A 144179-nucleotide genomic window follows, 5' to 3' on the forward strand; every position below is an offset into this window, starting at 1 on the left:
CGAGTGTCTACGCGCATTGTCTCTCTCTGCCGGAAATTCCGGAAATCCTATTCTCGCTTTCGTAGCCATAGCCACCCTTTTACGTCAACCTGTCCGCTTAGCACCTATGATCGACGTGCAAACTCCACGCCCGTGACGCGAGATCTTCATGTGATTAATTAAAAACGATGCGCACTCACACGGATATGCGGTAATTTCAATGAAATTGAGATTTGCGGTGATGGAAAATCTCGACGCGCAATAATAGAACGGATCAAGATATATATATATATATCCAGAAGCTTCGAATATAGATTTCAGATACATTTAATCAAAGTTGCGAGTGGATCCAAGAGCTTTTCAGTGTATTGAAGTCAACGAGAAATCTTGCCGAGGAATTAGCGCGTACGCCGAATTAATCGCGACATCACATCACTTATTTTCCAAAGGAAATTTTCCATCACTTTCGCCGATATATTTCTTAGGACGACGGCTTTTCGGATGCCGTAACTGAACATTGATTAGAGGAAACTTTATTCGAAGAGCATTCCGAGCGCGTCAGCTGATTGCGTTTAACTTGAACCGCACGTCTGACCAAACGACGTGATACAATCTCGATCATCTTGGATGGAATGTAATTAATTTGAGATATAATATTGATATATGTGTGTATATTATATTATATATATACACACAGATGAGATAAATGACCTATATAAATAGGAAAGAAATATATATATATATATATATATATATATATAATAAATGAAAGGTGTGTAAGAATAAAATCAAAAGGATGAAAATTGAGCAGTTTTGATTCAATTACGAGAGAAAATAATGACGCGTGAAACTAATATCTATAATTAAACGCGCGGGCTCGGAAACGTGCTGTCTTAGCATAATCGAGACCGCAGCTATATATCAGCGCGCCCTGTATCGACCAGACCGATATTTCCCTCTCGCGAACGACGGTATGTCGAGAGCTTAGTTATATAACTTATCGGGTCTATCATAACGCGCACACGGATACGTGCGGACGGTCCCGTGGCCGCAGCCGTGGATCGACGACCCCCGGGCTCGTAAATTCCGCGTTCTGAGATGCAAATGGAACGCCGGGCGAAACTGCAGGCGTTCGCCCTTGCCAAGCTACGAATTTCGCGCGGTCCGGACCGCATAATTCAGAGATACTTCAGTGGCTTTTTTCGTTTCGCGCGAAGGACGAAAACCGATTATTGTCGTAGTAGCCGATTCCGCTCGCTAGTCCGTAATAAACCGCGGAAACGATTTGAGGGTAATATTTATTCGATAAAACTCGAACATTGCGAGATCAACTGAAAAAGTGCTAAATCTGAGAAAAACGTTGCAAGAGTGATAAGTTTATATTTATCGCTCGATAGATTTATAATATGTATTTTTTATTCTGCGTAATTTATTTTTTTTCCTAAATAATAATAGACCAACAATCAACTGTAAAAGTATAAAACGATTTAACAATTTATCAAAATTAAAATACAGATGAAGCGTTTTAATGTTCCAACAACAAAAAAAAAAAAAATAGTTTGTCTATATTTTGATAGAGATTGTAACATACACAAAAGATGATCCGTAAACGATTGCGAAGAAATTGCATCCGAGACCCGTCGACGCAAAGTTTCAGCATGTCAGAGTGCGCATCCGGCGTTTTACGAGACATTCGTATGACGGAGCGTGTATATATGTACATCCCCGGAAGTTTTCGCGAGCACGGACAAGTCCGACGAACCTCAAAATATTTGTTCTCCTCGTGGAAGAAGCGATACCGCATCCGGCAACCAGAAATTGAGTGGAATTCCCCGCGGTGGTTTTGCCGAGCGCGTATCTGGGTCGGTCCGACCGGGCGGACGAAAACACGTTGACTCTTACTACTGCGAATCCTGCGACAGTAGTCAGCTGTTCGCCGATGGATCCTCATATATATAATGTAACGCGCAGGTGGGAAAGAAATGCTAATCTCGTCGTCGTCTTCGCGCGAGTGTCGACGTGAGTGAAATCATTTCGTCCTCGTCGAAACGCATCATTCGGTTCGTTGGTCCTTCGAACACTCGCTATACTACTCTACGAGTTCGATCGTTCGCATCTTCACGAATTCGCCTTCGTCGTCGAGTTTACACGAGCTGTCGTTTCCGATAATCTCCGCGGAATCGCGATAGAAAGTTCGACGAGTACGATCGAGTTGCAGAGCGTAGGTATATAAGTATGTATATATACTTAAAGTCCCGCGATTGCACGGGAACACGAAGATTGCTTTAAGGAAACACCGCGGACAGGACCGGCTGGACTCCGTGCACTTCGGAAGCGAGAGTAAAGTTGACGAAACTATTCACGCACGGTCAGTTTTTACCGTCGTCATCGTCTTCTCTCTCGCGTTCGCCACCCTTCGCGCACTTTACTATCCCGGGGAAGGCGATCGCAATATACGGAAAGAAGATCGAGCTGATTTATATAGAGTCCAGCAGGTGGTGCGTCCCTCTCTTTCTCTTCTGGTCTCACCAACCTCTCGCACCCCATCCTCGTTCCCTCAATCTCGCCTGGGTGAAACTATCGGCCCGTACTCTCTTTACTGCAGCGCCTCGTGATCGACCAGTCACCTCGCGAAGGAGCCGGCGTGCAGGAGCAACAGGAGTAACGCGAGCGTCCTCGTGGCCGCGCCGCTGTTGCTGGAGTTGCCGTGCTGCATGGCCGCCGGATGCTCCCCTGAAACCCAAGAAAGCCACATGCACATAAATTATTTTGCAGACTAGGCGGAGACGGTAGGGGGATGCGGCGAATGGAAAATTTACATCGCGAGCGAGCGAGCGAGCTTCTCGAGAAACTTGGATGTGTGTGCATGAGAAGAATGTACACAGCGTGATCCAAGAGACCTCCGACCTCTTCATTTTAATCACGGATTCTTTCGCGAATTAGAAATTTTGTCGTTCAATATTTTTGACGATTAAAATGGCGAATAAAGAAAAAAGACGAAAATAACATAGCAATTTAAATTTACTAATAGATTGATTTAACCGTATTTTGTATGGTTGCGTAGTATATTCATATATCATTATCGAGAATATTATTGTATATTAGAATAAATTTCCGTTTGCATATAATAATCAAAGCCGTATACTAACGTTTATTAGAATAATCATGAATAATTAACTGCAATTGTACGAAATTAACAGTACATTAGCTTGTATACATTAATTATTTTCTATTACAAATGCGTAAATATTTGAGAATATCACAATGATAGAAACATATATGCATGAAATTTTGTGTATCTGTATATTTGTTTTACAAATTGTGTTACAATTATAATAAACGAAAGGATATACACATGTAGTTAATTGTTGATCAACCTAAACATGTACATCAATGTCTCGAATTATTATATCAATCTCAAAGTAAATTCATCGTTCGTGAAATAGGTCAGCAGACGAAATTATATTTTAAGCATACAACGTAAAATATAAGTAATAATAATACATAGAAAAAATAGCTATCATATAGCTAAACTTTATTTCTTTATTATGCCCGAAATTTAATTATCGTGCCCTAATTTTAGCTGTGGTAATTAATATTTTTAATTATAGTTTAACGGAGAAACTCTTCATTCAGCTAAAATTTAGACATGTAACAAAATTTCAGACGTAATACGGAGACACCTAAAATTTAGCAAATTCGTAGCTCAAAAAATTCTACCTAATAAGAATCAAAATATCCGTTTCTCAGACTTCGAAGGACCAAATCGCCCGGGGCAAAGTCGAAATCTTCGTCCCGCCGCGTATCGATTTCGGATAAATCAAATATTCAAGCGGACATTTACGTTAGATATTGCAATAGCGTTGCTGTTTGTCCCCCGGATGGTTTCGCAAGAAACAGCGAGATTCCTGAGAAACTGCGATTCAGTCTAAATGTTGACGCCAGCGGCGCTTCCGTGTCGCGTCTCGCAAGAGTTTGCAGTAACCAAGTTGCATTGATACGAGCGCATTCGGCGTAACGATGCAAGGCGCAAGCGTGAGTCGCGCGTATATCCGACGCGTTAGAACTAACTTCCGTGAACTGAACTCGCCGAGACGAGAAGGAGAGGGAGAAGCAATAACAGCGGATCCTTGGAGAACCTTATGCGAGAACCCTCAGGTGCTGTACCGGTAATCACTTACTGGTGGCTCCAAGTTCCCGTCGAACTACGAGAGTTCTTCGAGAGAGAAAGAACGTAACGTAAATGTCATATTCGGGCACAATGTTCAAGTAATTATTAATGCAACGGATGTCATTATTAATTTGCGCAAGCAGGCTATCATGAAAATTCATTATCGTAACGTACGTTTAGAAGCGTGAGATACTTAGGAAACATTAAATTTAAGTACTTAATAATATTAGTTGCGATCGCGCAGTGTTTTTCTTCTCACTGCAGGGACAATTAGTTATACCACGATGAGTTTTTTTCATTAAGCTTAAGTTTAATAAAATAAAAGATAATTTTAGCGGAAATTGCTATTAATCGAGCTAAATGATATTTTAAGAATTAATACTTTATCAAAATTTTATTTTTTGTACTCGACTGATTCGTTGTAAAAAAATGTAACATTAAACACTCAATCTAAGAATAACTTAGCTAATGATAAATTTATCTCTTTTCATTTATGTAATTCACGTAACGTATAAATATGATATACATTTGAAAAAACTGAATGTTTTAAATCTATTATTTTTCAAGCCAATTTAAAGCACAATCTATATTATAAAAATACCGTCATATCACTGATAAATCTTCAGACCTTAGTTAATAATACATTTCTTTTCATTTATTTAATTCACGTAACGTATAAATATGATATATATTTAAAAAAATTGAATGTTTTAAATTTTCTATTATTTTTCAATTTAAAGCATAATCCATATTATAAAAATAGTGTCGTATCACTGATAAATCTTCAGATCTTAGTTAATAATACTTTTCTTTTCATTTATTTAATTCACGTAACGTATAAATATGATATATATTTAAAAAAATTGAATGTTTTAAATTTTCTATTATTTTTCAATTTAAAGCATAATCCATATTATAAAAATAGTGTCGTATAACTGATAAATCTTCAGACCTTAGTTAAAGCATACTTTTCTTTGAAAAAAAATCTTTCCTGAAGATTTTACTTATTGTAGTCATCTATGCAACCGCTTGTCGTACGCAGATCGAGAGGACATAGTAAAACCTGACCGGAGATTGATGCAAGATATCGCGCCAGGAGATCAACGAAAAAGGATCGAGCGGCTCACTTGAGCGAAAAGGTCGAATTTCTTTCGATTTCTGCAGCGCACCTCTAGCTAGCACACAGTTTCTTCCTACCCCTCTTCGACGCGTATCCATCCAACGGGATGGATTTCTGTGCTGGAACGTATTTTTTTCCTCTCTCGTCCGTCTGGAGCGCAAGCTAATTTACGACTCGCAATTCGACGAACGACTGCGCGGCCGCAAAAAGCGCTCATTTTTCAGCGAAAACGAGCATCAGCGTCTCGGGGAAAAAGGAAAGTAAGAGAGAGAGAGAGAAAGGCGATGGAAAAGGGGAAAAAGGAACGAGCGAGCGACTCGCGAAGCGGCGACCCGCGGAAGTAAATCGACAGCAGGAGGGATAAAACTGCTCGGGGCTTTTCGATGGAAAGCGGCATCGGCGATACTACCCTTACAAGACGCTGATGTAACGCAGCGCCGGCGCTGAGTGCTTACATAAGTTCAAACACAAAATGCACGGCGCGCGTTGCGGTGGAGTTGTATTTAGGATTTTAATTTATTATGCAAGAGGGTGTATATATAAGTATATATATATAGAGTCACACCGTCCATTTATCTTCCTCTTACTACTCTACAAATAAATGATCTCTTTTCTCGCTTTTCCAGGTTTTCCTTTAAAAGCATCACGATAAACATCATTAAGTGTAACGAAAATTTAATTTCGTGCGATAACTCGGCATTAATGGAAAACTATAACTGTATGAAAATTATTATGTGTTACTTTTCGGAGTAATTATTTGCACAGTAATTTTCTTCCCAAAATTTTATCATTACTGATTACAATGGAAATAAGAGATCAAATAAATGCAAAGAATAAATAAACACGTGATGATAAACAGTAGTTTAATGTGATTAATTTTTTTAATAAAGTATAAAGTAGTGTTGGAATAGAAAATTTATTTTTCAAATTGGATATCGTTGAAATTGAGAAATAATGATTGCTAATATCTTCCATTAAATAATATCATTATAATATATATTTACCATTCAACACGCGATTACTTGACTGTGTCCAATTATTTCTAAAGAGAGCCAACAGACCGTCTTGTATAAGAGACTAAAAGAGTCAAGCAAAAGACTTTATATATATATATTTTAAAAACACTTTAATTATATTAAAAAGAATCCAGCGAAACGAGAGCACTCTTTAGAGTGCAAGGATAAGGTGACCTATTACCTTTATTCACAAGACATACTGTGTCACGGAGTATCGTTTAGCGATTCATTTATTTTCTGATGTTTAATGTTTGCATTTTCGGAAGAATTAAACTGAAAGGTAAATTATTAATTCGAGTGCATTGGGTATATTTTTTTTGCAATCCGTACACCGCAATTTTGCAACGCGGGTATGCTAATAGCGCGTTTTAATATTAACAAACGTAATCGTCGCCACACGTATTCACGGACGCGAGATGGATAAACAAATAAACCACGGCGGAAATCGACAGAGATAAATACGTTTTAAAATTGCACGAAACTCGAATGAGACATCATATATACGCGGAATGGCAATATGACGAATTTCCAACAGTCCAGAGTCCAGAGTGTCGATAATGTTTTCTGATCGTCTCGATGAATAACGAGAGCTGAAACATCGAAAGAAAGCACTGTTAAGATTACCGCAAGCTACTGGGTTCCCCAAATATTCCGAGAAAGTCGACCGAAATTATATTTATTTAAAATTCTCTCATTATTCATACGCGTTAATTCCAGCACTTTTACGTATGCCATCGCGCCTAGTTACGTTACATTACTCTACGTAATATTGGCCGAGCTCTTAAATCAGCGTTAGTAACAACGGATAACGCGGTTGACGTTGATAGATTAGCCCGCGGTTGACGGTAATCGCATCGATGAGGAGAGAAAACCTAATCTCGATATCAATGACGACGTGATCTGCATGTTTGCATCGAATTCTCGACTCGCGAAATGACATCGAGAGTTCTCCCTGTCTCTCTCATGCGCGAGATCGATGTGAGATCCGCGTAATTACGCGTATAATTATGCGCGCGTCATAAATCTGATTTCTTCGGATCTCTCGCAACTTTGGATTTTAACAACATTCGCGTGCAATCGGGTTTGTTAGACCGTAAATCAAACGTGTATAATGGAAATATCGTGTTTTTCGGTCACTTGCGCGCCATTTGCTTTCGGTCCTTTTCGAGCAAATGCGTTATATGCAAATAATATAATAAACGTTGTACAGAATCGTCGGGAATTCTATTACTTTCGTTATGAAATAGGGTGTACCTTGGCACCGCAACAGATGCAATGATTGTTCGACAATAGCGAGAAATGTTAGCTCGAATATCTGGCGTGTAATACTACAAATAGTTAAACGCAGGGTTAAACTTTAACCCTTTCATTATAAAGACCACTGTTTATAAATTAGAATGGATTATCAGATTAAACATCCATAATCTACAGAGTAATTTCTAAGATTTATACAGACATTCAAGAGTATCTTAGATCTTTGCAAAATCATATAAAAATCTCGTACGAAGTAAATCTTATATGAATCGATATCAGACGCTATCGCAATCGATTATACGGCCATAACGATCGATGGAAAAAATAATCTTCGAAATCTGAAATAATTGACTTTCGTGGAAAGATCGGATTCGATTGGATTCGATTAATCGTGAGATTGGCAATTTACCGGCGCTATTTGCGGCCGTATTAGCGGCTCTATGTGTGCCCGGATATTCAAAGGCTAGGCTCAGAGATGTATGGTACCAATTAGCAAATCAGCTGTCGTCGATGTTTACTCGTGACTGATGAAGGCGGCGATATCTCGGCCGACGATAGCGCACATGTGAATCTGACATAGGTATAATGGCGAAATCAAGCAACCGAAAATTTTCGGCGAAATCGCGCACAATCAGCGAAATTCTACATTTTAAGTTTCAGCCATTTTAGCCGTTTTCGCGCAAGCGAAATGGCGTGATTTCATTACACGACACTTGCATTGTCCCTCATATGTGAAATATGTAACCATCGGTTAAATGGATTCGCTTATACGAGGACAGGCTAAACGACATTTACTGAAAATTGTGCGCTATAGTTACCGTAAAATCCGATAAAATTTCGATTAAGAGACATAATACGCCTACATTCTAACCGCAGAATGATGTTTTATGCATTTTTAAATAACGTTAATTATGCTTTTTGAAATTACCTTGGCACGGTCAAGCTTTATATTCGCTATCGTAAACATAATTAGCGCGTAAAAATTTCACGTCAATGTGCAATTTACATTGCACATTCCATATTAAATTTTTTTTACATTAATGAAAATTGTTTACGCCGCACACAAATGCGTGAATTAATTTCCCGAAAATTATTATTCAGTATATATTTTCGTATAATAATAAAAAAAAGTATAATCAAAGCTCGGTGTTATTACAGGATCCGAAATATATCGTCGGTCGAGGGTGAATGCATACATCGATCGTCCTGCTAGCGTAACACACGCTGAGAGTTTCTCTTAATCGCAGCACGCCGCTTAATAAACCGCGAGTTATTCTTGGTTACCTCTCGGTTTGCTTTTTATAATGTCTCCGCAAGTTTCAAAGTGCGGTCGCTTAAATCACGGTTGAATTTCCGGTCGTGCGCCTCGGGGAGGCACGTTCTCTTTTCGTCCTTGAAAGTAAAATATACCTACCTACCTGCCCGCGCGAGCCACCCTTATGAAAATAATCTCGATCATAAAACTCGTCGAAGTAGTTTCCTCGCTACATCGCGAGTGCGGGTTGCGCCGCGGTAATCCCATTAAGCGGGCTTGATTTGCAGCTGCGCGAGTTTCCCCGGGTTCGAGAAAAGGACAACGAGGAGAAGAAGGAGAGGCACGCTCTTATATAGCCCCGGCCACCGTTAGAGAGGGTTGCGGCAGCTGCCGAGAATTATTGCCCGTTTTTTGCGCGACATTAGTGGGCGAGCATCCGGCCCGACGAATAGGCGCGTTAATACAATGTAGTAACCACCAGGAGGGCACACTACGTCACGAACGTCCGCGGTGACCTTTCCCGGGCTATTCATCTCTCGAAAGGGGCGAGGAAGGAGAGAAATCCGACCGTCCTGTTAACTTCAATTTCGAAATGCGCACGAGAACGCGAATCTGACTCTGAGCTACTTGAGAATTCCTCTTGATTTCAATCATCGAATTAAAATATCGAAATAGACTGAAAAATTAAATAGAATATGAGCGTAAAGAGAGATATAAAATTTAAATATTATAATATTAAAATATACATGATTGAAATAAGATGTATAATATAGCTTTTGCTCAACTGGAAATCTTGCGATTCTTGCTCATGATATTTTCACGTAGTTGATCGCGAGAAGGTAAAAATTTACATCTAACTGTCATGATAACGAAACATTTCTGCCTGAATAAGAAAAACTCAATTAGAAAACCGTCATAAAAGACATGACGTTTCCGTTGATTGTAAAAACCGATATCCTTCGCATCTGAATACGTTGGGAAAAATCATCAAGACTCGTTAGTTACGTCGGAAAAAAATGTAGGTTACGGATCAGTGATTCCTTCTCAGAGAAAATGATTACTTCGCGCGGTGCAATTTGTTTAGACGAGGCAATAAAGCTCGTGTGTACGTGTACGTAAACGCAAAATCCGACGTTTTCTCCTGCCAGTAAAGCGCTTAGGAATGGGGAAAGAGACTGTTCAGATTCCAGGATTACGACCGTATGGCGCCGTAAACGCGCTGGAAGTTGCTTGTTGCAGTTAACGCAAAGAATTCTCGGAACTGCGCGTGCAATTAGTTTCCGTCCGCGAATCGATCGCTGCACGTAAAATACCGTGTTCCCTACCCGGCCAATTCACCAGAGAGCTCACGCGTTGCAGGTCGAAATGCAAGAAACGCATACGTAATTTTGGCTTAGCGAATATAACGTGTATCATACATCTGGATTAATCCTTGAAGGGTCGCATGGGGTATAAACTACACTCCAGAGTATTCTCCTCATAAACGTTAATAAGGACGAAATTTAATTTGACTTTATGAACAATTTTAATATATATCATTTTGGAAGAATACAAACATTTCAATTTCAATAAAAAATTACAGATTTTTTTCCAACAATGGTCCAAAAATCTTGTAATAAATTAACTAGCTTACATCTCACGCGACTTTCTGAGAATTGAACACAGAAAAAAAGGAATCTTTGATTCAAGTATATTTGTATTTTTGAACGCTATTTAATTGATTTAAGCATAAAATGCTCTTTGTAATCACCAATTTTCATTTGCCTTAATAATAAATAAGTTTGTGTGAAATATATTTTATCCTTAAGATATATTCTTGTTTTAAAAATCATTATATAGTAAAAACAAACTTAATCACACATTTGAATTAAGAATTATATATTTGTAAGTATCGCTTATATCCGATGCTCACTTATCCTTGCAATACTTATAAGTAAATTTCAGCTTCAACCAAGAATATTTTGCACTTTGTTTTAAGGATAAATTATCCTTTATCCAAAATTATTTATATTTGACGCTATTATAAGGATAAAATATACTTGAATCAAAGCATATTTGCATTCTTTCAAGGATACTGCTTTTTCTGTGAAGGTATCAATGTTCCATTCACTAGACTTTAAGCATGTTTTACAAAATATACGTAAAATACTTCATTACGTTCATACGCGATAATCGAAATGAAAAGTGTTCAATATCGCACGTATTATAACATTGTATAGAATGCACATTACATGCACAGAATAATTGTGTCACGTTCTTCAAACCACAGAGACCATCGGAAATGGTGCCCGAGCGACGTTAAAAGCACGATATTAAAAATATAACAATAGTTATTATTGAAATGCGTAATATTTAAATATTGAAATTGGAAAAAGGATTTTGATAAATTATCCTTGATAAAGTATACGAATAGAAGGATTTAATGTTATTGAATAATAAAATGTTGCTTCTCCATCTATCCTCATTTTCGCTGTTATTTTATCCTGAAATGTGCCGATGACATCGTAGAGAAAGATTTTGAAAGAGAATTCGTGCAAATCGTGACAAATGTGGCTGCATCTGGCGGAATTCTTTTTATTCGCTGCGATGTAATGGAACAAATATCTAATTTCGCGCATTGCGCCACGAGTGGACATAGATAGATCCGATTGGGCGACTTAGTGCAAGCCACAAATGGTCGGAGCGATCAATCTCCATCGAACCTATTTCGACCATTCGTCGTGTATTTCGCGGCGGTATTAAAGTCTGATTATTCACCTATGAATTGTGAAAAATGACATGTGAATACCAGAGATGCATATCGGAAAGGATACTGGAGAGAAGCGCACTCTTCATCGATAAAAATCCTTGCGCGTTAATCTTTTGTGCTCTTTTCTTCTTTTTTTCCATCTGCATATTTGTACATTTTTTTTGTTGATCTTCCGCTCTCCACTTCTCGATATTGCGTTATGCACAAAAGCGAGCCGTCTGTAGCTCAAGTTCCGGTATAGATTTCGGAACATCTGTCGACGTATCGTATTCATAGTTATCGAATGACACAATGCACATACGCGTAATTTGAGCTATTGCGGTATGGCCAAAACAGCAAACGTGTTTCATTGCGGCATCGCTGGTTGCCGACCGGTTTGCTTGATTGACGAACAGTCAAATGTCTCGTTATGTTAACAAATCGAATAACGCACAGTGATCATGTACACTTATGCCACGTCTATCCTTTGTCCTGAGCTCTTATTAATATAAATATCAATTTATCGTTCGAGGGTCGTTCTTTTTTTCTTTTGTCAAAAGAAGAATTTTGGTTTTCAATTCTATTAAGATTTGACAATCAATGATCATGTACACTTATGCCGCGTCTATCCTTTGTCCTGATAAATATCAATTTATCGTTCGAGGGTCGTTCTTTTTTTCTTTTGTCAAAAGAAGAATTTTGGTTTTCAATTCTATTAAGATTTGACAAATTACAAACTAATACATTATGCCAAATTCGTACAAAAGTAAGTGAAACGTATATTGTCGTTTGCATATTCTGACGCGCTTCATATTCTGATCTCATTCAATATTAGTGCACTCTCCTCATAGTTGCTCCTCGCGCCAAGTGTATCGAATAACCATTTGAATTACAACGATACAAGAGAAGCTTGAAGCGCAGCTCGGTCGAGCATAACGATTCAACGATCATAGACTCGGATCGTTTGTGAACAAAGGGAAAGAGTGGACGGAGAAAGAGGAAAGAAAGTTATGTCGACGGAAAGGCTCTCTCGCGGAGGGATGGTCTGAAGAAAAAGGTCTCCGCGCCGGAAAATTCACGGTGGTGGCACAATGGCGGGCGAACGGATTAAAACTTCCTCATCGGCATCGCGGGATAATTGGTTTAGTTATCGGAACCCCTTCTACCTCTTCCCACCCCCATCTCACGAAACTGTATCGCGAACTCGCCAACCTGGGTACCTCGTCTGGATATCGACGTCGCTTTCCACGCTTCCGCGCACTTTCCGCTTTGCGCGTTCCTCCTCTATCTGTTCCTTTAATCTCGCGTATTCGCTTCGCTCCGCTCTGTTCCGCTTCGCGTGGCTCGCAGCTCGAAATCATCCGTCCAATCTTTCTTTGCGGACGCGATGTTTTCCATTGGCCTGCTAGCGATTCGCGCCGATGACAGGTGTATTTTATACAACGGGAAACCCTTATTCGCGAAACTCGCGAGCGGAAAACTACAGGACGTGCAACATTTTGATTAACGAAAGCACGTTCTCTATATACCTGGAGAGATGTCTAGAGATATATGAAATATAACAATGTCATTGAATATATATATATATATACGACAAATATAAATTTGCATATAAATCAAACTTTCCAGCCATCATTGATAATAAATTATTACTTAAAAGTTTTTAAATAAAAGTACATTATAGTAAAAATATTTGATTCAAACTTTTGGACTAAAAGTTTTCTAAAAATAAATTTGAGATTAATATGAGATGGCAAAATTAAAGATTTTTAACTAATTTTAATCATATAGAAATAATATAGATATGGCTTTAAAAAGAGAACTTATTTCGAGATTGATTCTATTAAATCGCGAGAACGGATCGATAACAATCAAGAAATAAGTACAGTTCGTTAAAGCGATGCAATTTTCTCCGGATGGAAATGAATCGGGAGCTGGTAACACAGCATCATATGGAAAGGGAACTGCCTCCTCCCTATCACTGCTCTAACTGACAAAGTATCGACGTACTCGAAACATTTATTGGTAGCGACTGTTAAGTTGCTGTTCCATAATTTCGGCAGGCGGTTATCGGCCATCGCTTTCCGTCCGTCCGTTGCGCGCGCAATGGCCCGTTTTCATTTGCCTCCAACCTTTTTAATATCGCCGCTTCCACGTCCAACAGCTGGCGTTAAGCAGATCAGCGTTGATATCGCGGGGGTTAATGGCGAAATGCAATGGCCGCGACGAGATAACTGTTTGTTTCGACACTCATCATCGCGCATTTCCCCTTTAATTTGATGCCATCAATAAATTAAAGTTCATTACACTTTATTAGATCACTATTTTATCGAACGCATATCCAATTAGTATTAATAAACCGTTTTAATATATATTGCATATATATTAATTTAGTATATATATTTTCCGATATATATATAAATTGATATAAATAAATCACTATGGATTTATCAATTTTTTTCCGTATTGTAGTTAAACGAGCTTCGAAAACTAGTTTACACGAGTAATTCCGATGGAAAAATGTGCGCGAGCGTATCTCTTCGCGGAATATGAAATATAACGTGTTATGTAATAATGTATTACGTAATCAATATTGTGCAGAAGACAGCGCTCTCGAATCGGATAGAAACAGACGGCGAAAGGGTGGACGAGATGGAAGGAGAAGATGAAACTAGGGTACCTCTCTCTCTCTCTCTTTCGTGTCATGATCGGCACCGACAAGGTCCATTTCTCGACGACAAAATATGGTAGTCGATTTCGTATTATCGCGTCGTGTCACGGCTTTAATTATGCCAGCGCCGTATCTATACTAGGGTTCGTGCATGGTCATTTATTGCTTTCAACGCGTCGTAAGCATTCCTTCAGGTGCACCAGAAACATGTTCTTGATAAGCCGAACCACGGTTTACCTTCGTCTCGACATAAGGTAAATGTAAGGTAAATATCCAATATATCTCTCGGACAATATACTCGACTCTCTCGTATTCAATTTATTCTCATATATATCTCTCCTTCCGCGAAATATCTAAATATATTTCGAAAGAGGTCTCTCTACTCTATTCTTGAAGAAATTACTTTTCTCACGAGGACTTTTTAAATTAATTGTATAAACATTTGTCGTATTTTCTAGCGGTCGCGGGATGGGACTGGAACATCCTGCAATTTGTACTTTCGTCTTAAGCTGTAATCCTCTAAATTGACGACTCGAACTTTTAAGGGATATTCAAAGCCGCTCGTTACGTCTTCTATTTCCTCGTTTTCCGTGCGAGGAACGACCTCAAGGCTGTGCCAAGGGATAGAATTTTATCCTTTTCTAAGCATTATCGAAACGGACGGCGCTATCGAAACGAAGAGAACATCGTCGTAAGTGTTATCGACAAACGCTTTCCCCGCTTTTTCTGAGTTCCGCGAGCGCGTCTACGGGCAAAATTGCGGCTGCATAAATTTAAATCACCGATGCCGTGTCTCGAGATCATTTGATAAAGAACAGACCGGCTAATTCTCCCTCGTGCTATATAACGGGATGGCCTTTGGTACCGAGACGTCGAGGACTAACCGAAGAGGCAAGTTAAAATAGTAAAAGTTTCTTAACTACGTCTGCAATCGTTACGGCGACGAGATGAAGCAACTTTAATTGGGGCATGTAAATATACTCTTGGCACCTCCCTTACCGTAAGCTTTAATACTCATCTAGCTAATTGGTATTTATTTATATCGCGACTTTCGCAAACGACTCAAAATTCGCGATTCTATAATTCTTCTTTCGTCGTCGATATCCAGGATTATTCGCGAACACGAGCAAAATTATCTATCTAAATGATTCCAGCAATGATCAAAAGATCGGGATATTCGTCCAATATAGAAAATATCAAGGTCTATACGCTGATAAATGTTATCCTCGACAAGGTCTCGATTTGTTGATTCCGATCAGAAAGCCTTCATCCATCACTTAACTTATTTCAGTAACGACTATCTCGCACGCAAATCGAACATAGACTCGCCCTGCCTTTAATTTTTCGTGTCCCCACATTGGCCTCTGCTTAAAATAGACGGTAGAGTAATGAGGGGAGATTAATAAAAAGAAGCGTATCGAGAAAAGCTAGATGATCGTCGTGATTATCATGAAAAGTACGTCGCATCGAAGCGAGATTTCGGATGGGAAAACAAATTGTTTTCCCATAACATCAGCCGTAAACCGCGCTCGCTCTCATAAGACCAAAATCATGGCAGTGGTCCAGGGTGCTAATGAAAAAAGCGTGTTTCCAACAGTGCTCGAGCTGTCGCGGAACCGTCGTGTTCCGCGCTGCCACTCGAAACAAAGTGCGGCAGAAATCGATACCCGGCGTAAAAAAGTATGGGCCAACAAGTTCAGGAACCATTACCCATTTTCCATCTACGGTGCGCTGTTAAATTTAGCATAACGAGAAAAGCGGAAGCACAATAAGATTTGAATAATGAATAAATGGCAACAAATATAGAGAAAAAAAGATAAAAAAATAATCAATATATATATATCTAGATGCAAATTGTATAACAAAATCTAAAGTGGAACGTCGCTTCCAAATGTCTTTCTAACCGAGCAAAGTAAATCTTGAAAAGGTCTCTAGACGTTGCGGATTGTTAACTACGAATGGCGAAACTACTTTGCTTTTTTTGTCACGAATAAAAGAAGAAACGGAAGAGGCACATTAAAAAGTTTAAAAGGGGATTACGCTAATGGGCAACCCGTATTGTAACGTAAAGTACGCGGCAACACTCGGAGATTAACTCTATCATCCCTCGACGAGTATTTTGCACTCTCCGCGTCAAATCGCGATCGGAGATTACAAAATGTTCGGCTCGAATAAACCGTTTTCCTATAATCCCCTCGATAAGCTCCGTTATAATTCAATGATGCTTGTGTATTTTGTAACAGTTTGCATATTTTCCCAGAAGTTATTATATTTCCTGCGTGTAAATACATACCTACGTAATATATGTATTTCGCGCGAATTCTTGTAACCTCTGTTAATTAAAACTTAGTTTAACCCATCGTTTGTTCATTATATATATATAATTCTTTCGAGTACTTGATTATTATCTCGTTTACTCGACCATAGGAAATATTATTAAACGATAAAAAGAATGTATGAAAAATTACATGTCACAGCGTTATTTTAGCGTTTTTTCACATCACGATCAAACATATGCCTTCGTACACAAACATATACGTAATAAAGTGGTGGGAATGAAAGGCTAATGTCTACAAAAACTTTGAACATCCTAGAAATAACAGAAAACAGCCGCCCGAAATCATCTTATTATTGCGTCGCGAGTGTCGCCTGTCGATCAAGTTCACGACAGAATGAGGGATTACGAGTGGCAGAATGCGCTGAGCAAATCCCTACTCTGCAAACTGCCAATAACTCGTTGTCAGTCGCAGCACGTACCGTGTCTCAAAACGAGGCGACCGTATTTACGACGCGATTTCATGACGTAATAAAAAAAGGGTCAGGAGAAGGTAAATCGAGAAGTCTATAATTCGTCTTCGTAAACTTACCGTAATTCAACACTGGGCAAATCGCTCCTCGACCTTGCTTACGACCTCTCAAATTGATGACGAGATCGTAAGCTTACGCGAAAATTTCCAATTGGTCTTTCGAAAAACTCAATAAATATTTTAGGGCGGAGTGAGCATTTTTCTATTTTAATACATGAATTATTTTGCTTGCGACATTAACTGACATTAATTTGTGGAAATCATTCTATGTGAATATATGGTTAATTTTCTAATTGTAATGTTAAAGACATTCTGTTATTCCATTATTATTGCGTAGAACGTCAAAGTACGAAAATATTCTTTTTCTAGTGCGATAAATTCGATCGTTCTTGATGTTCACATTCCTGCCTAAAGCAAATATTGACATCCATTAATGTCAAATAAAAAAATAAACGATAGAAACTCTTGATTATTACTCGAAAAAATGATATAAAACAAAGTTCGATGACAGTTATGCAAAACTAGTTAAAGATAAAAATAAAATATGTAAAAATGTGACGAATAAAATTTTAATCCCTCAAGCTCTCAAGCCTAAACATGACATATTGTCCGTTCTTACAATTCAAAGACGCTGACACGTAAGGAGCGGAGTGACAAGTAATAAAACGGCGTATAAAGGAAGGTAAGACGAAGCACCCTCGCGGAAAGTTTGTCTTCGAGGAAGATAAATAGAAGCGAAGTAGGACATGAACCTCTTTGAACCTCGTTGTCCATCTAACGAATCTAACGTAGTGAAGAATTTCCAACCTTTCCCCTTTCTCTCCCTCTCTCATCTCTCTCTTTCTCTCTCTTTTTGTTCGCGAATCGTAGACGGAAGACAATAAATCCTGGTACGCAGTTACGACACGGAACGCCGTTAACTCCCGATAATGGTTCTGTATTAGTTTCGTCTCGTTTAATCGCGAAACTTTTCTTATTCTTGCGCTGTCGGGAGGGAGTCACGTCCGACCATAGCCCGACAAACTCCACTTCGTCGTCCGTACTTCGCGGGCTAAAAATCCAACGATCGGCTTCGAGGGCGCATCATACGCACGATTGAGCACACGCGATCGTGTGCATAAGGACCTTCTACGTGTGCGTCGGTCCTGTCACCCCGATTGCTCGTCGGGGCAAATTGAGGATTTGTTTGCGTTGGCAATCGTGTCGGTTGTCTTGATAAATCCTTAAGCTGTCATGCGGAAATATCGTTCCGCGTAGTACCAAGTGTTTGCAGATATCTACATACCCTTAGCGCTTTAGAATAATTTCTGATACGTGGATTAAACGGCATCCTGATAAAAGGCCGCAAACACCGCCTTCTGTAGAAATAACATACCTATATATTATTTCGTTGGACGTGAATTTCATTTTAAAATAGCGACACAAATACCTCTACTCTTTCGGAAAAATCCTGTTACAATTGTTACATCGCGACAGTTTATATTCGGATATTCTGATTGAAAATTTGTTTCGGAAATAAACTTAATAAAGTTTTTAAAATAAATCATTGTTGGAAAAAAGTTTGCAAAATAGAATAAAAGCGGCGATTTAAATATTTAAATTAAAATGTTATACACAACGCGCGTTATGATTTTGTTAAATACTTTATCAAGTAAATGTTTCCATTAGATTTTATAAAACTTGCATGACGCGAACATGTTGAATGTTTTTTCCGGAAAAAATGGCAGCGAATAATTTATTTTCTATAAACAATATATAAAATTCAAAATTAATTGTGCTTAATAAAAACATTGTTTTATTAAACAACATTTTTGTTTTCTAAAAAAAAGTTTGTATTATATGAACATTTGGTGGAAAATAAAAAAATAACAATTTTTATATGATATCATATTTAAATCGGTAAATATACTTATAAAATTTATAATATATCTTGCATTTCTAATCAAATTTACACTTTCTTTAAAAAAAAAATTTTTTTTATCAAGCGATAGTTTGTATTTCAAATGATCTATAGATCCATATTTTGTAAAAGATGTCTTGATTATTATTAATTATTAATCAAGTAATAGTCATCAAACGAGAGTTAAGAGTTATGATTCGTGTCGCATGTATTTATGTAAAAAGAGAAATCGTTTTATAGCATCCTGTCTCATAATTGATAACTGTGTTCTATGAGATATGGGGAGCATATATAATTTATCGTTCTACGCCTTGTCGGAGAACTTGGCAGCGTTTCAGGTTACTGGAAAGTTAACCGAAGCCGCGCAGATGTATCGACATCTACTGTCCCGGTTGCAATCCCGCTGATAAATTGCACGTTATTATTTTCGCGCGAGCTGCACGTGTTCGTCGATCCAATGACGAACGTTCATATAAATATTAATAGCTCTGTTTACTAAGAGTCACGAACGCGCGTCATTGTCGAGACAGAATAGACAGATTAAATAGACTCACGTCATTCTTTATAGATTAGCTTGTAAAAAAGTTATTATATCGCATTCTTTTTATTCTTTATTATTTTTTCCGTTGTGTCAATATACCATTTATTCAACTTTGCTAAAAAAATAATTCAATTTTATTTCCTTCGTTCTGTCTATACCCTTATGATCATAATTATGCTCGATCGAAGGGGCAAAATGCGAAAACGCGTCACGTGTCAAAATTCGAATTCATAGAAGCAATATTGTTCGACGGCGGGGCAATCGCAAAATTATTCGTGGCGCGTATTAGACCACGTGTGCAATGATAAGCAAGGCAGAAATAATTCCATCAAAATTGCGCGAGAGCATCATGGCGTATCGGCGCGAAATCCTGACCGCGCATCGGCGGATGTTTCGACGGCTCAATTATATGTTCAAGCACTTTCGGAATTCGAACGGGAGCACTCTTAAAGACGCGCTTATTCCCCGCGTGGAATTACATACACTTCCCTCGTGGCTAATTACGCATAATACGCCCGCGGGTAGCTTGCTTTGTTATTATTATACACGCTGCGAAATTGTTATACGAAATTTCACGGGCCTCGCGCGCACACGAGTTATTACGAGATCGCGCAAGTTAAACGTGCTACCTCGCACTTTAATCTCCGCGCCGACATTATCCTTCTCGGCATTGTTCCGATCGGAAGTCTTCCTGGAGGGAAGTTGAAGTCGAAATGCAAAGATTGAGAGAGAGAGAGAGAGAGAGAGAGAGAAAATATTACTCGCGTTTTGCTCGAACGTGCGGCATCATTATATGGTAAATGCGTACACACGCATATAGCGCATGTGATCGGTGGCTTTCCCAAGTAACTTCAACAATTTAACTCGCGGATATTGCGGTACATCACGCACTAACGAAGTCCTTTGACAAGTTCCACGGAGATTACAAGAACTTGCCTTTCCGCGCTGCGTCGCGCCGGACGTTTTCAGGACAATCCTTTCGCGCCGTGTAAAATTTTTAGCACGCGAAAAATAAAGAAATCGTAAAGAGAAAGAATCACGACGGCGGAAAATCGTTCCTCTTTACAAGTCGGTCTAAACTAATTACGACTTCAGAGTTCAGATCGCCGGTTTTCTAAAAAGTTTTTCCATTTATGCGTCGCGTCCGCGATTAACATTGCAATTTATATTCAAGAAATACACACAGAACAATGGTAATATCAAGAGTCGAACGAAACCCTGCGAAAGGGTTAACCGAAGCCTGCGAAAGCCGGGGCCGCAAACGTTTGCCTCCATAAAATCCGCTGTGTACGTCCGCTACGATTTACTTCCGATGACTGCGGTGGTACTTCCGATAACTGCGGTATTACTTCCGATAAGTTCGGCATTATCCTGCACGGGGAATCGAAGTAATGGAGAGAGGAAACGAGAAAACGAAGGAGAGCGAGCGAGAGAGAACGTAGAAAGATATTACCTAACATATAACATTTCGTGCGATCTCACACCGCCACTTGACGTGCATATCTCAAGAGTGCTCGCGTGCCACGATGAGACGTGCGGACGTGAGGAACGTACATATATGATGAAGGGAGAAAGAGAGAGAGAGAGAGAGAGCACCTTGGAAAGCGAGTAACCCGGCAGGGATTTGCATGGGACAATATCTCGACTGATTTATCCCCCAGAGCCCGAAGAGGTGGAAGAGAGCAGACGTGTCCGAAGGATTTATTTCTACGGCGATGCGGCCGAAAAATAAAGAGGAGCCGACTTTTTCCCTTTTTCCCCTCCTCTCCATTTCCTTCTCGACAAGAATATCCGGTTTATTGCCGCTGGTACACGCGGAAGGACACGCGATCCCCAAAGTGTTGCGCTAAACGGAGCGTATCAACGGAACGCAACGCTTATACACAAAGACGTGCGTTTACAGCCCTCAGTGTTTAGTTTATCGGTAGTACAATCCTCTCCCCGAGCCCTCCTTGAAGCCCTTGGTGGGATTTACGGCCCGGTCCGTAAAGTCAGATTACACTTACCTCGCGTCTCATGCCCCCGTGGAAAAGTCCTGGAGCGCAATCGAGATGTCCGACTGCTGCGGACTCGGACTCTCGACAAACGGTTCAATGTTGTCAACGTGCGCGCTCGTTTCGCGGCTATCTCGGCGAAACGTCGTAAAAGAATAAAAACTCAACTCCGTCACGCGCTCGCAGTTGCTACTTCCTTCTAAAAATGTATTTCTGTTCGTTACGACAATTTAAATGACGTTACCCGGAAAGCCATTTTGACGCAATAAAACGAGACTATTGTTGTTGGCTTCTGTAAAGGTTCCTTCCTCTTCTCGATCTCTCTTCGCGTATTCTCTCAATGGACAATAAAACCGCCGACAAAAGATCCGTGTCAGAGAGATGAGAAAATTCTGACCGCTATTTTCTAAACTAAACGTATATACGTTCGCAGGTTATATTCTCAATTTTGCGACCCGAGCTCGATGCGATAGCTATTTGGACGAGGGCGATAGTGGATGAATCAGCCGAATTTTTGGCGTTAGGCTTTCAGGACTCTGTAATTTTCGATCCTTTTGCTCGATTACGTCGGATCCCAAGGAAACTATAGCGATGATGAGTTTGACAATTTAGGGAAGAGCAACGCAGCAATAGAGAGACGCAGCGGGAACGTTGACAAATACTACACCGTCACAGAGATGTTCGATAATAGAGACTCGTATTAATAATTCGTCTGCCGAATACCTATCCTGATCTAATCCACTTGCTCCTCGACGAGGAAAATTCGAAGATATATTACATCTCGTATTTCCGACGAAATGATTTACTCAATTGCGCGATTTAATCAAAGTTATGATCATCCCCTGATGTTTTTCGACCATCGCGACCATCGTACCTATTAATTCTCAAATGAAGCCGCGAACCTAATTTCGATGACTCCGCGCACACAAACTTGAGAGGGCATGAGGGAACGGTAGAGTTAGTTAGACACTTCATAGTTTGTCGTTAGATGCGAGTACATATATAGTTTCCTTGACGAGAGTTTCATTCCGGCAAGTTCTCGCGTGGCTTTCCCCGCAGTAATTACTTGTAAATCTCTTACGAATAACGGCAAACGCGAGATTAATTTCGTCTACGAGGATGCGTAATAATTGGTGTTCTTACTTACTACTAGTATAGAAAGTTAAATTGTTAAAATTGTTCAACCTGTATAATGAATTTTAATTGTTATTGAACTGTTTTCAAGATAAATTAAAATTTTTGTTCTTCCGAGATTCTTGTATGATTCGCATTCTGTAATTTACAAATACATGTTTCGCTCAAAGGAATATTCAAGATTCGCGTAAAATAAACCAGAAATAAATCAGATTGCGCTCGCTGCAATGATTTTTAATTGTTATTGAACTGTTTTCAAGATAAATTAAAATTTTTGTTTTTCCGAGATTCTTGTATGATTCGCATTCTGTAATTTACAAATACGTGTTTCGCTCAAAGGAATATTCAAGATTCGCGTAAAATAAATCAGAAATAAATCAGATTGCGCTCGCTGCAATGAATTTTAATTGTTATTGAACTGTTTTCAAGATAAATAACAATTTTTGTTCTTCCGAGATTCTTGTATGATTCGCATTCTGTAATTTACAAATACATGTTTCGCTCAAAGAAATATTCAAGATTCGCGTAAAATAAACCAGAAATAAATCAGATTGCGCTCGCTGCAATCGAGCGAGTTAAGAGAAAATCAATGACGCGCAGTCGAGCGATTTAATTTCGCTTCTTGTGATTCTGCTGCCGCTTGCTTCTGCTGCAGAAAATTTCAATTTATTTTACCGATCCCGCGCCGAGATCGAATGGTACGTTTAAACTTTCTCACCATGCATGCATACGTATAGATACATACGTATAGATACATTTTATGTTGATGTATTATTTATTCAGACGCGCGATAGAAATTGTTTCTCTTTAGCGTCCCTTCAAGCAGTCCACAACTTCCTTGAGTAATATTGAAAACGTTTCGCCGGAAACTTGATTAAAACGGGCACAAAGTTGTCGGAATTAATTAATTGACTTTATACTTCCGCGTTTCTGGCGAAGCTTACGAGAACCTTCGTTAAATTTAACGGCAAATATCGCAATTGATTATAAGCTACTTTCTCATATCTCGATGTAGTCGATATAAATTATAAGTAATTATCAAATTATATCGATAGCTGTAAGACAACTGCTGTCTATGAGTATATGATCCCTATATTTATATTTTTAAATCAGTAAGAATTTGAGAATTTTCCGAAAATCTTGTGCGCGGTGACCGAATGGTATTATATATGTAATATATGAAATCTTTTTGTGGAGCGACACTCATGTTGACACTCATAAATATTGCTCTGTATTTAAATATAGTTCTCTCGCAATTATAATACTTACGTGCTTTACCCCAGCTGACACTTATATTTACATGACTAATTACAGTTGTATTTAAAATGTCAGCACCGAGAAAATATCCAAAAGGATTCTTTCATAAAAGACTTACGATCGCGACGATCGATATTATTGCGAGAAAAATATACGGAGAATATATAACCGCGACATTTCGGCGAATAAAATGATTCGGCAAATATTTCGATTCACGACTCACCCACCATTGAGCACGTGGACGAGGACGCTGGCTGACTCGGCTGTGGATGGCGCACAGGTGTAATTGCCGGAATCGGCTGGCAGTGCTTTGCTGATCAGAAGACGTGACGTTCGCGTTTGCTTCTCCGTCACGACACTAATGCCCCCGCGTTGACTGTAGTTTATCACATTGTCGCCCTTGTACCTATGAAAATTATCGAGAAATATTCAAACTATTAGTATAGAGAAATATCAAATAAAATCAGTCTTAAAACAGCTGTTATTAAACACGTTTATGTCTACTGTCTACTGAAGTTGTTAAATCAAGTATGTACAAATAAGTTGAACGGATATTACGATGTAAGAATTTATGTGCGAATATAAAAAGACACGAGAGAATTTATGCGTTTATTACGAGCGCACTTGCGAGGGATCCGTGAAATCTCTAAAAAACTATAACTTCAAGGTGCATAATTCCGTCCGGAGATTCACTTTATCGGAGATCAGCTTTACCGGGCATCCGCTGTTGAAATTTTTTATTAAAGCAAATTCTGTCGAATGGAGGTCACTGTAGATTTGGATTTTGCAAAACTCGGTCGTGTCGAGATATACGTAGAACAAATTCAATCGCGCTATCGTCAAGGGAGAACGCTCGAACTCACCAATAGATGAAGGATGGTGGTTCCGGCGTTTGCAGCACGATGCAGGTCAGATTGATGTCGCTCCCGCTTTTGATGTAGAGCTCTGAATTGCCGTTGATCTTTGCCTTCGAGACTGCACACGGGAATAGAACAAAGTTAAAGTGGTTTTTGGCCGGAGTACGTTCGGTCGAATCGACGTGAGTAAAGCCCGAACCAAAAAGTATGATCACAAATTTTCCTTAAACTATCGCAAAGCTGCAATTAACTCGCGCCGAAAGCCGGCCGCTTAAAAATTCACTTAAGAAACAAATTACTTTGGAAACTGATATTGAACCACACAGTATGAAAGTTGTATAACTGCTTTAAGAGCACAACTCTCTTTTATCAACGAAAATGACATATTAATATATTTTTAAATCATTTATATGCATAAAAATATGTGATCTCCATTGTATATCGTTAATAATTAATTTTATAATACGCACCTACTACGCTCAAGTTAAAAGCTTGACTAATCTTAGGTTCCGTCGAGACTTGACACTCGTAGATCCCGCTGTCTCGCACTTGCGGCGAACTGATCTTCAGGGTCCACTCGTCGCTGCCAGTCGCTGTGCAACGATTGAAAACGTTGATCGTTTGTGTACGTTAGGATGCCAACAGTGAGGATATGTAAATCCCGCTGCCTGATCCATGAGACCTACGCAATCAAGAAACACCTGCTGTTGTCGCAAGATACACCAAACTAGACATGGAGTCGGGAAGTTCGATGAGTTGCTTTCGTGCAACTTTCTCAGGGCGCATTTCTAACGTGCGTTTCGTAAACTTGGGACAAATAAATCAAAGTAAACGAGATCTCTCTCGCGTTTAAAAATCATTTTAAATTCTTAATCGCACTTTTCGATCGTCCAAATGATGTCGCGCACGCGTAAACGCGATCAAACTACATTTATAGAGAGGAAAGCTTTTGAGTGATACCGACTGTTATGCACGATAATCCATAATTTGCGCGTGAAGTTCACCTCAGGTTAGGAGACGGTGCAATCTGCGTCGATCACGTTGATTTTACAATCGCAGATGTAAACGTTCAGACGCATGTACATACATACATATATAGATGCGCGGGTTATTGAGGACCGGCTGTGAATGGCGAACGGAATGGACGCGGGGGAGTTAAAAGGGGCGCCGCCGGGAAGGGGTGGGGAGAGGAGAGGGGAGGAGGATAGGCCGGGAGAGAAATTTGATTTATCGGCGATTACGATCGGTGATTGGACTCTGACTGGTTCCTGTGCGTCATGCGGTGATGCATGAGCAGCGGCCGATAACGCGTAATGTCACCATTCGCCCGGGTGACCTATGCGCCTACCCGCGAAATTACTTTGCATTAGGACCACGAGTGATGAATACCGGGTTAAACAGTGGCCCGAATCGCCCGCTGATCCACCAAACTGCCCGAAAAATAGATATCGCGACACTATACATTTTGTACATACAACGCTCCACCTCTTTTATAACATTCGCGTGTACCACATTGTTGTCAATGATGTACGAACAATAGTCGGAAATTAACAAAACACGAACAGTGGCGCGTACTTTATTAAAAAAAAAAAAAAAAGAAAAAATCTGGACGCGTTAAAAATTGAAAAGAAAAAAATTACATTTTCGCCAAAAAATTGGATTTTTTGTTCTTATAGCAATGTAATATTAAAAGCATCGTAAAAGAAGGTAATTTTCTACGGTACAATTTAATTGTACTCATATAATGCTTAAATAATATCATATACAAACTTTCTTACTTCATTTTCTTCTCGGATAGGATTTTGTTAAAACTGACATTCTACGACGGCCATAGCCAGAGGTATCTCGACGTTAACGAGATCATATGTTAATGTCTCCCCCGTAACTTTCTAAATATGTGCAAGAAAGTGTATGCGCGTTGGACTGTGAAAAGTTATACTCACCCTGAAAGTTTGCGCGCAAACGGGAAGGAGAGAGAACCCGGGGTTGTAAGAAAAAAGATTGCGAAAAAGAATTACAAAGGCCTCGGCGTACAAAGATGTGAACTAGGTTACTATAAAAGCGCGAGAGACGACATCGCGTCACGCGGATAAATGAAGAATGAACTGCAAACTGCAAGTCGCTCGAGTGCATTAGCAAAGAGAACAGCCAAGTTTGTCGCGTAACGATCACGAATTAATGCTTCGTCGACGCAGCTCATGTAACGGCAAATTTATTTTACTACGGAACGTCGAGTACGAAAATTTATCAATGTTAACAAAGGTCAATTGCGGTGAAATCTGAAAAAAATATCCTTTGCGCAATATATGGAAAGGTAATTGGGGATTTCGGCGATAATCGGACGAGCGGATCGATTTAATTTCGATGACAAATTTGTTTGTCGCTGCTTCTGCCTCATCGGAGTCCCCTCACAACGGCAAAATTTAATCGCGAAAACCTGTTGACGTATACTCGAGCGTTAAAGCGTTCACCGAGCTTTGCATAATTTACCTAATAAGAGGATTAGTCGGTTAATTGATTTTTTTTTCTAAAAACGCTGGCGGCATTGGCCAGACCATTTTTGTCCGTCAAAATAATTTTACAGCATTTTCTCTGTATTCTCAATTTAAATGTTTTTAATTTTCTCATATAAGTAAACACATCTGTTATAAAACGGTTAAATTGTGCATAATTAAATTAATGAAGAAATGAATAATAACATTACTATCATAGTATAATATTATTATATACTATACAACGTAAATCGGCTGTAAAAAACAAATGTTCATTTAGAAATGAAAAATAACAAAAATAATTCTCGCACTTTTGCGAGATAAATACAAAGCACCGAAAAATACAAACGCGAAAAATATGTGCAAAGTATAAGAAAAATATCATGTTGAAAAAAATAAATAAAAAACAAGTATTTTCGAATAATGTCGCAATGTATAATAAATAAACGACCTAGCACAAGGTGAGAATAATCTTTGGAATCGAAATCGTAAAACGTTTGCGATGTTTAAGAGACTCGCGATCACAACATATAGCGAGATGCTAAGTTTCCGAACTCAGGCACTATTATTACAACGACGAGCTCTTGATAAGGAAACTTGGGACTTACCGCACGATCGCCAAGATTGCGCACCCTACAGTGCAAGTAAGCGGATTGCCCGACGGTAGTTGTGGTCTCCCTCTTTGTCGTGTTGTCGAAGTAAGGCTGACTAAAGGGTTGCTCCCAGTAAGAGGACGGATGATGCTCCACCACCGCTCTCCCGCTCTTGGCCGCGCATTCTGCTAAAAACAATAAGGCTGGTTAATAAGATTTATTTATCGTCCCCATTAATGCAATCTTGTTGCGCAACATTGGTGTTGCAACGAGGAAAATTTAAAAGCCTTAAATAATCCAAACTTGAACTTATTATAGATTGTCGTTTGCTCTAAATATAAATGATGAAGCTTTTTCAAAGTTTGAAGATTGCGAATTTCATAATAGCTAATTAATCGATATTCGATATCAAGTTAAAAAAAGAACTCACATTACATATTTACTCGCAAAAATAGGGAATCATTAAATTGTGTCTATAAATAATTGTGAAATAGCTTAATGGCCTATCGATATCTATATTGAAAACTCACGAAAAAAATCTAATTTTAATGCAAATTATGGATAAACCGATAAAAAATGGAATATAATATAAAAAAAAATGAGAATTTTATCGAAAACTGACCGCGTTATTAGCTCTACTCGATATATGTAGATATCTCGCTCGTGCTGTGCTTTCGTTAGGAAATCGATTCTTCTCGCTCGACGAAACGTCGCGGGTCCCCATTACTGGGATAAGTTCGAGTTTATCTGGCTGAGTTTAAAGCTCGGAACCTGAACTGAGCCGGTACGAATACAGAAATTCAGATCCAGGACGCTGTTTGAGATGTCGATTGCCGCGAACGGACGAACGAACTCTAATAGAACACCCTTCGGGAATTCTACTTCGTTCCTGGTATATTACACGGAGGCACATCCTTGCGATGAGATTTCTGTCGGAACTAGAAATATATCCGATCGATGCCTGGGAATTGCATGATTTACAAGCAGACTGATCGCAGTTCGTTCGTTACGGAAGTTATGCAAATACGTAAAAAAGGACATTCGTTCCTAATATCTTCCGACACGATTTTTATCCTTATGCAATTTTACATTACTCCTTACGTCGCGTGCGAATATAGTTTCAACAGCTAATCTTTGCCTCTCCGTATTTTCTACGTTTATTATACAATTTCTCGAATGTCGCGAATTTGAAATCGGCGGGAATAAAATAAAAATGCGAAGAAATAAACGATAAAAATAAGATATAAAGAAAAACGCGAAGAGATAATAATGAAATAAAATAAAAATTATTTGGTATACTATACAATATCGTCATCTCATTAAAGATATTTAATAGACGTTGAGACGCGTTTTACAGCATCCTTCCAAGTGCGGCTGTTTTTCAAAGTAACGATCTGCCGGTGTGGCGTAAAATTCTCTGCAACAGTCCCTCATCAATTTTTTCAGCCCATCCTCATCTCTCTCCAACCGCTCGTCTCACTGATTACTTTATTCCGAGAAAACGATACTCTTGGTAACCGGCGACGTAAAAAACCCTTCCGAGAAACCTTTTATGTACGTTATACGAGGTCTTAGCAAAGTGAGAAAATTTACGAAGGGATGCTACCGAAGATTCTGTATTCTCATGTTGATACTTTATAAACACGATATCTTGTGGCTACGTAATAATGGCAGCGTCAATTATAAATCTAATATTCTTGTGTTTAGGTATACTTAAATTGCTTAATGTAATTAATATTTAGATGAAACGAAAATTAATTGTACGTGTCCGAAATTAATTGCGATATCCTATTTCAAAGCTTTCAAAAATTTTCCGTTTTCGCGACAGAAATTTTTATTTATTCTTTTCCAACACAATAATCCCGCTTGTATCGATATATGTTTAAAATCAAATAATCTTTTAATACCTAATAACATTATATACAAATTAACAATCGTAAATTTCTCTGTTTCAAAGCAAATTCTCTCGGAAATTCCCGAATGTAGAATCGAATCGTCGATATTCTCCGCGCTCGAAATACCACGGAAAGTTACACAATGCAAGGCAAAAAGCAGCCGATTCCAATCGCAGGCTGTTAATCGGGTTTTTCGTCGGATTGCAGCCGGCACGACGAACGCGGGTGCCGGCAAAAAAACGTTTAAAAACTACAGGACGGCTCGGAGCGAGTTCGGGAAAGAATGAGTTTGTTAACCCCGAGTGTGCTCTTCTTTCTCTGCAAGTTCGGGGCAAAGGAACTCGAGCGGGATGAGAAGCTTCAGGTGTTTGCTAATGGCCCGCGGCGCCGAAACCAATCATTCGTTCATGACTGTCCCTTTCCACTTTCCGTTTGTTCAGCCATATTGTATTTTTTTTTTATCATTCTCGTCAACGCTCGACTTTTGTCTCCATGTTCACGTAAAATTCGAAAGAAATCCTAACGACGTATATCACTGATCCAGATACTGTCATGTTCATTCTAACGCGCAAGCGCGGAGTTGACCTATTTTGATTAACATAGTGCTGTGCTACTGTTTAAAAGAAGTCACAGGCACACCATAAAGAAATTTAATTTAAAATTTCACGTGAAATTTTACAATCTTGGTTTACGTCCAACAAGCTAAAGAAATTATTATTCGTTAAATAATGATTGACAATGGATATCGCTCTAAGTTAATCGCCGCATGGAAACATAAGAAAGAGTGTTTCAATATAATGTAAAGTAAATTAAAAATTTAGATAAACAATTTCCACTTTTCGCTTTGTAAAATACACTCCATCTACAGTATAATTAAATTGTAGAAATGGAATTTCTTCTCTCTCTCTCGGACGTTTCTCTTTGATTTTCGCCAGAGACGTAACTCCGCGCCAAGTCACGGCAGCCACGTCTCGTGCAACACGACTAAAATGCAAAAACTTGGGGTCTCCCAAAGTCACATTTCAACTATTTTCTTGTTATTCCATTTCCAACAAAACTGACGAAGTGAGTGTCCACTGAAGAAAGAAATCTACGAAACGCACGACTAAAGCGCGAAATATGTACAAAGAACTTTTTGATCTCGATCTGTTTCGTTGAAAGAATTTTGCAGTCGCTTTTGAAAAATCCTCAAGTTGCAGTACAACGATATCGCGAAGATAAAGATAAAGTTTTCTAAAAATCGGCGGGCGTTATATAATATTTACAAAGATACGCAACGCAGAGACAAAGAATGAGAATCGGAGAAAAGCGTTTATCGCGAAGTAGATGCGTTTGTTCAGTCCCTCAAGACAAACGCTACGACGTTCACTCGAATGTGTTTGTTAGCTACGAACGGAAGCAATCCGTTCGAAGAGATTACGAGACGAGAAATGCGGAGAATGTCGTCGAGGCGTCCGCTTTTCGCGAAAGTAACGCAACACTCCTCGTTGAAATCCAAGTAGCTTATGTTCCCGGCCTCTCAGCTTGTTCAGTCGCGTGGAGAACTCGAACGAAGCGATGTGTCTTCGGATTCAGGATGTGTCTCCTCGAGAGACACGCACGAAATTTTCCCCACGAAATCCAGAAAAAGTCGAGAGAAAAGTTTCTATTTAAGAATGTGGAGAGGATTCGCCTCTGCTCACGCTCACTCGTGTTTTTTTGGCCGGAACAAGATTCGTCGCCCGTCTTTCAGTTCTATTGAGTCATCTTTCGACCAAAAACAACCCCAAGGGAATGTGCAATCGAATATAAATAATAACGAGAATAATAAAACTCGAAAATAAAACCATGAAATATTTATTTCACCTTATAAAAGGTATTCTTTCGGAATAATAATCTATTCGATGTATATTAAATTCATCATTCGTGTTGCAAGTTCATAAAACTCGCTTCATTCCATGATATTAATCCGGACGAGTTATTTAATAACATCGTGGTTGCGGAAAACCATTATGCTTTCGAAGACATCGATTAACTTTACCAATATAATACCATATAATAGCATATCTATCGGATAAATGGAATACCAATTGTCATCGTTAACGGGAAAATTGAGAGTGTATAAATTTGAACTTTACACAATATATAAAAATAAAATTTTTGTGCAGAGGCAAAAATATAGAATTTCAAACTATTAAGAGTTAAAGTGGATTAATAATAAATTTCCAAATATATATTACTTTTAATATTATTATTAAATAATAATCATTGTATAAAAATTTTAAAGTGCACGTGTGTGCAAGAAAAAGATTGTCATGTATAAAAATTCAGAAAATTAGTTTTCATTGTCGAAAAATCCGTCTTATTTGAAGGCTAATAATATTACAAAATGTGACATAAACACATACATTTCAGTTTATAGGATTGGAAAATATATCGATAAAGTTTCGCAGACGCATCTCGCGGTAACACGGTAAAAATGTCGCTAAAATGTTCGTCGCAAGTATTGCACGTATCGCAAAACCTCTCACTAAAATCTAAGTGGCTTATGTTCTGCCACGCATGTCGTCCCGTTCCTTTTCTAACGCTACTTTCATATGTGTAAAAGCAAAGCTTTTCTTCGATCCACCGGGAGGCGCAAGCATGTCCTTTTCTTCCCGTTTTTCTCCTTTTTTTATTACATTGAGTTGCAGTATCGGAAAATTACATCGAGACTACTACTTCTCTCGAACGAAGGGTATTAAATATTGCGTCACACAATTGCTTTTGCGAGCGTTGCGTGCAATCGACATTAGCGGGAGACAGCTTGTAATTAATGAATACACACTGTTTTTGTTCCCTTTATATATTTAAGTTTTTATTTCTTCAAACATAAGTAAAACTCTGTAATAAAAGGATTAATATTTTGAAAGAAATATATATATATATATATTTCTATCTCTCTTTTTCTATTGATTCTTCTTTCGTTTCAATTCAAAGTTTTCTTTATTGCAAGAAACTTGGAATTTTCTATCAATAAAGTTTTATAAATAAATAATTATATATAAACAATTTCTTGAAAACTTTCATTAATACAATTTAAATTATTTCTCTTTTAAATTATTAATATATATGTATAAACTAGAAAGCGGATCTACCAAGTAGCTTAAAAAAAAAATACAACTCTAATAAAAAAGTACATTCATAATTGCGAGAGTTATGAGCGAAGGGGTTAAAGGTAAAATTACAGAGCGACATTTTTAAGCAGTGAAATCCACGAAGAAATGAAAGTAATTAAAAACGTCGACGCAAAATGGCATAATCACGCGAAGGAGGGCAGTTTTAAGCGCTTCATTAGCAAGAGGATGGATAAGGAAAACGAGAAATATCTCGGCGAAACCGGCGAAACAAAGCACGAGGCCTTTACTTACTATTTTGTAAACTCGCGAACGTTGCGGTAGGACGAGTTTCGCGGGAATTTCACGGTTCGACGAGTTGAGAAGCAACAACGGCCGTTTTAAAAGGAGAGTAACAGCGTAAAGTGGAACGGCGGAGAGGTAGATTAATTCTTTCGTTCAAGCAACGCCCGCAAATGCTTGTGGTTTCTTGAACTCGGATAATGCTTTTCAAAGCGATTGTCGATATGCGCGAATATCTAGAACCAAATTATACGTAACAGGAGAAGTAGGACGATATTCACTAATAATGGTATATTATTGCAAGATACAGCTAATTTCACGTTTTTATTTTTTAATCATCGTTGACTTAGCTAAATATGTGGAACAGTAAAAATATATATATAATTTGTAATATAAAGCAATTTGCATTATTAAAACAAAGAAAGTAAATTTAGAAAGCAAACTAGAGAAATATTAATTTCAGTCTCGAATTTGCAATATGCAAATAAAATATAAATTAATATAATTTGTAACAGCTCTTTAAAAATTAATATACATATAAAAGGCAATAAGAGCTAATTAAGTTCTTTCATTAATATTTATTTGTGGAAAAAGATTTATAACATAAAATATTAGATATATAATAAAAAATATAAATAAAATATTAGTAATATATAATATGTTTCCTATATTTTTCTCGCCTATTTTCTCCATATGTAAGTTCGAGATTAATTTATAAATGGAACTTAGTAATCTCAAACCAAGAGATACAGTTCCGAAGAATTAATTTTTCGCGCTTGGGCTCTATTGGCCGATTTAAAATATCATATTCTTAAGATTGAGAGCCGATAAAAATATTTCTCATTTGATATAAAATATTAGACAGAAATAAATTCGAACGTTAAAATATAAATTGTCATGACGTATAAACAAATCGTCTTTATTCGCGACAAAAATATTCTATCTTCCATCTATAATATCTCCTTCGGACGAGCTATTTATACAAAGAAACTCGTCGATTTGTCTCGACTATATCGGCGACATTCTAAAAGATCAACGTAATATACACGGACGAATATCGCGCGGGGATGCGCAACCGCGATCGACGTCGTCCGTAAATTTTGCGGGTAGTTGGACCATCGACCCCCACGCGTTCGTCCTCTCTACGCTCCAATTCCCATATCCGTCGCGTGTCCGCGCATTTATCAGCGATTTAAGGGTCGTTTCTGGCGGACCTATTACGATGCAGATTCGGGCCGGCGGTGGCTAAAATAGCTCGTCTGTCGGATCTCCGCTTCGGAAGGAGAACCTTGTGGGGGCACGCGACGGCAATTTTAAACGCGCGAACGCGCCATTAGAGGCACGTGCCAGTCATCGCTCCGCAAGTTACATTTGCATTAAATTCGAATGAGCCGCTTAATCGGCCGACGATATCGCGTGAGATTCTTCAATGGACCGATAACTGTGCGAAGAAGGGAGAGTTCGAAGCACCGTTTGTTGAATGAAGCGAGATGTTTGACCTTCCATTTAACGCGTCTTAACTCACTATAACGTCAAACAGTCGACGTCGAGGGAGAGAATATTCCGAGCAAGATGGTATGCGGTTGAATTTATTCAACGAGTATTAACTTGACTATCACGGAACAAGAACCGCCAATGTCATCGACTCCTACCAACGATAGGCGAAGGGAGAATATTGGGAGAGTAAGGTGTTCTGCTGCATCCATTTATCGAGTATTAACTCAATGTGCCGTAACTTCGCGGTAGCAAGGAACGAAAGTGTTAGGAGCAAGATGTCTCGCCTCCATTCATGGATTATTAGCTTCGCGTCTTGGTATGTCATTCAAAACATAAATGTCATTCCGTAACTTGCTGAGAGAGAGAGAGAAATGCTGCATACAGAATACAATATAAGTATATTGAATATGGAAACGCATAAATAATGCCAAAAATTTGGTAAGCGGTTTCTCTTTTATTTCTACACATATATATATTCGCATAAAACAAATGAAAACATATAAATTGAACGATTTACTAAACCGCATGCAAATATATTTCTATCTGTCATAGTGGGACATTTCGCGCGATCAACTTCAAGCGCTTACGTCGACGTCCTCGCTACGAACTCGGGGATAAAGTAGACCAAAGAGAAGTTAAGCTCCTTATCGCGCGGACCAGAAACGTTGGTCGCGACCGGACCGGCCTCCCGGGCCAGCGAATCCGGGATTCTTTTTCAGGACGATTCCAGGCGAATGGATTCGTCGGCCGAATTCATCTTCTATTGCAACGGGGCGCTCTCTTCGGAATATCCTCAATGAGTGCCGTCGTTCGCAAACAGAGTCGTCGGAGGCGACGGTGATGGGTCGCTTTTAAGTAAGTGGAGTGGCCGCGGATACGCAAACTTTCGGGCGCTTGTCGAATGGAAACGTCCGCCGAAACTTTTCCAATTTCTTGTGTCAAAGGGAATATCCGATAAACACGGCCGCGCCGTCGTAATTAAAAGTACGCAAAGCCGCGGATTCGCGCGTACTTTTCGAGGCGAGCGTGCGAAACCACGATTCACTTAATCCCGCGCTCGGATCAGACGGAGACGCGAGAATCCGCAACGCGGTTTCCTCGAGTTTGACCGACGAAATGATCTCTCTTCGTCGCTTTGTGGCGAGACAATTTTCGCGCAAATATACTCCATGTATCGATCCAACTATATATATATATATATATATATATATATATATATATATATATATATATATAGTTGGATCGATATATATATGTATATAATCGAAAAGCAATGACAAATTTTCTTTCCTAACAGACACTTAAATCGAGTTTGCAGCTCGGTTAAATACTCAATCGTGCGACTCGAAATATATCGAGTGCATCATATCGCGCCATCGCGTTGAAATGCAACAAGTAATTTATGAAATTATCATCATGCGCGATCTATGTAAAAACGACAGTAATTAGATTTGCCAATCCAAGTATTAGTTAGCGGTTATTGGTGATTTCGCGTTATCGGAACGCGATGTCAAAGTCAATCCTCGGCGAATTAGCGCGTCACGATAACGAAGGCGTGCAATAAATCCGCATTCATATCTGTGTAAAGCGTTACATAGAACAAACGCGGACAATCGGATGAAGATAGTAAATGATGCACGGGACGAATATTGTTTACGAATTTAATGGTGAGTTTTATAGTTTGATCGATGCGCGGATTAAACCGAATATCCGGATTTGATCTAAAGTGCGATCTGATACATATCGATGGCGAGAGCGCGACCAAAGTGCTATTCATTATTTCCGAGACATATGTATTCATTTGATGTCAGTTAGAACGATCATTACATTTGCTGCAAATATTTATTAACTTGTAAATCTATATTTTATTTTATTACATGTATGTTTATGAATTTGAAGACAAAAAATGCACAGTCAAATTTAAATCTATATTTTTCCAAATTTTCTCAGAATTTTATTTTTTTTAATTTCAGGCATTAAAAAAAATATACAATAAAATCAGCTCTAATTTTTTAATTTCAAAATTCTACCAACGGAATGCGATAATATTATCGAGATAAATTTGAGATCAATTCGTTCATAATAGGTTCGATCGATTGAGAATAACGATTCTCTCAAGCTTTCATCAGAGCGCGACAGCGATGAGAATGCAATTTCAACGTATATACGCAATCAGAATAATGGTGCAAGATTTATTGCATTTTTCGGTTGTATAACAATGCCGAGGACAGAAGGGGAAGCGAACCCGGGCAGACAGATATAATAGCCTCCATCCATATTGACGCGCACGTGTACATACACTCGGGCTTATGCAGAACGTTCATGTTCGCGGTAACACACTTCCAGTTTGGATCTTCGACAATGGCTAACGTCAAAAATATTGCTTTCAATAACGCGAGAGAGGATGGAGGACACTGTCCGATCGGTCTCCTCCGATCGAAAGGAATTTTAATAAACGAGATTTCGCGTACGTGAGAACCGCAATACTATTCTCCTGAGCGTAAGTAAATGTATGTATGTATGTATGTATGCATGTGTGCGGGTTGCGTATGTATGTATGTGTGCGTGCTCCTTTGCCTTGCAAATTTCGTGAATACGGCCGCGTCCTCGTTACGCGAATCGTACGTCACGAGTTCACATCAGAGTTGAAAACGATATTGCCGAGCTTAGAGTTATGTGTATATTATTGCGCGAACAAGTTTATTTTATTTTTTTTTTTTTTTCGAGTGAAATCCTATCTAGACAATTAAAATAAATCTAAAGTCACGTGTATATACACGTGCGTGATAGATGTTTTTGATAAATCAACAATTTAAAGATGTATCATCCAGACAACAAATTTATTACAGAAGAAGATAATTTTTTAATATTAAATCGTACCTCATATAAAAGATACAAAATAATATTTAAAAGCATTCAATTGCGGAGAATTGTTTATCATAAAAAGTTTTCTTCCTCCAAGAAAAGGGAGAGTAATTATCTTTTGGAAATTATTTCTCTTCATTCCGCAGAAATCAGTGCGCGAATTGCAGCGCTCGATAGTTGTCGATGGAATTTTTGTCGGTCGAACAATGCAAATCCCAAAGTATCAAATCCCGCAAAGCACGTTGCGTGTCACGTGTCATTAGTCGCGCCAAACACGAGAGTTTCTCGTTACCGAATCAGCGGCCTCTAATCTTTGCGATGCGAAAAAAAAGCGTGTCTTTCATGATCGTACATCGGATGGCGCGTTGTCACTGTATGGCGTACGGGGTTTTTTACACGAACGATCGTACAAGCACTTATCGATCCGTGAAACTCGTCGTATTCGCCTCGATTGCGATCAAACTAACAGAGCGCTTTTATCGAAAACCTGAAAACCTTCATTAATTCTCGAGTACGTCTTTTTTTTTATTTCAAGCCTGAAACTTGATCGCTGCGGCGATCGCGAAGCAACAATATAAATGGTATTCTCTCAATGTAATTATATTTGCAATAATTATCTGAATATACGTTATTGCGAAAATATATACCGAATCGATATTATTTATCGAAGCAACAATATAAATGTTGTTTTCTCAACGTAATTATATTTGCGATAATCATCTATACGTTAGTACAAAATTATAGTTGATCTAAAATCGAGTTGATATTGCTTGTCGAAAGATTATCATATTATATAGAGTAAAAAAAGATAATGCAATTTCTTCTTGTAATTATATAACTTTGTAACTTTCTGTATAACCATTTATTGTGTGTGTGTATATATATATATATTCGATAAAAAATTGAAAAGTATTGGCATCTCTGGGTCAACATGAAATGAGAAATGCCACATTTAGCGTTGCAGTAGAGCATGCAGCAAGATTACGAGCCATTGTGCCGCATTGTAGCAGATGTCAAATTAAAGTGCTGCGATAACGTAAAATTTCCCGTAAAATTGCCATAGCTGCGAGCTAACCTCGTCATTTCGATTTTACGATTGCAAAGCTTTCGCATCGAAAGATATAAGTTTACGCGTCACTTTAGTATGACTTTCGATGTCCGCTGAATTTCACTTGAATAAATTTCGCGAAAAATCTCCATATTTTTTCATCAATCAAATTCGATAAACGACGCAGAGGGGTAGAAAATACAGACAAGACAGTATATATATACGTGCGATATCTCAAATATAAGACGATATTTCAAATATATAAGTCAACTACGGTCAATGATTAGTCCTTATATATAAAACGGCTTTTTTTTTAACGGATCGTAAGGCGTGGCCGGGAATTGCCGTGGCAAAGTGCCCTGGGTCATGTCTACCAGGGCAAAGCAATTTCGTCGATTCGTGGCACGAAGAGAGAAGGTGGATGAAGAGGCCGGATGATGGAAAGATGCGGGGAAAGAGAACGTGAGAGAAAAGGGGGAGCGATGAGAGAGCGAGAGAACAGAGGCGAACGCGGGAAATATAGAAACGAGAACTGTCACGGACAAACCTTCGGTCAATTATAAGTTGCTTCGGGACGTGCCTCGCTTACGAAAGGCACCCGGTATATCCTTAAACCGAGGCGCAGATAAGGTCGCTTGCTGCACGTCGAAACGCAAAAGATTGCACGAAAATGAGTACGATTATGCAAACGTTACATGACACAGTTGCGACGATGCAAATTCTTCTCGCTTCCAAATTTTTTCTCTCCGTTCGAGAATAAAGTCTGATAACTTTAACCTCATTTATAAATAATTCGCAAAAAACTTCTATTTTAATATTCTGAAATGGTATAGGTCCTATAATTATAATCATTCTCGTTACTCTTTTAATTTTATATTTTAAAATATCTTGGGAAATAAAGAGATTATCTATAAAGCATTTGCATTTATTATGTATTATAATAATTCGATTAATATAATAATATTATGTATTATAATAATTCGATTAATATAATAATTCGATATGATAATAATAAATGGAATGAATATAACTTGGTATATAAAAATGATATACTGAATGCACTGAAGGACTAAAAAGAGAAAAGAGATATATTAATCTTAACAATCTTTTTAAGAATTTTTAGGAAAAAATAACTGAAAGGCAAATAAAAGATATTTCGAAAAGTTGAATGTCTGATGATGATATTTTTATTTAGAAATGTCATTATCATGCTTTGATCGGAGCGTGCGAGGAAAGCACCGATTTTCGCTTCTCTTTATATACTACTTTCCGGAAAATCTCAGTAAATAACGCCGTGCGAGTCTGCTCTTTCCGAAAAGCTAGTGGTTAACGTAAACGCGATTTTATCTCTAAGCTCGATACCTATAAAGAAACGATACTATACCGATCTATCGGATCGCCGAATAATCGCGCTGAGATAGAATCAATTTCATTGACGTTGCACACGGATTTTCTCTGCAAACTTCATCGACACCCCTGTGTTTCTCTCTTCCTATTTGATATTTTCTCGTAACCAAACAGCGGACTTAAAATCGAAAGAAGAGAGCGAGTCTTATTTTTAGAGAACGCCCCATCGTAGGGATTCTCTTGATACTTTCTAGAGAGAATAGAAATTCTACGTAAATGTCTGCCTTATATTCAGTATCTTGTGAGAATATTTTATCAGAATCCTATAAAATAGGATTTGAAATGATCAGCAGAATAATCATTGGAAAAATGGTTTAATGTTATTTTTATAGTTTAGTTATATAAAATGATAAAGTGCATAATTAAAAAACCGTAAAGAGATCATTGTTTTTTATAATAAAATTGCTGCTAATTTATTTGTTATCTAATGATATTTCTGCATATAGTTTTAGAAGGTAAACTTTAATAAAATTCTCTCCTAATATTTTTATCACGACGTTAAATTGACAAATAACGTTATTATCCTGATTTTTATCAGTAATTAATCTGTAGAAAACTTTTCGACAGCAAACATTGAATGGTTCCAATTGACTTTGCAAAAGTTCGATAATCAAAGTTATGATAAATGGTCTTTCAACTAGATAAGAACCAACTTCCTCATCAATTATGATTATAATATGAAAATTATCGACTATAAAGTTTGCATTAAATTTCATTAAAAGTAAATTGAACAATACAAAAGAGTACGATTACATTACACCGGAACGTACTTTGGCAAAATGTATTTTCAAGAAATCGAGCAGGAATATTGTTTTCATCGATATCCTTCGTTTCACCAAGCTTTTATATCGCTATATGGCTTCTCGATAGTGTAAGTATAGAGATCAGAGAATGAATCCAAAGACAGTATAGATTTGCTAGGTTGCCTCTTTGACCGTCGATAGATTCCTAAGGGTACCATTGTCGTAAAGCCTTTATTATTTCGTTTCAAACAGCATCGCGCTGATTAGAGTTTTTAGATTTTTAAATAATATTTATTAACTTTTACTTCAAATTTTCAAACGAAATAAAAAATCTATAAGTAGAATGCGATTTTTCTATTAATATTTAAAATATTTACATTTATATTATAAAATGCGAAAATTTGTGAAAATAAATGCGATAAAGAGAGACAATATTTTAGTTGTAAACTGAAAACTATATGTATGTATGTATATGCACACACAGAATTGATATATAAAGTGCAAAGTTTAAACTGAAAAGTAGCATAAAATCCTCTATTTTATTTCGTGATTTTATAATAAAAATTTTTTAGCGACTTTAAAAAGTTATGTTGATAATTGAAACAGTCACAAATCAACGTAACGTCCATCACAAGCTATTGCAGAGCAATGACAAATTTTTGCTAAATTATTTTGTCGAAATTCAGAAAAAAATTGAAGCGACGCCGTAATTACTACGGTATATTATAAGCTCAATATAATCGTGGCAATTGGCAACATTTTTCCGAATCGTTGCGAACAGAGCTACGGGAAACAGTTTTGCGAGTATTTCAGGATTTATTTTTGTCACTAGTTTCAACGCATGACACTCGGTCACCATTTTCGAGGTATGTACTACATGCACGTATCGCACAAATAACCATTGGCCTTTGAGGCAGAAATCACACGTTGAAATCGCGAAGCAACATAAGCAATAGTGAGAAATAATTTGCATATAAAATTTTACTCGCGCGTCAAAAGAGCGCAATTTTTTCACGTTCTTTGTGGTTTTTTTTTCAATTTTTTCCAAATCCTTTGTGGTTAACTGAATGTTCAATGTACCCGAGCACTTGAATTTTCCACTTTAATACAACTATCCATGATATCAGAGTATGATAGGGAAATCTCGCTCAAATTATCACAATGTTACGTTTGCGCTGCACTGACAATGAAAGATTATGTATTCTCGCGCTGTTTACTACAATATAATAATATATGCACAGTTCATCGATTTTATAAAACTGTTTACGTCATTCTCGCTAAAGACAATGTGCGAAAGGATCGATACGATCGTCAAACGCAAGGGGAATCGTTGGAGAACGTTGGCGGTGACAGCAATATTCACGTGTTCGCGTTCGAAGTCAATTATGCAAATCGCTCAATCTCAGGAGTCAATGCGAAAATCAAGGGAAGGAGTAGATTCTTCGGTCGCTCGCTCGCGCGAAACTCTCGTTGCGACGCCGATGTCGAAGAAGGCGACGTGTAAATCGATGTTCCGTCAACGCGAGCGAGGGAAAGAGAGCGACGGTTTTACGACGTTGAAGTTTCTCTCGCTGTTTATCTGGCTTCTTCGTAACATGTCTTTTCCACTTCCTATATGGCGGGCTTTATCGCCGTTGCAGAGACCGCGAATCGTAAACGCGAGATATCAACGTCCGCGCGAGATGCCTCAATTATGTTGTAGCGATGTTATTTCATTACTTTGCCCTCACGAAATATTTCGGTTGAAACTACGACGACGGTAATGAACATCGTGATCGTCGCTTATGTAATCGCGCACAGGTAATACCGTAGTTGACGTAGCTGCGCTTTGCGACGCAAAGTATTTCAACGATTCAACGCTGAGCCAGCAATCTGGCTGGCAAGTACCCAGCTAGCCCTCGAGATACTGCACGTGAATAAAGTAAACTATTGGCAAGTGTGGATTAACAATAAGATACCTGAATGTTTGTGTCCTCAAAATAGCCTCAATTTACAGCAAAATCGGTAATACTAACGGACCATAAATTGCAGAAATTGTTTTACTAACAAGATACTCGCGTATATATTTTTTTTTTTCAGAAAAAAGATTTAATAAAATTATGTGATCTACGTTTAAAAAAATCTGTTTACACAATATTTTAATTTAATTAAAAAACACTGCCATTTAAAAATGCTACTTCTCATGCGTTTTCTTTGAAAGATTCAATCGTAGCGTTAAACATTAGAGAGAAACGTTTCGCTGATTTCGTGACAGACTAATTGCAGTAGCACAAAGAGAAACACTTTGGAAATACGATATGTAGTAATTTAACGTAATACCTAGTCGTTAACGAGCGGTCACAATAGAGACAAATTAGCACAGAAATACGGTATTTCGTTGTTAGTTAACTAACTTTTTCTCTCTGTTCTCTCTTTTTTTTACTTGGCATTCCCCGTCACTCGTCTCGAATAGCAAACGTTTGGCTCACAAGTTAAACGAAAAAAATGCAGTTACATTTGACACAGCATTCATTGCTGTGTTGGAGATATTTCGAGTGCCTTTCTCGTTAGTATTTTTCAGCACAGTCATGATATAAAATTGATGTTGTCACGCCAATTTATTTAACGAACGTATTTGATTATTTTGATGGCGTATGCCCTGTCGTACTAATAATGTTAAGTACCCGCGAGAGAGAAAAGGAAGTCGAGCACCTCCAAAGACTTTTTAATTATATTTATAAAACTATTTAGCGATTTAAAGAGCTGCTCGTCTTCGATTAAGGACCATCACTATTTTATCGCGTAATGACATTAATCTGTATAAAAGTGTGTATACATTAATGATGACGGCACTCCGAAAGGTTCTAAGAAATGAATTAAGTGCAAGAAACACTGAATCGCAGGACGGTGAAAAATAATCGCGCGAATCTGTGAAAAAAAAAAAAAAAGAGAAAACTCATTTCTACTAAACTAACAGGACACTTGGCCCTTCTCGAGGATTCGTTGAACCGATTCTCTCTGACGCGAGTGTAGGATTGTAAGCCGTTTCTAATTAGGGAAGGACCGGATTAAGCCCCGCGGAGCGTCATCATACAGAGTGTGAATGCAACCAGTAATAAGACGCGCATGACTGACCCGCAAGAGCAATCCTATCTTGCGCAAATGTAATTACCGGGACATATCCCCGTGCGAAGGAGCCCTTGAAAGGACTCGTCTTACGGTCGACGTCGCGCAACCGAGAGAAGCTGCAACCGTTGCCGAGAATTGGCTTGTGTCTCTCTCTCTCTCTCTCTGTATCTCTCTGCTTCGGCGCTAAGAAAATAAAATGTCGGTCAGAACGGGGAACACAAACCTTTTCTCGGGGGGCAAAAACGGAGAATTGCATGTAATACACCGTGGAACATACCGTGCATGCGCTTCCCTCGCGAGACTACGATAGGTGTTAAAGTCGGCTCGAATATTCCCCTTATCGCGATCGTTGCACGAAGAGTCCGGGGCTTATCAGTAATCGGCCCTTGTGTGGGACACGGAGTCGTGCTGCGCGCGAAAAGCGGGCTTTTTTTCGCTCACGATCGGAGGAAGAGGGTGAGTCATACGTTCTCTCCACCCTTTCCTAGACGTGATTTAGCGTCACGACGCCTCGGATCGCGAGCGACTCCACGAACGAGTGGACGTTCTCTCAGTTGAACGGTGAAACGTCGGAATGTAATTCTCACGCATTTAAAGCGCCTTTTTTTATTCTTATTTTTATTCGTCAAGCATAAACGTCGGCTTCCGTAAAGTAGAGTTATTACACTAAATTAGGTTGATTTTGTGTGTTGACAGAATGATAGAAGACTTTGTAACTACGTCGAGAAAATTAATCTGCGAACAAACTTTCACAGAGAGAAAAATGAAACAAAATCCCGAATGAAAAAAAAATTGCTGCATTACGTGGAGCATATAAACGCGAATTTATGATCACCCTGTATTTCTGATAACGTTAACTGAAGCAAACGCTTCATTCTCATAATAAGCAGGAAATATCAAATGAAAAATCCTACCAGAAGCTAGTCGGTTTCTATTTTTCCGACCTACAAACATTTCTCAAGAGAGAAAGCCGATTCTTCTCTCGTTATTTTTCAGAAGCTGAGAAATCTATAACTTCCACCCCGCTAACAGTTGGTATCTTTTTGCAGCAAACTCCTGCACGTAAACATCTCGATGACCTGAGCACTAACAAATGTTTAGTGTTCCATTTTCGAGGTTGCCACTTAACTGCATTGTTGTAACATTCTTTCAATATACGTGCAACAGTAAATTGTATCGAACTAATCATGATTGCATTTTTTCCACAATAGAAAAATTCAAGTCATTACAGTCTTCTTTTAGAATTTTTATAATTCTATTTTTATAATACTATTTACGTTACACGAGAGATAAATTACTATTCAGAGCGTGTAGAATGTGTTTTTAGGAACAAAATTAAGTTTCCAAAAACTGAGATTTTTCAAATTTAAACTCAGAAATTTAAGAAAAATTATCTACTTATAAAAAATATTTAAAAATAATGTTTTAAGACTTGCCCATAATCCTTGCTAATTTTGCTACAGTCAGTTGTTTTAGTAGAATCGTTAAAATTCGAAAGTTCGCTCATTACCCATAAATATATTTAATTACGTAACGAACACGCAGCTGCATTATAAACGCACGCGAGTCGTTTTGAAATAGGTCGAAAACTACTAGTAACGAGCGATATAATGTTAGAAGATCAGATACACAAAACTCTCGACGTAAATATAGCGAAATCGTAATTTCGTAATTTATATATATTTGCGCTATCGTGCAAAATTGTACTACGAGATAAACGTTTTCGTATACCTGCACAGTATTTTTTCGCGCTGCTAATCCTGACACAATACCGCAGTCGAGTTGTCCTAGAACCGGCATAGCACTTTACATTTATTATTAATTCAAATTACGTCTCCGGCAGTCCGGAATTCCAGCGGCGGATAAGTTCCGTTTTAACAAGAGGAATTCTTAACCGAGCCGGTATCACGTTGTCAATTCAAACTACTACAGGGACACACACACACACACACACACTCTCTCTCTCTCTCTCTCTCTCTCTCGGCAGGTATTTTTCATAATTTATCGCAAAGCATTATTCGACGGAAGTGCACTCTTACAATTTGTCTCTATATCTACGTATATCTATATTTTCAAGGAGGTAATAAAGAAATTGTGTTTATTTTGTTTAAATTAATTAAATACATTTTTTTCATAGAAAAGTTTTATAGCATAATATTTTTTCCCCTAAAACATAAGGTATTTTCAATTAAGTCGAAATTACCTACATTTTGCGTATGTGCAAATATAGATATATGTACATCTATGTATACGTATATATCTACTCTACCCTTCTCAAAATGTCCCTATCCGTCATTGATGGGGTAGCTTTATGACACAGTTCCCGTGCTATTCGAGTTATTTCGTTTCGCTTCATCTCAGACGCGAGTCGCCGTAGTCGAAATATAGACTTGGAACGTTGCCAGATTCAGATCTTCCACGGAGCTAGCGAAATTTAACGAGCGGTCTGGTAAGACTATGCGGGTCGAGATTTAACATCTCCGCGAATTTCGCCAAAGGATCGATTGTTCCTACGAGATATTAAAGAGAAAAATCCTTTTGCTTCATAAAGAAAATTTTAAAGACGCGATAAAATACTTTCTCCTTTTTATTTTAGAACGATAAAGAATACGATAATGTGAGATTCGATTTAGTTTATTATTAAAAGCAAGCTATAATAAGTATTGCAACTCATTAAATTATATATCTATATATTGTATAATTAACTGCGGTTAGAAATTACTAAATGTGATTGAAATTTTATTTTGGCAAAATGTCATCCATATAATCTATTTTTATCAATGCGGTTGTTTCATCCTTATTAATGAGATATTTCAAGATTCGTATCGTGATACTTTCTGCTCCGCCGTCACGAAATAAGGAGGAATTATTACATTATTAATCACTCGGAGTTTCGCTCGAGAAACTGTCATGATTTTGCGTTATCGATGAAACGCCAGTAGATTTCAGATTTCCGCCGCTGTCGAGTGTTCTCGCAGCGAACCGATGTTCCTGCCGGATTAAATCATGGAGTTTATCTTAACACTCGATAAATTACGCAATTAATTAGAGCTGGGCAATTAAGCGGAATCAGATGGTGTACGAATTTAGGAGGGCGTATTTCTTGACGGGTGAGTGCGTGCGTGAGTCGAGAGCATAAGGCTCCCGCGCTAAAGCTAAAAGAAAGCAATTATCCTTCTCAAGAGCGGTCAGACACGGAGAGGTTTCGTGCGGTTAACGCTTTATGATTGGACGAGAGTCGCTAAAGACACTCTCCGCTCACTGCCCCGAAAATTCACCCTATACCGCGCGTGAAACACAGGATGTATCGAGGTGGAAAAATTAACGAGCGTCACGGTAATTAGAAACGATGGTTTTCGTGGGATATGCAAGAAAATGGTAGTCGTCGCGTCGCCTCTCTGCAAACATCGGGCGATTAAAGAGAATTCAAATTTGTTTCATGTGCGAGATCAAAGGTTTCGCTCACTAGCGTTAAACACGCGGATTTACTACTACTACTACTAAAATCACTCCACAGAGAATTAACGACAGTATTATCCCGTGAAATCCCCCGCGGTGTAATTTATTTTATTATATATTTTTTTGGTTACATGATAAGCCGTCAAAAGTGAATTGATGATTATATGGACACGAGCTCAAAAAATTGTTAAAATTAAAGTTTAATGCATCGTTAATTACAATCGCCAATTATGCAAATAAATAAAATATTGCTTATTTTATATTTTTAGCTTTTAGTGATTTATAATGTAGTGTAATGCAGTGACTTATTTTAGAGATTACTTTAGTAGCAATTTAAATCGGAAATAAATTACTTATATATTCTTCAACGAAATATATTTTCATAAATACTTCGCTGTACCCTGATTAAGATTTCTGGATGCGACTTTGACATAAAATACGGTCATATTGTTTCGTATGCAATTGAACTTTCGTCGCAAATAAAGTAATTTCGAAACAGGTACTTATAAATTTTTGATGGATTTTCCGAAAATCGCGTAAAAACTTTACATATGTACATATATAAATTCTTCGCAGATTATGCGTATCATTATTATTTATCGTTAAGCCACGTCATTACATCTGTTTTGTCCGGATCTAGTAATTCTGTAGTTGAGAACAATTAACATGACAATCACTAATAAATTGAGAATTTGTACATTGCAAGAATTTTATATATATAACTCTTTTACTAGAAACTATCACTAGATATAATAATGAACCGAACAAATCGTTAAAAGCTATAATATATAAAAAGTTTTCATAATCAAACGTTCTCGCAACGTAATAAGAACTTGTTTAACTGCGATTTGCTTACAACTTTATGATGACAACTAAAACTTGTTAACGTGTCAAGGCGATTTAACGACGCGTTAACGCGACATTTCGTCCAAGCGAGAAAAGCGGACCTTAAAGTTCAACCTAAAAATCACGTCGACTTTTCCATCCATACAGCCAGTTGCCTTTCGGGATTCAACGCGACGCGAATCGATACGCGCGTTTGCGCAACGCATCCATTACAACGTCAAGTTCATTCTCCGTATGTAAAGTAGACAGTACGGCGGGCAGCGAAACTCAGTGCGAGAAGAGCCTTTATTGGCCGCCGAGTAAGCACCAACGACAGCGTGCGTAAATGCGAGGGGCCGTTGCCAAACAATGACGTTTCCCGTCCCAGAATTTTAGCCAGAGTGGAAATTTCGGTTGGTTGTGCTTGCATAGGATGCGATAATGCAACGGTTACGTCCGACATTTACATCCAATGACAATATCGCGAATAAAGAGAAGAGAGAGAGAGAGAGAGAGAGAGAGAGAGAGAGAGAGCTAGAAGAAGGAACGCGACGAGGACAACTCGTCGAGTCATCCTTTGGTTTAAGCCCTCTTTCGCGGCCGACAAATAGTATTCGCGGCGCGGTGACCGTAAAATCGTATTACAGCTTTCGGTATCCGAGCGATGTGTCGCTAATACAATATAAGCCGCACGGAGAGTGCTCTGAGAGTTCGACGGATAGTCGCGAATGAAATTGACCCTTCGCGAGCACTCCACATTGGGAACTTTGCGGAGCACACACGTTGCATCCAGTCGCATTTACACCCCAGACGGACAGTTTGCCACAGAGAAAATTGGACCGTGACGAAGCTCTGATCTACACGTAACGTGCGGCGCAATCAGCCAGAGACATTAATATTTCAAGATTACATGTGAGAAGGAAGTTTTGGGCGAGACGTTTTCGAAGTTTATGTTACATATTCATGTGTATATTATATATAGTCTCAATTTCTCTAATGGGGATGATGCTTGAATGCTGATCGTCATTGAATGTTTAAAAATAGCATTTTGTTGATTGTATAAAATGTAGACAAACTGATTAGCTCTGTAGGAACAATTTCATTCCCCCATTTAATTATCTGCCACTTTAATATTCGAAGTACATATACGGGTCGCGAAATTAAGGAGGGATGGAGACCCACTTGCGATGTCATCAAAATTTCGTTTCAGGAAATTAATTTCGTGGGGAAGACAGGAAGGAAGCCGACGATTCGCGACGTATGAGACTATCTTGTCAATTCGTCTTCCTTCCGGGGATGTTAAAATCTGTATTCTAATATATCGTCCTAACTTATGCATCAAAATAATTTACGTACTATAATGACATTCAGAACCAAGAATGTAATATGATCAACCTGATTAATAAAAAGGCTTTTAACGCAAAAGTTATAAACCAACGTTGTTAGTCCATCTCTCTTTCTCTTTTTTTGTATATATAATATTTATAAAAGTATCTATAAACACTGAAATGTGTATAAAGTTTAATAAAAGTATTTGGAAAATCCATTTGGATTTTATGTATAGCTACAAAAGTATAGTGCATTTTACGTCATACTGTGTTGTATCGTATAAAATATTTTATTGCTAATAAACACTTTCGTCTGTCAACGCGTGTGAACACTAAGCTAAAATCGCAAGTTGGTTAGTTAGTTTTTCTTTAACAGTCAAACGGCTCGGGGTTGCAGATGCATCGCTCGTGTCACGCACGCCGGCCATTTCTCTCACGTTAAAACTATTTACGGCTGACATACGCGGTCCCTCGCCTCGCCGACAGTTTCCCGATGGATCGATGATGGATGCAGGTTTCTATCAGTTTTCAGAGATCACCGGGTGAAGTGAACAATGATCGATCGCGCGCGCGACGTGAAAAATGAAAGGTAGTGCGCAACTAATTGCGAGCGCGCGCGTGCGAATAAATTCATGTCCCTATCACGCGCGCCGTATGTTCGCTGCATCGAAAAAATACGGCATCGCTTGTAAGTACGAGCTTGGTGCATCGGTGAACGTGTGTGATTCCGCGGACATTAATTTTCCACGTTGCCGTGTCGCGTTTCACTCAGTTTTCTGAGTAACTGTATACCACTATGGAACGTTTTCGCAAAATGTTTGCAACACCTGATGTGTCGCGAAAGTTTCTGTCAGCTGTTTCTGTCTTTATTTTTAGTATATTTTCGAATAATTTTCAAATAAGCTTGTATATTATTTGAAATTTAGGCACTATATACGTTTAATGATAATTTTGTCGTATCACAGATGTATCATGTTTTGATAATAATAAAATTATTTTAGAAGGAAAATTGTGTTACATAACTCTACAGAATGTACGAGATTATGTTTGTTCTCATAAACAATGTTCTCGTTTGCGCTCAATCGAGGAGAAATTCGAAAACAGGAGTTCGTTACATAAAGAACACGGACGCACAGAAGGCTCGATCGTGCGACATCAAAGACTTGCAGACGTTATTACACGTTCGCTGAACCTAGTCAAAGTCTATTTACCAGGCGATACCCTTTGATAGCGATAGACGAGTCTTATTCGAGAAATCTGCCTCGTTCTGAGCTGGATGTGTCAAACAGTCTCAACGCAATTACAATTACAGTACCGTGACTGATCTATTCGCGATGCAAAAGCTTCTGGAATGCGAACGTCCTCTTAAAATATCGATATTTTTTTAAAGCTACAATAAATAATAAATAAAGCGGACTACTTATCTGTAAGATAATGTAATATTTATGGAAATCGTAATTTTAGAAAGATTAAAAAAAACCGTCGAGATATTTTGAAGAAAATATATGACTATCCTCTAACAAATATTATATCTATATATAATTCATTCTATATATTATTAAACTTAAAACTTGTAGAACCTTTTCTCAGAATTATTTAATAGTCATAAAAATATAAAGATTCTTAATGTTTTAAATATTTAATAGTCATAAAAATATAAGACTTTTAATGTTTTAAATATTTTACATGTTGTTTTTCTAATAAAATAATTTTATTTTTGTAAAAAAAATATTAAAAATTAAAACTGTATACAGAGAGAATGAGAAAAAGAAAGAGAGATAATATATTTATCATCATAAATCAAGAGAAATGAAAGCGATATTAAAAAAACATCTTGTAACACCTTCAATTTCTGCGAGAAAGTCTATTCGCCAGACGATTCCTTTTGATATCTGAGGACTCTCTCAGTTTGAAGATATTCTGTTCCATGCATTCAAATAAGTATTGGCTGACTGGCGTCCCAGTGCAATCACAATTACATTTTTACTGCCCTTTGAGACGCGTTCATTACAGAATTATCTAGAGAAATTTATGGCAAATGTTATGTTATATTATTAAAAATAACGAAAACAAAGTATATTAATATTCTTATTTGCATGTATATTTCGCATATAATTTCAATTTGATAATATTTAAAAATTTCTCGTGTTTAGATTGATTATGTTCAATCCGTGGATAAATTTCAAGCAATATTATTTTTCAAATATTGTGCTACAGAAAAAGAGAGAGAGAGAGAAAAGATAAAATTTTCTATTAATGAGATAAATAGAAAAATTCTATTAATAAGTAGGGATTTTTTTCAATATGTTTTTAATTGACCTATATGATGAAATATTGATCGTTGTTTTATATTAATATTGTTTTGTAAAGAATGCAAAAAATTTTTTGCAAAATTTTTACAATTGACTTTCAAATGTTTCCTATTTTACTAATGCTATTTCATTTTTGGTATTAAATAAATGCAAATATAATATATGGTATATCTCCCGTAAAATAAAATCGATATGCATTTTTGACTGATTCTATTTCAAAACTACTCGCCACACTCCACACTCGCTACACTTGTATGTCGATTACAATTACACAAACATCTCATTCTTCACACTATCAAACTCCATGACATTTGAAAAACTATGAGTAATTAAAGTTTTTTTAACTTGGGTCATTCTCCTCGTTTATTTTTGTTATATGTAAATGTTAAAAAAATATCAATAAATTATTCACAAAATTTTTTAAAAATAAATATTCAACTATGATTGTGAAAAAAAATAATTTCTTGTTTATAATCGATTAATTCGATGCAATATCTATTCGCAGGAAATTTCCAGGAATATCTTTTACAAATTTAATCTTTATTTGACTAACAAATCAATGGAGTTGATAGCTTCGAGCATTAGCATATCCTGACCGATGAGTTTTTTTCGCTCCTATTCGTCTTATTCCTCTCAAGATGAGACGGTTAATTATTGGGACTACAAACTTTATTATCCGTCATACTCCCTTGTAATCCGATTCGATTCTCTTACAATAAGCTCAGCAAATAAACTTCTCATTGGGCAAAACTCATATTGCGCGTGCAAATATATATGTATATATGTTCTTTAGCGCGGGATGATCAATCACCACATCAAACTTTCGATTATATTTTTGAAATCTCGAAGAAATATTTTGTCACCTTTAGTTTATTTCATAATTAAATACTATACTGAATCTTTAAGTTGCATTATTTTTGTATACATGTATAGATCTCACTTTAACATATTTTCAATATAAATATGTAAATCATAGAATGATCTTGAATTTGCATGCCGACATTTGTAGAATGGCATTGCTGAAGTTAAACCGACTGAAATTAAATCGAGTTTAAATGTCTTTTCGCGCGCATTGACCCGGAAGTGAATCTTTCTGACCGCCATACATTCATATATCGCCATAGAATTCACCGCAGAGCGACAGCACTATTTCAATGGCGCGTAAAGCTAGCTGGCGTGCGCGCGCCTTCCGAACGCATTTTCATTGATTTTGAAACATTCACGAAGTGACTCGCATGTGCCAGCGCGACGTTGGTACATTTACGAGGTAACGTAACCACGGAATGACGGTATAATGTGAATCATTTCGCGCTTACGAGCCCTCTTTTCATGCACAACGCGCGATACGCGCCGTGATTGCATGCGCCTATTGCAAAATGCACACATCAAGTAGTAGATTTACCTCTTCCGAGGGGCTTCATTAATTCGAACACGTGCTTTTTTCCGGCAATTTTCTTTCTCGTTACAGCGCGTTGCTTGCACTCAATCTCGATAGAGATCTCTGTGGTTTGAAAACACACGCTTTTGTACATATTTATGCAGCTCGATTCTCGCGTCTAATTACTTGCGCCGAGTACGAAGCGCCCGCAAACTTTGTCCAGCCTCGTCCTCGTGAAGGAATAAATAGGTCAGAGCAAAGTTTGTACTATTTAGTTCGTAATTTGAGCTTTGTATATATTGTAAAAAATAAGAGACGCATTTTTTTTTACGGATGCTCTAATGCAAGGAAGTGTGTCTCCAACTCGGACACAGTGATGCAAGTCAATAATGAGTCAGACAGATATAATTCTCAAGTATTCTGTTACGACGTAAAGTTAATTTTTTCTCTACGCGATCAAAAAAAATTGTCAAAATTAAAGAAGCATGCCTGCAAAATATCTTTGTAAATCATATAATAATTAAAAAAATAAAAATCGAAGCAGCTCGATTCTTGCGTCTAAATTAAGTACTTGCGCCTGAACTTTGTCCAGTCTCGTCTTCGTCAAGGGAACAATACGTCAAAGTAAAGTTTGTATTAGTTCGTTTATAATTTAAGCTTCGTATATATTGTAAAAAATAAGAGACACATTTTTTTGCGGATGCTCTAATGCAAGAAAATGCGTCTTTAACTCGGACACAGTAATAAAAGTCAATAACGAGTCAGCACGTCAATAGATATAATTCTCACGTATTCCGTTACGACACAAAATTAATATTTTCTCTACAAGATAAAAAATCGTTAAAATTATAGAAGCATGCCTGCAAAATATTTTTGGTTGTATCATATAATAATTTAAAAAAAAAATGAAAGTCGAAGCAGCTCGATTTTTGCGTTTAATTACTTGCGCCGCGAGCTTTGTCCAGTCTCGTCCTTGTAAAGGATAATATGTCAAAGCAAAGTTTATATACTATTTAGTTTATAATTTGAGCTTCATATATGTTATAAAAAATAAGAGACACATTTTTGCAGTGCAAGGAATTGCATCTCCAAACCAACTTGAATATAGTACAGTGATAAAAGTCAACGAGTCAGACACTTCAAGAGACATAATTCACTAGTATTCTGTTACGACGTAAAATTAATTTTCTCTCGACACAACCAAAAAAATTCATCAATATTAAAAAAAATGTATTTATAAAACATTTTTGTTAGTCATCTAATAACTTTAAAAAATCAATAAAAGTCGGAACAGCTCTCGCGTTTAATTACTTGCGCCAAGTACGAAGCACCGCGAGCTTTATTCAGTTTCATTTTCGTGAAAGGAATAATACGTCAAAGCAAAGTTTGTACTATTTAGTTTATAGTTTGAGTTTCATACATGTTCTAAAAAATAAGAGACGTATTTTTTTTACAAATACTCTAATGCAAGGAATTACATTTCCCAATCAACTCGGATATAGTACAGTGATACAAGTCAACAACGAGTCAGACACTTCAAGAAACATAATTCTCAAGTGTTTTATTACGACGTAAAATTAATTTTTTTCTCTACACGACTAAAAAAATTTGTTAATATTAAAGAAATGTTAAAGAAGACATCTTTGGATACAGTACAGTGATACAAGTCATCAACGAGTCAAACATAATTCTCAAGTATTCTATTATGATGCGTGTATAAAATTAATGTTTTCTTTACATAATAAAAATAATTAATCAAAATTAAAGAAACGTGCCTGCAAAAATATCTTTGTTAGCTATCCAATAATTAAAAAAAAAACAATGTTGAGAATTAAGAGCATCGCGATTTCGACAAAGTTTTGCCGCGTTCGGAATGGCTTTATTAGAGGAAAAAAACATATCGCAAAGATACGAATGTAGCACAAGGCCGGTCTCTCGGTTCAAAGAGAAGCCTTGTTTCTTTCCGAATGAGTGTGCGCAGGTTCTACGAGGAAAATTTTGCCGGCGTTATCAGCGAGAATCACGCAAGGGATGCACGCGCGCGCGCCTAGTCAGGGCACCTTTAGGTATATGAGTCCGTTCCGCTCCATTCCGCGCTCTCTACGGCCGCGTCTAATTGTTCCGCCCGTTTCCATCTTACACACGTCGCTCTCGAATGCCGAGCGGGTGCTCGAATTGAGAAACAACGGGAAGTTCCTATACGTACATATAGAGCGCTAGAGACGGCGCGGTATGCTTCCTTTGCTCTGAGAAATTCAATGCCGTCCTGTTTTCGTGTGTTTGTTAAAATACACGGGCATTCTGTGCCGTGAAATCGCGATGCAGCTGTAGAACGCCGCGGGCGTACAGAAATTGCGAAAGATTTTTATTACGAAAGACGACGCGAGATATCTATTCTTAATGCAGCAACCAATCATACCTGTCCTATTTTTCTCTTACTGTGTTATTTCTAATCTTCTAAATCCAATCTTGTTCTCAATTTTTTTCTAGTTATACTATATACTTTGAACCTTTTAACTAAATTGATATTTTTATAAAATTCCGAAAAAGTGGTATACATTTTTTTCTTAAGATAAATTATTAAATACAGATGTGGCAATATTAATTATGTATTGCATAAGTTCAAATTTCATAGGTATTGAAATTGTTTTACATACATTTCAATGGTGGTTCGGTTACTAACTTGGTATTAATTTAATTGCGCATGCTTTATTAAAACATGATTCATCTATGTACATCAAATTACCGATAATTACATAGTGCGTCCTCGTTCAGCGACACGTCGATTAATGAGTCGTCATTTCATTAATAGAATACTGGATAACAGGCGAAAAGCCGATCAGAGATATATTAATAAATTACCCGAAATATATTCGATTAAAGAAATTTTCTCACAGCTGTGCGAATCATTAATCAGTTTTTAGCAAATTCAAATTCAAATTATTTATTCCATTTTTAAATTAAATATATTAAATTAATAAATGATTATTTAAAGTAAAATTACTTATTTCATCAGAGAAAATTAAAAATTAAATTTAACGCATCTCTCTAATTTAACTTTATTATCGCGTACATATATTTTATGTCGCTTTACGATAAAGAGATATTACTCTTTCTGAAAGAGAATTAAGTATATAAAGATATTGAAATAAAAGAAGCTGTATTAATACAAGAATTTCGTGTCGAGAATAATAAAAAGCAAAGCGTTCATAATGTCGGTCGTCGCCTTTCTCAATTCAAAGACAATTTCGATCAATAAATAAGGCGTTATTTCGAAAAGTAAATAAGCGTTATTAAGCCGCGAAAAAGAAGCCGTCCGATCACGCGAGGATGAAAAGTACGATCGCGCGTTAACGAAGTGTAGGACGAATTATTCCGGCTGTTTTACAGTCCACTCGTCTGCACGAATGAGCCTCATCGGCCAGGTCGTGGCGCGGCGGTCGAGACGAAGGCAGACGGCCGCTTGTTAAAGCGTGAGATACGGGCCGCTTCTCCTCGCGAAATAAAGTCACGATGCAAATTTAGACCGGAGCGTCCCGGGGCGTAAAGAGCAGACGCGTCGGCGGCGGAAGCAATTTCCATGAAACATTCCCCCGAATGAATGAAGGCCGAAGGATAGGAACGACTTCGGAGTATTCCGAGAGAGAGGAAAGAGTATATCGTCACTTTTATTTTCGTCCCTTTTTTCCGCAATTTTCCATTGTCTTCCTCTCTGATTTCGCCGATTTGCGTGTTCTTTTCTCAACTCGCTCTGCTATCGATCGCTCTCTTCGTAAAGAGAGATCTATAGTCTCTTCAAAAAAAAAAACTCTCGTTGTCCCTCTATTCCTTCGCCGAAGATTTTTCACGAAATTTTCGAAATTTTAGTCGCTTCTCGCGAGAATCTTCTCCTAGAATGGCGAAAGTCAAGAGAGAGAGAGAGAGAGAGTTAGCGAATCGTCGAGTCGCAAATGCAACTCGACAGTTGACTATACGAGGAAAATAGCGTCGGATGGTCCATCTACTGTCGTTTCCGCCGAGTATATGCACTCTAAATGCATAGGCTCGCCGAATGCGCACATACGTATACAATTCTCTCTGCATGACGTTATCGCGAAGAAGAGAGCGACGTGCTGTCATTCTCGATCATAACTGACGAAGCTTGTGACACGTGCAATTTAGTAATTTAATTTCAAAATTCACATCAGACTCTAAAGTATATAATTTTTCGCTTGACTTCTCTTCGCGAAACACTCGCGCAAAATAAATATTGCAACGCGCGCGCAATAATTTTCTGAATAGTTCCGTTGTTATACGCAGAAAAGTAATTATATTTCGTAACAATAGTATTAGAACAATGGAAGCAATACAATTTTCTTTTATATGACAATGCACATTTTTTGTATAGAAACTGCAGTTCAATTGTGATCCGAATCGTTTAAAATCATTTTATATTTTATTTTTACGGGTTTTTTTTTAAGATTTTATTTTACCGTGAGATAACCGTTATAGCGATAATAAGTAATAATAAATGGAATGTCTTTCAATATTCGTATAGCAATACGCATTTGTTACGAATCGTTTAGCTGTTAACAGTTTTCGACCATTTAAAGCCATCTGGAAGAATCTCGCGATCGGGACACTTGAAAGTCCCGAGATCGAAAGTTTCTTGCGCGATCTCCTCGTCGGGAACTTCGGATTACATTTCTCCGTGAAAACGAAATGGGCTCGAATTCCACCATCGAATTCCGGTCGAACCCGGATTGGCTCTCTTATCGCTACGAAGATATCGTTCGTCTTTTAAGGGACATCGAGATATCTGTGTTTGCCTTCTCTTTGCGCGTTGTCGCGCGCCACTAAAGGCAATTGGAAAATCTGGCAAAGGTTTCATAGCAGAGAGATCGATTCTATAGATATAGTACTCCGATCATATATGAAATCGGCACGCGCGTGCATGAAGGAGAACCGTTTCGCACGAAGTACCTTTCCTTCTTCCTGCTCAAGATTAATTAATCGCGAAGAGTTCCTAGTTTTCGGCACACAACCGTGTACGTGTATATGTATACGTGTATGTGTGCGATATAGACTGTCGCGTGTTGAAATAGAGCGCAATAGCGGGCCGACATTAAATTTAATCGCGTTTAACTTTGCGATCTGGAGGACGAGCGCGCTTCGCCCGGCCAAACTTCCGGGAAACAATAAACTTCGCGTGCAGAATGCTCGCGGCAATGCAGGACTTTCGACATATCACTCTTCATGTATTCCACACCATCGAGATCGTGCTTCTTGGGAAAAGCGCGGCCGCGATCATCACCGATCATCGATCCGAATTTAGAGAACGGTACACGCCTCGTGTGTTCAGAACGGAGGAAGTCTCGTTAGTCCATTAAGATTTCACAATGCAGGACGGCGTTTCCATCCGCCGCCACCGACCGCAGCAGTAAGCCTGTGCAAGTTTCTGGCAAGACGCGGAGTCAGCGTACGTTTATGACGGTGGTGTTGCAGATGGGGCCAGCCTGCATCGGAAAGCCATTAAGTCCATACGCTGCGGATATTGATTTGTGATAAATCGAATTGCACTAGTGAAAGCCAGAGCGCCGGTCAGCGTCTAATTACATGGCAAATAATTAATCGGTTATTTAGCGTTGATTGTGCCTTCAACTAGCTCGCTATTGCTGTCGACGTCGGTAATATCCGGTTCTTCGCGTAAAAATGTGAATAAGATATATATATATATATATATATATATATATATATATTTAACGTAAATATTTTATAATAAATGAAGAATACATTCAATCTCAAAAAGTGCAGTTTTGAATAAACGCATATTTAAGATCGTATACAAAGATATAAAAGACAATGCCGTAAATGCATCAATAAGTGTTGACGCGAACCGTGTGACGTGTATTTCGGCTCGAAAGTATTCTCAAAGTCTAAACATCTCTTGCACACGTTTCTCATGAGGAGTCGAATTACGTTCCGTCTGAAAGTGGAATCGACTTGAACATTCCGACATCGGATCTCACTGTTCAGAGTATCCGAATCGACTCCCGCTGTCGTTCAAGAAAATGGCTTGGCCGTTAGGAAACGCCTCGCCCTGCTACCTAAAGCAATTGGAGTAAGCCCTCTTTTCATCGAGATGATACTGCCAAGGTGTAGCCAACTCGGAGCGGACTCAGTAGACCAAATACAATACGAAACTCAAGAAAGAGAAATAGTTTTTTCTCATGCTATTACAGAAGCCGCACGATTCCAATATCAATACAATAGAGAATTACGCGTTTTTCCATCCACCTCGTATAATATCGTCCCTCACTCTTATACGTCTATATAAAAATGTTTCTCGGCCGATATCCAATCTGATTTTTCTATACTATAATATATAGGAAGAAATGCTACACATCTTCATTCTACTCCTTTAACCGCGACAAACTTACTAGACACATGTATCTTATTCGCGCCTCGTATAAGTATAAGACGTGACAAACGACTGAAATGACAGTCGACCTTCGAAGTTTCGCAGTTTATAATACGCCACGAGATAAACTTCCACGTCCTTGTTATACGCTTTTGTTAGCTGCCATGGTGGATAAATTTAAATATATAAATTTTGACAAGCAAAGTATGAGCGACAATTTTTTCTCATAATTTTTCAAATAAGAATGAGTATATTTAAAATATTTCAGAGAAATATAATTATCTATACGTCATTTTCTTTGCCTCTCTCACTCTGTATGTTGCTATAATTAACAATGATTAATAAATTGTAATGTTATTTATAGTAGCAATTATTTTAAATTTTGTTCTCACAATCAGTTTGTATCAACGTCATTTCGTTTTATTGGTGAACTTCAACGTATTCGAAGAATTTGGATTAAATCTCTTATAGTATCTACGACGATCTGGTATCCCTTAGGAGACGTTTCGTCCGGTCGAGGATAATCAGAAGGACTCCCTCTTTCACGTAAGCGATATTCGGGCTTTCAATGATAGCGCCAGGTGATGCTCCAGATATAAACGAGATTCTTGCCTTCAGCAGTTTTCACGATAGCTTCTCTATTTTAACTTCTAACGATTGAGATTATATCTACAGACTATTTGAGTCGAAAATTATATCCAAAGACAAATTGTATTTTATTTCTTAAAAATACAGATTTTCATGAAAAAAACATATCACAAGAAATTGTAAATGTGTAATAAATGATTAAATAAACTTGAAATTTTCAAATTCTTTGCCTTTCATGAAATAATTATTTTTCTCGATAGTGTCCTTATATGACACTCTACAAAGAAATGTATTGTTCTTTTTTTTTATTGCAAATTTATCAAAGCAACGAGTTTTCACAGTATGACGAAAATATACAAAATTCCGGCGCAAATGTCTGCCACAGAAAATATTCGTCACTGATTGCTGCGAGGACCAAAGCGAGAGTCGGCGGTGTGTATCTGCGATTTTCCCTGCGGGTACAGCTCGTTCATGCGCATCGTCACATCGACGTTCTCTTCTATGCTGCTCTCAGCACATCACGTCTTTCGTACTATTCCGAAAAATGTTGGCGATCGAAAGGTTTATCGAGAAACTATTAACCTCCCGGGGACCGAGGATCCTTGACGTTACCGACAACGTGACACTTGCGTTTGCTCTATTGTCAACCCGCTATCACCGGACTATCAACTTTTCATTATCCTCAAGTTATGTCCGATTATTATTTCCGATTCGTTGCGCATTGTTTCTACGTATAAAGTGATTTTATTCAATCGAAAATGTAGGAATTTTTATATTATCACAATATTACGTGATAATTATAAATCACGGATTTATGTTATTGAAAAAATAATTTAAAAGAAATAATGTTGTTTGAAGGATGTTTCTGTTAGGAAAAATAATAACGCGAATCTGTATCACGAATTGGACAATTGGATTGAAGGATCAATGATGCGAACGTACGTGACATGCATGCTCAGCTTCAATAATGCAAAGCAAACGAGATTATGAAATCTTCGATGAAATCCGCGAAAGCAAGAATCGAGCGTTCGCTTCGATACTATATTATATTTGCTCTAGCTAAGAGAAAGAACGAAGTTTCGCTTCTCTCTCTCTCTCTCTCTCTCTCTCTCTCTCTCTCTCTCTCTCTCTCTCTCTCTCTCTCTCGTCATGAACCAGTTTCGAATCGCTGGCGCATGAAAATCAGAACGCGTATATTCGTTTCCGGAAACCCACTCCGAGTTCTTTAGTTCGTCTTATTTTTCCCCTTCCCCATCTTTCAAGAGAAAGTTTCCGTTTCTATCGTCAACCCTCTCTATACTTTGATATGTTTCAAGAAAGACTAAAAGATACATCGCAAAGTTTATGTTGCCCTTAAATAAAAATATTTTTTACTCAGAATTATCTCTCTTTCACGCTATTTTTATTTTTATTTTAAAAAAATTTTAAGCAGTTATATCATAAATAAAATCTTAATAAAAATTATGTAAAAATAATGGTATCTAAACTTTCAGATCCTGTCAAAAATAATATATATATCAATTATTATTTCATTTATTGAAATTGTTTCGTTAAAGTTGCTTTATTTAAATCTTTCTCGAATGTTACGAGTTTTGCATCACATAAAAAGCATTAACGCTGCAAATCGAAGACTATTTGTTTAACGTAAGAGCAATTGGTACTTATTGAAGTTGATGCAAACAGAACAGCTCGTTACTTCTGCACACAATAAAGTGTTAAAAGCTTCAACACACAAGCGTATTTAATTCATCCACTCGAACTCTTTAAATAATCAATGGAGTATTCAATGACCTTGCGACACATGTCGATTCCTGGCTGGTCCCGGCAAAATACACAAGTTTCTTGGACTGCAGTAAAGTGCACAACGACGAGAGTTAACACGTAAACAAGTAACGCATTCAAAATTAAATATTTTATGTAAGCGCTGCGATCAACTCTCTCTCTCTCTCTCTTTGCTTCAATAAAGTGCTTGCTACCGTCTGATTGAGAGAATAATTAAATTTGCAAACAGCGGTAATAAATTCGTTTGCGCCTTGACAAAAGTATAAATGACAATTTCACTATAAAATATTAGAATTGTACAAAAATATTATATAGAAAATTTAGATTTTCATCTATAAAATTATAACTTTGCTGCGAATAAAATTTCATTAAAAATTAAATATAAAACTCGTTTGAAAGAGAGTTAAACATTAAATTGAACAAATATTAATTAATTTTCATAGTAAATTCATATACTTTTTATCTTGTGTGTAAAATCTCTCTTCACAAATGCAGTTGAATGTTTATTCGGGATAGCTTGTTACAAGATATGTAAGCGTGTTTACAACGCGAAGACAAATATTCTTTTGCAGCGTTAAAGCGTTCTCCAGTAAAAGAATCAAAGAAATTCAAGAGGTTACGACTATTTCTCGCCATAGCGAGTATGTGCAAGCAAAGGGAATCTGTGCGTACGGAAATCTGTGAGAGCTCAACTTCCGCGTGCTCGGAGAAAAGTTCGATGCATTGTATGGGATAGAGCTGCAGTAAAGGCTGGGATAAAGCCGACGTCTCGGGTCTGGCTGCATGTACGAAACAGGAAAGCGTACGAGTGGAGAGGAGTTAGAGAGAGATTCCTGGAGAGCCAGGAAGAAGGAGGGTAGGGGAGACAGGCAACAAAGAAGCCGGGTTCCACCTAGAGGTCGGCACGCGACGCACGCTAAACGCATATCTACGCAGGTGTTTCGCGAGTTCGCCATGCCGGCCTTACATAGCAACGATTTGTGGCTTTCGAATGTGAAATGCGTAATACGATTGCGAACGAAGAACGAAACGTTTCGAAACTTCCTCTAACAGCAGCTGCGTTCCCGACCGAAAAATACAATTCGAGAAACGCACCCCGGGATTTTTAAAATAGAACGAGAACTTTTCGTGAGCTTTAATTCCCTCTAGCGTCTATTCTGTGAAAAAAACTTTGAATTTTTCTTCTTTTAATGTAATAATTTACGTTTAATTTCAATTTAAAAATTTATTAATACATTATGAGAGAGATCCATAAAATGTAATCTACCTTTATTTCTTTCACTTTTTGAAATAATTAAATAAAGCCAAAAAAGAGGTTAATTATTGTTAATAATTACATTGAGAAAGAAATTTCAATTATTCTCCAATTATATATTAACCAATTCATTTATGAAAAAATTAAGTAACTGTATTGAATTTTCAATACATATCATATAAAAAATAATTCAATCATACCTATTGCTCTCAATTTGATATTCTGGATATTTTTTATGTATATCTATTTTTTCTTTATAAATTAGATTTCATGAATAAACTGATTTTTAGAAGATGAGTCAATTTACCTAAATTCTACCTATAATAAAAAATAATTTTCTCTCATATTTTTGAACAAATTGTAATTTGCCATCTAGATGACAAGTTATGATATTCTCCATAAATTGTTAGCCTTAAATAGTTGACGCGATTTGAAAGAGGTAAAATGAATTCAGAAGCACTTATTACGCCCGGACTTGGATGTTCTGGCAGAAACATCGACTCTGTCACGTTTTATAAGCACTGCCCTCCACTCTGATATACACAGAATGCCATACGCATATCTTGCTTCGTCTTTTCACCCGCCCTATCCGGCATAGATTCACATCGCACGATCGCATGAATAAAATAGGGCGACAGGTGCGTGTAGGCGACAGCACGCGACGCTTCGAGAGGGTGGCACGACCCGAGTTCTAGAGCAATGGACACGCGAACGAACGACTGTCAATAGAGTAGTACGATACTTGAAGATTAACCATGGGGAATGTAAAGAGATTAGCAGAATAATCGACGCGGAATTGATCCATGAAATATCGCGCGACAAGAATTTGAAAGATAAACGCGACTTACAGAATATGTCAAGCGTGTAATAACTATGAAAAATAAATAGATTGAAATAATAAATAATAAAACGAATTGCTTTTTAAAGAATTGAAAAACCTATTAATCTCATTTTCTAAAAAAAATTCAGTTAAAAATAAATTAATATAAATTGTCGCTCGTGTATTGAAAACAAAGTGATAAATATAAGGCCAACTTATCGAGCTGAATATTCGAGATGTTCAGTCAACTACCATTTATTACATGTATAAATTATAAAACTACAGTCATTATATTATATTAAAACTAACGCAAATTAACGCAAATTACAATCATTCTATAAACGTTTCGACCGCACGCGGTCTTCTTCAGTATAATTATTGAAAAATAAATTCTTACAATTCACATGATATCGAAATTTAATTATAGTTATTCAGAATCGAGAGTTTTTGAGCAATTAACGCGTGTTTCAATCCGTCCTGTCCAACAATGTTCGCCTCGATATGATCTCTGATTTTGTTCAGATCTCGGATGATTTCATCGTTAATATGCGAGAAATTAACCCGTACCGTAGGCGCTATCATCGTTCTTCTTGACAATTTTGCTACTTATTAACAGTTATTAAGGATGACACTTAACAAACAACAATACAGAAAGACAGCTCATTTTAAACTCTGAAACGGAGTTTAAAATGAGCTGTCTTTCTGTATTGTTGTTTGTTAAGTGTCATCCTTAATAACTGTTAATAAGTAGCAAAATTGTCAAGAAGAACGATGATAGCGCCTACGGTACGGGTTAATTTCTCGCATATTAACGATGAAATCATCCGAGATCTGAACAAAATCAGAGATCATATCGAGGCGAACATTGTTGGACAGGACGGATTGAAACACGCGTTAATTGCTCAAAAACTCTCGATTCTGAATAACTATAATTAAATTTCGATATCATGTGAATTGTAAGAATTTATTTTTCAATAATTATACTGAAGAAGACCGCGTGCGGTCGAAACGTTTATAGAATGATTGTAATTTGCGTTAATTTGCGTTAGTTTTAATATAATATAATGACTGTAGTTTTATAATTTATACATGTAATAAATGGTAGTTGACTGAACATCTCGAATATTCAGCTCGATAAGTTGGCCTTAAATTCAGTTAATGTTCCATCATTATTTATAATCGAATCGTCCAGACAATAAACGATGAAATGATTTTTATTTTTAGCTACATCATCTATCCTCAATTTGTCATTATATGCCATTATACTCTGGACAGATATTCCTGAAAGTGAACAATCGTACGTCTTTACACTATTCTATTTTCTGATCAACTACAACGAGCTTTACACAGGCAACGATAATACATCGTCTCAGTGATCAGCCACGTAACAATATTTACATGGAGAAAGCGTATATAGTATATAGCATCAAAGACAATCGGGTATCAGGTCAAGGAATCCGCATGTGGAGCGACACTGTATCGCAAGCATTGTACACTCGGACGCCGGCGAGGGTATAAATAATCGAGGAACGGCTTCACGGAAATCTGACGCCGCCCTATTTTCCCTTATTCTCGATCGAGGCAAAGTGGCGACAAGGACGGTTAATAACCGTGCTAAGCAGGCTTAATCATTTACGAAGAGACGACTACGAAGAAATGAAGTTTTCGCGGAAATCGCAGTAGTATAGATATACGTACGTATCGGACGGGCGTGAACGAGGCGGGAAGCTAAAAGGATTCAGCTCGCGTGCTGGACGGAATTAATTACGCAACTTCGATCCGGTCGAACGGTCCAGGTCGCCGTCGTTACGGGACGTGCACTTTTATGCGGCCCACGGGAGGCCAGCGTTGCTCCTCGCTAACTGCTGACACGTGGCGCATTAATATCGGCGTCAAAACGTCGCGCGAGTTTTCCTTCCCCGGCTCTTTCCACGCGCGCTCGGAATACGATATACATCGATTTACGGAATTGATAAGAAATAAATGTCTCCGAAAATTCCTCGGGAAGCGTTTCGACGGATAGGCGAGCGCATCCGGCGCATCTCTCCGCTCTTTGATTTTAATCTTTCACGAGGCTGAACTTGTGCCGCGAGATCGGGCACTTGAGAAAGAGTATAGGATATATATTCCCCGTATTTATTCTTATAAGTTCTCGACAGACGTAAATCCATAATTCAGCAGCCGACAATCAGAAAGACGAGCCGCTGCTGGCTTGAGACGCGGTTGAGGAACATTTATTTTGAGGCGCTGTCAGAACCCACCGTTTCTCTCTTCTCCCTTGATTCATCGGCAGCAAGAGAAGCCGAGACTCTCAGCTTGGAATATTTATGTCAGACGGATTCCGAGGATCGTACGTTTGAACAGATATCGAAAGGAGAGAGGGAGATGGAAGTACGTACAAGATACGTCACGAGTCGGTATAAATGACCTGCATGAAACTTTTAAGAGGGGATACACCCTGTCTTTCTCTCTCTGCTCTCTTGTAAATTAGAAGAAACTACCACTACCCGGTATTTGAATACGGATCTATAGTCGCGATACGCGCCCGAGACTTCGCCCTAAGTAATGATGCCATTACACTGGCAGTGATACTATGCCAGGGAAGGAAAGAAACCTTGTTTGTCTTTTGCATCCTAAATTTCAACGTGTATAATTCTCCTTCCAGCAAAAACTAATTTTTCTCCAAATTTGACGGCGCGGGTCAACTTAAAACAGAAAATAACCATCTTGACGTTTTTCGATATATTCTTTTTCCTCTCCTGCGGTTGAATATCTAATCGGAGGAGTCGAATTCGGTCGGGAAATCACGATGCCGACTAATTGCTAATAACCGGCGAGCAAATATTACTTCAATCACGGTTCCTCGATAACATCGTTAAAGCCCGGCGACTGCTGATTGCGCGACGCGAGAGCGAGTAGTAGAAACGCACCGATCGCTCGCACAGCCCGCGCGATTGGCTTATGACGGATGAATCGAATTGCCGAAAATAACTGGATAAAAAGATCTCGAGGCGAGTCGCGAGACCCGACCGCATCGATTCTATCGCGTCGGCGCGGCGTTCTATATCAGCCGGAAATCCCTTTTCCGTCGTGCGCGACGTCGCGAATTGATAACCGATAATAATTCGGCCAAAAGCTCGCTCAGCAATTTCGCGTTCTCTTGCTCTCTTTTTTTTCTCTCGCTATCCTTCTCCCTCTCGCTCCCGTTGTGTTTGCCGTCCCTTTGATCGCGCGGTCCGCCTGCTCTAGCTAAAACGATCTCTCCTATTCGGGATTATAGCGCCGCATGTACTATGCACTTCGCTGTGAACTGCATACGGCTTTGAGCCAGAAGCGACGCGACACAATAAACGGACGCAACGGGCGGTATCGAGCTGCAGGCTATGGCTCGTCATCCAGTTATGCGCTGTCGTGAGAACCTGTTACTTTACGACGCTTGGATATAATTTCTGATACTGTGTGTCACGTAAACAATCGTAATCTATACTCCTATGCGGCAAGTTGGACGCGCGATGCATGCAATATCGCGCACGTTGCAAGTCAACGATGTAAACAGCTAATGCCGAACTATTAGCTAACTCTAAGAGCTGTTTGTGAGAGAGCGGATTCATTTCAATCAGCGATTTATATATATATATATATATCCGCAGATTTTCTCTTCGTGTCATTTCTATCTATGCGGATAATTTAAAACTCGGTCGGATGTTACGTGTAAATGAAAATTAATGTTTCCCAATTAACGTAATTAATATTAATATTCCCTGACCGAAAATTCACAAGTATGTGTGTCGTATAAATATTTCAACTGTATCCGACATGTAATTTTCAACGAGCAAAAATAAAAGCAAAGGTCGTGTAAATTTTAAAATCACCGAATGTGGACGCACGCGCGTTGTACAGTGTTGCTCTGAATATTATATTCATGAAGAGCAACATCATCATCATCGTGCCGATATTTGGAAGACCTGCGGACACCGTGTCCCGTTTCATCGTCAAATTCGTACGCTGATGTGAAAGTGATATGATTTTACCGTGATTTCATTTCGGCCGGTAACCACGTCGCGTTGTTACGTTTGTAGGTCGAAAGAGAGATAATTTAACAACGGCACGTGGTAGAAAATTCAATTACGCATCCATGGTAATTTCACTGGCTCGCATATCATTACGGATTTTGACGTAGAGATAATCTCCCTTTTTCTCTCTCTCTCTCTCTCTCTCTCTCTCTCGATGTAATCCGTCGGATTCGGATCTCATTATGGATTTTCACTAGCCTGATAAAAACTATTACGCCGTGTTTATAACCATGTGGGAACGCGGTGCAAAATGATAAGCAGCGTAGAGAACAAAATGTTTGTAACAATTATAAAATAGTCACCGGTTTTGTTTAAACGCCGCGACAAAACATAAGCTTTTGTACAAGTTCATATTATATATGCGGACTTAAATAATGCCATTATGTTTTTACAGCGTGTTAAAATTCTATATATATAAAAGTTTGAATAAACGATGGATATTTTTCGAATGCGAATCTCTATAAACAACGTAATTTAAAATTAATATTTTATTAATAAATTAATATCTTATTTCATACATATATATGTATTCAAATATATGTATTATGAAAATATATGGGTGTATATATTCGATTTCCTGAAAATTATAAAATAATTACATTTTATTATAGAAACATTTAATAAATCAAGATCGCATATAAGATAAAGCGTATAGAAAATTAAAGTTTCCACGTAAAGGATACCGATACTTTCGAACGTGGAACGTTTACGATTTATATTCGGGCAAATATTAACAGTTTGGAGCGCACACCTTAGACAAGCGATTGTGTGCCAATTAATTTCGCAGTGGCAGCGCGATCGCGACAACGATAATTTCTTTTATTATCATGCTTGCAGCGCTAGCACAATAGCGCGTTATATTTGGCGTGTATTATCGCGTGCGCGGATAATAGAATCCGAGCGCGCCAACAATCGCGATCGTCGCACAATAGCATAAATCCCCCAGCTTTTCGATTAAAATCCAAATGGCTTGTGGTCGTCGATCGAGAAAAAAACCCAAAAAATTGGAGGGAAAAAAAGAAAGAGAAAGAGAGAGAGAAGAAAAAACCCCGTCGTCCTAAACACTCGTCGCGTTTGCTTATATACGCGCGGTGGGTGGACGATGTGCTCGGATGCACGCCGATGCAACTCGCATTTTACAATACCGACGTAAAGAAATAGATTTTCCGCCTAACGAGACGGAAACTAACAAATACCGCAGGGTAGGTGAGGTCGTGCGTGGTCGTGGCACGCTGCCAACCGTACATGATAAAACACATCCGGTTTTTTTTTTTATTTTCACATTCTCTCTTCTTTTTTTTATATATATACATATAAAACGGAGAACGGACGCGCCGAGCGGAATCTTTTTCGTTCGCTGCTCGTTACACGCGCACACTCGTCGTTCACGTAACACGGCGACGACGACAGAGGAATCCCCGGCGGAAAGGTTGCGAAAAAATATGTTTGCGTTTCAACCAGTTCTCTCTCTCGTCTCTCTACACTCGTCGGCCGAAAGCAATACGTTACGACGGTAATTTGAAAAATTTTCGTCGACCAACGAGAGAGCGCGGCGCAGCGCGACACAGTAATATTGTATTTTTCCTCGTTTACCAACGACGAAAGCAATGTGTCGCGCATGCACTTTGAAAAATTCGCCCATCATTTTATAACGGTATCGGAGTATTTTCCCGACGAGGAATTGTTTTCTCGGAGAAGACTTGTGTACATGTAGAAACGAGTACTCTCTCTCTCTCTCTCTCGTCCGTCTTATTATTCTATAATTTAACAAATATACTACATACAGGAAGAGATTTTTTCCTGCTGAGGGACAGAAAACTCAACAACACATACAAACAGACCCAGAATACGAAATAACATCGAAACGAGTGTCGAACATTGGAATGAAATCAGTGTGTGTCCAGCCACCTGTCGTACTTGGTCTGTATGTGGAACGGTTGTTTCGCCGACTCTGCAACTTTTACTGCAGAATGACAAAGCACAAAACTTGCATGCATCGTCGCGCACGCGGTCGCAACATTTGCATAAGTGTCAACAAGTTGCTTGAAAAATGTAAGACGGATGATGTAGTAAAAATAAGAAAAAAACGAGGAAATCAAAATTTCGTGGACTTTGCGGGATACTTGTGAAAAACTTTACGGTCAAGAGGTCACTTCATATTTTTTTTTCAAAGATTTTATCTTTGAAATATCTTTCATACATCTGGAACACTCTATTTTTCAATTTAAAAAATGTAATTCTTATAACAAAACATTGCAGTAATAGTTTCCAATTTGTCAAATTTTCTAAAAGATTTATGACATATGGATTGAACTGTCTGAATATTTTTAATCGTTCAAGAATAAAAGGATCAAACAATTATTTATAATATACCGAGGAATTAACTGTACGCATGGAATCAATTCTGATGGATACGTAACGTGCTTCGCTTTGTCTAAAAAATACCTCAATTTATCACGGTTAATACATTTTACTCGGTGGTAGAATTTTTAACCAACCTCATCGCTCGCACACTGACGAATGAAGAAACGCCAGCCCGATGAATCGAGCTCTTCCGAAAATGCGGCTCATCATTTAGACGCAATCCCGTGAAATCCGTTTCTTTCAAGATAAAGTGAGGATAGCGCGACACGCCTACGTTATACAAAAATCAATTGTAAGCGAGTCGATTCGTCCTAACAATCGCACCAACAATGTGAGAGCACAAAAGAGATATTCATAAGAGTGCCGGCGAGAAATGTTACTTTTATTTTGCACTACGTATTGAATTATGAGAAAAATACAATAGGTGTGCACATCCCTATCTCTACAATTTTTTAATAATACCTAATAATTTCTAAAGGAAATAAATGATAAAAATTGATAATATTTGATCAAAAACAGAGCTCGACAATTATCAATATTTTTCAGCAAGTTAAAATCTTCAGAATATGAATAATAGACTGCTGATTTTATTCACAAAGTCTTATCAACCATGAACATAATGTAGTATAAGATTGTATTGATTTTCATGAAAGAAATGTTAAGCAAAGAGTAATAATTAGCATAGACGTGATCAAGCGAAACGATTATAAAAAGCAATTATATAGTCAAGTATTAATCGAGATATCATCGAAATAGTACAAAATAATACACATATAAAAGAACATAGAATTATAAAAGCCCACACACGGTTCGAGTTGCAAACTTAAAATTGACATATCACAATATTAATCATTTTAGTTTCCAAGTATTTCAAAAATAATGAAATAAATTATGTATTGCAAAGCTTGTTTAATCGTACCCTAAAGTAATTGTCGACAACTGTTTTTAATCGCTGCTCTTAATCGATTTAAAGAAAGAAGAAATATGACTAAAGAAAAAGAAAGAGGATCAGAGAGTGCACGTGACGTTATCGGGGACAATCGCATTCTATTAAAACGATTCATCGGCTTGACACGAGTTGCACGACATTTTTCTCGATACACGGAGATATTTTTACGCACGGCTATATGCACGCTCTTTACACGCACGAGTTTTGTAGTACGTATCTGTGTTCGTATGATAAATATAATTCCAACGTATATATTCCAATTTACGATTTTTTTATTATGCACCTACCATATATTGTTCCCTATGCAAAACAAATACAAGGATCTCTGTACCGAGGGTGCTTATAAAAATTCAAAAAGTTATGTGAACCCATTGCCGCTATTATGCAAAACCATCAAAGAGACGGGTTTTGTTCAGAAAATAAAACTCGGTCTTCACACGGGATGAAACGTATCCCCAGATGATATACCCCAATGCACGCTCTAATTTACTGGACTTTCAGTTTTGTTATTGCGCCAACACGCGCGCGGTTGGCAACCTAGTTTTTTTTGGGTGAGTACAATGGTCTAAAAAAAAGGTCTTAAAATAATGGGCGCGCTGTTCATTGTGAAAAATAGTGTTTGCTTTTTCTACGATATCTTGAATTTGCCACGTCGGCCGGTGACCTATTTCACCCTCTTGTCGACTTATATTATAATGAAGTCTATATAATGTGCAACGCCTTCACATCGCGCTCCATTAATCACTGGTTTCAATACTAACACGATAAAAATTAGCAACCGGAGAACGCTATTTATATAACGACGAGAATTCTCGATAATTGACATCACGTTACGTTGTTGACGTTGTTACTTTCAAGCGGATTTGCAACTTGTCTTTCATGCTGGTGAGAAACTGAATGCATATTATAGTGCAAATACGTTCGCGCACACCTTCATTAGCAGACATTTTACAAAATTCCCAACTATAACTTTAAAATGACATAATATGAAATTCACAGTTAAATTTCGCACGTAATGCACCTACCAAAAGATAATTCACGATGTTATTAAATTCTTCATCCCTTTTAGCTTTCTTCTCGGCCGAGATGATTTTAGCGCGAAATTTTGCTTTTATTCTTGTTTGCAAAATTCGATAAAACTTGTCACCTGCATTTTCTTTCTTCTCCTTGATTGAGAAAATTCCAGGGCAGAGAGTGGTTGTCTTTGAGAGACAGCTTTGCAATTATCTCCGATTCTATATTTTAAGCGCTAACAAATCGCTTTGTTGCCGAGGTCTAGCAGCCACCGTTGTGTGACAGTCTTGAATTTTGCAACTGCGTTGCAATTTTATGATGGTCGAGGAAATCACGATAAAAACTCTCGTTATTATGCATTAGTAAATCGACAACAAAAAAATTATGTCATATACAGACGATAACACATCTCGAAAAATCCTCACGCGAGCAACAATTTCCACCTGAATTAAATCTCAACTATGAAAATGCGTACAAAATAAATTGTTTTAATTTATTTACTATATATCAATGATAAATTATTCCTAAATCTGTCGTTAAAAGAATGAAAATGTTTGTTCTGTTAATTTAATTCTAAATAATTTATTTAATTTTCTCTATTGTAAACATTTCTGTATTCTATTTCGAAATAACAATTTATATTATTTTCACAATTTCAAAAATTTATCGAAATATTCTACATATATTGTATTTTTAGGTCCGTACATTAATAAAATTAATTAATTATAATATAAGTATGCTGTCTTCTAAGCTGGGCAATAGAGCCAAGGAAACGAAACGAAAAATTAATTAAACGGAACTGTATCTCAATTTGAGATCCCAAAGTTCCACATATAAATTAATTTCGAAACTTACATATGGAGAAATAAGCGAGAAAAATATAGGTCCGAAAAGTCGCTGAAGCGGGAATCGAACCCGCGTCTTTCACTTTCCGGGCGACTGCTCTTACCAACTAAGCTATTCAGACCCTTTCGATCCTATATTTTTCATTTGCCTTTTTAGTAGATGTTAGTAAATACCGCCGTGATTAGCCCAAGGCGTGAATAAACTCTAAAATAAATATTTTTATCGGCTCTCAATATAAATAATATAAGTATGCTGTCTTCTAAGCTGGGCAATAGAGCCAAGGAAACGAAACGAAAAATTAATTAAACGGAACTGTATCTCAATTTGAGATCCCAAAGTTCCACATATAAATTAATTTCGAAACTTACTTTCGGACCTATATTTTTCTCGCTTATTTCTCCATATGTAAGTTTCGAAATTAATTTATATGTGGAACTTTGGGATCAAATTGAGATACAGTTCCGTTTAATTAATTAATTTTTCGTTTCGTTTCCTTGGCTCTATTGCCCAGCTTAGAAGACAGCATACTTATATTATTTATATTGAGAGCCGATAAAAATATTTATTTCTGAGTTAATTAATTATGTTTAAAGTTGTCAAAATTGTAAAATGTTTAAATTCGTAATAAACGTCACTAACAAAGATAGAATTATTCTTTCAAATATTCTGGAAATTTCGTAATAATTCATTACACTTGTTACGGAAACAATCGTCGTCGTATTGATATCAGGATCGATATAAAAGAGGGACAGTCGCTCACGGAATAACATCCCGGGAAAACTTTCGCGAGACTAACAATTTTCCGCTATATCGAGTTCGTGAGAGGCGGAAAGTTCGCGTCCGGAAGTCGCTACGAGATGGTGTGGAAATAAATCCAAAATATGGCGCACTCTTTGTGCGGTGAATAAGAGTTTCCATTGATCGGCGGTGTGAGACAGACTCGGCCGAAAAGAGGTCAAAGAATTCGAAGATGTCGCAAGAATCGTTATCGTTCTTCGTAGGCTCAATAAGAAGGCGCGAGAAGTCGCATTCACGGATGTACCGTAACAGCTATTGCATCAATACCGGAAATACCGAGAGCTCCATTCCGGGAATAGTACTCGAGATACAGCATTGATGATCCCCACGAGGAATATCGCGGAAGAAAAGAGGATGCTGCGCGAGATCTTCGTCGCATCCGAATAAGTCGTTTGCGGCGAATTTACGATCGGCCGATCTTCCCGTCTGCTCTTTTTTCTCTCATATAGCCGACTCTCGATTAAGATTTTCAAGGATAAGAGAAAAGAATTCGTGAAGTTCCAACGGTATCTCGTGGAACACATTTTGCTATAAAGCGCACGGAAGTTTTGCCTAAAGGCTGCGCACAACGACGTACAGTAATAGTATATATAAATTTTGCAAAATAAAAACGCCGGGTTTGTTCAATATACGACAAAGCCAGATAATTCCCAAGAATTTTCCGAGTCTCTCTCTCTCGTTCGGTACACATCGAACTTTCTCGCGCTACTTCGCGTTTTTATACATCCTTTTCGAAATCACCAGACACTTCTCCAGGAATGCTGCCTCTTTTCGAGAAAGAGATCGATCTTGCCGAAGAAACGGAGGTTAAAACGAACGAGAACTGACCGAGTGGAAAATCAAGAGAGAAGAACAAACAAAGCAACAATTCCGCCGTTCGCACGTAATCAACGTGTCCTTTTTAAAATGTTTTACAACAAATATTTTTGCGTCGCAGCACGAGAAATAGAGATCGCGCAAATACGGTAGAATATTTAATGGCAATCTCGATATTGGAGCATGCTGTGCATTTACTATTGTCGTACGTTCTGCCACACGATTGAATTCGATAATATATAAGTTTTGCTAAGAACATTTATATAATCTATAAATAAAACTAAATCGCAACACATTCTTGTAACTAAAAAAAAAAAATAAAAGTTTTCTAATTACAGGTAAATATGCAAAATATCAGGGAAATTGCATTTTCTCTAAACAAATATCACAAAGAAAATTATGAAGAGAGCGAGAGAGAGAGAAAGAGTGTAACGCTATTAATAAGTTTTTTTATACATAGCCGCAACTTAAGCGATTAATACAATAATCTCCAAATAAATCTAAATCTTTTTGAAATTCAGTGTGATCACGTGACGAGGAAAAAAATAAAAAATATAAACTGCATACATTTCTTTCGAAAATATCTAATTTATATGCTAAGCAAAAATCGATTTTATATGTTAGTCGAAAAATCTGCAATCTGCCGAAAGCGCAGGCACTGCAGAAATATTTAGTGTAGACCCACGCGATGTTTGCGGCTATCAAGGATCTAAAAGCTTTATGTCGTTTATAAGGATAAACTATAATACGGTGCACTTTATTTCTCGCATTACGTTACGCCGTCGATACTTTACAGCGTCGCGGCGCGCTTTATATGGCGGAACAGAAGGGGTGGGTTTCTGATATTTTCATAACAGTGCGCGCACGTTCGTTTCTTCCGCCGGATATCGGGGATGCGGAAGAAGATAAGGTAGGATGGTTCGACTTTTGTAGAATTACGATCGTATCTGAACGCTGATAAGAGGGCGCGATTCAATCAGATCGAACAGTCTCCAATTGCAGTGTGAAACGTTACTAATGCACGATGGACTCGTTTTCGTCTCGAATATCATTAAATTAAATCAGTTATTTTAATCCAAAAATGCTAATTAATCATCGATTGACACAGTTTTAAACAGAGACAGATTTATATCTAGAGCAATATAAATCTTGGCGGGTCATTTCCGAATGCAATTTCAAATAAAAAATTCTGTTGGCTGCGAATTATATCTATGTGAATAAATATAATTTTGAATTAGCTTAGGCTCGCTGCAACTTTAATAATATTACTCTATTTATCTACAAGAATATTTAACTTATCCAATTAACTTTGTAATCTGGTCATTCATTATATTTTAATCTTCGTATTATATGTATAAGCATGAAAATTAGTTTCTTCGTAATTATCTCCATAATCAACAACAAATAATATACACATTTCATAATTAGCTTATAAATTTCTTTAAAAATGTCCTCATTATTTATATCTGCATCGCGGTTTAAAGAAAACTCGTAAAACAAAGTCTGTATTCAGCTTCAAAATCATACACGCTACACATCATCAAAAGTTGTAATCGTTCGCATCACCCAAATTATTTTATATATGATTATAATAAACAGTAAGAATTGCAATCGTTAGCATTGTCGAAATGTTTTTTAATTTTATAATTGACTAATATTATATGACTCCACTGAAGAAGACTGCGTACAGTCAAAACGTTTGTGATTTAATGTATTATTATGTTTTGATGATTTTAAAATAAAAATTTATAATATTCATTAACATCCGACTATTTAATGTTCTTTAGTTGGCCTGTACTGACATTAATTTTACAATTTTATTACAAAGTCTGCTTATATATAAATCGTGGTTGAAAGAGTTAAGATCTGTGAAAAAGTACGCGTGATGAGAGAGCCGATCAAATCGATCGGGGCTAAAATGAAAGTTTGTCCGAAAATGTAAATGGCATCTGTCAACTATCGTCAATTGCGAGCGAGAGCGCACGGAGTATTTACGCATTTAACGCGGGTGTTAAATGCGCGCTGCGGTCTAACTGCAACGCGCGCACGGACGTGTATCTCAAGCGACTGCTCCACAAACGCCACGCGTGAGTTCTCCCGAGACTGTCGTAATGCGATTCACGTAAATGCGGGACGATTCATCGGACTGTAATGAACTGTAATTTGCGCGAGTGTCGACTGCAAACGAGCGGATTTATAGCGGGAGTTGAGTTATGCCGCGCCTTTGAGTTTGTCCCCTAACGATCAATTATACAGTAATATTACTTCGCTCGAGTTTGCTCTCGAGAATGTATAAATATAAATTTGCCGCGCATTTTGATGTTAAATGTATAAGCAGAGTCGACGTAACGCGCCGTGCAAATGTGAAATATACACGATCGCGTATATCGAGATTCCTTCTATCGACAGTATTATCATCGTGAAACGATATTACCGCGGGATAATTAAAAGTCGTTCGTTTACCAATGGATGCATTAAAGAGGGTGAGTTTATTCCCGCGCGCACGTGTGTGCCGATCTCTCTGTTTATGACAGAAAATCCTTTTGCCACGCTCGCACACACAATCTCGATTGCGCGGCATCGTCGTCGAAAATCTTGAATCCTATTTTAGGGGCATTGCTCTCTTCGACTATGTAATCTTTTCTAGGGGTTGATATAGATCCGCCTTCTCGTTACAGCAGCTGTCTGCGCGTATAAATTTACCGGACACATTCTCGACGGCCATTGTAGGAATCGCTTCCTGTACTCCGCATCGAGTTAAGGAGAATGAAGACATTGATAACTTCGCTAAGAGGTACCGCGAACGGAGATTGCCACCACTTATCCGTTCTAGCTAAATCATCGATCGTCTCTGCTACTGTTTATAACACCGGGAAAAAATATTGCCCGCCGATATCTTTGATTCTTATGTTTCAACCAACTCTCGATACAAACAGACTGCAATCTCGTGCAAGATATTTTTTTTATTTGCTTTCATAATATTTATCTTACTATTCTGATATAAATTGAGAACATCGTTTCTTGCGCTGAAGAAAACTGCGTTTACAAAAGTAGATATGTATTTTACTCTAATAATAACAATATCGATTTTTAAACACGCGACTGTTATTGGTTTAATATTCATTATTACGAGATGCGGGATTTGTACTACAGTTGAATGCTAACTCGCGAGTAATAATAATTCAAAGACAAACTCAGTTTGCATGATTATCTAATGGAGAATTATTATATAATCTTTGCTTTTTGAAACACATGCAGTTGCTACAGTCACAGAACGTGCTTCATCACGTATAACGCAAAGTTCAAGTATCCCCTTGTCTGGCGATGCCTAAAGGCTACGATAATTTTATGGCTCATTTGCATAATGCCGTCGGCCAGTCACGTGAATCACTTTGATAAGCCCAATAGTAATGGTTTACGTTCTCTCTACCTAGTAATTCGTCTGTTCGATTGTATGTACGGAGATCTCTCTGCGGGAAGTTTCGATTTACTGCTCGACCGTGCCAAACGCAATTCAATTTTTCGGCATTTGCTACGATATAAGATATAGAATATAGACCAAGAATCCTCCCGGAGGCACCGTGAACATTTTATATTCGGCGACGAAGAAAATTAAAACTGCATCTTCATTATCGGCAAAAAATGAGATTGCGAGACAGATACTCGAATAACAAAGTATCTGCAAAATATCAGATGTCACATAAATTTTTGAAGGAATATTTTGCTCTTTCTCGGATAATCTTCTCGACGTTCTTTGAATTTTTACATTATTCCAAGAGTATCTATATCGAGTTATTGAATAAATCACGCGCTATGAAATATCAATTCAATTCAATAAAGCTGCTATTTCTGCCGTTTACAAAGTACGGCCATCACTAAGCATCGGGTCTCTAAATTCAGTTTAATGCTTTCGAGAAATGATATATATTCACCGGGTGCACAAAAGTTTAGTCGCGCCGACTCACGTGGAGTTTAATAACGCGCGTGCAATTAATTTTAACGCTCTCTCGTTTAAAGGTGATGTGTGAGACGACTGATGATGCCACGGTGTGCAAATCCACGATACGCGGCCACCTCCGACAGGTAGGGTATATAATAACATCGATTACAACTTCAATAGAACACCGCGACGTTCTTGTGGTATCTCCGCTATTTCCCTTCCCTCGCGACAAACTCGAGTTTGGCAAATTGACTTCCCGACTTACAATCAACCGCATTCCACAAACGTGTTACACACCCGCTCGATATCTATAATTCTCGGTCGCGATGCTCGTCAAGAAGGATATCGAACTATCGATGCGGTCGGACAACATTATGTGCAATTACCTATATTGCGCGAATCGATCGTTATACGAGAAGAAATTTGAGTAACGTTGCCAAAATTAGCCGAGCTGAAGTCATTTATAAAATTAATTCTCTTGTCTGCCCGTTCTGTCTATTTCATCAATTTATGTGGCAGCAGCAAGCAAAAACCAAAGTAAATTACGGGAATCGCGAGATAAAAGTAATTGTCTGCAGATTGATGTAAATCTCGTGCATTGATATAAAAGAGCAATTTATATTTCTACGTCTCTCATTGCGCGGTGAATTGTCATCCCTTTCATTTCAACGTGATAAATATACTTTTATACCACCTTTTTCAATGGAGAAATATCTCTTTCGAATAAATTCTAATTATACTGATATTTTTTAAATATGGTTTATTATAAATAAAACCGTAGCTCTTTTCTGTAATCTCTATATGACAATTTATAATAATATGATTCTACGAATAAATAAATTAAGACAAAGCTTTCAAGCAATCGGAAAATTCCAGGATTAAGACAAAATTGCAACACTATTTTCCAGAATCGTTTTTCAATTAGGTAACGGCGTATATTACAGTTGTGTAATTAACCTCCGTTCAATAGCGAGGCGTCCAGAAGTCGCTATGAAATCGGAAAATACACACAGGCGAGTCAACGCGCGAAATTAGAGTCAGTCGACTACTCGCAAATGACCTGTCGCTTAAAAATTCAATTTTCCGTGACGTTCGTAAGAAAGTTCACGCTTCCTCGATGAAATTTCCAGACACCTCGCTTTCCTCGATCCTCAGGGCGAGAGGTAGCATACGATGAAAGTCATCCGAAGGAGCGAGAGAACGCCGCTGGGAAACGAAGGAAATTTGTTCTACTAATTCGGGCGATGTTTATTTTCCCTAAGCTAACAGCTAGCAGAATTAAGACGCGTTAATTACAAAACATGTCTAATTCGATTTAGTTTTTCGAGATTCAACGGTGTCGGAATTATCGTTAAAGTTTTCTACTTATACATACAAATGCACCATAAATCTATCTATTTATTTGGGATTTAACAAGCTCGAAAATTTATCTCAATATTTAGTTTTAATCCATATAGACATAAAACAAGTAATGAATTAATTAATTTTAAACGCCATAAAAATATCAGACATGTATTCTTAATTTTGTTATATAAATTCTCGACGTAATATAAAGTAAAATATATACTCTTAATGTCTGATAGAAATTTCTGTCCAAAATGCAATTTTACGATACAGGAAAATGCCGTAAATAGAATTTCCGTATAACGGAAAGACTATGTTGTGTGCATGTAACATTATAGCCCTATATTATTCATCATTCCTGGACGTAGCAAAATTTCAGGTAATAACTTATATACAGCTCACTCGCGAAGCGTGTTTATGACGAACGAGTGAATTTCCGTTATATGTCCAACCCGTCAACCGATCGATATCTTCTTTAAGGAATATTATAAATATCAAATTTTATATTATTTTTCAAACTTTGAGCCATTTGCAAGAAAAATACCGAATAATTCAAGTAAATCGTGATGCGTAAATTATTTGACAAAATTGCAAAAAAAACACAACTTGGTATCAGAATAATTTGATGCTCTTGATCTCAACAGTCAAATTGTTCGTTGCTCTTACTGACTGTTCTCGATTTAATGCAATTCAGAATACATACAGTGAATTATGAATAATTCGGTATGTCGATAAAGCACCCTGAAATTATTGGCAGACTGCCTTTCGTCGAACGATCTCAAGCGAGCTTGCTTAAAGCGCTTTATTCATGAGTCTATTCATTGAAAATCATCTCAATAATGGGCCGCGGTATTTAAGAATATCTGCATTAAGAACGGCTACTCTCTCTCTCTCATTTTATAATTATGGACGAATAATATTTAGAATTTGTCTTATGCCATGTAGAATGTCAACAGAATGTTAACGTGCTACTTTTTTTATCAATGATATTTTATTCTCTCTTTTAATAAAGAGAAGAAGAGCACTGCTATCTCTGATAACCGCAAGTTCAACTTAGATTATAAATAACTAGCCAATAACTTCTGTAGGTGGGAATGGATTAACTCATCGGCCAACTAAACCGCAAAATATTATTAAACGTCAAAATTAATTATCGATGTCTGCGAAAAATATTTTACAAAACAAACTTGTGCTTTCTATCGCAATAAAAAATGTATCGCGTTAAATCTGTTAATATAGACCACATCATATAAAAACCACCGATTATTCGTGGCTCATTAAAACGCAATACCTCATCGAAAAGTTAAATCTCCCTACAATATTTTACTCGTACGAGTAATATACATTTCGATATAATCACGTTCATGTGAGTGTGTGTTAGAAGACAATATGTCGTGTCGGTGTGGCCCACTTTACTGACACATTCGCGTTTTATTCGAATGAGCGATAGTGTCGTTACACCGTTTTAAATTTATTTAAGTCAACAAGAAATAATAAAAAATATTCGTTGAATCATTAGACTAAATTATACTCACCGAATTTTATTCAGATGTTTGAAACATATTTATATTTGTATCTAATTATTGAAACTCTGGCTTTAAATTCTGATTATCGATGTAATCATCTACTTCATTCAACCACTAAATTCTGCTGAATTACTGAACATTCAATTTATAATTCAAAAAAGCGTTCTAAAACTAAATATTAATTATATAATTAATATGTCTTTAATTTCCTATATGTTATACTGTTTTATTCTCAAAGGACGATATTTTATTAAAATTATGTTTCTATATAAATTTATTAATATAATAATTTATATTATAAACACGTTTCAAACATATATCTTTAAAAATACAGGATTTTAAACTTTGAAGACTTCTATATCTTTTTTATGATAGATTCTCCAACTGATCATAAAACGATTTATGTATCATAAAAATGGATTCACGATTGAGAGATGCGATTAAGCGACAAGTGACGTAAAAAAATCTCGCGCAGCTCAATCGTCTTCGATTCTTGCAAAAGAGACCGAATAACAAATATAAAAATAGAATGGCACTCACCCGTCTGATGCGAGAGGAACGTTATCAGCAGCATGGCGCGCAGCCATCCTCCTCGATGATCCCTCATGCTGGGTGTTTCTCCAAGTGATGTCGACCGGCTCTGTTCTCACTCTTTCCAGCGAATAACGACGACGAAACCGATCTCGTTGTCCCGCACTCGCGTCGATTTTACTGACAGTTACTCACTACAGCATCCCGGCACTGAACAACATCCGTAAACGACATACACGTCACCGTCATTCTCTCGTCAGCCAATCGCGCCACTCGTTCGTCGTAGCGCGATATATCACATGTCGACTACGATAAGGTTTGCCATTTGCCCCGCGGGGACAATCGTCGACTGTCGATCGATTATCGTTTTTCCAGTGATAACTCTCCGCGATCGCGACCACGCGCGCGAGTTTTTCGATCGAATGTTCTTTTTGAAACAACTCCTCGATAGCGCGGGCGCGATGCTCTTTTTTTCCAGAGAGATACTCCTCCTATATGATACCTCTCTCGCGTGGAATATTCCAATGAATCGACAAACCTATCAATGGCCGAATGCTTTGATAACGACTGTGATACTCTTACGTCGACGAATAATAATTGTCCTTCCGATTTTCTTTCTACACTCAATACGAACTTTTTTTCTTCAAGATGATGACTAATTTAGAGATGTGTTTTTTTTTCCAACTTCTCTTTAATAAGATTTTCTTCCTGTAATAATGCGCAATATCGTGCTCGTGAAAGACGAGTCCAATTTTCACACGTGCGTTGATGCTCAAGTGTTCAAATCACAAAACGATGTCATCGTAAGTGCATCGCCGGAATCTAATTTGCCAACACTCGCTTTACCACGTACGAGTTTGTGACACGCGGTTGACGATTACTGTCAGTTTAACGAAGCACACGCGGCACTACCCGCATTCTGGTTCGTCCAGAATTATCGGAACACGCGAAAGGAGATTGACTTTCTCGAATCTAAAGCGACATCGAGAATCCCGTCGTATTTTTTTCGCCCATATATTTCCGCGATTTTACAAATTTTTGTGCACGAAAGAATTCTTCACAGTTATACTAAAGAAACTCATGTGATTTTGTTATTTTGATAAATAGAGCTATCGTAGAGATTTATTCGCTGTACGTTTCTATTTACGAGTTAGAGATAATTTGATTTTCCTTTCTCACATTCAAAAAAGTAATTATCGCGAGGCTTGCACTTTAGACGACTTCGTATCTGAACTATTACGTAAATTATTATTATAATTACTTATATGCAACGATTTATATGTTCTAACACGTATATGCATGAGTTCTGTTTGACATCGGCGTGTCAATATGGAAAGTCGCTTTTTTATTTTTACGTCGAACAATGAATTTTCTGAATGACGATGAGGCGCTTCGTCGCACGTTAAACAACACGATTTTGAAAAAAGCACTGACAAATATTTGTCAGACTCGACACTATATATTTACTGTCACACGAATTGTTTCGCGATGACGTTATGTTAGAAATTGGACTTGGTCCGTAAAAAAAAAAAAATTAAGGAAATCCGCACTTTCTCGAACACTCGTGTAGCACGCACGATCACTTATCTCAGATAATACACGTACCTGTTAACCCTCGTCTCTAGTTCGTGCGAAGATCAAGCACTTCAAGTCAACTTCACGAAATCGATGCACACAATACAAAGTCCGTGTTGTAATTCACGTTGTAAGACGTTTCGAGGTTCTCTCAGCACCAAGGGTGATCCAACGCTTTTTGCTTCACACCCCGAAACATCGACCGATCCGATAGAATTGCATTATTTATCAGACACTGCTGCGTGCCTCGCGCGAAGTTTTACGACCCGGCATTATCGATTGTCCGAATTACTGGCCCAGGTACACGCTTTAATTCACCGACGAGCATATCATTTATGAAATCTCTACACCGCGACAATCGACCTCTCAAAAATTCGCAGGACATAGAATAAATCTGTCCTCAACAGGCGATCCTTTGATCATCCGGGATCAATTTGGCGGTTTTCTTTCTCACAATTTTTTTCTTCTTTTGCAGATTCGTTATCATGTATAAAATCACAATTTTCAATTTTCACAGATTTCGTGCGCGACACTGAATCTAGTACGCAAAGTTTGAAGCTATTCAAGAAGCTCACGTCGATGATTTAATTGATCTAAGATGTAGACAGGAGTTTACTTGGGTTTTAGGCAGCCTTCTAATCCCGTCTTAAGGAACCTTCGTCTTTGGTTGGCAGCGTGTCATCGCATCCCTTTCCATAGGCTGAGCTCCATTAACGCGAAGCAGTGATGAGTATTAACAGCTGGTTAATCTTGGCTCTTCAATCTTATAGAATTTCTTTCATCGCTGTTCAGATTCCATCCCGAGCGATTCGTTATCGTCTCGGAAAAAGGTAGCTTTTTTCTATCTGTTGCCTGTCCTGTAAGATAAAGAATAGGTCGCTTGTATTAAATGCACAATTGATAAATTCAATCGATTAGTTATTTACAGAGCAATTATATATATTTTTAAATTAACAGCGTTTGTAAATTTACGTATTTTTTTTTATTTATACAAACAGCAGCCAATGAAAAACAGACAAATAATTGAATAACCACGAACTGATAAAATTGTAAGAATTATAAAAAATAATTATGTTTACATCCAAGTAGAAAATTATAATTAAACAAACTATTTAGCGAAAATTCAGAGTTTGTGGAAACGGATTTATGGGTCGATGGCAATCCTTGGAAACCGACGAAAGTCCAGCGTAGGGTACTTAAACGAATCTCGACAGTTAGAATGTGGGTACAAATCCCGAGGTAGTTAAAGCGTCTTAAGCATCTTGTATGTATTCGTCCAATTCTGCACGAACGAGATGTAATTGGGTCTACCACCTCTCTTCCTTCCCCCGCATCCTTCTTACGTTCGTCTCTCTCGCAAGCTAACCCGAAGTTCGCAACCTGAGAGATATACCATTGCCGTCTAGCAGGTGCACTCTCAAGTCCCTCGGATTAAAGTGCCGGAGCGCGAGTGCCACAGAGTCACTCGTATAATTCAGTAGTTTAAGATTGACCGTGGAGTGACTCGATTACGACAAGCCTTCAGGCTTCGAAATTCGAGAGATTTTAAGATTTAATGGACCTTACTGAGCCGGTAATCAGTTACACTAATCATTCAAACTTTTTTCCTTCGATGAATGATTGACAGTGCAATTAACAACAGAACCTTTTAAACCTTTTAAACCTTTATTAACCTTTTAAGAAAATACTTATATAGAAAAGTGAGAGAGAGAGAGAGAGAATTTTAATAAATTTAGAAACTTTTATTAAATTTTTATTAAATTTAGAATTTTGTAACTTTATTGTATATATGCACATATACATATATATTTGGTGTATGTATATACAGGGTAGGCCATTTTAATCTTTCCACTAAAATTTCTCAAAATCCGAAAGTTTAAGACAAAAATGTTTCAGATAAAAGTTGTATAATTTCAAGGGGGACATGAGATGGTGTCATTGATTTGACCTTGAATAGCCATTTAAAGGTTACGTGAAGGTCAACTTCAATTTCTTAAATGGAACACTATATTTTTTCTTGCATACTTTTGTAGCTGACTTCGAGATCTTTCCAAAACACTACAATAAAATATTTTTTCATTAAGTATTTTTCGAGTTATTTAGGCTGCAAATTTGCAGTATTTTGACATAAAATACAAAATATTTTGGGAAATATTCATTTTTCGATTATCATACCTTAATACTTTTATGCACAGAATAATGAGATGAATCAGTTGGTGTAAAGAAAACACAGTTGCCTTTAAAAAAAAAATGAAAATTGCAATAAGCAGTTAGATAATTTTTATTTAAAACAACTATGTGTTTTCTATACACCAATTGATTCGTCTCATTATTCTGTGCATAAAAGTATTAAGGTATGATAATCGAAAAATGAATATTTCCCAAGATATTTTGTATTTTATGTCAAAATACTGCAAATTTGCAGCCTTAATAACTCGAAAAATACTTCATAAAAAAACATTTGATTATAATGTTTTGGAAAGATCTCGAAGTCAGCTACAAAAGTATGCAAGAAAAAATATAGTGTTCCATTTAAGAAATTGAAGTTGACCTTCACGTAACCTTCAAATGGCTATTCAAGGTCAAATCAATGACACCATCTCATGTCCCCCTTGAAACCATACAACTTTTATCTGAAACATTTTTGTCTTAAACTTTTGGATTTTGAGAAATTTTAGTGGAAAGATTAAAATGGCCTACCCTGTATATATATATATCTTTGTGTAAAATTTATTTTTAAAATAATGTTTCATATTTCAAAATATAAAATTTGATAAAATGCAAATATAAACCAACGCGACAATTATTCTCTGACAAAAAAAGATTATAATAATTGGAGGCCATTCGTTGATATTAGCTCGCTCTGGCTATATTTCTGAATGACTATATTTCATGACAAATCAAGAATTTATATGAATATATGCAGATATAAATGTAGATATATAGCATCATCAGATGAGCATTGCTGAATTTGTACATCCAATTTCCAGACGACAGAACTTAATAACCTGAGGAACTTCCTATACGTATGCGTGTTAATTAAAGTACACATGCGTTATCCGAATTTCCCTAACTTTAACTACTTCTCCGTTGACCGAAAGTTTAAATAGCTAGCTATACATTCGGCTAGTAGTACGAAACCAGAAATATATGGAAGACGTATTAAACTAACGACAAGAGGCATGACCACATTTGCGTTAGATTCGTATTACGCCAACACATACATCTTGCTTTAAATGTATTAGCTAATACGTTGATTAACGCGATATATTTATTTTCTACATTTGTATTTATTTTCAAATTTTTGAAATAATTAAACAATATCTGCAGTTTCAATTAATCGATCAAAATGCGATTAAAATTTATTTAAGATAACAGATGATCGCAATTTTGCAACGAGATACATTCATCCGTTACGCAAGAATAATCGAGAGAGGATACAATGTATCTGACGAACGATGCTTCGACGTTAAGAAAGTTAAAGGGGAGATGAGAAAAAGCCAACTGCGCGCTTCGTTTCGGCGCAACTCGGGAATTTCTGTCGAACTCGAGAGATGAAGCAATATAACGTCTCGTACGGAAGCTTAACGGGAAGCGAGTGCTAGTTCGATTACCCGGGAATTGGTCTTTCATCGTCGCTCTAATTCGATGGTTACGTGGCAGCTTTCCGGCCGTTAAGACACACGCGGTTGCACAACTTTTGCAACCAATCGACGGTTGCAATGGTTGTGAAGGACTATAGAGAATGAAATTTGTCGAACCCCTTTACCACAGCCAACTAAGCCACAATTCTACGTGAGAATGGTTACACGAACAAATGCGTAACTCGAATAGAACAAAGATGGTAATATTAATTTGAGAATGTAAAAATGAAAGAATTGAAAAAAAATCGTTTTTATGAGTTGACACATATATCGTAAAATTTTGTAATTTGATTTCGTAAATTACGATGTTATCCATTAAATTACAGTTTTTGTTTTACAACTCGCTCGATGAAATACTTGTCAACAAATTATTCAAAAAGTCAACAATAATATTTTTCGAAAACAGTATTGACATATGCTTCGTAGATTAATATCTATATATGAGATAAAATTTTAATTCTCTATCTTTATCAATTATGCAAAAAAAAAGCAATAAAATTGCAACAATAATTGCAGCAACTCACAAATGTTTTAACAAGATTTTAAAAAAATACGCGCATATATTCCAATCTGCTACCTTTGTACGTGCAACTTTCGCTTTGTTGTTTTATTCGATTACAACATAAAAGAATCATAAATAATTTAGCTGCGTGCAAGTCTCAGTGTCCAGTTGGCATGAATATTTAACGACTGTCGCAGGCACGTCGCGAAATGCTATTAAACGCGAAATCTTTTTCATTCGTCGCGCTATGCCATTGCACTTTGCGTTGGTTGACCCCCTTTCCGTCCGCAACGTCCGCAATTGCCAGAAATTGGAGACGACCCAAACGCCCCGAATGATAAGTGTACCCACTCTCGTTCTCACCTCCTCGTAAAAGTACGTTTGCCTTTTATTTGATACAGCCATCGCGTGAATTAATAAGCTTGTTTTGCGATTTCGTTACAAACTTATCCTATAACACGAAGTTAAATGAAAAGAAAAAGCAATGTTAACTCTTCGAGGTAAAACAGTGGCGGAAAAACAATGATGTATTCTTCACGCATATAAAATCATCCTGAAAACGAGATATCGTTGCACGCAATCCGCCCTTGTTGCAACACTTTGTGAATTATGTCTGTGAGCTTGCATGTAATCGACGAATGAAGCAATCCGGCTCGTGCCGCGTAATCATAAAGTTCGTAACTACCTTTTCGCACGGTCAACTGGAAACTAACCGCCTCATACGGTTGCCAAAAACCAAGCCATTATATTGTTAGCACGTCCGACTCAAAGAGAATTCCATATGTACCTAGGAAAATCTGTCACGTCTCGCTATCTCTTCATTACATTATTTCGATCCTTTGAACTGGATAATATTTCATTTTTGTTGCACAAGTATTGCTTTAGTTGTCAGAAATAAAGAAAAAGATATTAAACAAAATTAAACAATCATATATAGTAGGCCAACTAAACGAACAAATAAATAAGATGTAAAAATTTTTTTATTAATAGTTAAATCATTAAATTAACATTCCGTTACAGAATCGATATAAATTGTAAACGTTTCGACTGCACTACAGTCTTTATCAATACATAAAAATTAAATATTAAAATATAAAGATATTACTCTGCACGGATATAAATTTTATATCTGTTATATATCAATTGATTAGATTCATATTTGTTTTCAAAAATTCAAATAATTCAAATTTTTATATGACATTTTTCATATGAATCAAACATTTTTATGACAGTTGAAATATTAAAAAGATTTATAAGATTGACATAATTTTATTCAAATATATGTACAAATTTTTAGCGATATAAAAAAAACATAAATGTAAAGATATGAAGATTAAAACGAGACAAACGTTTTAATTCGCCAAATATGACACAGTACACGGTATCCCGATAGCAGTATAACACCTCAATGAAATAAGAACACGGTTTCTCGTTAGTCGCGATTGTACATTAGATGCAATTACTACCAGATGATGTGTACCAACCCTTTGGTAAAACGTGAAAACCGCAACACGTCCTTAATTGCTTGGCGCTTGCGTAACGTTTTACTCGTTTCGAGCATAAAATAATCACCGGAGATACATCGCAGAACAAGAAGCTGAGACACAAGACGTACAAAATTAATGATACAACTAAAAGTCGCAATTTTCGTAACAATGGTCCAACCGTATCTCCGATTCCTGTATTCCACCACGTGGAACCTGTATTCGATTATCGATCATTTGTTCAACACAATTTAATAGTATCTTTGATACTCCGATTAATAGATTGAATTAATACGTCCATGCTCTCACTAACAAACTTACGTTCTTATCAGAAGTCTAGTGACACGACGCGGATCGGATTTAAGTTGCCCGCGTTATATAAGGTGTTATCACTGCGTGGCGGCTTGTCCGCGACTGAGAGAGCTTTCGGACCAACCCCGTCCGAGTTTCCCGGGTCGGCCGCGGCAGCGCTGCGTAGCCGAATCAACCCCCGGTTTCTCGACCATCTCTATGCTTTCTCTCTCCCCTCCTCTCCATTCCCTTCTCTTTCTCATAGTCCTATGTCCCGCCAACTTCCATTGCCCCCCATGACAAAAACAATTCCCTCCTGCGCACCACCCACCTTCCCGTCGCACTGTCCGATACGTATCTGCATTCCCTATGTATTAGTTAGTAAAGTGGCTCCACTCTCACCCTCCGTCGAGGAAATCTGGAATTCTTGTCGTATTTAAATTAGCGTCTACGGCGACAGTGCTTAATGCCGGGTAGAGGAGGAGTGCCTGTTTCGCGTACAACGACACCCCGAAGCACTTTTTCAGCGCAAGGTCGGCAGGCGCGATAAAAGCGGCGAAGTCGTGAGGTAAATTGTAATTAAAAGTAAATACAACAAGCGAGTCAAACTGTGCAGTTTTAACCCTGAGAGATATTTCATTCTCATCGTAGAGAAAAATGTGATTGTGTGTCTATCACATTTTCATATTTCGTTTTGTTAAAAATAATTTATCTCTCAATCATTTATATTTTATACAATATTATTAATTCGAATAAAATTATTAGTATTATGTATGTAATTAGAACAATATGAGAACGAGACAGGTACAAATTCGATAGAAAGTCTACAATCTGTTTAAAACTTCATTAAATAAGATAGCTCAATAATTGTATTTATCTTCTAGCACGTATATAAATCATGCGCGGCGAATAAATGAATAACGAGTCTATTTATATTTGATGTTGTTGGCAGTGATATTGGTCGACGAAATTGAAATAACGAATCTCATCGACGAATTTAGAATGCGATATTGCCGGCAAAAGATACGATGCGAGACACGAGCAATCCCTCTTAGGCGATCCTTGAGCCGAATATATATATATATATTTTTTTTTTTTTTCGAAATTGAATCGGCAACAGAAAATATTATACATAATGCATTAGCAGTGAATATCTCGTTGCTGACAGCTGTGATTTATTCGTTTGATTCCGTTGAGAACGGTCACTGAGAGATATCAAGGATGAAACGTTGTGTATGTTCTCTTCATAGATGAGATCGATTGTGGGAAAATGTTTCTTACAGCAAGTTAATTTAATTCGCATCGTTTTCCTGTACATTATCATCGTAAAAAGAAGCAACGCAATCGCGGTCGCGCAAATCGATAATCGAACGCTCGAACTTTTACGTCGTTTCCGGCTCGTCTTAGATCCCGAGAACGTTCGCAATTTTCCCGAAGAGAGCATTTCCGCCAGAAAAATCAAACGGGCGCTTTATGCGTGCTCTAAAGTGTACTTTTTAACGCGAGCGTATCAGGAAGTGAACGCCCAGGTCTCTTCACAGGTATTGACTTTCTAACAAAAGCGCTCTTCCGATAAAGCGTCAACTACACGCCACCCCCATACAACTCACCCTACCTGCCTCTGAGTTGCCCCTTGCCCTTCCTTTCTCCGGTTTGCTAAGCCTGTCGTCCTACAGGTATTTCGATACACTCGCCAACGACGCCTCAACCAGCTCCTGGTGTAAAATAATTAATTTTCAACGGACAACAAACCATTAAAGTGCTCGGACTCGCAAGCGCATGTAATTATCGGCATGCGTTAGAAACACGATATTCTTTCGAAACCGGCATGCCTTTGTACCGGTTAAAAAACAAAGATTTAGTCGACTAATTGAGATCGAGAGTCGTTGACTCTCGATGAAAAAGACCCGATTTTTCGTTCAACTAAATCGTTCGACTTGAATTCTTAGTAACTTTTTATATTACCAAAAATACAAAAATCGATTTCGTTTCTCGTATATATATATATATATATATGAGTAAATATAAAATAAATAATAAAGAGGGTGTTACATATTCTAAAATGTTATACCATATATATCTAGAAAATATTTTATAAAGATAAAAATGAATATATATACATGGAAAATTAATAGAAATATAATAATACAATATATTTTCATAACCAGATCAAAAATATCACACACACACATACAAAAAGTTTTAAGATTTATTTTGAAAATACACAATGGATTTTATATTCTAATTTTATTTTGATTGACATTTTGTATTGTTAATGTTTCAAGTAGATATTCAATCCTTACAAACATGTTTCAATCGTGCAAGATAAACGGTTACCAATCAAATAGCAGTCGATTAGATTCCACCGTAATTATTGACCCGTACAATAATCTGTCCTTTGTATTGATAATTCGATGCGCGTTTCCGGTCGAAAGCAATTTACTTCGAGGCACTAACATGTTTCACTTATTGTTAGTGTTTGTATTATATAGAATCATGAGTATCTATTCTCCCTCTCTCTGTAACGTTTTATATAAGAATAATTTACGTACCAAATATTATATCGCTTGAAAGCACACATATTTTATGCACGATAAATGAGCTTATTATATTTTATTGCCTTCACTGTAAGCACACAATTGCAATGCACGATATTTTCATATTATATCGCATAATATACAGCTTTGATATAATATATATATATATATATATATATATATAAAATATTATTGTTTTTATATGATGAAGATACTAATGATTTTAATAAAATACTTTACAAACAAGCAAAATAATATTGTATTTCAATCAAATTTATTTTGAAAATTTTTATCATGTTATAGTTCATTGATTCCCTATAGAACTGGTACAGATTAAAAGATCACTGTTGTGCAAACAATTCTTTTATTCGAAAAATTTAAACAAGATTATTGTCGATTTTGAATTATTATAACTTATATATTTTATATATATTTAAATTTAATCATTTAATAATTAATTATTAATAACCTAATAATTAAATTAAATAATTAAAATTATTTGCATTACATTAATTTTAATTAGTGATGCATTCATTTTTATAATGTATGCATTCTAAAAATATTTCTTTTTTTATATAAAATTTATTCACGAAATTAATTGCAATCTTTTTTAATAAATATGATAACTAGAAAATGCCATTTAAGTGTTAATTGCATCGTTTCGTTCGTGGATAATTCGATTCGCGTACCTCTTTCATTATCCTCAACCCCGTAACGTATAATTCATTCCGCAACAGACAATTTCCGATATGAGATTTTCTCGGCTTGATAAAGCAACGATATCGTGCCGTGTTTTCTATAGTAACAGATTAAATCCCCAGCGAGTAAAAGATTTCTCTTAACTTCAATTATACAACTTTGCATCATACTGTAACTGTTTGTTTTTTCAACTGTAATATATTGCATGTGGTAACCTTTAACTAATTTTATATTAATCTTTTACGTCAAAAAAGCTAACTCTTCTTTATAACGAGAGATACTTGAAGAATATACCATTTGAGAATGCGCAAGTGATGTTTGCCAGTAAACCTGGAATTATGTAAAGGATTGTAAAGATTGCAAAGGTATAATTTAATCTTCGATTTTGTTTGACCTACATTGCGCTTCTCACGCAAGCTGTTCAATTATCCTCTCGTTCCTTTTTCCATTTATTTCTTAGCCGTCTTACTGCAAATTGAGGCGGAACGAATAAGTTAATTCTCTTGTTTGCCATTTAAGCCACTTCTGCCGACAACAGATGCTTGTTAACCTATCAGTAATATTACTATAGAAAATTATACGGTAGTGATATATAAGACTATAAGATATAAAAGAGACCTTTACACAGCTCATGTTATCGATAAAATCTTTATAATTATACTCTATATATAAGATCATCGCGTAAGGATACGACATACGAGAAACGTAATTATCCCGCGTAAATCATTTTCATCTAAGAAACAATCCATTATCCTTATTGTGTATATATGTATTACATTTTATACCCTAATCATCCTTGGAATAAAATTATTCACCACGACTGTATATCAGTATACGATTACACATTACTTCGTTTCAATCTATATTGTTTTCAGAATATAAAATATGAATTAAAATATATTATTCCTAAATAAAAAAAAACATTGCCTCTCTTGCAACTAACCAATACTTGTATATCTAAGTCGTTTTATCTCAGATATCAATTTACGAAAAATAGAAATGAAATTCGCGGCGCGGAATAATAAAATTAAATATGAAGAAAATCTCTTTTTGACATTTTACACTTTATTTCTAATTGCATCCCACTCGCAATTCTCTGAGAATTGCGAGTTAGTCGCTTCGTAATCGGACTTTCTTTGCCGTTGTCTCCTCTCGTTTCTTCTCGTTATATTCTATGCCTCCTTTTCCCTGCTGTATCTCCCAATCCCGCAGAGCCCTGTCGTTCTGCTTCTGCGGCACCACATAATACCACCGCGAGAGATTATCTTAATGGCATCACAACTTTCCTCGAGCATCATGTTATCGTGCCTTTAATACAGCGTTAAGTACCGCACTTCTCGCAGGATCGTTGGGACGCTAAGGACGATTCACCAAAAAAAAAGCCGCGCCGATGCTGACGAGGAACCTACGCTAAGATGACTTCGCGCTATCTCGTCTCGTCGTTTATCCGAATATATATTTTGTAATCTCCATTAGTAGCATAACTCGGGAAATTCATTTACTTCGAGGTAATCATTAAGTCGTTATATAATAATTTTTTTTTTTTTCAATTAAATCATGCTCGATAATATAGCGTTAAAACTTGGTGTGAATTTATCTTTGTGACAAGATAAATCAATTGTTCTGCAATCATTCCTCCTGCATATCGTTTCAATCGATTTAATAAATAGCTGTGAATTTTTATATATCATATTTTTGTTATAAAATATAAAATTCGTACTGAATTACACGATCGCGGATTAATAACGAATAATCAAAGATAATCGTACTCTATATTGCTTTTAGTTATTGGATGTGAGTAAAAAATTTAATTTAGATATATTTAAATTTTTCCAATAACACTGAATTAAAAAACTTTTAGAACTTTGAATAGCGTTATACAATTCGAGAGTTTAAAATTCACAAAGTTGCGTGTCTCTGACATGTAAATTCTACTCAAATCTATTAATAAAGCTATCATACAATATCTGCTGTACAAATTGCAAAATATATATCAGAATTCATAATTATTGCATTATATATACATATATAATATTATAATTAATAAACCCTGTCCGCAATGGACGATATATATTTTTACGAATCTTATCGAATCTATACGAATCTTTGACAAAATTTTCTAATCAACGAAACCGTGCCATCAACAACATTTGCAACGGTCACCTTGCAGGTCGCGATGCAAACAACTAGTTACAACGACTTAACAACAGTTGCATACTACGTACGATGCATTTATTAACGCTCGAGTGGCAGCAGGCGTGGTGTCATGCACGGAATTACGTGTCGGTTGTTATTTTCCCGCGAAGCAGCGCGCGCGGGCGCGATAGGCGGCATACGGAATCACCCAAGCGATAATAAGGCATGTCGTGACTGGAAAGTTGTAAACAGGGTACCGGATATGATAACGACGACGAGATTCCCGGGTACGCTAAACGACAAACCGTCGTAAACTCGCGCGGCTATACGTGAGAAACGTATATGCAAAAGCTCCGGACAAAGTCGCGAGATAAAGGATCTCTATGTGCGGAAGATGAATCGCCTGTTCTCCGTCCGCGTTTCTCGAAACGAACGTTCCAGTAGCGAGATCGCGGCATTTTTTTCATTCGCGATTGATTGTTACAGTCGAATAAATATATTCGCGAGTTCGTAATCCGTGATTATCAAGATGAAATGATACGGAGAAGCGGTAAGGTTCTATTCATTCACAGATTTCTACTTTTTCCACTCTCGTGTCACGCTATAGTCTAATTATCATCGACCTGCTCGCTGAAACATGCAATGAAAAGTGATTATGTCGACGACTCTCGCGCGATTTATCGGTTAACGTAAGCAAGTCGCCTCGTGTGTCCTCGTCGTCGTCGTCGACGACGACGAAAGCTCGCGTCTACCACTGGTTCTTCTTCATCTTCGCCGCAGAACTACAGCTTTAAATCATAACTACGTACCGTTGCTTAGAGTGGCGCAAGAAATGAAGACAAATGCTCGGAGATGTTATGAAGGGGAAACGCGATAGCCGAGGACATGAAGATTCGTTGCGTGCGCTCCTTGACGCTCTTCAAGGATCCGGCCAAGCGGCATAAACGAAGGGAGGTGAACTTTCAGAAAGTGCAACAACATACATACACACACACATATATATACATACATTTACGAACTCTCTCTCTCTCTTTCTCCCTAACGTTGTTGATGAAAATTTGAACGATTCTACTCGGTCGCACGTTTCGCGTCACACCGTTTCTCCGTATCTCCATCATTTCTCTCCAGGGAATTCTCCGAAAGTGTCTCTGTGAGAACGTTGTCCGGAAGTTCAGTCGTTCCCCGATGAACATCGGTCGGTCGATTAATTTTAAAACGAGCGAGCGGAGCGGAGACTGTCGTTCTGTTTGCAAGCGTGTAACATCGTCGTTAACTTTTGGGACTCCGAGCTTAGGCGACGTTATTATTACCGAGTTAAACCCTAAGCGACAAGACTACCGCCGACATATGAAGTTTAATCGTCAATTTATCCGGAATCTCATATCCCGTGAATTTCGTATATCAGCGTGTTACGATCGTAAAGTCACGTTTTTGATAGGAATTAACTGTTTTTTTTCCATAACGCATATATAGTTTTTATATGCAGTTATGCATACGAAAGAGTATTATATTATACAGGCGTAAAAAAAAAAAAAGAAAAAAACAAATGAAATAAAATAGCAAGTATATAAATGTCAACAGAATTCTCAACTTCAAAATAAACATTAAATTTTATGTTAATGCAAGTATAATAATATTAAAATACAAAAGTGATAATTTTATAAAAATTTTAAATCAACTCAAATACACGATTTTTAACTTAATTTTAAAAATATCTTAAATTAATATTTTAATAAAATTTCATGTTATAAAAATGAAGATTATGTTATTATATAATTTATTAGAAATAATAATAATTAGTAATAAAAAAATTACAAGGATTCTACAAATATGACACAAATTGAAACTTGAATTAAGAACAATTGAATTTTATATTGAATTGTATAAAAAAAGCATAGTTCTAAAATAATATTAGAATTATAGAATATATAAGTTAATTTAATAGTTTTATTTTAAAACGCAGAGATTTTACTCATAAAATTGTAAAATCTGAAATGTGAGTTACTTGGAGAAAATCTATTTTTATAAATATGTTGTAATTTAGTTAAATAAAAAAAGAAAATGAGTTAAAAATTTTTTGGACGTGAAAAGTAACAAAATCCTAATTGTGTTTTGCAGAGAAGTCGATAAAGTCAATTGCTATTAGACGGCCCATTATCGGAACGAAAGAGATTCTCGACGCAGATAATAGATAAGCTACATCGAGAGCGCTTCAGCATGAAATTCAACGTGAAATACACGGCGGATGGAAAATTCTACCATTTGCATGTGGGGACGCACGAAAGGAAGAGAACAATGGTGCCGCGTGAGTAATGTTTCAATTTTTTCCCCTAGAATCCTTTATATACACGACCACGAATATATACGCCGGATCCAGGAATACAAAGGTCGCCGTATATATTCGAAGACAGTACGGCACAGCCTCGATTCTCTCTCGATTATTCGCTAAGTAAATTTATTAATGGCAAAAGGGCGTGACCGTTCGATGTTGTGTCTCGAATGGAAAGAAAATTATTCTGTACGGCCAAAATCTCTTTCACGAGTTATTGCGGAGATACAACAATGTTGCAATTTGTTTCTTGTCAAAAATAAAAAATATATCTTCTTACACGCATGTACGCAAACTCTCATTGGCACAGAAAATAATTTACTTCTCCGAAAGAAAAGAAGTGTTTTAATTATGTATGTTTTATTGTATATCAGCAATTGTTTTCACCTTCATAAATAATTCAAGTAGCGTATAAATATTCATAACATGCGTCTCTTGCCGTATACGTCCAGGTTTATATAGAATCCTATCGAATGAAGAAATAATTTTTTGAAAATATGGCAGCTAAACAGCCCTTTTTATGTCGAGGCTTCGATTATAATAATTTTCACACGTGCGATACGGCAAATTCTAGGAGTAGTGCGTGATTACGTTCGCGCGCGATAGCCACGCGGGAATTTGATCGACACTTTCTTGTTTCGGCGCGCGATCGTTAAAACGCGAACGCGTCGTGCACGCGATGCATAAATTGCGATTCGCAATCGCGTTTGTCGGATTATCGAGCGTAACGTAATGCATTAGCTTATTCCGAACAATTGTACCATGAATCGTTCCCGTAAATATTAGTTAGTGCGCTATCTGAAATTTAATTGGCTCCTCTCAGTAATTTTTTATAGTGAAAAAAGTGAGAAAAAGAAAATTGCGAAATCGTTAAAGTTGCGTGAATTTTATATACATCAGCTTTTTTCTATATCTCAGAATTTGTACGTCTATTTTATTTGAGTTCTATTTATATGTAAGGCATTATAAATATACAAATTATATAAAATAATTTAATTTAAATGTTTATAAAAATAATCTAGAATATAGAAATCAGCTATTTTTGTGTGCCTCAGAAATTATACTATTTTATTTGCGTTTTATATATAAGACAGTATAAATATACAAATTATTTTAGAACTTTAATTCAATTTAAATGTTTATAAAAATAATCCTGAATTTATTATAAATATATAAATATAAACATATTAAGAAAATATTTAATATTAATATATATTTATATTAAGAAAACAAATGCAAATATTAAATTAATGCAAATTATTCGTATTTAATGACGTACATCATAGTATGCATCGAATCATATGCGTAATTATTATTTAATATTCTTAAACATTAATGTTTTTTTCCTCGTTAACATACCGTATCGCCAATTCTTTGAATCGTGACAGAGTATGATAAATAAAATTATAATTTATTTAATTTTTAGATGTCCAAAAGACAAAATACATTTTTTGTGTCCTTTCACATTTCATACTTATTATTATTATATCTCGAGCGCATTTTGTTGCTTGAATGGAGAAAAAAATGATGAAATAATTTACTCACCAACTGTTACGCACTTGCCGCATTATATGTTTGCCGCGTTTTCCATCGATGCCAATTTCCATTTGCTTCAAAATTTCACGAGGCTGATTCAGTTACACACGAATAAATCACGAAAACGATTAATTGATTACGGACGTACGTTCTGTTCACGATTTGCGATTTAATGTTACACTTTTGCAGCATATTTATTTTCGCACACATATTCGCGTAATCACTTTCGATACGAAAAGAACGCGGGAATTATTTCGATAGTTTCTGGATCATCGCGGAAAAAAACTGTTAACAATAATATAATTCACTTTATATATATGGATATTTAATATTCGCGATATGAATACAGTTTTGCTTCGTCGATCCAAGTAATCGTCAATCATCAGTAATCATTATAACGTTCGATATTTTATTTAACGCGTTTATTCCCCCGATTAAAAAAAGAAAAAAAGAGAGAAAGAGTTGTTCGAGTCTGTAATTAACTGTACGAAATTAACTTAGGGCGAGGATATAAACCCCTTGTAGAAATTTATCACTAGTAACGCCAATTAATCACTTATTTCGAGTACTTAAAATACTGATATACAGTAATTTAAGTACTCGAAATAAGTGATGAATTGGCGTTACTAGTGATAAATTTCTATAAGAATGCAAGGACATCAATATTAATACAAGGACGAAAACACGTCGAGACTCGGGGAACAACTTGGAACTTGGAGTAGAAATGAGAGAAAGAAAAATTAAGTCTCGCGCTCCCGAAACATTCGATCGTTTCCAGAAAACTAATTGTGCACATACATGCATACGTATACGCAGATTATGATACGCGATATTAATTAACAATTATACCTTTCGATCGACGAAGAATTGTGATATTAGAACCGCTTTTTTCACCGCAATATAGCACTGATGAGAACTTGACGAGCATTTGGCGGGCTTGTGAATGACTCGCATTCCTGGCGAGAGACATGTAGCAACACCCCAGTAGATTTTTGCCCGCCTTTTTGTGTTCATAAGTTGAACAACATTGAGCTACTCATTTGTAGTATAAATATATTATACAATTTCGATTATAAATGATATTTTATTAAATCAATAATTAATCAATATGATTATTAGTTTGCAGATGTGGATTTTTCACGAATCTAACGTTGCAGCACCGGAGAATCCAGTTTGGGCGAAACAGCATTGGCCAATAGGATTGGTGAAGAGATTTACCTTTGGCTTAGTATTTACATTTGTTTTAGTACATGGAGAGAATTTTCCCCTAGAGTTTACCCTGAAAAATTATTGCAATTGTGGGACAATATGGTATTAAAAGAATTTTATAAGAGTTTCTATGATTAATATTTATCACAATAAAAATATTAATATAAAAATAGTCATTTTTACTACGTACATAGTAAAATTAATCAAACATATTTCATATCTAATTGCGATATTGATATTTTTTATTGTGGTAAATATTAATTAGAGAAACTAATAAAATCTTTCCAATATCATTGTCCCATGATTACCACGATTTTCAGGCTAAATTCTATGAGAAAATTCTTTGTGTATATGTAGAGATTTTACATTTAACACTTTAAATTTAATAATTTTAAAAGAAAATTTGCAGAATAGATAAATAATTATATGAATTTAAATTTTGATATCAATTTTTTTTAATTTTAATAATGAATATACGTATGTGCATTACAAGAGGGTAGAGTTTAGGTTTTAATTTAATTCAAACTTTCTTACTATTCATCTACTCAATTTATAATTAACTTTCTGTAATTTTGTACAATAATTTGTAAGCTATTTATAATTAATGTTAAACTTGTTTAACTGTAATCGACGATATTATTTGTTTGTTGCAGATGCGAAATCCTGATATCGGTGAGTGGAATTTATAGAATAGTGGTAATAGTTTTTTCCGCTGAAATATTACCTTTTATGAGATCAATGCGATCTTGTATGTATATTTTTGCACATTGATATAGTGATTGTTGACGATATTTAAATTGTCGACTTTTAACAATAATACAGTATTGATTTCTGCGTTACAATGGCTTTAGCTTTTTAGCCCAGTTTATCCTTTAAAATTTACTTGTTATAAGCAAAAATTTATAATTTTTATCATCGTAAATGTTCCTTGAAATAAATATAATTAAAATAATTTTATTTGATTTCCAAACTTTTTGCCATCAATTACATTTAAAAATTGATAGATCTATTTTATCCGTTCTACTTTAAACAGTAGATTTATTCGCGAGACGATATAAAAAAAATTTATTCGTCGAAATCAGATAAAGGGAGCTCGCGTACACACTTAAGGTTAATTAAGGATGCATCTGTTCTCTCTGTATACGTTCCGGAATTAATTCTCATTGAGATTTAAAAGAGATACGCGACAATTTAGATATCGTTAAAGGTCGCCTGGTAATCGTCGAGCGTTAACGACGAGAAAATAGTCGCGCGCTGCGATTTAGTAGAAGTGTTTGTGCACAGCAGCGTGATACGCGAAATCGACAAGTACACGCTCCTCTTGGACTGGGATCCGTTTCATTATTCAGAAGGCCCGCATGCAGTAACACGCGTCCTTCCCGGAATTCACGTGCGAGTGAAGCAGGCGAGCTCTGCTCTCTGTACGTGCTCGGTTTTTTCCCTCGTAGCTTCATTATATATAAGGTGGCGGACAAACTGCTCTTTCTCGTTACCTTCCACTCAGATTGTCCCTCGATTAAGAATTACTGATCCAATCTCTCTCTTTTCTTTTGTACAACAAAACTTTCATTATATACATATAAGAGTAATTTGACAGTTTCTAATATCGTTTTATTCTAGTGTATATGGCAAAATATTCTCTATTTATATCTATTTTTATAAAATTATGTCAATGATTAAAAAACCCCTTTTAATCATTTTCCATGTACGATTTTCACAAAAATTTATACAGTATTATTAACATAATATCATTTAATTAATATAATATCATTTTCGGGAGATCACTTTCCTCTTTCTCTCTCTCTTTCTGAGGAAACGTAATCAGCTCCAGCGAGGTTCGCGCGAAATTTCACGCGACTTAAAAACTTCTCCGCTACTTCACGTGCAGTCAACTACTAAGTTTGTGCTTCAAAAGCGAGCAAAGCACGCATGCAAAGAGCTTTACGCGAGCTTTACGTAAACCGCAAACGCCGACGCAGGTTAATTTCTAACTTATATCTATCTGCCGCATCTGCTTATCTTAAAAGCAAATTGCTCCGTAATATTATTTAAGAAATATTTGCTAAGTACTACATAATTATGCACTGTAATATTATTTCAGAAAAATTCACTCAGTACTGCATAATTCTGGCTTATCTGTTATACGCCAGACTTCACAACTCAATTTATTTCTCTTAAAAAAAAAAAAAAAAAAAAAGAATAAAATAAATATCGCAATAGCAAAACGCGCGGGCGTTTTTACATTTTAATTTTTCAAATTATCATTTTCATATCTTTCAATTATCTTTTAATAAGCAAGTATACAATAAAAGAAATTATTATCGCGCAATCTTTTATTTTTTTTGTATCATTACAATATTGCTTATATTTTTTATAGATATTTTATAAGCTAGATATCATATATATGTATAGTTTAAATAAAATTTACGATCAATTCGTGATAATATTAGATAGCCTGTTCGTGTTTAACAACGAGCGCTATCGAATATATAATACAGTATTAATTTCTGTACTACAATGACTTTAGCTTCTTAGCCATTGGTTGCCCGATCCAGTATCCTTTGAAATTTGCTTGTTATATCAGCATAGATAATATAACCTGCCGGCCAGTATAATGAGGTTATCGCCATTGATGAGATCAGTGATAGTATCAAACGAGAAACGTCGACACGGAATAAAAAATATATAAAGTAATAGCATAAAAAAAGCTGTCGATGCAACAATAAAAAAAATCTGTGTCTCTCTAAATTGCTGAACCGGACGACAATAGAATATACAATAATGTTCAAGAATATCAGTCAATTCGATCAATTTCGCCACGTCGTATAAAAATAATCATTCTCGCACAACGATAAAAATGATATTATATTAATAATACTATACATAGATACTTCAGGTTTTTATGAAAATCGAAAATTAAAAAGGTTTTTTTTTAAATCGCTGACATAATTTTATAAAAACAGATATAAAGATGAAACTTGTTGTCTCGCTATATAGAATATAAAACGATATTAGAAAATGTTAAACTAATCTTATTGTATAATGAAAAAACGCGCGTTGATATCTAAATTTCTTTCGACATCGAAATTGGCATTACTAACTTGCAATCTGTAATTCAAAAGACAATTGAAAATCATGACCATTTTAAGCATGTTAATAAATTCCACAACGGAAAGTTCATTAAATAATGTCATTAGTTTAACCATGTCTCAGTTTATTGCATGATTATAGTTACTTGCATCGTAAATCGATACGTATACGAAATTATCGTTCATTAGTCTCATTTTATATTACTTCTCGTCAGAGATTTTTTTTAAGTAGAATTTTTCAAAAAAAGATCAGAAATAAACAATCCTTTATTTAGCCACTGTATATATTTAAATAATAATAATAGTACAGGGAAAAGTTGATAATATAATTAAAATTGTCAAACAAAAGAATATTCTCTCATTGAAATTTCTGCGCATTTAGCTTAATTCTTGAATAATATCTTCAAGAGATCCGACTGAGATTATTACATTGGTTTATTTTAATTTTTCGGACATTAAACTGTCGCCACTAATGTCGCGGTAGCGAGATATTTCGAAAAGTTTCCTGACTGGCGTAAACGAGAGGGAAGTTATTAATCTCCAGGGTACAGGGAAAGGTACGGAAGTAATGTCTCTTAGTTTGCGCCGCGTTAATGTGCCCGCCCGGAAAAAGAGAGATCAGCGAGAGATAAAGCTCGGCATGGAAAATTCATACATTTCGTACTCTTGTATCCAACTACTTTTCCACCGTTCACCTTCGTCCTTCTTCTATATCGCCTGTCCCTTTTTCCATTCTCCCTGTCGATTCTTTTCACTTCCACCTTTTTGTCACCATTCTCTCTTTTCCCGCTCCATTCTCTCGAATCGATAAGGCTTCAGTTTTCAGGAATACTTTTACCTCACAATTGCATGCATGACGTAATATCGCAAAAATAACGGTCTTCCTGAAAAAGGAATCGCGCGTTCCACTTAAAACCGTCTATTAAAGGAGATATAACGTAAACTAACCGCGCAAAGCATATACATAATACGTATATGCGTCTTTGAAAGCGCAGGCATTTTTAATATTTAAATTTTAATAATTTTAGGGTGATTAATTGCGATCTCTTGTCAAATTAATAAATGAAACCGCCATCTATTTTCTCTTATTTGCAAAATGCTCACCGATTTGCCATTGTTATTGCGTCTGGCCGAGATCACTTTGGCTATTAGCATGTACAATTGGCATTGATTTTATAATTAATTAGTCGGCGCGTTCTGCGAACGCTTGTGATCGCGCGGGGTAAGGTTTGACTAATCGTCCAATCAATTAATATAATGACAGCAGTCGCGATATAAGGTCTCCTGGTGGATTTTGCGTGTACATTAGCGATTTGCGTTTAACTAGTTTCCAAAGCACGATAATGCAAGATACTGTACAACTATGATTAAGCGCGCAGTGTATGCAAAGACCGTCATACATGGTTGATAAAAGCCTAATGCTTCTGCAAAAGCGTATATGCGCGATAAACATCACGTGGGACAACAAAATTGATAATGCTTTTTCGCGATGCTCCCGTAAAAAAAAAAAAAAAAAAAAAAAAAAATTAATCGATGCAGTAACATAAATTATACTTGAGATCGTGAGAATAAAAGAAAATCATCGCGTATTTTATACCCGAGATGCAAATTTTCTTTCTGCATTAATTATACCGTACAAAAAAACATTGAGATGTCTCTAACTAGATTGGGCCGGTTTTTACGATAACACGCGTCTTATTTTATTATTCGTACGTGCCATGGCTCTGCAAACGGGCCGCGGCGTCGTCGCGAAAGTTTTTAAACGTGAATTAACAGTCTGGTAGCAACACCGGCGTGTCACGGGAATAAGAATAACAAAAATCTAGATCTCTCGTTGTGTGCGTCTTCTCTCTTCCTCCTCCTTTTCCCGAGGCAGACAGGCAGGCAGGATGAAAAACTTGGCGCCGGCTTTGACCATTAAGTCCTTCCTAGCACCAGAGGGAAGAATACTTTGGTATACCTGTGACCCACTCTCTGCCAAGTCGTTGGAAAGTTTCTCGCCAAGCGAAACTCTTTATAATTCACTGATTCCGCCTCGTTCGAAAGTGTTTTCAGGGCGCGATTGTTATCACGTAATCAAAATCACGCTCGTCCCCTTAGTATAGGTCACGATTAATAATCGCGCTGTTTAAATTCAATATACAATCGCATGCGCGCTCTTTGAAGTCGAAAAGTCGCGTGTAATCGCCGCGTGCGATGCAAGGTGAAATAAACGAATTGGATTTACGTAAATGTATATATGTGATATTTTTTAAATCTTATTATCCTTTGACATCTTTTCAACGTGAAAATTTTCTTCGCGAATATACATACATGTGTCTCGCGTGCAAACAAAGTGAAATTATAACGGGTTGTCAACACAAACTAAATATAATTTTGCCTCTTTTTTAATTAATGCAAGAAAGTAGCCTTTGATGAATATATTCTATAAAGGCATAAAATGATAACTTTCATATATAGTATATGTATACATAAAGTGCGCGCAGTTCAGTAAAGTGAAATTTCACAAGACTCGGATTTACACTCGGAGTTTTATGTCGCGAGCGGACGAGAAGTTCCTTATTAAAACGAACTCATTACGAACTCGGTCGGAAAATTACTGAGCGCGGTTGAGGATATTCGAATAATTTTTATTGGTCCTCTACGGACCTCTCTTTAATTTTCGCTCAATTAATAATTCAATTTCCTTTACAGCGCGATATCTCTCCCGACTCGCCTATTTCGTTAATATGTTTAAAACCATCGCGATTTGTCTCTACCATTTCTCTGTTCTTTTATAACCGTTTATGCACGTTTCCCTCGTTATTCCCAGACTCTTGCAACACGATGTCGAATTTGTTTTAATTAATTTGCTCTGTCATACGACTGTGTGTACGAATGAACGATCAGACGGGCAAAAACTTTGCGTGCGTTTGATATGCGCGTTAAGCGAGCTCTGCTGTTATCAACCAAACGGCCAGCAAAAAGAGATCAGTCGCAGCTACATCGCGTAGCAAATTTAATTTTCTTCGCGTGTGCGCCCCTTTGGTTTATTTTACACGATGCCTACGTGCGTTGTTTGTTATACACAAATGTTAGGTATTGCCGCGATATACCGTGTTTGCTCTATTGCTTTTCCAGTATATGTCGCATTGCGCGACGCGACGTGTCCGCTGACTGGAAGTGATTAAAAAAAATTCCCGCGTCATGATTTTTTTTTTTTTTTTTTTTTCATGGCCTATATCGTTCGTAAATATATCCGCTCTATATGACTGGCTATAGGCGACGGTATTTTCAGCATCAACGCGTTTCTGAATATCGATATAATAAAGCCGACTAACCGGTAAAAAGAGATCAAAGTCACAATAGATGTTCTTTTCTATATTTTTTATGACATAACTTGAAAAGAAAAGAACTGATATTATATAATAAAGTAATAAAATAAAAAACGAAATCTCTAAGATCGACAACAAAATAAATATAAATTAAGCTAATAAGAGTAGAACGCGAATCGAATAAAAATTCATCGGCAGAGACAGAAAAATCGATCATTTATATCGTTTTATTTTTCTTGCGGTTTGGTATTAAATTGATGTATACGAAGAATAATCTTGTTATCTCTTCTAATGTTTGTATTCAATTATTTATTTATTTTTGTCTATATAGTTACCGAAAGCGGAGCCGAAACGTATAATCAATAAATCCTCTATAAAAACAGAAGAAAAGAAAAAAGTTGAGATATAATTCTTAACAAATAAGTCTTGGCAATATATCAAGCAAAAATTCGTGCCCCGTGCACAATTAACTAGAAATTAATTTTCGCTATAATCGACGTTCGCGTTCGGCTTTTACAGTCTATTTTCATATTTTGATATTCGGGTCATTCATAGCGGAAAACGCGTTGAATATCTTGAATTGCGTTTGGAAACTCGAAAAATCCTACAATTCTTCAAACGCTGAAAAATTCAAATAACGATATAAAAATTGTCGATTTTTGTGCCTTTGTCGAATTTTCAATTTTATTCGCGACTAATAAGATTGATTTGATTCATTTTGCTAAGGAAGTGACGTCGCGAAAACGACGACGCACGGGATACATTCGCGGTAGTGGAGCTTGCTGTCAGATTCCGGAGAAACGATTGCGACGTGAAAAAGTGCGCGGCGGAAAAAGTACCACGCGGTCGATATACGCAGTCTCGACAGGTTTCGATGGAAACGGAAGCACAGATAGCCTCCCTCTTTACGGAAATGAAGCAATCGCCGAGAGCCGGCGCGGCGGTCTTATTGCCCTCCTGGATAGTCGTAACGCCAGAATGCCATTGACGCCTTCTCTCCATCACGCGAAATAAGTTCGAACTTCCAACCGGGAATAGAAATTTATGCACCAGAACGGAAGTACGTAAAACCTCTCGGCTGACCAATAAAAACTACGTATCTCGCAGTATTTCAGGAAAATGTAGCGAGAGCAAAGCACCGCGAAAGACGATGCGCACCATTGCACTGTAGGAATTCGCACATTCGACTGATTTACTTATCGGACATGATTGATTTGATCGTATTTTGATCGGTTTAACGATGATACGGATTTTCAATTCGTTGATTATTTCGCGAAGGGGCAAAAGTTGTCCGGCGCTACTGTTCTTTCCATTAAACTAAAATCGCCGGCGATTTGCGTGCACAAACAAGGGATTACCATTCGTACTCACTGAAACGAGGTCGCGGATCTCTCTCTTTCTCTGTTTCTTTCTCTTCCTCTCTCTCTCTTTCTAGTTCTTCTGCCACTTATTCATAGAATATGTAAAGAGCCATGCGCACAAATGACCTCATCTCGGGAATTAATGAATAGACAAAGGAAATCGCGAGCCATAGGTGGGTCACGTAACGGGGATAAAATTTTTCTTCGATTGATCCTGAGGAAAATCTCTGCGATTTTCGCAACGACGCCGTTCGACGAGCTGATCACCCTCTGACATGTAATGCATTCACCGCACTGCAGCGAGCGTTTCCCTTAATTTTTTTTTCTTCTCTTCTCTCTCGCGCCGCACTATGACGGGGATAAAAAGAGAGTCGAAGCGAGAAGGGCGACCGACCGAGAATGTGGGAAGATAAAGAGGAAACTTTCGAAGCACTTGAAATACTTGGCGCTTCGGAATTCACTGATCTCTCCGCGCGACGAGGTAAATCTGTCGACTAAAGAATCTTTCATCCTTCGCTATTCTCCACCTCTGTCCGACTGGAGTTTAATCAAGATTTACTCCGAATATCCGAACATCTCGAATATATGAAATGGAATAAAAAATGATTCAGTATTTTTTTTGCAATTTTTCATTCAGAAATTATTTTTTTTAATCTTAAACTTGTAAATCTATTACATCGTTATTTCTCATCTTGCCTATATTTTTGAGCTTTTTTATTATAAGTAATTTAAAATGTACATTATTTTTAAATTGTATGTAGGTTGCTTACTTCAATTTTTGTAAATTTTATTACTTTAGATTTTTAAAAAATCGCTATCTTGATTAAAAGTTTTCTCATTTCTAATCATAATATGATAAATATCAAACATATTTTATCGAAATAATATTTTTTCGTTTAATTTGATTTAACATCGTGTTTCAAATGAAGCATTAGAAAATTCCAAATAACATTCAATCATAATTTAAAGACGATCGAGTCCGTTTATCTTGCAGCCGTGTAATATAAAAGAGATTTATACCTCGCGAGACAGACGGACACAATATTCTCAATAAAATCAGATTTATCTAGTTCAGCACGTGAACCATTCATCCATCGTGTTCGCCGGCTAATGCGAGACGTGCGTCTAGACATGTTTAATCGATTGTCGCTTTAGGAAAGTCGCGCTGTATGCGACGTGTCGATCAAATGCCTCTTCAGGATACAGCCTGGCGCAGATACGCGCCTAGATATATATTCCCATGCAGATGATGTGTCTAATAAGTTGGTCGACGACGATTTAGACGGAACTTTCCTCACGGAATGTCGTCGTTATACTACCGGTTGCGTCGTAAAGGCGGCCGTAATGTCTATCCAGTGGACACAATGGGCCATAGTCGCGCGCGTTTACCGCTAAACGCGCGGCCATTCTCCTCCTAAGTTTTACTGCCACATTTGGAAACGTCCGATCGTAAATAAAAACTCAGACTCCAGGTGAGAGCGTATTCACGATGTGACAGTCTAAATGCCTCGCAACGATGAAATATCATCGCGCCTTATGTCCGCGCGAGAAATTTTCTGTATTACGAGCCGTATAACTTTTGTGTTTCGCGTCTCACAAAATTTCAATAACATCGTCCTCGCCAGATTCAAAACGCGTATGTACTTCAGATCCCTATAATCCCCATTTATATTCTAATGGATATCCACACAATATTTCAATAAATTATTCTTCATTTATTAATCCTTTCCGGATTTTGCCGTGTAATTTTTAGCATTCTTATTAGTCTTATCATTGTCCTCTTAATTTTTCTCGAATCTTATTTTTGTAATCATATAATAATTGCAAATTCAATAACAATTTTAAAGACGAGTCATTTAACTTGCAGCTCTATAATTTAAAAGAGATTTATATCTCACGAGACACATGGACAATAAATATATAATATTCTCAATATATAAAATCAAATTTACCTAGTTTAACACGTTCATCAGTTGGCGATTTTTTCAAGATAAATTTGCAAAAAAAAAAATGCTGTAGGTACCTATGAAACAAAGGAAAACGCGAGAAAATGGGAGGCTGTAAAGGAGCGAGATTGAGATAGAGAGAGAGAGCGCAAAGGAGGGAACGAGTTGCATTAGTTAATTACAATAGATTGAGCAGGAGGCGTGACGTCGTAATTAAAGCAACGTGGCTTTAGCTACTACGCTTACCTGCCTGTTTGCCTGCCAACCAGCCAGCGTTCCCTCCTGCCTGCTGACTACAGCTCTGCCTGCCTGCCTGCCTGTTTGCCTGCCTGCCTGCCACGACAAAGTTATTAATTGCTTCCTACCATTCCAGCAATGCTTCGCGCAAGCAACCCTCAACCCCAACTCCGCGCGCGCGAAACGTTCGCTTGATCCTCTCCCTCGCTCATTCAACATCCACACGCTCACGTAATCGCTACCGCTATTCGTCATTGCGCGTTCTCGCTTGCGAAGGGTATTCTTCTAATGGACAGCTTGCCACTGTCATAGTTGCTTCATGGCAACGCATGACTACAGCGAATAGTCGACGAAAGTTTTTAAACCGGCAATTTATTCACGTGAATTGTTGTTCGCTCCCGTAGTGTATCAATTTTTATGAAGTCATTCACACTGCGCAAATATGAAGTTAATTATTGTTGCATAATTTTCTTATAGATATATCGTATTTAATTTTGAGTGCATATTTTTCTAAATCTGTATTCTGATTATGGTTATATGCATATTACGGTTACGACGCGCAATGCGATTTTATTGACAAACAAAAAATCAAGGGAAAACTTGTTATGCAATCGTATAAATTTGCATCATTGTATTCATTCCATGACAATCTTCAATATCGCATTTAAATTTCTCTCGCAAGCACGTTTGTGAGACGCGGTTTCGGAAGCTTTAGGTTTCCGGCGCAACAAGAACATGTCGAGACTAGAGTGCATACAGTATCTTAACTTCCGCGTATTATACAGCGAACTTGCCGAAAGTTGCCTTATCAATCATCACGGCGGAAACTTATAGAAAACGCCGCGCGCGTCTGCATCGTGATTTATAATCTTCGATAACTTTTGCGTAAAAACGGAAGACGCCTTGCGCACGAGAAGCTCAACTTTGTTGTACGCGCTTCGGTAGACGATGTAGATCTTTTTTAATTTCTTTTTTTTTTTTCAATTTTTTTTCTAACGCCACGGTTAAGGCAGACGCCAGACCACCTGCGGGGTCAGAGATAAAGTGATAACGTTGACGGGCAAGATCCCACCGCCGAGTGCATCGTCGATCCGAAGGTAATTTTAACCGTTGTGCGCGCAACCAGCAATATCGGTATCGCCATTAAAGCGCAATTTTCAGTGGCCGGGTAAAAAGATGGGGAGCTTTTTGTGACGTCGCCGTCAGGTGTACACTCAGGTAAGTGGATAAGGATGACGTCGCAGAAAGGTAAAAGAACGGATCCGATGTTCAGATATTACAACGTATATATGTATATCTTTGCAAAATCTTTTTCCGAAGGGTCGAAGACAACTTCTTTATTTAATAATAATCGGGCTATATCAGTGATTTCGATTAAACGCCATTTAATTTAAAGAAATATATTTATCTCAATGCGCTTAATAATTATGATATTGTTTATACAAACATTAGTGATATATATTGCGGTTTACGCATAAATCATAAATGTCACGGAAATAATTCAGTAATTTAATGCTTTATGCGAAACGATGTTCGAATCATCGTTGCATAGTTAAACGACGCAATTTTATAATAAATTGGTAAACATATGCAAATATATTTCGCAAATATATATTTTGCAAATATATATTCCACATACATATAATATGTATTTATCTTCAAATTCTCATATTCTGCACAAATATTAAGAATTTATTTAATGGCACATATGTAACAATATACAAATGATAAAAAAGTAAAATTTGCTCGATCGATTTGCCTCGATCGATTTATCTGTAAATCGAAAAAGAGTGCCCCGACATACATACGCAACGAGCCGCGTAAAAGAGAAAACTCTATTTTTTACGCGTTTCGATCTCGTGACGCGGCGTTCCAATCAACAAAAGAATAGTTTCGAAACAATTCGGTCCTTTTTTTGTCGTTTAATTTTTGCCAAAACTTGGCCATTTCCATCGCGTCGCGTTTCGGTTTGTTGATAGAGCAAACGCGGGACACGTTGCGATCATACGTGACATCCACGTCGCCGGTCTGCGAAATTAGTAATCTGACATAAAAGTTGCATAGTTCTGATTGAAGTTCCAGCTTTCTTTTAGAGTTTTAGAGTTGTTTATTAATAATTGAAAGAGTTCCGGTGATTAAAATCATTATAATACTTCAAAAATAGAATCCCAACTTTGCAGGAATTTATTCAAATTTAAAGTTTTGCCATTTACATTTAATTTTTGTCTGATGCACTTTATTTACAGATAATTATTCTGGTTTGCTAGCAATTTGTAGAAGGCTTGCAGAGTTGCTTCAGTCTATTATTACTTAGAGACTACAAGTTTTTATTCCGTTTTTCTATTTCAATATTTGATGTGGCTTTTATATTATATTTTATATTTTTATTTTGGCAGTTTTCTTATATATATATATTTTTTTTAACATTGCTCGACTTTCTACGATTTCAACGCTGGCACGATAAGTTTATTATTCGCCAAATGTAACTTTCCTTCGTTTTTAAACTTTCCGATTGATAAAGATTTAGTGACAATAAAATAGTTGAATATTCGATCATTGAATTTAAAATACATTCATTTCTTTACAATAGCTATTTTGAATCTAATATGGAGATTACGTTCCACGTCAACGTAATATGAAAATTAGACGGTTATATCTAGCTCGGAATATGCAATGAAAAGGCGGACCATTGTTCCATATTCCTCTACATATTTAGCGCCAAATGTTAGCTATGTAATTTTCATTTCACGCTTACCATGGGAATCTTCATATTAAACAAATAAAACTCAGATATACAAATTTCGCGTCAAATCTGCAATTGATAATACACGCGTCATTAAATATGTATTATTAATGCAAACACATAAGAAATAAAATATAAATAATTTATTCACAGGAGACATGAACGGTATAATAGTATATCATTATATTTTTAGAATTGAAATAATTGATAAAGAAATTATTTATTTATTGTAAAATACAAACATATGTCGCGGGCATAGAGCTTATGTGTATGAACAGAAAAAGGACTCTCGTACGTATAATGACGCGACGAAAACCAATATCCATGCCTGTACATGTGCTATAAATGCAATCTCGCGTGAATTCGCGAATGAAGTAGAGCATTATTTCACGGTTCGATTTCCCGCAACAAAGAGAATATAAAATTGCGCTAAAGTCGCGCTGGACAGATCGCGACAATGTAAATCCCACTGTGAATGATCCGGAAAATTAACGAAGACATTGCTTTATACTCAATTGTACACCGTTGGAAGCTTTTTGGGCCGCTAGTTAAATATTTTAAATGATATATGTCGAATAATTAAATTTTTTGTGCATCGCTATTAAATAGACATGCATGTGTTTTGTGTCGAGAGAGGAACGTATACGTCCAATAAGAGATAATTCAATAATGCCTGCTGTGATTTTTCTCTCTTATGCAAACTGATGAATTATTGTGCGCGAAACGACATTTTCGCGCAGGGGGTTGTGCACGTTTCTCGTTGTGAATAAAAAGCACGATAGAGAGACGACAGACCGTCGGAGCTCAACGATTCGCCGTATCGCGATTTATCGTAGCTAAGAATCGAGCAAGATTCAATATGCTGTAATCACACGCTTCGCTTCTCGTCGCGTTTGCGATCTATTTTCACATTATTGTGCGAAATCAGAAGCATTCGTTGACACTTGAAGTCACGAGTGACTGAAAGGCAGCGTCGATGCTATACTACATACAGCAAATCGAATTACTGTCTGCGAATAGCACAATCGACGCGGCTATTCGATCGACGATTGCATTATTTATTTAGAACGACGTTATTTATGAATCGACAGTAATACTTTAATTCACAAGTAATCGAATGGAATTGAATCTATTAGATGCTATTACAATTATAGAAACATTATATTTTGAAAATCTGATTCATATAATTGAATTTCCATCTTATATATTTAATATCTGTACTATAATTGTAAGAGTGTATACCATATTTTAATATATGATAATGTGCATATATAGTACATATATTGTTTTAATATATTTAAATTCAATTAAAATTATATATATTACTGTCTATATATTTAAAATTATCTTTTTTCAAATTCAGCGATTAATCAAATATTTATACTGTATATTCTCTTAGAATTTTTTTAAAAATTTAGATGAATCTTTAAAAATATGAAATTATAATGAAAAAATTAAATCACAATTTTTTTTATATTATATAATTTTAGTAAACAGTTATATTTTTCCCGTGAACATAAATAAACGCAGTTCTGTTGGGGCAGCATACCGTTCGATATAGTCTCAATCGAGAACACAAAAGCGGATGGCGGGACAATTTTCAAATGATAGCACACGCCGCACACGCCCTATTTCACGTTTGACATCAGCGTCGTCACGCGTCGGTCTCTTCGTGTAATTGCAATGCAACGCAACGCTGAAACGTAGGTGAGGAGGGGAGGGAGGGATGGCGATGGGATGCAGAAGAAAAGGGTTGCCGCGACCGAATAGTGATTTACTGCGCGTGGAGAATACAAGCGTGTAGCCAAATATCGATGTAAACGGTACTGATGCGCTGGAAAACTAGATTTACGCTTTCTAACGGAAGCTGTAAATAAACGCGCCCACGCGTTTAAAGTGTGGAAGATACGTATGCGTGTGTGTATATATATGTACATCGCGTTATGACATGACGGATAAATAGGGGGAAACCGGCTGATCGTCGATCATCGATCGTCGATTTCGAGACAATAGCGCGCCTATCGTATCAAAATTTCTATTTCAAACCGATCGAAATTCTATTTTTACGCCCATGAAACAAATCAGATTGAAAAGTCGTTCAGCTGGTTTATTTAGGAAAAACCATATGATATACCTAACATGGAAAAATAACGAATAATGACGTTTACTCGATGCTTGTGATTGACGAGGAAAAGTAAACGGCTATAAACACTTAAGCGAAATGTAAAAATATCGTTCAAACGTTTATTTTGTAACAGTAAAAAATGAGCATTTCCATTTATCTATCATTCATCTATCGATCGTAGTGCTGTTATTGTGTTACGTTTTGTTATTTGAATGCATTTTCAGAAGTATTTGAAAAAATTTTAATAGATTAAGCGAGGTATAAATTATTTTATAATTCTAAAAATCTAATGATAATATATGACCGCTCGTCTCTCCTCTGCGATTAAATTATTATTTATATTTTATTTCTTGTTGTTTGCATTAATAATACATATTTAATGACGCGCGTATTATCATTGCAGATTTGACACGAAATTTGTATTTGAGTTTTATTTGTTTAATATGAAGATTTACATAGTCAGCGTTAAATGAAAATTACATAGCTACATTTGGCGCTAAATATATAAAGGAATATATGGAACAATGGTCCGTATTTTCATTGCATGTTCCGAGCTAGATGTAACGTCTAATTTTCATATTACGTTGACGTGGAACGTAATCTTCATATTAGATTCATAAAAGCCATTGTAAAGAAATACATGCTTTTATTGTAAGTTCAATGATCAAACATTTAATCATTTTTTTGTCACTAAATCTTTATCGATCGGAAAGACTAAAAACGGCGGAGGAAAGTTAAATTTGGCGAATATAAACTTATCGCGCCGGCGTCGCAATTGTAAAAGTCGAGCAACGTCCTGGAAAAAAATCTAACAATAACCGCTAGCGTGACAACTTGATTTAACTCTTTCGTTGGACTAGGCGGTAGAGGTCTTTTCGCGAGAAACATGATTTATTGACGCAATTCGGGGCACAATTGTGGATCGCCGGCGGCAAGCTGTCGATCTGGTGGTCCGCAGCGCCGTGAATCGATGTTGAGGCCGGCCAGGTTCGGTGAGCGAGCGTTATAAAAAGTCACCAAACGATTCGCGTTAAAGATTGGATGTACTGGCACGCGAGTAAGAAATTTCGATACGGTAATGGAGGATACTATCGGAACCGGCTGACGTGTATATGTGTGTATGTACGTGATGTTATACGGCTGAAGCCGATAGGCCAACAGCAACAGCTGCTAGCAATCGTCCGTGGGAATTGGGGTGAATAGCACGGTCGCCTCGATTCCCAAGAGTCTCGCGCCAAGTTGGACCGATATGAAATTTGATAACCTCAGGTCCTCGTCAGAACGGCCGTTTCGAAGGGCCGGTCCGTATCCCTTTTGCCCTTCATTCCCTCGCTCATGTTTATCTTCCTTTCTTCCGTCGCATCTTTTCCCTTTTCCGTCAACTTTCGTTCCAGAAGACACTGGTTCCGTGCCAAAATCAATTTCGAGAAGTAGCCGGCCGCCAATTCTTGCGAGACACGCTGACCATGGCATACATATACAAGTTTTTCTTTTTTTTTTTTTTTCGAGTAGCTTTTCCAAAATTACCAATTCTAATTTAAATCGAAGCGGCTTTACATAATTCATTTTCTCCGAAAGATACTTTTCAAAAATTGAAAATAATAGACGAAATGTTGTTGAACGCATTTAATGCGCGCGCGAAACTATGAGTTTTAATCTGTCATTATTTGACGTTTCCATACTATACTCGAGTGTAAATATTGTATTATCACGTTATATATTACATATTTTTATTATCACTTTTAAAAACGAGAAAGGAGAGAGAGTGAGAGAGCGTTTACTGATAGATATTTCTATATACCTACTTATTGAATGCTCTTTTGCGTAATATAATGCGTATTATTATCTATAACTCTTATGATGGAGCACTGGAATTAATTAAATAAAAAAAGTCGAGTAACCCAGTGCTCCGTACTGGGGATAAGCTTTATCTCGCTCGCTATATGAAAGTGCTTCAGCGACGGTTGCAAAGTTTTTCCCGGGGATAAAGGACCGTAAAAAATTTCATGGGTTTGAGCGGTCGGAGTCCCTATGCGCGTTTTAAGCGTTACGCTCTAAAATTCACTTCCAACATTGACCATGTTCCTCTTCTCTTCGTTCTTATGACGGCCCGCCATACGATATTACGATCGTGCAAATGAATTTCAAAGGCCGCTCGGCTGCATAAAAAGCGCACCGCGATCTCTTAACTTGGTTAAAACCGTTATATTTTTTCCTCGATTTTGATACACGCTCGACCTAAAAATCGGCTAATTATCACTAGGTCGTAATAATTCATAGCGAACATGATCGCGAAAAAATTATTTATAATAGGTATATTATTTTGTAATTATATATTAATATATTATTTGACGAATATATTAATTATGATATATAATAAATACATTTATAATTAATTATTACCTATAATTAGCAATCGATAGGGCTTCCTAGAACGAACGCTGTTTATATTACCTATATTCCGTGTAATATCGCATATATCTATATCTGAAATGATTTTAAAATAAAAATCCTTAGGGACAACGATTGAATATCCCCAAAAATACTGATTTTTTGCTTAGCCAAGGAATTTAAATGTCTCTAAGAATATTTCTCTCTCGATTCGTGTATCTATAGTATCTTTCTTGACGAAGGATTTCGAACGTGGTTATAAATTTGACACGAACGTCTGTACTAAACGCTGACGTAACGACGAGATATATGTTACGGTCCGAAATGGCTCGCTAGATTGCACCAGCGAGTCAATATGTATCATCGACGGCTATACGTAACGTACTCTCGCCGTTTCTCATGCCGGTTCCTAATCGCTCCCCGTAGTCTGTTCGCAAAGAAATTTGGCGAACGGAGATACGGACCTCGCGCGGAAAGTTGAGCTCCGACTATATTCGGTTTATTCTAATAAAGAATTCTGTGCGCCGCTCAAAGAATGCATAAGATATAAAGCTTCGCGAGTCCTTCTTCCGGAACCTCGATACCTGGCCGCGCTGAATAGGAACCTCTAAGTGCCAAGGATAAATTTCCTCTCGACGGCCGTATCGCTCAGCGCCGACGATGAAAATCGCATGACGGCGCCCAATGCAATATTTATCGTCATCGCTTGAAATGCGAGCACTTTCCATTCGCAAGTACGCCCTCGAGAAATAGACGCTCGCTCGGGCATGCACCATTTGTCCGGCCGATATCTCCGGCACGCTTACTCCGTGTAGCTAGATATATATTGTAGTGTTTCATTTAATTTTTAGAGATATACACAGATATATCTCTCGGTGTATCTAAATTATGCCCGAAAATTAGATTCAGTTGGAAATTTATTTTTACGCTATTTATTACACACGGGATATTTACTGCACAAGTAATTGAAATAATTTAATAAGACATTTTTGAAATCTTAAATATTTGAAAAAAATTATCTTACGATTCTCTCTTTCTCTCGACATATCCTGAAATCCTGAATAGCGATTCCTATCTACTTTTTTTTATCGCCACCTGTTTATGTGAACGCACGATCTCCTGATTTCAGCTTTTATAGCATAGTGGAGCAAGTTGCGGGAGGCACTTGAAAAAAAGTGACGATTAGGTTGAAATATTGCACACCGTCCGTTTAGTTATCTTGGCCAAATCGCAATAAAGCTTCATCTCTATTGTTCATGTGTCATTTGCCGGTTGATCCATCGTACGATTTACTACGATAGCCTACGACGATTTTCCCACCCTCGGGCAAACGATCGCGCAATATCGTGCTCGTCGTTTTGCGACGATTATTAAATCACATCGGTTCGTCCATACGCAGCACTTGCGTGAGCGATCGGCAAATTCGACGTAATTTCGGGAAAATCACGGGTAGAGAACGGCGTGTCGATACCCAGCGGCGATTCATCGTGTAATTACGGTGGTCCCCACGAATTTTCATCGTTTATTGCCGCAAAATATACGCGGTATCCTTTCCGGTATATATATACACGCATGATACCAAATGAGCGTCGCTTCATTGCGTTGTGGACGGGGCAAAAAATAAATATAAGCGGAATTAGAGCGGCTCGCGCGAAGGGACGGGATACGGCGAAGAGGTGGATAGCAATAAGCTCTCACAAAAGTGGTTATCGAAATAAATGGCGCGCGGATAAAGCCGAAATCAAAGCCTCTCGTACCGCCCGCGCGCTTTTTATGCCGAGCGCGGCGCCACGACGGGCTCGGCAAAAAGGCAACGAACGAGAGAGGGATCCCCCGAGCAAATCCATTGTGTTGTAATCTCTGTTTAATTACATTGTCCGGTCCGATGAATAGCCCCGGCACCGCCACGACCGCTTTGTTCTCATTTCGCGGTTTTACAGATTTGCGTGCCGACCGTAAAACGCGCGCCGTATGCCGCGCGCTTATTTTTCGATTATACGCGCGGCGGCTTATCATAATTCATCCCTGACGGCGACCAGGCCATTTCGCAGACTTCGAATCGAATGGAAAATTAGCGCCACGACGTATTATCGGTCGACCTATTTCGGGATTACTCTCCGGTTGCGCGTGAGTGTACATAACTGCGCGATGTCTGATATTCACAAACAACACTTCGGTGCATCGATGCACCTTCGACTCGCGTCGGTCGAATTAACGCACCTGCGAGTATGCACGAGTCCACATTGTTACATCGTAATAATAATAATAATTATTCAGGGTGCGATTTAAAGATTTGTATTCTTCGTTAGAGAGAATTGAAAAAATAATCAGGAAATTAATGATTAGTTCGACCATACTGGCTCTTATTAATATTATTCGTCTTTATTAGATATGAAGAATTTTCGATCTTTTCAAGTGTTAAAACAATTCTAATAAGCCACATTAAGGTATAGAGATATAAATTATGATATGTTAAGCGCTGTGAACTTAACATGTCTCTATATCTTAATGTGGCTTATTAGAATTGTTTTAACGCTTGAAAAGGACCTAAATTTAAGATCGAAACGTAGTGTACTTCATATCTAATAAAAACGAATAATATTAATAAGAGCCAGTATGGTCGAATTAATCATTAATTTCCTTATTATTCAAGGTGTCTAGCGGTCAGGGAAATCTGGAAAACCGGGCATTGTCAGGGAATTTTATAAAGAATTGTCAGGGAAAAGTCAGGAAATTTTATATCTGGATTTTTTCACATTATTCTACATTTGTCTCAATATAATTTGAAATTTTTTATTAAATATAAATTTTTCCTTGATTCCACACTAATTTTCTGTGTTAAAACTCGATTCATCTACAGCGTGTTCGTTCATTTATATTTTCATCGTTGTGTTATTTTATTTCAATGTGTTTGATAGAGATAAAACTAAAAAAATTGTATATAATATAAATAAAAAAGGTGATTACTTAAATAGTTTACAGTGACATAATGCAAATTGTATAATTGATTTAAATTTTTGTTTTTTTCATGATTTAACATTGAATTGATTTATCATATAGATATATGCAAATTACATATTTGGAAAAAATAATACTAAAAAGTCGGGGAAACAATTCATTTCTGGTCTTGGAAAACCTGAAAAAGTCGGAATTTTTTCATTGAGTCTGCTGGACATCCTAATTATTATTATTATCTCACAACCCGCAGCGAATACCGTGATCAGGGACGCTCGTCCGATTTGTTGGCGATGTATATATTGCATATATTGCATCGATGCAACCTCCGTCGGGATATATCCGAAAAAGAGGTAGGAAAATGGATAGAAAAAGAGGGGTGGAAAAAGAAAGAGACTGAGGGAAAGATCCTATCTGCGGAAAAACGGCATGTATAATACGACCGACCGTTATATTCGCGATACATCACTGGTCACGCGAAAGCAGGATGATACTCCATCCTTTTGCGATGACATTGTATAGCGATTCACGACTGGCAAAACGCCCCGAGGGAACGGTCGCGCTCCTCGTTCCGTTTCTTTCCTTTTTCGAATTACGACAACACGAAACAAAATGTCGCACGTGCAAAAGCGTTTTACGTGTTTAATCTCAGCGTCGTATTTTACCGATCAAATTAACGTATTTTCAAGTATTTTTCACCGCAACTTTGAATCGCTTATAGAATACGGCTTATAGAATAATGCAAATAAATGATAAAAGTCTTTTTCTATAATAAAAATATAATCTCAAATTTCTGTACGACATTCTATAGGGATTTCATTAACATTTGGGTTTCTACCATATTCATTTTTGAAATTAATTGCAGTCGCATGGTTCTTCGATTTGTACGTCAAAGGCGAACGGTATCCGTGGTATAAATAGCGAAAGAGCGAGGGATAGAAAGAGAAAGAGAGAGACATGAAGGGAATAAGGGAAATGCCGCGAAACTCGAGCAATTAGAACTAGTGAAGGCCGAGTATTCAACGAAACTGCGCTTGAACTTGCTCCTCTTTGCTCGTCCCCGTTGATTACACCGAGGCTACCGAGAGAGAGAAAGAGAGAGAGAGAGAGAGATGCGTGTGTACTTGCGCCAAGATCGTAATTAGCGTATCAGAATTTTCAGCAACATCCTAAATTAAAGTAGCCAGACGTTACGTAAACGCGCTTTATGGTGGGGCAAATATCGTTATTCTTCGCCTCTCTCCGCGTGTACGATGCATTTAGAAAATAAATACTATCAATTATACGCGACAAAGTGTCGAAAGTTTAACGATAAATTTGACTTTATTGCGCACGATCTTGTTCAGCAATCGTGGAAAGTTTAACGTGAAGTTAAACTTTCCTTGAACATAAAGACATCGTGAAAGATTAAATATTTCCATTTTTTAGAAAAATTACGGAATAAATTAAATACAATGACACTGATAATTTTTTATTAGTATCAATTAAAAAAACGATAAATATTACTTTCTTTTTTAATAAAGAGAAAACGAGAAATTCAAAGAAAAGAGGGTAAAAAGATTTTTTTTCTATTTAAATGATGAATAAATATTATTTAGAGAGGCGAGAAGGCGGAAGAGAGACTAAATTCTTGAGTGTTTAACGGCGATGTTATTCTAAACCCGCCCTTTAGATCGGCCACTGCATCTTTCTGTGAGCGATGCGCATTGCGCAAATAGCGACGGACCTTAATTCTTAAGCGGGCGCTGATTGCACGAATAACATTACGGGAAATGTTTACGGGAAGGGAAAAAGCGAGAAACATATGAGCTCGAGATGCGCCAAGTCTGCAATTAAAATTCCACTTCGGCAGTGATGCACGCCAGCACAAAATTCATCGTGTTTTCCAGCACCGGGACCCTTACCGTTGATCTACCCTATCCCGAGTCTGTATATACATATATATATATATATATATATATATATATATATATGTGCTATTATTCAGAATAATCGTCGTGCGATGCAAAAACGAGAATGGTAAAAACGCGACAGCACCGCATAAGTATGTATGCGCGTTCGTGAAAATCGTTGGCACATCGAGCATGAGCTTTAGGTCACTTACGTCGTGGTAATTCGTACCATTTATTACATGCAATGACTACCCATTTCCGCAACCTCGTTCCGCAAACGCCCGGAGCGGTTGATGTAACGCACGAGTTTACTGCGTGCATATTAGGTAGGTGGAAATGCGGATCTCTTGGACAACGTTTTGGTTCTGCGAATTGTCATTAATTATAAAAACGTCCCGAGGGATCTCGTGAGAAGAATGGAAACGTGGAAGGTTGATTGAAATTATTTATTACAGTTTTCTTTTCATTCCGGGTTCCGATTACTCGATATAATATACGTGTAAAACTTGCAACTTTTTATATAAATATATTATATACAAGAAACGTAAAATAAAGTTTTCTTATCAAATTACATTTTCGTTGAAGTTAATTTTAACGCTATTAATAATTGGAAACATCCATTTCAAAATGGTTGAATAGTTCGTGATGAAATTTGCCGCGCACGTCGTGAAATATTCTACATACCTTAGTTTAAACTTGGAAACGAAACTGGGTAGTCAAATTCATGTCAGATGCTGCAATGGCACCGCTGCATATCGCTGATCTAGTTTGCGCCGAGAAGTCTGTACAGAGTAAGTAGTTAGGCGAGGCTAGATGCAAGATGAAAGGGCATCAAACAGTGGCAGATAACCGAAAAGCTTTGTTTCTCGAACGTTAATAAGCTTAAAAGTATTTATGCATTAATGATTAGTGCATTCAATGTTTAATGAGCCTTTTATTACATCATCCTCAAAAATCAAAATAATGAAACTTTTATATTTTATATAAAACATTGCTTTTTAATTAATTTTAATAATTAATTTTCTCAATTCTCATACAAATTTTACTGATATCTCTTTCGACTAATTTTATTCCATCATCCTCAAAAATCAAAATAATGAAACTTTTATATTTTATATAAAACATTGCTTTTTAATTAATTTTAATAATTAATTTTCTCAATTCTCATACAAATTTTACTGATATCTCTTTCGACTAAATTTCTTAATAATTTCAGTTTTAAGAAAAACATCTTCAAGAAAACAGTGCATAAATAATACACCATAGAAATTATTTAAGAAAATTAATATCGAGTATTGTCATGTAGAAAATTTGTAGCGATTTATCAACTCTCTTTTTTAACTACATTGCGCACATAAATGTGCGCAATCGAATTTATCGCGCATTTAAACGCACCCTTTACACGGCAATCTAGTTTATGGAGTGATATCCAAGCCAGTAGTTAGCCGATGCATTAGGCAGGATAAGCGTCATAATGCAGCGCGGATAACTGAAACCCGACGTGGCGGACCCGGTCCGTTCTCCCTCCGGATGGGAAAAGTCGTTACATCACATACGTGCGTATACGTACCTGCGTACCTGTCCGGTCTGACTGCCTGCCTGTATGACACGCAGCGCGCGCATTTGCGCCGCTACCACCCACTCTCTCTCTCTCTCTCTCTCTCTCTCTCTCTCTCTGCGTGCGTCGTGATAAATTATACCGTTTATTACGGTGCGATATCAGCCTATCCACTCTTCCCGCTAGGTAAACCTGTGTACACGCTGAACGCTACCGATGTATCGCGCGAATTTATGGTAGCGCCGATACCACGGTTACGGTAACCTACTTGCGGAAACGTAACATCTACTACGAGAGCGCTTTCCTCCTCGTATGATTTCGCCGTGGTCGATGATATTATCCGATAGAATAATAAGAATTTCTTCAAAAAGAGTCTCTAAAAGTAGAGGTATATTTCGAGCTGAAAAAATTGGGAAAGATTTAATATCCGCGTACGAGTATAGCCTCTATCGTGTTGAGTTGCAAGGATTAGAAGGTGATACAAGAGTTAGAATTCACACGCGTACAATCTTCGTGGACAATAATGTGGAAATAAGGGTATGGGTCGCCGCTTGCTCGCTTGCACTTACGAGCATGACGGAATCGCGTAAAGCACAGTGGCAATGTGCCAGTGCAACGCGACCGGAATGTCACGTACGTGAGGCTGTGCGGAGCTTTCTTACCGGGATTCGCGTTGCCTGCTTATTCCCGCGGGAAAACCACTTTCGTGAGAGATCCGTGAGAAAACGCGCGAGAGAGAGAGAGGAAGAAAAAGAGACGAGAGTCGTCGCGCGTGCATGAATCGCAAATGGCTTTCGCACCAGGTTATTCCGTTTATCGTGCGCAAATATCGCGGGCTCCCGATGATAAATTTATTCTCATCCGGGAAGCGTGCTCGGCCGCTCGAACAATGTTATTGGCCGATTTGCCGCCCGACTCGCGGGATAAATTGTTGTTTCCGATATAGGATGCTTGTGGCCCTGACCCCGACGGTGCGATATGCATTATTTTCGGACCGTGAGACATTATATTTCACGTTGTTAATGTTTCATTCGCTTTGTCCTATGCATATACGTTTATCGCGTAAACACAGATATTTAAACATTTTATACATAATTGCTCTGATACTCGTATATGATTATCTCTGCATATTTCCGATCGATTCTTTTGTAATATTATTGACGCATAATTTTTTGATTATATAGCATATGTCATTTTTCTACGTCATTGTTATATTAATTAATAATTTTTCAAGCTTAATATCTGACGCCTCTATGGCTTTGAAGTATTTTATATAGAATTTTATGATACTGCATTTCATTATACCATAGCAGTGAGAAAGAATAAAAATTTGATGCTATTGATGCGTGAAAAATTATTCAGTACGAGATAAGACGCCGCGAAATTGAAATATATGGAAATGATAAGTTGAACTTACGTAGTCGTTTTATGCAAGCACGCTCTATTTTACTATATTGGAAATCGAAGAATCGCAGTTATATAAGCAAAAAATGAACTGTAATAATAAAACCTTGATAGCGGCATCGAAGAAAATAAGGTGCCGCTTAATTACAAGGTAATTTCATTCGTTTGCATTATTTCAAATGTGAATAAAAGTGATAGCTCTTTTATTATCTCTCGTTTCACTTTTTTCACAAAAAGACTCATCAATAAAATTATTCAACAATTGCGACCGTTTCAGTTTTATGCTTCAAAAAATTTTCATACAATAATTTACAGATCGAAGAAGGAATATCAAATAAGGAATTTATTCGTTATTTTTTTGTGTCTTTAATAATCTTATATTTTATATATAACTATGCGGTACGCATTGCATATTTAGAAAGTGCAGTATACCTAGTAAAGAATATATGTTTTATACATTTTGAATTTTATCCGGTCGCCTAGAAATGGATGCGGAATTTTCCGAATGTTCACAGCAGATATACATTTTGTTAAAGTAAATTACATTAGAGTACATACAAGGAAAGCGCGATCCGCGAATCCGAAATCTCTGTGCTTGTCGTGCGCGCATTGCCAGCTTTTACACCGTGCCGGCCAGATTGTGAACCCGTATAATACGGGGTTAGGGCGAGAATGTTACACACGAAATGGAAATTGTGTACGCTGTTTACGAAGAACGCACGCCCGCGGAATATTATTCCGCTTGCATTCCGATAAAACAACGCGGGAGACGCTTTTACTGCGCCGGATAAATATCCGGTCCAAATTAAAAGCACTATTTTGTCGTACAAAGACATGCCTGGCGCGCTCAACTAGGCCGAAACGTCATAATTTGCCGAGTACACTCATTCCCGGATTTACGCGCCTTTTTTTCGCACCGGTTTCGCTTTTACGCGGTGAAAAATCCCTCGCGTAAATATTCCGAATATTGTTCATCTCATGGACCTTTTTTTCAAACTAGTCTGTATAACCTATATACCGCAGAATCCGAAAAATTGCACTAAAAATCTCCGAAACGTAAAGTAGGTTGAGCAAACGGTGAAAGCCGTCCACATTGTTAATCACAATTATTTGAGACTATTTCATAAAATGTTAGCAAATATATTTAAAACATTAGTATACGTTTAATAAAATATATTTTGTATATATTAAAAAAAGTATCATACCCATTGACAACAAATCCATACCGAAGGAAGTAAGCAAGATCGGTGAACAAGTGGAAGTAACTTTGTAACTAACGACAGATAATCTATTTTGAAAGAGAGAGAGAGAGAGAGAGAGACGAGAATAGGAGTGTTCGGTTAGACGGTTCGGTAACTAGGAGAGAAAGGCATGGATGTGGGTGGGGATAATCCTGTCGTCGTAAAGACGTCGGATATCCGAGGGCGATGGAGACGAGAACCACCAGCCCATGCCTCACGGTGTCAAAGAGATTTTTCCTTTTTCTCTTCTTTTTCTTTCTTTTTTTTTTTTTACTTCCGCCTGCAGCTCGTCGCAATATAGTGACCACTTCAGGATATATTGCCTCACACGCGCTAAAAGAGAGAACATCGAATCGTATTGCTTGGCAGGGAAACGATCGGGGATATATGTATATATATATATATATATATATATATATATATATATATGTATATGCCCGGCAATAGAGCCCGAAAATGTTTGCGCAGCCGGCAATTAATAACGCCGATGGAATAAAATGCATATGGCGACGATCGCGACCCGCGATCGTTCCGCGCCAGCGAAAGACGATTTCTTTTTCGACCGTAGCGAAATTTATTTTCGCCGCTAAATCGGCTTGTTTACCTCAAAGGCGAGCCGGGAAATTGCGTCTGAACTGAAAATGCCGGTGACTAGATGTTATTTCTCCTGTTTGTAATTTTCCTGGTTATTACGACCCCTTGACTACGACGACGACGACGACGATAGGATAAAAGAGGATTTTGTAAATTTATGACTTTCAATGATGGTTATTATTAGCAGCGGCAGGGAGCGACTGGCCATGTAAAATAAACCGAATTGATTGCGTCTTAAAAGTTGCACGGAAGAAGTAACATCGTTTGCACGGTAAAGGGTGTTTTCGCGCCTTTATAAATAGAAAGAGGAAAACGAATGGCGCGATGAATAGCGAGAGTATTTCCGTCGCAATTATATAGTTTGCTTGTGCCGCGGCAATTGACCATCGAGATCTCGTCCGAATTAACTTTCCGTTATGAAAGACTTCTCTAAAATGCACTCTCGCACTGATCCGCGCGCTACAAATTAATTTATTATCTACGCTAGAAGTTGAGCGAGTTTACGTCAATTAGGATTGTCGCGGAAGTAACGCGCTTAGCTGCTGCTGCTTTCTACGAAATAGAAAATAAATGATCATAAATTTCTCCTCGTTAGAATAAATTTAGTGGACTGTACCTATGTGTCGGAGAATTAGTAAATTTTGATATATTATGTAAATGTCCGAAGAACACTTCTATACTTAATGTCATAAAATATTCATATACAATATTTGATATTTTGTTTCATTTGAAATTTAATTAGTAAATTTTATATAGAATACAATATTTGATATTTTGTTTCATTTGAAATTTAATTAGTAAATTTTATATAGAATACTAGATAGTATTAATTTAGTAATCATACATTAATGTATGTAATATTATACATATAGAATGTATTTGAAATTAATTGAAAAGATTTTCTTTATTTTATGGAAGGCTGTTACTAAATTAACATTACGTTAATGAGGATTTAATAATTTAGAAATTTGATAATTAAATTCTTATTGTTATGAAATTCCCATCAAAGTATAAAAACTGAGTGATACTAAAAGTGCCACGCGATCACGCTTCAATTTCCCAAGTTCAATCTCGAGATCCGATCGACTAGAGACTCCTTTAGTCTCGAGCTCGCGTGAAAGCACTTCCCAGAAGACATGTGGACACGTTGCCCCGTATAGATCGGAAAATTTATCCGACAGCGATATTAGCGGGCACGAAAGAAAAAGTATTGGAAACTATCTAACCGCGTAGTTACTTATTCATTATTTCTCGAAGACCAGTCCTCTCCTCTTCTCTCTCTCTTTCTCTTTCAATCTCGTGTATTCATTATCGTGTCAGGTGTAAGAAAAAAACGAAAAATCTTACGCAAATGCCGGTAAAAAGATCACGCCATTCGCGAAGCTTTGAAGATCCTGCTGTGCTTCGAATGAGAGACCATTTGGATACTGCGCAGCTTCCGGGGGCTAAAACTACTACTCCCATTCACGCTCTTGTCGCGTTCTCCGTCGACATTCTCTCTGTCTTTCTCGCTATACACGCTGTCGTTCCTTTTATCGTTCTACACCGCTTTTCCGGCGCATCCGTTTCGCCGCTGATAGTCCGCACCGCCGGACTTTGACGAATGACACGTTCGTTTTTCACCTCGACCACTCGTTTCCCGGTCATCCTGCTGGACGCGTCCGATCGCCCTTTTTTACAGCTTTCTTTTTTCTCCTTTTTTTTATCTCTTTCATAGCCAGCTCCTCCATGTCTCGTTTCATCGCTACCCTCCTCAGTCCTTTGCCCGTTTCGCAGTCGTTATCTGCATCTTCCCTTCGTTTTATATTTACCCTAACGCACTCGCAGACAACGCGAGGATTGAAAATGTTGATTCATCGAACCGGGACGCTATCCACATCATCGGCCTGTTTACGGGTAGATAAAATGTCACTGATTATAGCGGCTTGACAGGTGCCATTTACTATATGGTCGGTTAAAAGTAGAATCGCGGTCGTAAGATCGCGACCTGCTCTTTGATGTCACTCATTCATCAGGCAATTTGCACGGATAACTAAATCGCGATAAAAAATGTGTTCCTCCCTTTTTTTGCGCGTCGATTTACGTTTCAGATGATTAAGCTGCTTTCAATGAAACATTTACTTGATAGGGTTCTGTGTGTGTATTGGGAAATCCGCGTCGTTCCATTTACTCGGCAATCTCAATTACGTTTACCGCTTGATCTTACTTCCTATTGTCGCGGAGAATTTAATGCTCTTTACGTGCAAAGTCACCAAGGACGCCTCGTATTATCGCCAGGGTGTTACAATTGTCTCTTGTTAGCTTAGCTCTAAACGCGTAACCGTAATTTTCTCTCGCTTAGACAACGACATAAATTCTGATCGGACTTTGTCGGTAGACACGCGATATTCGTTCGTTCTTTAGAATCTCGCAATCGGTAACTCTCTCCAAGCGATATCCAAGCATCCTTTATCCTAGTCTTTCTTTACCTAACTTCGACTTACCACGTATAAATCTACTACGGCTATTACATCAATCCATTCGTCTACGATGATTGCGGTTCTCAAAGTCACGAGAGCTCGTAGCTTTGTACGCTCTTGGCTCTTTCTTTTGCTCGTGACAAAAGCTAACGCGATTGTAAAGTTTCCAGTACGCAGACGATCGTGCGACGATTGAAAACCGACTTTGCACAGTCGTCGGAAGTTTGCGAGAAACATTTAATTTGATCATTCAGTTGTTTCTCAAAGGGATTACTTAGGAATATCCGTTGTTCAAGAATAAATTTAAACGTCGTAAAAGTAATGTCGCAAAAATTACCACGATTCCGAGCTATATTTTATTTCAAAGGGAGATATTTATTTTACAAAATTGTAAAATAATCTGCTTTTAAAAATCATAGAACAAAATCGATGTATTAATTGTAATCGTGACCATGAAAAAAAAACTGGTCTTACGTTATACATTCAAACGAAATATAGTCTCGCGTAAATTGAGAATTTATAAGAATGAGTTGTTCCGAATATACATTTTCCGCATAGTTTGCACATGGGAAATAATTTCGTTTGCCCCGTTACTCCAATAACGTAATCGTACTTCAAACATATCTTTATACATACGTGCATATATTATTCGGACATAAATATTAGATCGGTGAGCGGTTTTACTCCTGCGGGAATAGCCCAACTTGTTTGTAGTTGAACGGTTTCTCCAAGTAGCACATGTGCTAATATATATTTTAAGTATATATTTTAACTATATATTAATAAGGTCATTCTAGGTATATCATTTTAGGTATCGTATGCATAAAATGTCGCAAGCGCTAATTAACGATACGTAATAATGTATAATAAAGGTGCGCCAAAACTTTGAAATTTCAAACTTTGTTACGAAATAATTCGATACTCCTCATCGATTTAATTACAATTAATCTTTATACATTTAACTCTGCGATTTTTCCTCTCACGGTACATTTTTTTTCAAGTCTTACCGAAGAATATCTCAATTCCGATTTAATATAAATCGCGTCGTATGTTTTATTTCTTGCCATATATGTACTTTGGTATTAGATTCCCATTGATTCCGTGATTTCTATTCGCTCGCGAACTTCGATGACATACGCGAGCGGACGCTACATTAAATCTAAGGACGACAATGGATCGCGATCTCTCCAATGAAACCAGTTTTGAAACGATCGCTCCATTGGCGATATCGTTTATTCGAAATGTCGCATTTGTTACACGGTCGGTCGCTAGCTTTTACGGCATATATTCGTTGCATTCCATCCAGTAGTTTCTTCCTCCTTTCCTCTCTTCTCGGAGAATTAATGCCTCCATTCATTCCTGGAATTTCAGGTAATGAGAGATACTTCTCTTTTTCCTCTTCTCGTTTCTCCTCCTTTCTCTTTCACAATTTTCTCTATATCTCCTTTGTTCGCGCAACCTTTCTCATCCCACTCTCGTTTTATATCTATCTATCGGTTAGGTTCTTCGTAATAGCATATTATGAACCGTTATTATGTGCCGATAACATTGTTTCCCCAAATCTCTTCTGAGATAGCGATTCCCGATATACGCGATTTCGATCGTATATCCTAAAACTAAGCTTTTTCGCGAGAAAATCACGAAGAATCTTACGCGAATCTTTGTTTTATCGTGGGAGAGAAGGTAACGTAACACTCTTAAGCGGAACAGTAATTTAAACGAGAGCATATCTTACGCAAAGATTTAGCTTTGTGTTATATGTTACGTCGCTTTTAAACCTTAAAGAGAATAGTTCGGTTGCAACTTGCACACGGCTTCCGATGCACGTAAAACATGGAAAGTGACTAAAAGTTAGATTACATACAGCGAACAAAGCTGCGAGCAATTTATTCCGAAATTATTTCGCGGCATTGGTGATATTTTTCAAACAGAAGCGGCAGAATCTCCAATAATTCATTCACACGCTTTTTTCTTTCTTTTTTAAATAAAGACACTGGTAGAACGAAACGCAAATCAAATATACCAAAGTCACGTGTTTTTCAAAAAGTTGTAACAACTCGGTCGTTATTAGTCTTCGCTTATTTATATATGCGCGTTAATTAACGTAGCCCGAGTTCCATAAACGAGAAATTCGATTGTGGAGCGCGTTTTTTTTTTTTTCAATTCTTAATACACCATGTACTAACGTACGACACGCAGGCCGTCGTTAAAATAACTACTCGTTATCGCACGTAGAACAAGAGGATGCAATAGAAGAAGGGAGAATTAACAAGGATAATGAGTAATTTTCCGTCGCGTCGGCTCAACCGAGGACGCGGAAAAATACATCCTCCCCTGTACACTGGTTGCGCGTTTTCCTTTGTCCGCGTGTGGGAAAGGTACATACTAGTCTTTAGCAAGAGTAACGAGAGAGAGAGATAACCTATGGAAAACCGTGATACACATTGCTGCGAGGCGATATTACACGACGACCCCGTTTCATTTATTTGCTCTCTGAATAGCAATGTCCGCGTGCGGACGTACGTATACATATGTATGTGTACGCATATCACGTGTGTGTGTGTGTGTGTGTATAAGTTGCGTGCTCTGTGAGATGTGCGCGTTTGCATACATACAACTATATTCTAATACGTATTGTTCTCCCATTCGTGAATGAGCATTGAATTCGCGAACGCGAATACACCGTGTAAACGTTGGCGACGCTTTACGTGCTCGCGTTTTATTTTCGCCGAAAGGTATCTGCTGTCGCGCGTAATAAAATTATTATCAACGCGTTCCGCGATGTGACGTGTCGCGTCGGGATGACGATTTCAAACGAAAGAGTATCGAATGCAAGAAACGCGCGAAGTTGCATCACGCTGAAGCAATAAAATTCAAACGATATAAATGCAAATGCCCGTCATCAACCGGCGAAAACAAAAATGCGCGTCGAATGTCGAGAGAAGAGCCGATTAACTCTTTTTAACGAGAAAAAGGGAAGAGCGAAAGAGAGGGAGAGTCTGGAGATGCTTTTTAACGAGGCGGCGCTTCTCCGCTTTCTACGTGTCGCATCTATCATCGTTAAGAAGCGCGGCACAATTTGGTTTAATTAGCTCTTAATTTAATTCAATACTAACTGCCACGACGAGATAATAACCACGACGAGATAATAGAGTCGGTGATGAGAGGAAAGGAATAAAACGGGAAACCGACCGGTAGGAGAGTTACATCCGGGACATGCACGAACAAGGATGTCTACTTTTATCGTTTCATAAACGAGATTAATGTTATATAATTTTCTTTGTTGTTCGAACCGTTCAGCAAGTTTCAAAAGTCCGGTTTGTCGGTTGTTGGCGTAAGACAGACGTACATTACTTGCAATAATAGAAATGGAAATACGCCGAAAGATGAAAATATACGCCCCAGTTATCTTGCGTTTACTCTACACGCGTACATTGTACATCCCCAGTCTACATCCCGAGACCTTCAATGTGGTTTTCCCTATGAGCCTGCATTACATATTTATTGCAACTAAAGAACAAAAGTATCTGGAACAAAATTTGTTAAAATTGTCAGTTTATTTTATGCGTAGTTTAAATCTGTTTTATATTATTTTTAAATAAGTACTTCACATTTTTCCTATATAAGAAATATATGTACATAGCTCAAGAAGAAAAAGAAGAATTATGCAACTAGTGTTTGTCAGAAATAAACCTGCCAAGTTTAATCGACACTGCAATATTAATACATAAATCTATACTTAGATAATGTTCTTTTTTTGTTCTTTTGAGGTTGAGGCTAATCGTATCGATTTCTTTCGCGAGCAAAGCATGTATTTATGACGTTGGTAGACGAATTGCGTTTTTATCTCGCAATTGACGTGATTCTTACTTGAAACACGATTCTCTGCGAGATCGTTAGACAGACTTATATTACTATTCCGGAAGCGGTACGAAATTTATGTCCGGCGCGGTTAGTCTCCGTGAAATTTTAACTTATCCCGCTCGTCTGCACCGTATCTTTTATCCCGAAGGACAAATTGGATAGTCCGACGAAAGGGCACCGACAGGAAGTGCGAGAGAGAGAGAACTCCATCCAATTTGCAATGCACAGGAGCGGCCATGCTTGCTCTGCCGCTGTCTATAACACCCGCATTATGTATGCACTTTTGCGAGCCTTAATAATAACTTTGTCATGTTTATTTTTTTGTCAATAAGCAAATTAATTCGCGATCTATTTATATTCTACAAAAATCCAAACTGTATTTTTTCTGCCTCGATACGAGTTTCCGCAATTATTTCTTTCGTGACAATTTTTTTTTATATTTTTATTACTAAAATAATTGCAATATATATATTCCGCAGAAACGTCGAACGTGTTTTTTGTATGTACATACAGAGAAAGAAATTGACAATCTGCTACTCGACAAAAAAATTTTGTATTTCGCTCGGTATTATACGTACTAAGCAACTTTATTACAGTTTATTACGGATATTAACGGTATGCAACGTGTATACGTTCTTCGCATAGTATCTCAAATGTAGCAGCCGCCTTTCTTAATTCATCGTGGTAAAGAGAATTTTCCATTAAATCCGTCGCACCGTACGCGATTTAACTGTCACGAGGCGACGGCGCATGCACACAAACACGTATGTATAATCGGGTACATCTCTCTCTCTTTCTCTCCTTATCCCTTTCTCTCCTCTCAAGCATATTAAAAGGCACGGAAAGTATGCGCACGTGAAACTACTGCATCTGCTCACCGCGTCCGGGATGCAGCAGATTTACGGAGAGAGAGAGGAGCCGCTGGCAGAGAGTGACCCGAATATGTACGAAGTGATGCATTACGCGGCTGCTACTGGCGTATTATGAATTTTCAGCTTTTATTACGACGCGTGTATCCCGACGACGGCGTCACGAGCGCCGGGACGCTGCCGACGACGTTTAATCCATTTCGAATTCCGGTGGCCCTCTCTACAAAAGGCGAAGACAGAACAATCGCGCGCGCGCAAATGTTAGCGAAGGCACAAGCGACGAGAGATAATGGAACTTCCTGCAGTTATATCGGACATACTGTAATTCCTCGCGCGCGAGATGTCTGATATTCTAACGTCTCTCTAAAAAAAAAAAAGAAAGAAAAAATACATATATAAGGGAAGACCGACCCAAGCGCCACGAAGAAATTCTTGATAAAATTTTTCTTTATAATTACAGTCGCGTTTCAAGGCGAAAGAGCAATTTCAAGCGTGATATTTAATTTATAATTATTTCCAAATAGATTATAATAAAAGAAATACAAAATTGCTTAGATTTCTCTAACGCAAATGTGTAGCGCGTGTTAATCGAAGAAAAATGCATTCGCAAGTACACTTTTTAATCGCATCACGATCTAAATGCTATATACGACCATCGGAGAAAACAACGGGAAATTATGTAGATATTAGTTGCGCACACACAGCAATTGTGCTCATTCACGGTTCCGGTATAATCTTGAAACGATCATTATTCTACATTATTTTACAACAGAGCGACAACGACACACGCGAACCGCGAATTCGTTCAGTGTACTCGAGGTAAAGTCGCGTGTTGCATAATTAATCGCAGTGTCTGTACGTGTATTTATATATATTATATATGAGCTGTAAGAAGCCGCTTGCAGCCTTTATCGTAAATGTTCTCGCGCTTCTTATCTACCGTTTGAATTGCTATCGAATTATAGACCCATGTGGAAATTGTGTTAAGGCTTTGATAAGGCCCCTGTTAATTTTTCCTAATTTTGTTAGAGTCCTAATGTGGAAGCCCAATAAGAATCCTTTAAAGTTGATACGCTTTTCCATCGAGGACCCTTAAAGGTTAAGTAATCAGAACTTTGATAGTTGCCTTATAAATAAGGCTGGTCATTCAATATATAATATTTGTGACTTCCGATCACATAGGTGCGATTAGGCTGACAAATCTCTGAGCTTACTACTTAGGCTCGCGATACAGAACCCGTAAAGATCAATAGAAATGATTTTATACATATACATATATAATGTATATTGTACTTTTAATTATATTTTTACACGTGTTTCCACCTCGTGATCGTTTTCAATGTATTCGCATACTTATGAACACGTAGGTGCGAGTAGGCTGACTGATTTCTGGGTTTACTACTTAAACTTATAATACAAGAGTATAAAGAACAATATAAAAATCATTTTATATTTTGTTTTTTTATAAATAATAATTTATAAATAATAATTTCACGCACGTTTCTCCCTTGCAGCCGCCTTTAATATATAATATTTGTGACTTCTGATCACATAAATGCGATTAGGCTGACCAATCCCTGGGCTTACTACTTAGACTCGCGGTGCAGGAACCGTAAATATCAATAAAGATACTTTTATTTATATTTCTTTTTTTTTAAATAATATTTTACACGTATTTCCACCTCGCGATCACTCTCAGCGTATTAGGCTGACCAATCTTTGGGTTTACTACTTATACTCGCGATACAGGACTATGAAGATCAATAAACATTATTTTATATATGTAATTTTATTTTTAATGTTTTTTTACATTTTCGCGGCCACTTTAAACGTATTCACGTACTTCCAATCTCGCGTCGGTGTTATTAGGCTGACCAATTTCTGGCCTTACTACTTAAGCTCGCAACGCAAGGAACCGTAAAAATTAATAAACATTATTTTATAAATATTTTGTTTTTTAAACTAATATTTTACATGTGTTTCCTTGTCACAACCGCTTGAGCATATTAAGCTGACAAATCTCTGGGCTTACTACTTAGACACGCGATACAGAACCGTAAAGATCGATAAAAATTATTTTATACATATACATATATAATATATATTGTATTTTTAATTATATTTTTACACGCGTTTCCACCTCGCGATCGTTCTCAATGTATTCGCATAGTTATGATCACGTAGATGCGAGTAGGCTGACCGATTTCTGGATTTACTACTTAAACTTATAATACAAGAGTATAAAGAACAATATAAAAATCATTTTATGTTTTGTTTTTTATAAATAATAATTTTACGCACGTCTCTCCCTTGCACCCGCCTTTAATATATAATATTTGTGACTTCCGACCACATAGATGCGATTAGGCTGACCCAATCTTTGGGCTTACTACTTAGACTCGCGATGCAGGATCGTAAATATCAATCAATAAAGATTATTTTATTTATATTTCTTTTTTTTTAAATAATATTTTACACGTATTTCACTTTGCGATCACTCTCGGCGTATTAGGCTGACTAATCTTTGGGTTTACTACTTATACTCGCAATACAGGACTATGAAGATCAATAAAGATCATTTATATGTAGTTTTATTTTTAACGTTTTTTCACATTTTCGCAGCCACTTTAAACGTACTCGCGTACTTCCAATCACGCATAAGTGTTATTAGGCTGACAAATCTCTGGCCTTACTACTTAAGCTCGCAACGCAAGGAACCGTAAAGATTAATCAACATTATTTTATAAATATTTCGTTTTTTAAACTAATATTTTATATGTGTCTCCTTGTTACAACCGCTCCAGCATATTAAGCTGACAAATCTCTGGGCTTACTACTTAGGCACGCGATACAGAACCGTAAAGATCGATAAAAATTATTTTATACATATACATATATAATATATATTGTATTTTTAATTATATTTTTACACGCGTTTCCACCTCGCGATCGTTCTCAATGTATTCGCATAGTTATGATCACGTAGATGCGAGTAGGCTGACCGATTTCTGGGTTTACTACTTAAACTTATAATACAAGACTATAAAGAACAATATAAAAATCATTTTATGTTTTGTTTTTTATAAATAATAATTTTACGCACCTCTCTCCCTTGCACCCGCCTTTAATATATAATATTTGTGACTTCCGACCACATAGATGCGATTAGGCTGACCCAATCTTTGGGCTTACTACTTAGACTCGCGATGCAGGATCGTAAATATCAATCAATAAAGATTATTTTATTTATATTTCTTTTTTTTTAAATAATATTTTACACGTATTTTCACTTTGCGATCACTCTCAGCGTATTAGGCTGACTAATCTTTGGGTTTACTACTTATACTCGCGATACAGGACTATGAAGATCAATAAAGATCATTTATATGTAGTTTTATTTTTAACGTTTTTTCACATTTTCGCAGCCACTTTAAACGTACTCGCGTACTTCCAATCACGCATAAGTGTTATTAGGCTGACAAATCTCTTGCCTTACTACTTAAGCTCGCAACGCAAGGAACCGTAAAAATTAATAAACATTATTTTATAAATATTTCGTTTTTTAAACTAATATTTTACATGTGTCTCGTTGTCACAACTGCTCCAGCATATTAAGCTGACAAATCTCTGGGCTTACTACTTAGGCACGCGATACAGAACTGTAAAGATCGATAGAAATTATTTTATACATATACATATATATGATGTATATTGTATTTTTAATTATATTTTTACACGCGTTTTCACCTCGCGATCGTTCTCAATGTATTCGCATAGTTATGATCACGTAGATGCGAGTAAACTGACCGATTTCTGGGTTTACTACTTAAACTTATAATACAGGACTATAAAGAACAATATAAAAATCATTTTGTTTTGTTTTTTATAAATAATAACTTCACGCACGTCTCTTCCTTGCAGCCGCCTTTAATATATAATATTTATGACTTCCGATCACATAGGTGCGATTAGGCTGACAAATCTCTGAGCTTACTACTTAGGCTCGCGATACAGGACCGTAAAGATCAATAGAAATTATTTTATACATATACATATATAATGTATATTGTATTTTTAATTATATTTTTACACGCGTTTCCACCTCGCAATCGTTCCTAATGTATTTGCATACTTATGATCACGTAGATGCGTGTAGGCTGACCGATTTCTGGGTTTACTACTTAAACTTATAAAACAAGACTATAAAGAACAATATAAAAATTATTTTATGTTTTGCTTTTTATAAATAATAATTTCACGCGCGTCTCTCTTTTGCAGCCGTTTTTAATATATTTGTGACTTACGATCACATAGATGCGATTAGGCTGACTCAATCTCTGGGCTTACTACTTAGACTCGCTATGCAGAATCGTAAATATCAATAAAGATTATTTTATTTATATTTCTTTTTTTTAAATAATATTTTACACGTATTTCCACCTCGCGATCACTCTCAGCGTATTAGGCTGACCAATCTTTGGGTTTACTACTTATACTCGCGATACAGGACTATGAAGATCAATAAATATTATTTTATATATGTAATTATATTTTTAATGTTTTTTCACATTTTCGCGGTCCACTTTAAACGTATTCGCGTACATCCAATCTCGCGTAGGTGTTATTAGGCTGACCAATTTCAGGCCTTACTACTTAAGCTCGCAACGCAAGGAACCGAAATTCTTTAATTGCCGTAAGATGGCCCTATAATTTCCAGGAATGTTCATCAAGCCTTTTCAGGACTCTTATTGGTTTCCTTATTCAGATCATATACATTAAATTAACTACTCAAAACTGATGTCACCTTACTAGGACCTAGCAGTAATGTGGAAATCCCTAATAGGAACCCCACGTTTAAGCCCTTAAAGGATCCGACATTTTTTAAAGTTGCCTTAACAATTTTCCACATGGAGACGCATTATGGGCCGCTGTTTGTAGGACGCAAATGCATACCCGCGGCTCAATTAGTAGTATCGCTTTTGCTAATGGCGTCGACGAAAATGACAACGGACGAGAGAATTTTGATCGCGTTCGCAACGAAGGAACCGAAGCTCTCCGCATGAATAGTCATGAACGTTCCTCACTCGGTGAGCCGACAACGATCGAAGGGCCGAGCAGTGTCCAAATATATTTACATATTTTCTATCGTGCCGGTTTACTACTCGACCAATTCACCCGGGAGAGAGTGGCTTTACTCGCGTCGGTCATATGCACGAAGTACTTGAAGGCTAGGAAAAACAAACATCTGCAGTACTCGAACGAAACGAATGTTTACCGTTTTTCCCGTTTACTTTCCTTCTCGCGTTTTTCCTTCTTTCTTTTTTTTTAACATTTAAAAACGTAATAACGAAAAATATATGAATTACCTGAATAAACGCGAGCTTTAATTATCTTCAGTGTCTTCTTGCGAGAGTAATTATTAACTTTTCTATGAATATTACCGAGAATCTTTGCCTGTTTTCTTACTTAATACTCAAAGCACGGATACACAGGTATAGCGCAGCGAGGTATTTTCTAAGAAGGAATTCTAGAGTTCTATTTTTCTGGATTCTATACAATGCAATACTGTGCTTGACCATTTCGCGCACCAGCTTGTTCTTCGTCTACTTCTCGCGACATGATTACCGCTTTCGGAAAGTATTCGGGAGAGAACACTTTCATCTCGATCTCCTTTCGACTCGCGAATTCGTACTCGCTGTTTGGTTGAGATTTGAGAGCGTTTTTATTCAATGCAGAACTTGATTTGTCACGTCCAGGAATTCTTATAAAGCAAAGTCGGAAATACAGAGTGTAGACAATCTTTCTCTCGCGGCATAAAGTTTATTGCATTCCGTTTCGAAAATTCTCCAAGTTTCTTTCGCGGTACACATACAACGTTAAATTATAGCGTTATTCTCAATCTGATTGCGCGCGAAAGTATTTCTTTAACTCGTTCAATCGTAAAAGAAAATATTCTCCGAATTGTAAAGCAACTGAAGAAACGAATGACCGCCTTACTGATCATTTTTAATTTTATTACCTCTATATCTCGCGTCGGGGGTAGACGATGGTACTCGTTCATTTTCAATTGTGCTGCGGAATCTATCTACGATATCTCGTATTGTCGGCGGAATATCCGGCAGAGCGACGATATACACTCCATATATTCCACCCTCACGTACACATAAACAACGATGTACCTCACAAAAGGGTATAGTATGGATTCGCTTCGCTTCCCCAGTCCCTTTTGGTGTCGTAGAAGGAAGGTGACGGCAATGAGAGCGGGAAAGAGTGGGGGGAGAGAGAGAAGGCGGCAGCTCGGAGGACTACTCTGTTTGCTAATTACTCGGCGTCGGCACATTTGCATCCACGTTCGCGCCAGCCCTCGGCTGGCGGCGTTAACCTTCTCATTAAACGTAATTGTTTGCAATAATTTGATGCCACCTGTCTCCCTCCGATCGTTACTGCAGCAGGCAACTTCTCCACTAAGTCTGTCTCCGCTTTGCTACCTTCCTGACTGTTGCACCACGTCGCCGTGACTGTCTCTTCTGGTGCTCCATCGTCACCGTCGTCTGCCCGACCTTCTAGCGCTCGATTTTGGTGGACCGTCCGTGCACGAGGCGCGAATATACACGCGAGAGAGAGAATTCGCAGACTGCCTTCGTCGCAAACTTTGCCGCGCGGAAAGCCTTCTCTATATCGTGACACTCGTGACTGCGTTTCCCATTCTGATATTTGATCTGTATATTATAACGTCGAGAATAAATTGAGATTTTTAATTCGTGAACGAGATCTATGCGAGTCGCGTGGACGATTTTAAAATTATTAACAGCTGTGAAAATATATTATCTTTTATTAATCGGCGCAAAATTCGATGTAAAAAAATGTTTGGAATTGATTTACTTTAATTATCGGGAAACGGAAAATTTAATAAGCGGCTTTATTATATGAAATATTGATTTTATGTATGAATTGGAAAATTCAGTGATATACCGCGTATATCTGAGAAATATGGTATACCCCTTGCTACTAAATTCTTATCGAGTCTTCCTTCAAAGTTGTTCTTATTGACATGATAATTGGATTCGTTTCTTGTTATCGTAAAGACTCTACGGCTAGAACGATGGATGACTAGTTATACGTATATATGATACGCGCAAAGTTGCCGGTTCGTCGTCGTTATCGACGCGTCGGCATATAACTCTCGCGAAACTCCGCGAATCTTCACTGTTTGCCCTGCAAACTCGATATAGCTTGTATCGCCTCACGGCACTACGGCCAATAAGTATTCGCAAACGATAAATCCTTCTCCTCGCTTTCGTTCCCGCTGCTTCCTGACAAACTTTGCTACGCCGCGAGAGAGATGCGGCAGACAACTCTCTCGGAACTTTTCTACGTCTCTGTAAGTCTCGAGAATACCGAAACGCGGGCTTTATCGTTCAAATCAAAGTGTACATCTTTTATTATACGTCGCGAAATACGAAATCCGTCAATTACAAAATATGAAACATCTAGTAATAAATATAAATTTAACGTATAAGACGGGCAACAAAAGCCAAATCGCGGATGACAATGCGTTATCCTAACGAAACTAAATAATTTTCCGTTAGAATTAAATACCGGTGCACAAGGCACCAAATTTTACATGATGTCATTATTAAAATTTGGTGCCTTGTGCACCGGTATTTAATTCTAACGGAAAATTATTTAGTTTCGTTAGGATAACGCATTGTCATCCGCGATTTGGCTCTTGTTGCCCGTCTTATACGTTAAATTTATATTTATATTACAGAGCCTTGTTAAAACTCTTATCTAGTAATAACTTTGCACTATACACTATATATAAGACTCTTCTCTCTTTCTCTCGCGTCGTGCTAAATATAATTTAGTTTACCCGATGCAGGCGAATATATATAATACTGATAAAGATCGACCGTGTCGTGCGAGTGAGCGAAACCCTCGGAACTCGATTTAATTAACTCGCCAAAATTCCGCGGCGCGAGACAACGTTGCTCCTGACGGCCGCATTAAAACTACACGGGCGCGCTTTTATGCCGCAGTTATCGAGTGTATGCTGCAGTATACCCAACCAGTCCCGACTCTGCGCCATCCCGGTGTCCGTTTATTTAACGCAATATTTTGTCGAGCCGCTTCGCGTCGATGAACCGTGACACAGTAGATAGCAACCTCGCGAGAGACAGACACGAGCAGGCAGATATACAGAGTAACCGAGAGAAGCTAAAGGAGTACCGAAGAGACTAGACTGGAATAAAAAGGAGAAAAGAGGAGAGATGAGAAACTCAGAGAGATCGCGGAGAGACGCTCGCTCGCGTAAGACCCGGGACCTAAGCCGCTTATCTGTTGATGATGCACTGTATTTTCCGCTGATACTCCGCTGCAACCCTGCCTAACACGGTGGAGTGTTCTCTCTTGATAGCGTGTCGTTTTTTCGTATATATATATATATATATACGGGAAAGAGGGAAAAAACGACACGCTATCAAGAGAGAACACTCCACCGTGTTAGGCAGGGTTGCAGCGGAGTATCAGCGGAAAATACAGTGCATCATCAACAGATAAGCGGCTTAGGTCCCGGGTCTTACGCGAGCGAGCGTCTCTCCGCGATCTCTCTGAGTTTCTCATCTCTCCTCTTTTCTCCTTTTTATTCCAGTCTAGTCTCTTCGGTACTCCTTTAGCTTCTCTCGGTTACTCTGTATATCTGCCTGCTCGTGTCTGTCTCTCGCGGGTTATATATATATATATATATATAACCCAGACTCTTATCCCCTACCCGGACAGAGCGGTGTGTTCTTCTTTAGTCTTCGGATAGTCTTTGCACCCCCGTTATAACCATCGTCTAACTCCAGCGTCTTCCGCATCGGAGAAATCCGCTGGCGGCGACGCCGACCTTCTCTCGTCGAGCAACGCACCTCATCGTCGACATCGCCCATCCCGAGACTTCCTTTCCTCCGGGTTCTCCCTTGCTCGTCGTCTCCGCCCGACGCGTGTTCGACAATTTACGAGACGTTCATTATGAGGAACTACTGCGCTATAACGGAATATTTCAGTGTAACGATACGCTCGGCGTGCGAACATTAAGATTAGATTCGAGCACGTCCGTCGATGATTAAATTTTCATATTCGGAAAATCGCGAAAATGAAAATCACTTTAGGCCGCGTACTTTTGATGTAACACTTCCATTAACGCGAAATTAATAATACACGACAACGGGACGAACGTATAACGGTACGCCGCCAATTTAAATCGGGAGTAATCCCTAGAAATATTAATGTTGTACCTTTGAGGGAAACGAGTTAGATTGTCGCTGTGTCGATTACGCGTCGAACATTGGTACTTTAATCATACTCGACGTAATGGAAATGAAATAGATTTAATGGAATCATCGAACATTCTTACAGCTGCAAATTAATTTAATTCTATAATTAGAATAAGTGAAAAAGTTATGTATTATTCAATGGCTTATATATTATTCATAATGCATCCAAATGTAGAAAAGATCGATACTTTATATAAATTTTACACATACATTATATATATTTATACATATTATATACATACATTTATATATTACATTGGTTGAATTACTTCGTTACAAAATCATAAAATATAAAATTTTAATTATTGCTTGCCGGTTAATATCTGATATTATATTTGTGATAAATGCGTTATATTTGATACTCAAATGTACACGATCGTTGTCTCGTGATCCACCGTGAGAGTTAATTAGCATGAAATCTAACGCGGCCTCAATATTAGTGACGATTAATCAGGAGGATAATGGTAGATCCTCGAGTAATGTAATTTTGTTCCCTAATTTAAATTGACCAGAGGATAGCCTGTATGAAGTTAGCCCCCCATTTTTCGAATTTTAAAATTTTAAAGGTTGTTCCAGGTTGTTCTAGACTTGTTCTAAATTGTTCCAAAAGATCAAATTTAAAAAATAAAAATTTTCGCGAAAAATGGAAAAAAACGATTTTTTGACCTGGCCCCCCATTTTTCGAAAATCGAACTTTTAAAGGTTGTTCCAGATTGTTCTAGTTGTTCTAAACATTGTTCCAAAGTGATAATTCCCTAAACAAAATATTTCACGAGATATAATAAAAAAATAGTTTCGTGCGCTAAAACAGTATTTTTACG

General features: G+C 37.2%; 1 protein-coding gene across 1 annotated transcript; it reads right to left on the reverse strand.

Annotated features, from left to right (window-relative positions):
- Window positions 1-2536: 2536 nt before the first annotated feature.
- On the reverse strand, window positions 2537-89666 carry LOC114946691 (opioid-binding protein/cell adhesion molecule homolog). The gene is given in 8 exon segments (XM_029323340.2): window positions 2537-2712; window positions 24055-24233; window positions 24691-24802; window positions 25155-25272; window positions 25274-25366; window positions 27785-27957; window positions 82067-84489; window positions 89584-89666. Coding segments are annotated over 7 exon segments (852 nt in total). The 5' UTR covers window positions 82134-84489; window positions 89584-89666; the 3' UTR covers window positions 2537-2602.
- Between the last annotated feature and the right edge of the window lie 54513 nt (window positions 89667-144179).

The sequence above is a fragment of the Nylanderia fulva genome, unplaced genomic scaffold (genome assembly GCF_048542155.1).
Source record: "Nylanderia fulva isolate GAGA-0341 unplaced genomic scaffold, ASM4854215v1 Scaffold54, whole genome shotgun sequence".
NCBI classification, from domain to species: Eukaryota; Metazoa; Arthropoda; class Insecta; order Hymenoptera; family Formicidae; genus Nylanderia; species Nylanderia fulva.